At 42.2% G+C, this 122,408-nt stretch overlaps 4 protein-coding genes across 13 annotated transcripts in view; 1 reads left to right on the top strand and 3 right to left on the bottom strand.

Annotated features, from left to right (window-relative positions):
* Nucleotides 1-767: 767 nt before the first annotated feature.
* On the bottom strand, nt 768-28,851 carry PGM1 (phosphoglucomutase 1). Its single transcript, XM_030494241.1, has 11 exons — nt 28,504-28,851; nt 13,442-13,604; nt 12,635-12,781; nt 10,794-10,919; nt 9,663-9,853; nt 9,077-9,231; nt 8,289-8,404; nt 4,383-4,518; nt 2,823-3,006; nt 2,075-2,209; nt 768-1,026 (listed from the first exon to the last, which is right to left on the bottom strand). Exons 1-11 carry the CDS (start codon nt 28,747-28,749, stop codon nt 937-939), a joined length of 1,689 nt encoding a protein of 562 aa, XP_030350101.1. The 5' UTR covers nt 28,750-28,851; the 3' UTR covers nt 768-936.
* Nucleotides 28,852-30,357: 1,506 nt separating this feature from the next.
* On the bottom strand, nt 30,358-63,864 carry EFCAB7 (EF-hand calcium binding domain 7). Of its 6 annotated transcripts, XM_030494232.2 has the most exons (16): nt 63,425-63,527; nt 63,093-63,196; nt 59,885-60,072; nt 55,258-55,469; nt 52,252-52,338; nt 51,243-51,438; nt 50,372-50,496; nt 44,078-44,219; nt 42,776-42,885; nt 41,551-41,708; nt 41,062-41,195; nt 38,200-38,348; nt 36,413-36,622; nt 32,605-32,712; nt 31,454-31,519; nt 30,358-30,655 (listed from the first exon to the last, which is right to left on the bottom strand). In XM_030494232.2, exons 3-16 carry the CDS (start codon nt 60,069-60,071, stop codon nt 30,647-30,649), a joined length of 1,893 nt encoding a protein of 630 aa, XP_030350092.1. In that variant the 5' UTR covers nt 60,072; nt 63,093-63,196; nt 63,425-63,527; the 3' UTR covers nt 30,358-30,646. The 6 variants fall into 6 exon arrangements, with proteins under 6 accessions (XP_030350092.1, XP_030350088.1, XP_030350087.1 ...); XM_030494228.1 differs by lacking the exons at nt 30,358-30,655; nt 63,425-63,527 and adding an exon at nt 63,681-63,864 and having other exon boundaries at nt 30,734-31,519; XM_030494227.2 differs by lacking the exon at nt 30,358-30,655 and having other exon boundaries at nt 30,734-31,519.
* ITGB3BP (integrin subunit beta 3 binding protein) lies at nt 63,561-95,565 on the top strand. 4 transcript variants are annotated; one of them, XM_030494238.1, is made up of 9 exons: nt 63,561-63,672; nt 67,779-67,821; nt 71,694-71,832; nt 78,955-79,027; nt 81,074-81,152; nt 82,260-82,353; nt 84,798-84,857; nt 93,393-93,446; nt 95,410-95,565. In XM_030494238.1, exons 1-8 carry the CDS (start codon nt 63,668-63,670, stop codon nt 93,443-93,445), a joined length of 546 nt encoding a protein of 181 aa, XP_030350098.1. In that variant the 5' UTR covers nt 63,561-63,667; the 3' UTR covers nt 93,446; nt 95,410-95,565. The 4 variants fall into 4 exon arrangements, with proteins under 4 accessions (XP_030350098.1, XP_030350096.1, XP_030350097.1 ...); XM_030494236.1 differs by having other exon boundaries at nt 95,371-95,565; XM_030494237.1 differs by having other exon boundaries at nt 95,345-95,565.
* Nucleotides 95,566-98,781: 3,216 nt separating this feature from the next.
* Nucleotides 98,782-122,408, bottom strand: part of ALG6 (ALG6 alpha-1,3-glucosyltransferase) — a 23,824-nt gene continuing 197 nt past the window's right edge. The window contains exons 1-15 of one of the 2 annotated variants that reach the window (XM_030494235.1): nt 121,967-122,183; nt 119,566-119,677; nt 115,941-116,025; nt 112,483-112,572; nt 111,469-111,557; nt 109,159-109,241; nt 108,433-108,497; nt 105,611-105,796; nt 105,012-105,147; nt 102,790-102,875; nt 101,880-101,964; nt 100,691-100,761; nt 100,076-100,144; nt 99,730-99,928; nt 98,782-99,273 (exon numbers count right to left, since the gene is read on the bottom strand). In XM_030494235.1, coding sequence (XP_030350095.1) covers nt 99,076-99,273; nt 99,730-99,928; nt 100,076-100,144; nt 100,691-100,761; nt 101,880-101,964; nt 102,790-102,875; nt 105,012-105,147; nt 105,611-105,796; nt 108,433-108,497; nt 109,159-109,241; nt 111,469-111,557; nt 112,483-112,572; nt 115,941-116,025; nt 119,566-119,647 — 1,524 coding nt within the window. In that variant the 5' untranslated portion in view covers nt 119,648-119,677; nt 121,967-122,183 and the 3' untranslated portion in view covers nt 98,782-99,075. Of the gene's footprint in view, nt 99,274-99,729; nt 99,929-100,075; nt 100,145-100,690; nt 100,762-101,879; nt 101,965-102,789; nt 102,876-105,011; nt 105,148-105,610; nt 105,797-108,432; nt 108,498-109,158; nt 109,242-111,468; nt 111,558-112,482; nt 112,573-115,940; nt 116,026-119,565; nt 119,678-121,966; nt 122,184-122,408 lie in introns of those variants that run through there. The other variant, XM_030494234.1, reaches the window with a different exon arrangement.

The following is a 122,408-nucleotide window of genomic DNA, read 5'->3' as shown; positions in this document are numbered from 1 at the left end:
TAGAGCAGCTCCAGTGCCTAAAGGGGCTCCAGGAAACCTGGAGAGGGGCTTTGGACAAGGGCCTGTAGGGACAGGCCAAGGGGAATGGCTTTAACCTGCCAGAGGGGAGACTGAGATGAGGCCAGGTTAGACAGGGCTTAGAGCAACCTGCTCTAGTGGAAGGTGTCCCTGCCCGTGGCAGGGGGTTGGAACTGGATGAGCTTTAAGGTCCCTTCCAACCCAAACCAGTCTGGGATTCTATGATCTTGCTATCCACATTCAACCAAACAAGCTCATCAAAACAATCTTTTTTCTTTCAAAAGGAGCCCTTCAAGATGTAAGGGAGAAAAAAACTAATAGAGCACTGAACAGGCCTATGTCCCTTCAATATCCTGCAAATGCTCGTTATTGCTCATTCCTGCGTGGAGGGTTTGTTGTGGGTTTTTCTTATACAGCAGGCAAATGGAAATCAATTTATATCATTTGCTTTTTCAAAGGGAAGAATACTCAGCCCTGATACACAGCCATCACTGACTCAGAGACATCACAGTTAAGAGACTATTAACAGGGATAAAGTGTTTGTGCTCCTTTTCCAGGAAAGTTTCCAAGACAGAAAAAAGCCTCTGTATTACTGAAGAATTTAATGTCTTTGTGATTTCTAGAGCCTTTTGTTGAAGCAGAAGAAAGGAAAGTACATCTGCTAAACCAAGAGGCTGGGCTAAGGAGCAGCACACAAGCTGCCAGCGGTGCTGTGCGACGCAGAACAGCAGCACAGCCACGTGCAGGCCTAGTGTTGACAGGGGCAGGGCTTTATTGGCTATTCTCAGCAGTTCAATAGTGTTCTTAAATGCAGAGATAAAACTAATATTCCTCTTTTAGTGAAAGATGTGACAATAGAAGGGGGACAGGCTGACTTCCTTCACTCGTGAGCATCCAGCGTGGTGTCTGACCAAGCCTTTAGGTGATGACAGTTGGACCGGTGCGGCCAGTTCTTTCATGAAGCTGGGAAAGTTTCAGTGCAATTGAAATGAGAGGTGCCAACATGACCTGCAGAAAGGAAAGACGTGGCTCAGAACCACAGAGCAGAGTGCACATCACATCCACCCTTCCCTTGTGGGCTTCTGGTGCCAGCCAGGGACACCCAAAGCTTGGCACTGCTGGTCAAAGCACTGCTGAGGTCCATAACATGAGCTTTGGGACCACCATGGTGAGGGATGTGGTGTTATGACCACATGCAGGTTCAGAGAGAAAACCCCAGCACAGCTCCAGTGCTGCTGGTGCCACCCTCATTGTCCCATACTCCAAACTCTGCTGCCCCACTGGCAAGGTTAAATCCCAAGTTTAGTTTGTGCCTCTCAGAATGTGGGGTTTGAGTCTTCTGACAATAACAGCACAGTACTTTTATGCAAAAAGAGCTCAAGGACTGTTTGCTGGGGAATAGAAAATGAGGATTCTTTTCCTCCTGTACCTACAAGAGAGGTCAACAGCATTTTTAAATGGTGCTGTAAAGAACATGTATTATTCAGCTCTGGGGCAACAGCACAAGAGGGACGTGGAGCTGCTGGAGCGAGGCCAGAGGAGGCCCCGGAGCTGCTGCGAGGGCTGGAGCAGCTCTGCTCTGGAGCCAGGCTGAGAGAGCTGGGCTGGGGCAGCCTGGAGAAGAGAAGGCTCCTGAAGGGGAGACCTTAGAGCAGCTCCAGTGCCTAAAGGGGCTGACAACTCCCAAGTTCGGTATAGGAATGAGCTGATTTTATCCCTGGTGATGCAACATTTCAACTAGAAGGTGAGTTCAGGACTGAAACGGTGTCTTCCCACACCTGCAACCAGCCACAGTTGTAACATAAATAAACTGGAATTCTCATGTGGGATTGCAGCAGCAGCTGTGAGGGATTCTGAGTAAGCAATACAAGGGGTTATTATATACATCTATTGTATAAATAGATTAAAGATTGGGATTAAAGATACCAAAGCCCTTGCTTCCAAAACACCTCACACCTCCACATCGCTCTAAGCAACGCAGAGCTAAGCAAAGGTTGAAGATTTTTAGGAAGGCTAAAGGGAGCCAGCCATGCTGTGGCTGAGGCTCAGCACTCACCTGAGGATCTTCATGGATCTTCTGAGGGTCCTTCTCGTAGCTGTCGATGTAGAGCCGCACGGTGGCCCCCGCGCTGCCGGTACCGCTGAGTCTGAAGATGATGCGGGAGCCGTCAGAGAAGATGAGCCGCAAGCCCTGGGAGGAGAGGAAGGGAGAAGAGCCTCTGAGCCTTGTGCCTTTTGGGTATCCAAGGCATTTTCCATGAGACCCAGCATGGCTGTGCCTGACCTGCATGATCCCTGAGCTCCTCCTCTTTAAGGAACCACGGAAGATTCCTCCATTATCCTCTCCTCACTTCCAGAGGAGCTTGTGTCCCTCCTGATCCACTCTGGAGAACTTGCTAGAGCTCCTGGACACAAAGTGTGTTGCTGCTCTAAGATCCCTCACCACATTGCTTGCTTGGATGGAAACAAGAGCCAGGTGCTGTCAGCCACTGGAATAATCTCCCCAGGGAAGTGGTGGATTCCCCAACACTGGCCACTGTTAGGATTCAGCTGGACAGGGTTCTGGGACATCTAGTCTAGGTCATGCTTTGCCAAGAAAGGTTGGACCAGGTGATCCTTGAGATCCCTTCCAACCTATGATTCTCTGTCAGACAGGGCATTACCAACCCACTGCTCTTCCACAAAAATAGGACATAAAGAGAATGTTTGACTTTGTCCATTGCATTTGCGCCTGCTCTAAAGGTAAGCCCAAAATACACAACACCCTCTGAGGTCACATTCAGCCCAGGCCAGGCTGTGCCCACCTGGTTTTTGGAGACACTTCCATCCACAGGATCGTTGTACTCAAAATTATCAGCTTTCTCAACCGTGTAAACTTTGTCACCACACGAGAGCTGCTTCCCCACGAAGGAGCGGTCAAACATCACCGCCTCCAAATCCTTCATCATTTTGTTAGCTGCATCTGCATCCACCTCCTCATAGTCGTATCTACAAGCAGTCACCATAAAACAAAGGTTAGGAAGGGGAGGCTGTAATGAGTAGGAATGTTTTGTGATGCTCTTGTTGGAACACTGTGGTTTGCCCCATGGATGTGCTCCACTCCTTTACTGGAGGAGAGGACAGGAAGAAAAGAGAGGAGGATCCATGTGCAGCAATATAGCTATGATCCAATACAAATCCATGGGATACACCACAACATATCCCAGACATTCAGTGTCAGGAGAGATGAAAGTGCAGATTGTGCCGTGTTGTGGTATTGCAGACACAAGGGCTCAACTCCAACAACGCTGACTGCAAAGAATTTATCCATGACGGGATCTCAGCAGGTTCCTCACGATAACACCTTTGCCTGAACATCCTCCTGTGCATCCACAGCAAAATGCAGGTGTGATTGCAGCCAGGATAACATGCCAGTGCCAGCTTTGATCTCTAACCTGAGTAAGAGAGGCAGCAGTGAGCAGCTGAAGTGCACATCAGGATGTGAGACTTTGTACTCTTGATTCCCAGTGTGATCTGTGCTGCTTTTATTCCCCAGCGGGCTGGCTGGAGCATGCACAGGCTTGCTAACCTGCTACCACTGCACTGCTCACTCTGCAGACATACCTCTGGTGCTACAAGACTGCCTTTTTATTCTAGGCTTTGGTGTTTTTTCCACAGTTTGAATGCTTCAGCTGTGTGCTGCCTTTGTGGTGTGGGGGGAAAAAGAAGGAAAAGGCAAATTCCTTCATTTGGCAATCAGACACAATTTTCAGGTAGGTCTTAGCTGAAAGATTTCTGCCTAATTCTTTCACCCCACACAGTATTCCCACCTCTGCTTGGTGCAGGCTGTTTCCCTTTTCATCTGCCATGTCTACTGCAGCTGAAACTAAGAGCATTTGGGGACTGGACAGAAATTTAACCAGGTAAATAACAGCCTAGGAGCTGGGCATCTGTTCAGTCAGACATTGCCATCACTAAAGATATTACAGGTTAACTTGGGATTTGTAGTCTCAAGAAACATACTGTTCCAATGGCAAAAAAGATTCTTGCAAGGAAAAATTCTCCATTAAAACCAAAAAAAAGACACTTTACATATATAAAAGGCCCAGCCTTTGCAGGCTTGGGTACTTACTAGGTTTATGGTTAGAATAACAAATCCTAAACGGGACACTGGGACAGGTTAAGGTGAGTACCTGCTGGTTTAGTTAACCCAGTTATGGTCCATACTGCAGCAAACTGCTCAGGGGGTTAAATCACTGCAATCAGCATGTGTAAGGAGGCAGGAACTGTGCTGTGGTGGCACATGTGGGTGCCACCAGTGCGTGGGGCTCTGACTTTGGAGGGTTGAACACAGGCCAAGGGGGAGTGTGTGGTGTCTGCCCCACCTGGTGAAGAAGTTCCTGCCGTACTTCTGCCAGTGATCCTTCATGATGTCCTCCACGCTCTGCTTGCGGGTGGCCAGGATGGACAGCCAGGCCAGGACAGCCCACAGCCCGTCCTTCTCACGGATGTGGTCAGAGCCTGCAGAGAGCCAGAGCACAAACACATTTCCCACCTCTTTTCATGCAAGAACCTGTGCTACCGCCCTACCTTGTCTTCTCCATCCAGCTGGCAGCCGCACAGACACACAAATGGAAGGCATTCCATGAGCTTGATCCCTGCTGTATTGTTAAAACGTTTCGAGATATCATCTGCTTTTAGCTATAGCCCAAATAAAACATTCAGCCTCTTTTAACACACACGCACTCATTGTTCACAGATCCTTAATTCTGTTCCCAAGGAAGCAATGGGGATAAAATGGTCATCAAAAGAAAGAAGGAAAAAAAAGAGGGAAATGCAAAGGAACAGCTCAGGAAGGACTAACATCAACCTCCTCAAGCAGCTGTCATGAACTGTCTGCCAAATCAGCATACCCTGAACAGCACATATTCTGGCTGAGCACCAAGAAAAATGTCAGCCCTCGCTGAGGAAGCCAAACCCTAACGACTCCGAAATTAGCATCCCAGAATCCTTGCATGGTTTGGGTTGAAGGGAGCTTAAAGCTCATCCAGTCCCAACCCCCTGCCACGGGCAGGGACACCTTCCACTAGAGCAGGTTGCTCCAAGCCCCTGTGTCCAACCTGGCCTTGAACACTGCCAGGGATGGGACAGCCACAGCTTCTCTGGGCACCCTGTGCCAGCGCCTCAGCACCCCCACAGGGAAGATATCACCCACAGCAGAGAGAAGAGCTCACTGGACAACACCGACCACTGGGGCTGGCAAACAGCAGTGCAAAGAGACACTTCATCACGTGTGGAGGGCAGAGGAGAGCCCTGTGCCCGCTCTCACTCATACATGCCCATCCCATAAAGGCTGCCAAAGACCCTGGTGTGGCTGGAAGGGGGTTCCTGCAGAGCAAGCACCGCGCAGAGAGCAGGAAGCCATCAGAGGCCGGCCCAGCCTCGCCCTGGGAGCACACTGGGCAGGGACCGCATGGCACCGGGGCCCTTGGGAAACCGGAGAGGGTGTTGCAACTTATCCAGCACCCTGAGCACCTAAATTAAACAAGGATCAAATGGCAGCCGAGAATACACCCAGCCCAGACCCCAGGCTTCTGGCTTGCAAGTGCTCCACAGATGCACAGCTTCTGGGTTTTATCCTTTGAGCTCTGGAAAACCTCCAAACAGGTATTAATGAATCCCAAGGAATCAGGGTATGCAGAGAGCACTCCAGAGCTGCCACTCGGCCCTCTCAAGGGTAGCCAGAGTGGGCAATCACCTGGGGGAAAGGCTGGGGCACAGGTTATGGGGGGCTTTACATAAATCCCACTATTGTGGACACAGTGATAAATCATCCTCAGGGTCCTTTACAGCAGAGAGAGCTGTGCAGAGGTGATGGAGAGGAATGCTACATAAACACAAGTCCCATGTGATGGATCAGCTTATTGCTGGAATAAAATACCCAAGGAAGCAAGCAGGAATTCTGTCATGTCGCATTACTCTAATTGCTCCTGGACTTCAGTCCCACCGGGCCACAGTTTGTTTCAATTTTTACTGGGTCTATTTGCCTGTTCCTTCACCTCTCTCCCCTTCAGCACTCACATTCTGTCCGGCTCCAAACAGCTCCTCATTAACTTGCTATCAAACAACCTTCCTTGCCCTTTTCATTCCTTAAAGTGCATTTGCCAGATGGACAAACCCCCTTTGCATTGCAGGGGGAGGGTCCAACACTTCTGGGCCCTTTCTTAAGTCTGTCCCCCCCCAGAATGCTTCAGCTCCTGGCCACTCATGATGCTGCATGGCCAAAATCTCAAACCACTCTCAGCCCCTGCTGCAAATGGAGTCACTTTTGCTTGTAATGCAGAGTCACTCACCTACTGGGGGAGGGAAAGAAACTATGAGCTCATTGCTCATACAGTAAAAGATGGAAACAATTTTAGAGAGCTGCTCATTAGAGACCATCTCCTATCAGCAGCTGCATGAATCATTTGGTGCTTTTTGTTGTTATTTATTTACTGAAATGCTGGTGCCCTCTCATTAGCCAAAGTTCAGAATGTAAACTTAATGCATGCTGAAATCACTCAGGGAAAAGCTCCAAAATCTGTCTTTACTCATACTTCAAGATTTCTTTACACAGATATCACGTTTTGTGAAACTCCCCTTTCCTTCCTGAGGCCAAATCCCGTGTATCGGAATAGCATTTGATTGCAATAACATTGCCACTGAAGACTGTGTCAGCCCCACAGCAAACTGCTGTCACCCAGTGGTCCCATTTCCTCAGCTACAGAAAAGCTGGGTAATCGTTTCATGTCAAGTCGTGCACCCCAGTTCCACACAACGTGTGTGAATCAGAGTCATAGAATGGTTTGTGGTGGAAGGGAGCTTAAAGCTCATCCAGCTCCAACCCCCTGCCATGGGCAGGGACACCTTCCACTAGAGCAGGTTGCTCCAAGCCCCTGTGTCCAACCTGGCCTTGAACACTGCCAGGGATGGGGCAGCCACAGCTTCTCTGGGCATCCTGTGCCAGCGCCTCAGCACCCTCACAGGGAAGAGCTTCTGCCTCAGAGCTCATCTCAATCTCCCCTCTGGCAGGTTAAAGCCATTCCCCTTGGCCTGTCCCTACAGGCCCTTGTCCAAAGCTCCTCTCCAGGTTTCCTGGAGCCCCTTTAGGCACTGGAGCTGCTCTAAGGTCTCCCCTTCAGGAGCCTTCTCTTCTCCAGGCTGCCCCAGCCCAGCTCTCTCAGCCTGGCTCCAGAGCAGAGCTGCTCCAGCCCTCGCAGCAGCTCCGTGGCCTCCTCTGGCCTCACTCCAACAGCTCCAGTCGCTCTTGTGTTGGGATTTAAGGCCATCCCTGCTCTGTGAGACACCCCCACACAGGCTGAAATGTTCTTCTGAAATATGGGCTGATGGAATGAAAACACACAAGGTTTGAGCCTGAAATCATCCAACCTAAATTCTCTCAGGACCCTGTGCCTCACATGTCCTACCAACCGCCCCTGGTCTTCAGAGGTCTTTCAAGAACAGGAAAAACAAGACCTTGGGGCGAATTCCGACCTGATAAAACTCAGTCTTTGTGCATGAATTAGGTGCCAATGTAACGGGAAGGTCCCATTTCCACAGTCAGGACGTTAAAACCATGTGGTAGATGCCCCGGGAGAGCTCAGGAAGAGCCGAGGCCTCCCAGGAACACTGCGTGTTTTGAGCACGCCGCGCCGACGCAGAGCAAAACCTGCTCACTTCAACTTCCCTGCACAAATAATAGTGTGTCACGTGCACACTTTGTTTCTCAGTAACCCAATAACTTGCTCCGACTGTTCAAAGGCAAGTGTTAATTTAAACTTTATAAATCATACCTTGTTTTTCGAACAGGAAAATGAGGGCCCTATTAAGCTCAGAGATTTAATAGTGACCTGAAACCTTCCCTAATAAAACTGCATGCTCCAAACCATATTTCTTTCCAGAAATGAAAACATTTAGAAGGTTTTCCTGGCCACCAAGAGTTGAAAAATACATTTAACATTGTACTTAATCCCCACAGACTCAATGACCGGGCTAGTAAAGAGGCCCTTAAACTTCCTGCGTATCTACATATGCCTTCCTAACTAACTGAAAGGAGAACTAGCTCTTGCCTGACCAAACTTTAAGCATTGTGTTTGTTTCCACCAGTGATTCTTGCAAGCTTTTTAAAGATTTAATTACTTTGGAAGCATTAATAACTACACATGAAAGAGAAATCCCAAGCTACCCACCACAACAAAGAACTAAGAGGAGGTATAATAGCATCCTTGGTGAGATCAGGAACGCTGACTTACCAGTACCAAAACTTTCCTCTCCACACAGAGACAGCTTGTTTGCATCCATCAAGTTTCCAAAGAACTTCCAGCCGGTTGGAGTTTCGTACAAAGCAATCTTTGTAGCTTGGGCCACCCTTCGAAGGTAAAAAAGGCTAAAGTCACATCACAGCTGGACTCACAGTGCTCCCATGTGAAATACTGCAGCAGGAGCTTCAGCTGGTACCAAGCATCTCTTGGGGCAGCACTGAAGGCAGGTCATGCCATTGTTTTGGTTTTTTGTAAGGAACCATTCTTTGTCCAGTAAACCTCTTTTTATCCCAGTGTAATGTTTGGGAAATGGGTGGGATCATAGAATCACAGAATGGTTTGGGTTGGAAGGGACATTAAGGATCATCTAGTTCCAACCCCCTGCACAATTAAAGAGTAGATATAAACATACAGCTCCTCTAAAGCAATTTTAAGCTGTAGATCTCAAAGCATTTAACAAAGAAGCATCACTATCAAACTGAAAAGAAAAAAGAGGGGGAGGATCATTCAGGTTTTGGCCTATCTGTAGAGAAAAGAAAGAGCCAAGAGCGGAGCCCGGCTCTGCCATGTCCCCAGAGAGGATGTAACTCATTAACCCTCACCCTGGCAGCCAGCCTGCAGCAGCCCTGGCTCTGCTTCACGCCTCAGATGGACCAGGAGATGGTCCCATCAGATGGACTCATTCCCGTCAGGGACATGTGTGTTAAACCACAAAAAAGGGACAGTCCCTCTCCTTGGCCGGGCCCCCCTCTCCCACCACACACAGAGGAGGATGCTACCTATCGAGAGCCCCGCTGGTGGGCATGCTCCGGGCAAAGCCACGCACTCCGGTCTGCTGGAAGTACGGGATGCTGAAGATGTTGGCAGCGATGACAGCAACGGAGTCGGAGGGGTTCACAAAGAAGCCGTGTTTCCCAAGAATCATGTTGCGATCCTGGGGAAGGCAAGAGAGGAAAAGCTCTGATCCCTGCTTAGTGCAGAGCGGCTGCAGCGGCAGAAGTTGTTCTGCTTGGCAGACACAGCCCATAAAGCCAGCGACTCACAGAGAGTTTCTTGACTGCACTGAAATAAATGCAGAGTTTTAACACAGTTAAATAGCACCTGGGTAGGATTTCACTTTCCTGCTGATTTTTCACAGCCTTTAAAGCTATTTAAACACAGTTTGGACTTCAGCATTAACATAGGAGCCAACTATTGCCATGGTGGCAAATTGCAGCAAGTGGTTCATGTTAATTTACAATTGGAAAGGAGAGAGGGAGGAAAAAAGGTCTTTGCCCTCATCCTCCTCTGCTTAAGAGCAGCTGAGCAGTCAGTCCCTCATAGCTGATTGAGGGCAAAAAGGTGAATATGGAACAGCCCATTTACCCCATCTCCATCAAAGGCAGCTCCAAAGTCGTACTCTCCCGTCTTCATGGTCTGGACCAGGTCAGCAGCGTAGGTTAAGTTGGGGTCGGGATGGTGGCCACCAAAGTCCTCCAGCGGGGTGCAGTTCACAGCTGAGTTTGCTGGGGCTCCGAGCTCCTCACACAGGATCTTTTTCACGTAAGGGCCCACAACTATCATGGCAAAACATGGCAACGAGTCAGCCTCTGCTCTCAGTCAGCTCTGCACCAGCCACATAACCATCCAACCCTCTGGTGTGCTCAGTTTGGGTCAGTTTATGTGGTTTATGGTACTCTAAAGCACAAATGTTCACATCAAAGCCCTAGGCAGCACATAGGTGTGCTTAACCCTGATCCACCCAGGCACACAAGCTCATGCCAAAGCAGCTTCTCAGCTGAGGGGTTGTCCCGCTAAATAAATGAAACGACTCATGGGTTTAAAAGTGAGGATGAGCCTATGCCAGGGGCTCAGCATGTGAGCCAGGACCCCACTGTGAAGGGCTTATGTCCCAAGAGCACCAAGGTATTAGTATCACCACATAATAGACCAAAATGCACATGTGCTTCAGATATCCAGCAGTACAATAGGATTTACTGCTCTAAAACACTAATAATGTAGGCAATAAAATATAAGTGAGCATTGGAATGGGAATGGTCTGGAGACAAGAGAAACAAGATGCTAGGAAAGCTGGGTGCTCCTGAAAATGTCTATTAAAAGATACTCACAAGTTTGGCTTATATATTAAATTATATAAAACAGCCTAATGGTCCTATTTCTGTACTCAAGTACCCATGAGCAGATCTTTGCCTAACTGCTGTGACCTCCGTGGGACACTGACTGATGTGAAGTCCTGCAGGGCAGCTCTGATCACAGCATCAGCCCTAACCTCCTCCATCTCTCAAGTGTGGGTTGATGCGTGTGAGCCATTCAGCATCCCCTCTAAATCCCACCAGTCTCTCTGCCCTAGGTCGGTTCCTGAGTCCAAACATAACAAAAAACAAATCTACAAGTGATGGATATAAATTCCAGCAAAAAGCTTGCTCTCTGAAGTAGGTGGCAAAGCCCCAGGGCCACAGGGCCCCCACAATGCCCCAAAGCCAAGTCCACCCGTACCTCCATGCATAGCATCTATGCGAATCTTGAGTTGGCTCTTCCCTGAAAGCAGTTCCTTTAATGCATGGAAGTCAAAGATGTTCCTCAGCATATTTGCATAAGCTTCTACTGAGTCCACAATCTCCACTGGAAAAAAACAGAAAGTAAATGGAGACCAGTCCTCACAGTCTGAAATCTTTGGAGAAAAGTAACTCTCCAGACTGTTTAACCTGGAGAACGGAAGCTCAGAGCAGCTTCCAGTGTCTGAAGGGGCCTACAAGGATGCTGGAGAGGGATCCTTCATCAGGGACTGCAGTGATAGGACAAGGGGTGATGGGTTCAAACTTAAACAGGAGAGATTTAGGTTAGGTATAAGGAAGAAGTTCTTTACTGCGAGGGTGGTGAGGCTCTGGCACAGGGTGCCCAAGGAAGTTGTGAATCATAGAATCACAGAGTGGTTTGGGTTGGAAAGGACCTCAAGATCATCCAGTTCCAAATCCTCTGTCATGGGCAGGGACACCTCACACTAAATAATGTCAACCAAGACTCCGTCCAGCCTGGTCTTGAACACTGCCAGGGATGGAGCATTCACAACTTCCTTGGGCAATCTGCCCCATCCCTGGCAGTGTTCAAGGCCAGGTTGGATGGGGCTTGGAGCAACCTGCTCTAGTGGAAGGTGTCCCTAGTAGCACAGGTTGGAACTGCATAAGCTTTAACACAAACCACTCTGTTATTCTGTGATAGTTTTGCAACGCATAGCACTGTGCTGACAATCCTTGGTGCAAAGGGCCAGGGCTCACCATAAAGCCTTTAAACATCCCATAGAATCATTTCATAAAGACAATCATAATGGTCCTATATTAAGAATTTAATCACAGGCTGTCACTGCTGATGAGGTTACAGAGCAAATGGACCAACAAAATCCCTAAGACAAACACGGTTCCCAGCTCCCTGGGTTTCTTTCAAGAGGGCTTAGTCCCATTCTGCTTACCTGGAGAGTGGGAGTAAAGGAAAAGGGGAAAAATATCTTTTTTATATATATATGTGTGTGTGTATATATGTATCTATGTGTGTATATATATATAAAAAAACAGATCTCAGATTTCCACCAAACTCAATGGCAACTGTGCACCTAATAGTTGCATTGCACCGTTGCACTGTTGCAACTAACAGGCAATATAAAGACAGAGCCATGAAAACTCTGTTCCCACCACACAAAAATGGAAACTGAGAGAAATAGCAACTGTTAGAATCTTTTCATTTACTTTTTTTTCAGTTCCAAGCACAGAGCACCAGGAGATGGTAAAAAAAATCCTTGCAGCAAGTGTTCTTCAAAAGCCTTTTTAATGCATTTTCATGTTTCGCTGCTGACTGATAAAAGTCATGTGTGAAATGTAATGGCTTTCCCACTCAGAGACAGCTTTGGTATGTGAAATTGTGGGAGAAGAAATCAGTTACACAGATTACACACTAACACTGTGATTTTTAATCAGGAAAATGCACTTTAACTGCAGAGCTGTCTGATTTGCAAGCACATGTTAATGGTAGCCTTACAGACAAAACAGTCTCTGATTTTAGGGAAGTTTGGTGGAGTAGATTTACCTTCTGAAGTCCAACCTTCTCTAGGACAGAAACAGTGATATAATTAAAGTATCTACACAAGGAAAGATGCAGGCCAAAAAAAGACAGGAATAAATGCCAGGGAGAGCAGGAGCAATGTCCCTGTTTGGCTTATCCAACAGATGAGGGGGAGAGGTCAGAATGGCCACGTCTGTCCTTCAGAAACACCAAATATCCTTATGTAAGGCCCATGCTAAATCCACCTGAAAGGAAACTTTCCAAGAGGAAGAGCAGCCTTTTACCTGTAAATGGTTTAAATTTGTTCTCCAAGTCAAACTGCTGTTTCCCAATGGTGCTCAGGTCCACCTGGAGATCCGGGCAGATTGCATACTCCTCAATTTTCTTGCTGATTTGGAAGATTTTATCCGTGATACCTTCAGGAGCAGGACCTGCAGGATAAAATGGGCAAGAGGGAAGATGTTAAGGAGTCAGACTGCAAGAGGAGTGTGCTTCAGAAGCACAGCAAAAGACCTAGGGCTGAGAGTACCTCCCTAGGACAGGAATATCAAGGTATGAGAGGAGCAGATCAATCACTTGTTCTGTTTAGGAAAACCCACTGCTCAGGGCAGTGAATCTCTGTGATATTAAGACAGTTAAATCAGGTTCCCCCCCGACAGGGGTCAGCACAAGAAATGGCCAAACAGAAATGTGCGCTTGAGCCCAGAACCCCCCCGTGTGCTGGGCTGCACCCCACAGCGTGAGCAGCAGGTCAGGGAGGGGATCCTGCCCCTCTGCTGCGCTCTGGGGAGACCCCCCCTGCAGCCCTGATCCAGCTCTGGGGCAACAGCACAAGAGGGACGTGGAGCTGTTTACGTATTAGGCAGAAGCTCTTCCCTGTGAGGGTGCTGAGGCGCTGGCACAGGGTGCCCAGAGAAGCTGTGGCTGCCCCATCCCTGGCAGTGTTCAAGGCCAGGTTGGACACAGGGGCTTGGAGCAACCTGCTCTAGTGGAAGGTGTCCCTGCCTGTAGCAGGGGGCTGGAACTGGATGAGCTTTAAGCTCCCTTCCAACCTGAACCAGTCTGAGATTCTGTGAATGAAGCAACCTTACCTCCATTGGCAATATTGAATTTAATGCCAAAATCGCCATTGGGACCACCAGGGTTGTGGCTGGCTGTCAGAATGATGCCACCGATGGCTTTGATTTTCCTGATGATGCAGGACACTGCTGGGGTGGACAGAATGCCATTCTGCCCGATGACCAAGCGGCCGATCTGAAAATGAAAGAGCAAAAGAAACTTCTGTGAGTTCCAAAACCTAAACCCAACAAACCCATGGAATACTCCGACACTGGTGACAGGTAAAGCAGAGCCCCAGGAGCGTGGTGATGGCAGAGGTGCTGCTTCTCTGCAAGCAAACAGCTTGTTCTGGGAGGCTGCTGCTGCTCTCTGCTATGTACAGTGAAGGGCAGCATTTGACCCTTCCAGTATCTGAAGGAGACCTACAAGGATGCTGGAGAGGGACCCTTCATCAGGGACTGTACTGATAGGACAAGGGTTGACGGGCTCAAACTGAAACAGAGGAAGTTCAGGTTAGATATAAGGAAGCAGTTCTTTACTGTGAGGGTGCTGAGGCCCTGGCACAGGGTGCCCAGAGAAGTGATAAATGTGCCATCCCTGGCAGTGTTCAAGGCCAGGTTGGACACAGGGGCTTGGAGCAACCTGCTCTAGTGGAAGGTGTCCCTGCCCATGGCAGGGGGTTGGAACTGGATGAGCTTACGGTCCTTTCCAACCCAAACCATTCTATGATTCTATGATTCTGTTGTGCTTTTTTAGCATTTTCCTTTACAAACGCTGCAGCTCAACTGGAAATGGCAGCTTGCACTGAAGAGCTGAGCTTTCCAGAGTCATCTCAGCAACGACTGAAAAAACCCCAATGAACCACCCTTTGGCTGTGGTATTGAACTTTGCTTTCAAAAGATACAATGGGACTGAGAGAAGCCAAAACAGAACAAAAATTGAATATCATCTCTATTCCCATGGGACCAGCTGCAGCTTGTCTGACTCGCAGCGGGTAACACACCTCCTTCCCATGAATTTAGTTCTATCACCAAGATTAAATCCAGACCAATGTGCTAAGCAATACAGGGTAATCAGGATCCGGTTGCTGGAGTTGATGTAATAGAACATAAGATGACTATTTATCTGAAAGAACATGTTCCTTAACATAACCCATGTTCCTTAGCATAGGCTAATTTAATGAGGTGACAGAGATGTAAGAGAATACCAGACTACTCTTCATCAACCACAGAGATTAAACCCTCTATATGACCAAGCAAAAAGGAGGAATTTCATTCAAACACAGGATAAAGCAGGAAAGAAAAGGCAGCATTCCCAGCCTGAAGTCCCAGGTTCAGTGCTAAGCCAAGGGCACTGGATGACTGTGATTCCTCTCCCATGGCACTGCCTGGTGCTAAGCTCCAGCTTCACTGCCAATCGGTTCTTACATGCTACAGCTGTCACAGAGGGGATGGGTGAGCAAGGTGCTGCTAAAAGAGCTGCATCCCTACCAAACAATGAGCATAAACCTGAAACAGCAGCTTATACACCCAAAAAGAATACACTTCGCAGCCTCCGAGTCATGGTGCTTCAGTTTCACCAAGAATTAATGCAGTCTCCAGGAAGCTCCACTCTAAAATTTCATCTTTCCAATAGTAGAAAAGGAGTATTACGTGGGCAAACGCTGTCTGTACTGCTATGTGGTATAAACTCCTTTGGTGCACATCCAAATGACAGATGGGTACACATGCTCATGTGAAGCTGATCCTCATGATGCTGTCTTTGTGCTCAGCCAGGATTAAAAGTAGATGTTCCCTCAAATTGTGTCTGGATATACCTATTCTCTAATCAGGTTCAACACGGACAATAAACTTAGAAAGTAGAAAAATACTAAAGACTTCAAGATTCATCTGGACAACATGCTGGGACATCTAGTCTAGGTCATGCTTTGCTTAGGAAGATTGGATGAGATGATCCTTGAGGTCCCTTCCAACCTGGGATTCTGAGATTCTTTTGTTTCCCAGCTTCCCTTCAAGGGTCACATTCAGCCACAACACCCCTTTGCATCAGTGCTCTGCCAGGCCTCGTGTGCAGCTCAATGGATGCTGGAAAGGACTGGCCAAACAAGGGAGTTTCCCTCCCAAACCACACATCAGCTGCAGAAGAGCAGGTGAACACATCAAATCCCTTGTCCTTACCCAACCTGACCTCCCCACACACCTGAACTGCAGCTTTTGCCTGTGCATTGCTGCTCCCACAGCAAGGAAGGAAAAGAAGGAAAACTTGTCTCCATACAAGCTACTCTCCTCCTTGGCTTTCAGAGGTTTTCAGCTGTTATTCCCACCCATCCAATGCTAATCCCTTATGGTAACCCCTGGAAAAGGTTGCTCAGTGTAGCAGCCTGCTGAGCAATTTACACTTAAACTTTTTTAATCTTCTGGAATTTCTCACAAGAAAAATCTAAGGATGTAATCATAGAATCCCAGCCTGGTTCGTGTTGAAAGGGCCCTTAAAGCTCACCCAGTTCCAACCCCCTGCCACGGGCAGGGACACCTTCCACTAGAGCAGGTTGCTCCAAGCCCCTGTGTCCAACCTGGCCTTGAACACTGCCAGGGATGGGGCAGCCACAGCTTCTCTGGGCACCCTGTGCCAGCGCCTCAGCACCCTCACAGGGAAGAGCTTCTGCCTCAGAGCTCATCTCAATCTCCCCTCTGGCAGGTTAAAGCCATTCCCCTTGTCCTGTCCCTACAGGCCCTTGCCCAAAGCCCCTCTCCAGGTTTCCTGGAGCCCCTTTAGGCACTGGGAGCTGCTCTAAGGTTTCTCCAGAGCCTTCTCTTCTCCTGTTCACAAACACACCCCCTTTGTGCAGCGATTCTGGGTTACAGCATTCCAAAGCAATCCAGGCAACACTTCCACCCAGGTTTTACTGAAAGCCCCACTAAGATGCACACAGGCAATGCAGGAGCCCCTCCTGGACCCCCCCTCCTCTTCCCAGTAATGCAGGCTGATACTTGCACACAAAAAATACGTTATCCAGGCCAAGGAAACTGGTGTCTGCAGCTCCACTGTGCCATCAGCACATCCTTCCTGTCCTCTAGCTGTAAAGAGATCATCACAAGATGCACCAATCCTATATTCTCTGTGGCACAGTTACAGTCTCTGAATAAAGACACTTCTCTTCATACAAGCCCAGTTAAGTGGACAAACTACCTTGGTCATTTCCTTTAACCAAATAAATAACCATCATTGAAAACATGCAGTGTGATGCTACCAACATGCTTGGTGCAATTTGGAAACCCTGTTGATCCCACATTCGTAGATTTAACAGTACCTGTCTCTGCTGCACACCTCCAAGGAGATTTTCACATACTCAAAACACAATACACATGCCTTCCTTATGGTTTTTTATACTGGAAAGAATCCTTGGACTCATGCCTTCTATTCTATAAAGCACAGTGCTGATAGTCACAGGTATTAGCCAGACTGTAGAAAACCAACAAAAAATACCAGAACCAGCAGTGAAACTAGATTTTAGCCAGACAAGGCTGGAATGAAACGCATGAGAAAAGCCTCGGCTGGTGAAGATCAGTGTAATCTCACCTTTACCAGCAGATCTGTGCTAGTGTCAAGCAGTCCAAGCAGCAGGCCTGGCTCTTTGTGCATGTTTTCCATCTCTTCTGCTCAGCCCATACACTGACTTAAGAGCAATACATTAATTTGCAATGCCAAAAGACCTTTTTTTCCCCAAAAGATTGAAAGTATCTCGATTTAAAAAGCAAAATAATTCTCTCCTTCTATCCTCCCAGTCACTACTTATTACCTTGTTGTGATAGGTTTTTCTGTCAAACAAACTCCTAAGAGCCAGGTCTCTCAGCATAAAGCTTGCTCTGCCCTAAGAGATCCAGGACAGACAGCAGAGTCTTTTCTTCTTAAAAAGCAGAAGGAGGCAAAGACAAAACCCCAGTGCCCAAGAGCCTGCTGCAAACAGACAAGCCTTCTGTTCTGCTTCCAAAACACAGATTTCCACACAGAGAACACTAAAGGTTGCCACTCACTTGCTGACTCTCATCTTACTTCAATTTTCAAAGGGTTTTTTTCCTGGAGTATTTATCACACAGCCACAGCTTATAACCATTAGGAGAGAAACAACCTTGTTTTACCTTCTAGGTTGCTGAGCAGCTCAGACCAGTGCTGAAAGAGCTTCTGGTGAGCTGCATAGAACAGTGAGCCATGGCTCTACCTGTTACCTCACTTCTGAACAGGATCTGACAGAGAAACTATGAACTCCACAGGTGCCAATAGCTCGTGGCATGTCAAAACACAAAACAAGAGCACACAAACCCCAAGGAGTATTTCTTTTCTTTGCTGCACATGTATTCTCACATACTTCTATCCAACCACATCACTTAAAAGTGGAAAACCAGCAATTTCTGTACTACCAAACTGATTTCCCATTAAAAAGTTAACTATTACCAGTTGGATAAAGTCTTAGAGGAAACTAAATCTCACAGTGACTAATTTACTATGGTTTTCTGCATTTATCAGCTACACAACTATAGGAATTTAGGCAATTTAACTTTTACCAACCCCATTGGCAGCAGCCATTTGGACTATGAGTTCCACTGCAGACTTATTAAGGTACCTCCCATCACCTCCAACTACCATAGAAGATCCTTGTCGATCTCTTAGGTCTATGGAATAAAATATACTCTGGATAAAATTCTGCAAATAGTTCATCTTGGATTCAAAATAAAGGGTCTTCTTCCGTAATCCACTGGTTCCTGGTTTCTGGTCATTGTAGGGAGCTGTTGGCACGGTCAGTAGAGGCAGAGGAGCGTCTTCCATGTTCTTTTTCCACACAAATGCATTTAAAAAGTCAATTATGCCACAATACAAAAATCAATCTTGACACCAGCATTGGCCCACCTGTTAGACAGAAGTTCAGTGAAGTCGTCGAGCTTCCAAAAATAACTCCCTGAACCTCCAGCTGAACGTGGTTGCTGTAACTGAAGACGTTTTCTTGCACTTGTTGTGGAGGATCAATGTCACGGAGAATACGCAATTCCACGGTGCCATCCCTCACTGGGAAAGGAGTTTTGTCTCCTTTCTCATCTTCTGGTTTCCACAGGCACAGCTCCTCGTCCTTCCGTGCTATCACCCGCTGGAGCCCAGCACTGTCAATCCATCCTGTTCTCCCTTAGGACAGGGGTGTCGGGGAAGGAAAGCAGCTCAGCCCTCAGCTCGGATGCACTGGCCGCTGTGCCGGTGCGGTCACCACCAGCCAGGCAGAGCTGCAGAGCAGTGCCAGGCCACTGGCCAGGGCCACTGTCACACTGCACCCGTGAGGTGAGCCTCCAGTGGGCACCGCAGCGCCCGGCCCGAGGCATTTTGCTAAGTCTGGTGAGTTAAAGGTCACTCTTAAAATGGAAGGCAACAGATCTGTTACCTACAGGTTGCTCATACAACCCCAGCTCTGACAACCTGACTTCTCCATGGGTTCCCCCTCAGAGCCAGGGATATTACCCACGATGAATAGTGGGTCAACCTTCATTTGACCAAGACAAACCCAGAGTAGCTAAAAAGCCACAATCAATGGTTTCAACAGAATACCCACACAAGTCTCACCAAGGGCAGCGTGAGCACCTAGAGTTATTAAAAACACAAAACACTATCAAAGGTTTTGGGAGACTGCATCTGATAAAGCTATTCAGTTTGGAGCAGCCTCAACACATACAGAAGAGACTCATATACTGAGAAACTTTGATGAAGCATCACCTTCCTAAACATGGGGAAGGTAACTGAATGCTAGATTGAAATCAGAGTTTCCTCCCAACATCTTCAGTAACACCTGGACTCCTCTGCCTGAGCTGCTGGAAACAATTTATAGATATTACTGGAGCAACTAAAGAACATATACTTTGTAATGATTTAGTTTGTCCCATTAATGAAAAACAGGGGGAAAAGGAGACACGTACACAGCTGAATTGTGGCAAATCAATTCCCAAGGAAGGGGAATTTCATTCAGGTTTGCTCTCAGAAAGCAAAGCTATTTGAGGCATCTGTGGGAACCCCAAAGGCTGCTGCCCCACCACAGCCCATGGGGCAAGCACTGGCTTAGACGAAAGCCGGGACGCTGCAGGATGCTGACTGGAACACACCACACATGAATCGAGCCGCCTGATCCACCCAGAGCCTCTTGTCTCCGAGCCCCAGGAGCAACGTGTTTTGCATGGGCTCAGAATTTGATTCCTTAATTCCAGTCTTTTCCCCACCAAACCACACTGAGGCATGAGAACACATTTTACGCCAGCAGCGGGATTGCCTGGGATATGCAGTGTCCTGGGTTTGGCTGGGTTTGTATTTATACACCCATGCAAGTTCAGCATCCTGAAACTGAGACGCCCTTTATTATCATGCAAAGGCACAGGTTTCCCTCTAGCGGCAGAGAAACCAAAATCCAGCTCCCAAAATAAGCCTCACACCAGGCAGTCCCCTGGCAGGAAAGGCCTAAGCAAGATCTTTCCCTTCTTATTCCCAGCAAAATAACACTGTCCAGCCAAATGCCAGGGCATTAAGTGACAGGAGGAAGGCGCAGGCCACCTACCAACTTCCATGGCTACACAGAAGAGATGCACATGGACTTACTGAGAGGGAAAAGGCCTTGAGAGGGTTAGGAATTTGTGTGTTTAATGAAGTGTACATGTACTGGTCACAGGAATCAAGCTAAATTAAGCTAGGGAGGAAGGTGCCCAGAGAAGCTGTGGCTGCCCCATCCCTGGCAGTATTCAAGGCCAGGTTGGACACAGGGGCTTGGAGCAACCTGCTCTAGTGGAAGGTGTCCCTGCCTGTGGCAGGGGTTGGAACTGGATGAGCTTTAAGGTCCCTTCCAACACAAACCATTCTAGGATTCTATGATCAGTGCCATGCTTATGTACATGAAATGAAACACATTCTACCAAACAAAATATAAAGTAGTGCATATAAAGCAAAGGGACAAGAACAGCGCATACACCAACCCCACCTTCGGGGTGCTCACCTGGTCCCAGGGCTTTCCTGCCACATGTGCATCACTGTTTGGGATAAACTAAATCACCAGTAATCAACTAACCAGGACTGGTGCAGGGGTTGGGGATTACACATTTTGCAGAAGATTCAGAAGTAAAAAAGCTCACCAGAGGTGGATCCTGAGCACCCAAAGGACTGGAGCAGAGACTGGGGAAGGGCCATTTAACCTGTGACCTGGGAGGCTTTGTTTGGAAGACTCATCATTACGGATCACCTAGAGGCTGGAAAGGCATTCAGCAGGTCACCTGCTCCCTCCAGAGGTGGTGCAGGATCACGTACACCTAGAGAATCCTCCAGAAGGTTGATATGACTTGTTCTTGAAACCTTCTTCCCTGGAGAAGCCATGCCCGTGCAAAGTTAACCTAGCAGTTTGAAGTGATTTCCTACAACTTGCTGTGCATCTTCCTTGCTGAGGTTTAAGTCCTCCTGAGCTGACATAGAAAACAAATTGATCATAATCCTCTTCCTGACAACTTCTCACACATTAAACAAGTCCTTTAGCATATAGACTCTGAGAGCCCTCACTTTGCTAAACAACCCCCATCTCCTTAACTTTGCCCTGCAGTCATATTTCCTGGGTCTTCTACTCATGGCAGGCAGAGGCTGGTGAGGGTGCTTCCCCCTCCAAACAGCCCATCTGCCACAGGCAGGGACATTTGCTACGCTTAGGTCCCCTTTTACTGTCTTGCTCTTCATATATGCAAGAACAGAGTTAAAACTATGAATTAGCTGTTGAATTTGGTTAATGATAAAAAGACAAGACTATTTAGAGAGGACTTAAACTTCAGTAAAACAATGCAGCCTTCCTCCAAGCTACAATCCTTCATTTGGCATTCAGGCAAAGTATTTGGGGGGCAACCCACTGTGCAAAAGCCAGACTGAACAGTGATTCTCTCTTCTCATCCCCTGCGAACATCCCTGGGTCAGGCTTCTCCAAGGACCAGGTTGCCCTCTCCACCATGAGCAGCCCTTCTTCTCCTCTCCTTTCAGCTTCTTCCCATCCCTTTCTCCCAGATTCAGCGGGCTGATAAAGCCAATGTACCCAACCTAGTGTGGAATTGGGTTTAGCTGCAATCTTTCTTTTCCAGCTTCACAGGAATTTTTCTGGCAGCAACCAGCTGGTAATAGGCATTATCTCCTTATGCTCTTTTTCTGTGATTAGTCAGAAAGGTACACAGCATGAAATCCCAGGGAACAAATAGAGTAAAATTAGGTATTTCACACTTATTTTGTGACTGCTCTTTAAGACTGGAATCCCATTCCCCTGACTCCTGCCCACAGAACAGTCCCTGCATTGCTGCCTGCACTCTCACCGTAAGAGGGTGCCAAGAGCCCTGAGGAACCTGCTGTTTTGCTGCCAGAAACAGGCACTTTCTGCCTGTGGTCCAGGCAGCCACTTGCTGTGTGTGACATTTGTAATGCCAAGATAAGTGGAGCCAAAGTAAAATAAATAGAGCAACTGCAAGGCTATTAGCCATACAAGGAGTGCTGCTCCAACTGCAAAACTCTTTGTTTCCATGAGAATGAATTAAAATCTAGAGTTTGAAGTTGCTGTAGAGATGCCAGAAAGGCAAAATATGTGGCACCATCTCAACAGCACGAGTGCATCTAAGTGCAACCACATACACAGGAGTCACTCCAGGATTAAGAGACACTGTTCTGTACCTACATTGCATCCTAGTTAAAGTTAAGACACAAGCTAGATGGGTGGCTAGAAAAGGCTCTGCAGGGCTGCTGTGGATGCAGTGATGGGCTCCAGGTTTGTCACACTGGTCATGGCTGATCCTCCCTTTGCCGGAAGAGAAATGCACATGAGCACCCATGATTGAGAAACCCTTTGTTCAAAGGTCAGTTGTGCAAAGGACACCCATATTACTTTGGACTGCCGGGGTGTTTGCTGTCCTGCCCCTGCAGCGTGGGACATGAGAGGGATTCCACATGGTTTACCTTGAGCAGACCCAGGAATGGTCTAGGGTTTCTGGCTCCAGCCTGCTGAGAGATAGCCCCTGACCCTGGATCCTCTTAGAAAAACCAGCACCTGAACCCAAACACTCTAGAACTACAAAATGCTGTGTTGTGGAGCAGAGGGAGAGCACTGACTGGCTCAGCCTGATGCTAGTGTGAGCTGCAGAGATTTATCTGGTTAAACCTTGTAGGATCAGGGATAGAAGCTCTGGTCCGAGGTGTACAGAGCCAAGCTGTTGTCTGGAACCCACAGTATGTATATGTGATGGCAAGGTGGCTATACAGAGCCAGGAACAGTGCAGATAAAGGAGAGATGGGAAGACATTCACAAGTGTTTTCTCACTAGAACGTGCTAGAGAAGCTTTGTCTGTGGGCCAGGGGTAAAAAGTGGCTTGAGTACATTAGCAGGAAAGAGGGCTGGAAGGGCTGTGAGAGGTCACCCAGCCCCTGCCCTAGGCAGGGTCAGCCCTACCCAAACCCTTCTCATTAGAGGTTTTCCCAGGCAGACACTCAATGACTTCCCCAGGCAACGCGCTCCTTTCATTAGCCTTAACTTTCCAAAATGTTTTCTAATGTCTGACCTAAACCTCTGCTGTTGCAATTTTAATTCTTGCCCTATCCCCAGCAGGCCAGAGAACAATTTGTTACCTTCCTCCCTGCAGCATCATTGCAGACATCTGCAGACTGCCAGCATGCTTCCCCATCTCTAGGCTACATTCATTCCTCCTTCACTGGTTCCATCCACCCAACCTCAGGTCATTCCTGCTGGGGTCTCCCTCAAGCATCCTCTCTGAGGGCTGGGATCCCAGATCAGATTCCTGGTGACACTTTATTTCCTGGGTTTCTTACTTACAACCTTATTTAAAAATCTAGGAATGAGGCTTGTTTTCCTGGATAACTGGATGATGCTGCCAACAGCCTTTGTGGTTACTCATCAGATCTGCTGCTTAGTATGTTACTCTCCAACTTGTACTACGATTATAAATGTACATATTACATTCATATTTTATTACTTCTGCCTATGCACCCTTTGCACTTCTTCTTACTGATATCCTATGTTGTTTCTCTATTTCTAAGATATGTTCCAGTTCATAGTTTGAAATATTAATCAATATATTGGCTAGCTCAGAGAGAACCACAACAGGATGTCAAGGACCCACCATAGTGCACTTTGTGATCCTGGTGCAGCTCAGTCTAGGCATATGACATATGAGTAGCACCTATTCAGTCCAGCTCACTTACCCCAAACTTTGCCTTGACAAAGAGAAGGCAAGAGAGCACCATCCTGCTGCCCTACCAGCACAGCCAGAGCTGAGGCCTCTAGTCAGAGGGACTCGTTGTTTGAGGTTAAACAGTTAAACCCCTGTTAGTATGGATTTCAAGCTCTTCCTTTCAGCTGGAGTTTCATTAGCGTAGAGTTTAAAATTCCAAAAAGGAATTGTAACTGGACAGCCTGACCACTGCCTTAATAACCCTCAGCTGTGAACTAATATAAGCCTATTAACTTTACAGGCAAAAAGAAGCTAAAGTAGTGTTAAAGCAGTCTCCAAGCTGCAAGAGCTGCTGCATGCATGGTTGCCTTCTAAAACTCACCATAACCTGAAGCCAGGATAAATGTGCATGGGAATGCTCATGGCACAACTGGTATCTATTTCCTTACTTCAGATACCATATCTTAACTTCCCCTCCTGCTTCTGAGAAGAAAATAACATAAGAAAGGTCAGAAATTGAAGTTTTTCTTAGTGGCCTGTAACATCTAGTTCTGGTACACAAGGATTGCTTTTTGGAAGAACTTTGTGATCCCTTTAGTTTGATGGTTTTAATACCAGGAGCTTTTACTTAAAGGCAAGATCTGACCCTGAGGATGAGGGAGTCTCTTCTTCAGGATAATGATGCCAATTGCTGAATGGATGAAGGTCTGCAGACAAGGTCTAAGGGTGTCTCCACGGTGCTGTGCAGAGATAGGAACAAGAAGAGACATCAGTTAAGAGGTTTCTTGAAAACTAGGTAAGAAAAACAAGTGAGGCTGAGATAGCAATAACAAGTGCTTCCATCAGTAGGCCTAAAGCAGATCACAGATGTGCAAGTCCCACTGTGCTCCTTCCACAGCTGGGATGCTGAGACTGGGAACATGAACACACTCTAACTGGGACCAGAACATGGCTCTTCAAGCCTGTGCCACACCGTACTGCTTATTATGGGCTCAGTGGCACTGTCAGAATGGGAACTGGTGTGGAGGCTATGGCAGAACAGCGCAAACAAGAAGGGAGCAGAGCTACAAAGTGGCAAATAAAGAGCTGCTGAGGAATACAACAGAGTTTAAATGCCTGATTTCCCTGGGATAACTGAGTGGGGGAAAAAAGTTAACAGCAGCCAAGCCAGGAAACCAAAACCTTCTGGGGTAGAGCGCAGTATTTCTAATAGAAGCTCTGTTTGTCCTGCAGCAATAAAACAAAACCAGGCTGGTATTTAACATGCAAAGCGCTGCCTGGCATTCAAAACACCTTCAAGCAATTTGCTTTAATGTAGCTACTTTGCAGCACTTTTAAACCTGTTTATTTAAGAAGGAACCAGGGGCACAATAGATTAGTTGAATAGCAGGTGAGTGTTACTGAATCAGCCTGGTGCTAGCTGTGTAAGCAGAGCTAGATTTACACCTTCCACTCTATAATTGTAGCATGCTTTTCACATAAAGCTGTTGTACAGCCACAGTTCTCCTCTGACAGGAGCTTTTGAGCTTTTCCTCATGTAATTAAAGAGTCAGACACCCTAACTATTTGGGAATAACATCAAGGAAACCTGACACAGTGAAACAAACAAACTAGGTAGGATACACTGGGTGCCAACTGAGAGGGGCAAACCCAACAATCTCCCTTTTAGTTTACCTATATAAATGCAAACTTATAAATAGGATAAGCACTCTTTAATCATGCAACTACAAATTGAGTTGTTGCTAGTCAAATGTAAGTACTCAGTTATATATTAACCATTCCAGATGCAGACAAAACTAAAACTCACTTTAGCATCCTTTCCTTTCACATTGTAAAACTAACAATCAAACTGTGGTCCTCAGGTTTCTCCTGTGGCTTGAGAGGACCATGCAACCAGATCTTAAACCTACATGATTTTAAAGTACTAATCCAATCACCTTTTAATCCCTAGGACCAGAAATACAGTTTTCCAGCACTTGCTTTTGGCACAGGTGGGTGGCTGGCTGGCTGACTTTACATGGGTGAATACAGGTACAACATACCTGTCCATCAAGCAATCAAAAGAGCTATGTTAGACTGTAGCCCAAACTTATCTTCATTATGTCTTTACTCCTTATTTGTTGTTCTCAGTTTTACCACATTCAGGCTATAACAATATACCAGTCCCTCCTTACATGCATTGTAATGATCACTTCTCTACAGACCAAACAGCACTGTGGGTTCAGGTGCCCAGACAGGGCAGCGCAGCCACCTCTGGAGCTCTCTCTGTGTTACTCAGTATTTCTCAACTCTGAGATTAGTCTTTCTCTGAGACCTGGCTGCTGGAACGAGGAGACCCCAAAGACCCCCAGCACTCAGACAAAACCTCAGCTTCCAGGAGCAAGTTACCATGTGTTCTGCAGTACACTTTCTCACTGGTTAACAGAAGTAGTGCACCCTTCTTTTTGAAGGGTAGGCAATTTCCAGTTACTTCACATTTATTACGAAGAAACGGGATTTTCATAGGTTCTTACTCAACTGCACTGTGGTAACTATCAGGGAACTAACAGTTGCAGTTACAGAGAAAAACCACAAAGCAAGCGTTCCCTCACCATTCCAAAACAGGACAGCAAGTAGATAGAAATCTTTTATCAAAAACAATCATTTTGCATTTCCTAAAGAAACTACTTTCAGTCACCTAATTTCTTGGGACCGGATGGTTTTGCCGTTCTTGATTTTGGCAAGTGCAATACTTGCACTGTCTTATATAGGCCAGTGTCACTCAAACTTAACCAGCAACTGTGTATCAGGTTTTCAATGACTCTGTATCCTGTAGATCATGCCACTGTTCCTCCTTGTAGTTACTTATTCAGGCTTTACCTGCTGTGCATTTAATGAAGAATTTGAGGGACATTTTGCTCTTCTCAATGCTCCCTTATGAGGTCTTTTTCCTCCTCCTTTTTAAATGAGATACTTATATCTACAATCCTGTGGTGCTTTTGATCTTGCAGTCCTCTTTGAACCTCTAGGGAGGAAAAGAAGGAGTAATTTCATGGCACTCTACATCACTGTGGCAAGCCCGTACCACTACTTCTGTCCTGAGACAACAAGAGTATAAAGAAGCTGCATCAGCAAATGACTGGTAGTGCTGTAATATTGCCAAAATTTTGTATGAAATAGTCTTAACATTCTGTCTCAGGCCATGGCCATTATCTTGTTTTATAAATTAAAGACTCAGAATGAAAAGCTTGTAGAGTAAAACTTCTCACTTCATATACTGGTGTCCTGGCTCTTAACCTACATATTCCTCCACCTGTTTTCTTCCTCTACCTCACTTCCCAGAGCATTTTTCTGACTTTAGAGCCTCTTCTGTCCCAGCACTTTGAATTCACACAAACTACTACCAAGCAAATGCCCATTAGAAAGCGCATCCCTTGGGATCTGCTTATGCAACTGTGGCAGAAAGCTCAGCGCTGTAGTGCTGCATGTACGTGAGTGTCTGCATGAGCAGGGTGGAGGATTTGAGCAGTGACTGGCCCTGAACCCCCTCCAAGAAGTCACCTAATCAGACCCCAGCATGGTTTTACATTCAGGCCCTTGCTTGCTTCTGGGATTGAGCCGAGGTGCAGATGATGGAGGACTCCTCGGTGCCTGGAAGGCTGCCACATCCCACCAGGCCCTGGGTGCACATCCAAAAATCTGCACAAACTACGGCTTTATCCCAGGGAACAAGTCTCCCAGTCTGCTTATTCATAGGGATCCAAGGTGCTGTCTGTGTGTGCAGTCAGGCATGAACACTGTACCCTTCAACTCCAACCCCTTCTGAGAGCAAATAAATAAAGCAGTGCCTGCTGCTTTTCCCATCAGGGAAGGCTGCACTATCCATCACTTCCACAGGAGCATGCAGCAAGGCTGGTGCTGCTAAGGGATGCTGGGACATGGACTGGCAGTTGAGCAGCTACCACAAATCAGAAAAGACAAATTTCCATGTGGCTTAAAAAGAAACAGCTATTTCCATCTTCCATAGAATCCCAGACTGGTTTGGGTTGGAAGGGACCTTAAAGCTGATCCAGTTCCAACCCCTGCCACGGGCAGGGACACCTTCCACTAGAGCAGGTTGCTCCAAGCCCCTGTGTCCAACCTGGCCTTGAACACTGCCAGGGATGGGGCAGCCACAGCTTCTCTGGGCACCCTGTGCCAGCGCCTCAGCACCCTCACAGGGAAGAGCTTCTGCCTAAGAGCTCATCTCAATCTCCCCTCTGGCAGTTTCTTTATGCCATAAGAAGGCAGCAATCTCTAATTTTACCTGCTGGGTTCCTGTTGGGCTGACCAAGCAACAGGACCAAGATGAATCGATGGGGATGGAGTCTCCAGTAGTGAGAGGCAGCCCAGCACCATGGAATCACAGAACCACAGACTGGTTTGGGTTGGAAGGGACCTTAAAGCTCATCCAGTTCCAACCCCTGCCACAGGCAGGGACACCTTCCGCTAGACCAGGTTGCTCCAAGCCCCATCCAACTTGGTCTTGAACATTGCCAGGAATGACACACTGCTCCTCACGCTGTGCCACTTCTGCGTGCTGGAAAACACGGCTATTGCCCGAAGCCAGAAAAAGCTGGAACAGGGAAACTGCATGCACTTCCCCACCTCTGCACTCGCTGATTCTATGAGCGATTACTCCTGCACGTACCAAAGGGAGGTAAAGGCTTCCAGGTGATTTTTAACGCGTGACAGGCAAGCTGTCACGTCACTCACCCATTAACATCCAGACACGACACCGAGCTCCTGCCATCGCCCGTTCGGCGGGGCCCTGCCTCCACCCCGGCGCGATACGATGCCGCTTTCCCGAAGGGAAGCTCCGTGGAGCTGAGCCCAGCACTCCCCGTTCCACTTACCCCGTTGGCAGCAGCGATGCGGACGATGAGGTGGATGGCGTCCCTCATGTAGAAGCGGCCGTCCCCTCCCACCACCAGCGTGGCCTCCTGCCGCTCTCCCGGCGGCACCGTGTCCAGGATGCTCTGGATGAAGTTCTCGGTGTAGTGGGCATTGCTCTGGAAGACCGTCACCCGCTTGCGCAGCCCGCTGGTGCCGGGCTTCTGGTCTCCGTACGGTTTGCTCTTCACGGTCACGATCCGCACCATGGCCGGACGCCGCTCGCAGTTCCGGGCGGCCGCGGGAGGCGGGGGGGGAACCGGAGCCACCGCCGGAGCCGGCCTCGCCAGTGCTCCCGCCCCTTAAAGGCGCCGGCAGCCCCGGGAGAGGCGGGATCGCTCCGGGAGATCCCTCCTGTTGTGCTCTCGCAGCCCCGGACCGGTGTGGGGAGAGGCCGGGCCCCGTCACCACAGGGGGTCCGGGCACCACGGGGCTCTGCCGAGCAACCGGAACGACCGGGACACCCGGCCAGTACCCCCCGAGGGTCCTCAGGGAAGGGCAGTGCATGCAATGGCACGAAGAAGCTGCGTTATAGCTCCAGTTGCCCAAAGAAAACATGCCCCATCCCTGGCAGTGTTCAAGGCCAGGTTGGACACAGGGGCTTGGAGCAACCTGCTCTAGTGGAAGGTGTCCCTGCCCATGGCAGGGGGTTGGAGCTAGGGGAGCTTTAAGGTCCCTTCAACCCAAACCAGTCTGGGATTCTATGATCTCAGAAATTCAAATTACAGCTGCTAAGAGACACCTTTTCTCCCAAATGTCTCCCATTAAAGAGGCTAGAACCTGTGTCCAGCCCCAAAAAAGAGAAACTAGAATGTTCTTCCATCATTACAATGCCTGGACTCGGAGCAAACTGGGAAAGACTCCGTAGATACAACTGAAATCTCTATTCATGTTCCTTCCAGGGCACGAAAAGCAGAACCATGCAGAACTAGCGTCTGTTCCCATCTAAACTTTTAAAATAATAAAACTCTTCCCAGCAGCAAGACGATCAGAAAAGAAAAAAGGTTTCATGGTGTATCACTGTATCATGTTAAACTAGACCCTACCTGCAGCAAACCCAACTCTTCTCATGGGCAATGATTTCTCAGCTAAGTGCTTCTTTCAGTTTTAACCATTCCTTTCCTAAAAGGCACAAAGAGCAGTGTATGAATTCCTACCACATCTAACAGGGCTGATTTTATAGACAAAAGAAATGCAGATAACTTTGTACTGTCTACTGTACACAGAGTGTCTCATTATTTCCCAGCTCCTCCTTCAACAGGTAGCAAGGAACTTCAGATCTACCCACACCTCACCTGAGGCAGCATTTCCAGAGCTCGGGCATTTGTTAGAAATCACCAAATATCTGTAGGGCCTCTTAACACAACTTCCACTACTTTTTTATAAGAGCATGTAGGGACAGGACAAGGGGAATGGCTTTAACCTGCCAGAGGGAGATTGAGATGAGCTCTGAGGCAGAAGCTCTTCCCTGTGAGGGTGCTGAGGCGCTGGCATAGGGTGCCCAGAGAAGCTGTGGCTGCCCCATCCCTGGCAGTGTTCAAGGCCAGGTTGGACACAGGGGCTTGGAGCAACCTGCTCTAGTGGAAGGTGTCCCTGCCCGTGGTAGGGGGTTGGAACTGGATGAGCTTTAGGGTCCCTTCCAACCCGAACCATTCAATGGACTCTTTCAGGCAATTCTGAAAATGAAAATACTATCTGCTAAGAAAAACAAGCCCTGAACACTTCAGATCCCAGCAAACCTGCCCGAGCACCAATTGCAGAGCGAGTAAATCACAGCCAGCCTCCAGCCCAGCTCTCATTTAGTAACTGACATTTACTCACCCAGTGTACAATTACAGAGGAGGAAGAGCAGAGTGCAGGAGTTGCTGGCAGATATATATAGCTTTACCAGACTTGCTGCCCTTGCAGATGAGGTCACATACATTTAATGTCTATTTTAAACTCAGACACTTTTCAAGCATCCAGTGGCCAGGGTCATCACTTTTTTCCACATTAACAGACATTTAGAGGAACCAGAAAAACATAATAGCTGAGTATTTTTAGTACCTCAGAGCTGGTTTTCATTGCTATTGCAGCCTAAACTTGGGGGACTTCAGTGTCCTTATTTCAGCTACCCTGGAAATAATAAATTGCTGTTAACTGTCAGGAGCCCAATACAAACCTTCATTTTCCACAAATAATATTGTTTCCTTATCACATATGAAAAGGCAGACTTTATTTTTATATAAAAGAGTATAAAATCAGGCAGTAATTACTCAGAACAAGTGTAAGATTAGTATTATCAAATAACAAAAGAAAATTAAATACAGAACTAAATCCTTAATCAGGTGGCCATACAACATGATGAACCCCACCTCTTCATATCTCTTGCATCAAAACAACAAGAGTATTTAATTAAGAATCCATCAGACCCATTAAACAAAGCTTTTCCTCAGTTCCACCCTGTGATGGAACTACATTATTACATTATGTTATAGAACACAAGGGCATATTTAGGGAATTTAGCCTTTATAAAACACAATTATATTAGAACTGTCAGCTCTATTACTGAACAGCACTAATTTTGACTGTGTCTTCATACTCCAATGCCAATTTATTTTGTTAGACTGTATCTCTAATACTATTCTGTCAAAGGATTTTACATACTTACAGTAACTCCATCCACTTTACATACTTACAGTTACTAAGCTATCACTATACACGTTTCTTAAAAGCCATTAGCAGAAGTGTGATAGCAGAAATCAGTAAGTACTTATATGATTGATTGGCTTTAACAAATCTAACTCAACAAAGTATAAATGACAGCTTTTTGAGAAGGACAAGACTATAAATTGTCTAAAAGCTGCCAAAATAATCTGCTGGTTTAGTCTGAATGCTACCAAGAAGCAGCTCTAACTGGAACGTTTAACGTACGAGGGAATGCACACAGTTATAAAGCCATTCTTCCTGATCATTCAGTGGCATCACATGCTGAGAAACCTGCATACAAGAGAGAAAACAGAGGTGAAATAGCTGTTTGCTGGAGAACTGCATGTTAACTAAAGTGCTGGTAAGCAAAATGAACAGTTTCAGTACTTACATCACAAACATTTAAATGATGAACATTCATTTCTGTCACAGTTGGTATTCAAAACTTACTATTGAATTTAATTGCATGACAGCAAAACATCCATAAGGGGCATTGAGCCTACAGCTTATACTGAATCAAACTGAAATTTAAATTAATAAAACACTTTATAGGATCAGGCTATAGATACCTGAAGTGTCAGCAGCAATATTAGAATAGACCCCAACCCTGCCTCTGTCATGGGACTGTACCTGTTTACACCAGCTTTGAACACATCTACACTGGGAAGTTGTGATATAAAATAGTTTGGATGCCTCTGCTTTTAAAGAAAGAGACCATACTTTTAGAATAATAAAACCTGGATTTGCTTCATTCATTCATGAAGAAAAATATCATTTAATGCATTTTCAATCTCATTCTATCCCTTAGAATCCTCATGTAGAGTTTTCACTAAAGCCTGCCTAGCTCTGGAACAGGGATCAGTAGATCAAATTGCTGCCTGGCTACACATGATCTGTAAGTCAAGCCTAACGAAAACCAGCCATCTGTAAATCACACTGTGGATAAGGGCTGCAACACATACGTTTCTGTTTCTGAGTAGTGCATACTTGGTCTGTATCTCATAGGCATCAAAATACCTGGTTAAAATTTGCTAAGTAAAGAAAATACAGCCTTAGAAAAAGTATTAAAAATAAAAGAATATTAAAAACATTAGTAAATGGTACATGTATTGAATGGACAACTGAAACAGGCATATACATGAAAAAACAAATAGCTATGGACTTGTATAGCAATCTGCAGAGGAAAACGTGCATGCATCAAGTACAGTTCAGCTTTGAAATATCAAGAACTGTATCTGTTCTGTGCTGGTGATGAAGATGCCACTATCCACATGCTCACTATCATGGGGAAAGACCTGCAGAAGGAAACTGTAAAGATGTCGTGTGGTTTTGTCTTTTGCTTTGATTTCAAGTTGGCTGAACAATACAAATCTTACCATCATGGATTTTGGTGCCACTTCTACAGCAAAAACAGTAAGTCCCCTATTACTTAGGCAGTTCTTGCTCTGCTCATTGTTGACATGAATAATCACTTTGTTTTCAGACTGCAAGTGAAAAAACATGAGGGAACCCATTAGTCTCAATGGTTAAATGGCTGTTCTTTTTGTAGCAACTACACATTCCTCTGACTTGCTCCAACTTTGCTATTTCACAGGACAGAAATACTTTAAGAACACTGATGACTATTCTCTTCGAAGAGCAACAATTTCAAAATGTGCTTTGGCATCATTAGAGCCCAGATTCATTGTCAAAAGGCATTTAAGACTCATTGATACAATTTAAGCACTTGTGAATATACAACTTGAGAACACTATTGAGTAAGAAAACTCTTTGCCACAGAACATTACTGATACTAATGGTTTACATAGTTTCAAAAGGCATCTGGAGAAAGCTATTCTAGAAAAAGTACATGAAGGGATTTTAAGTACAAAGACTTTAAATACAGATTTTAAGATTTTAAAGGACAGGGATTTTAAGATTCTGGCTCAAGCAGTCTGCGAACTGCAAATCATTAGAGGCTAGGACAGCATCTGGAGAAGCATCACTGGATGCTTGCCCAATGTTTGTACTTGCAACATCGCCTACAGGCCACTGATGGAGGTAGGGTACAGATGTAGAAGCAGCTTTACCTCTATGGACCTAGAAGAATCTTTACCTGTCATTGTACAGCCATTTTGATTTTCCAAAATCCTATCCCTATCCTATCTCCAGGAAAAGGCCACTTCCTCAGGAGCTCATACCACACGTTCTGAAATTCTCACCAACTATGCAGGGATTCAATAGAGACTAAACTGACAACTGAAGTAAAACGCCCAGTGTAAGCAGTAGGAGCATCCTTCATATTTAGTTTCCTTTCATATGTTTCCTTAGCAAAGTTCATCTTTGGTTTTCTTTCATAATAAATGACCAGGATTCTTCACTAGTTCCTCACTGCCACAAATCAAAGCTGTGCCTCACAAAGGTGTTCATAAAAGACCCTCATCAAGAAGTGACCCATCCCAATATAACTATAATCACTTAAAGCACAGATGTTCTTGCTGTGCAAATGCTTCCAAGAAGGACCCAAGGTATGAAACTGAAAGGTTGGGTAATAGAAAATTCATTAGCCACCAGTTTATCCCAGGCAATACAAGACCCAAGGACATGCTATATTCCCTGGGAAACGTTTGGTTCTTAGGCAATGCTACCCAACATTCTCTCTTTACTGAGAAGTGGAAGAGAAACACAGTTACACCACACAATCAACCTTACAGAGCAAAGAAGCTACTCTCAAACTGGTAAGGAATAACAAAAGAGTTCTCTGGTGCTCACAGTACAAAGGGGTTGTGGCCAGCAGAGTGTAATATGGTCATTTTTGAAATATGGTATCATTGCAGATATGTAAACACAATCTAAGCTGCTTTCTGACTTTGATCCAGCTGCTCTGGCATCACTTCAGTGAGGTCTTCATTCCTACATGGCAAACAAAAGAATTAGCCATGCCCTAAGTATCCTCCTGTAATAGGAACAAGGTCATGAAGATTCACCTAGCACAGAGGGTCTATTCTAGTAAGTTTGTGCTTTGGATGACAGGACTATTTCTTTTGGCACACCAATGGGCAGATAATAGATTGGGTACTGCTTACTCCCTGAGAAATGTGAAGATCTGTGCGCAAGGTCTTTCACTCTCCCCAGCTCACACCCTGGCTACAGAGGGTTAGAAGACAGACACCTTCCTCTGCCCACTGATTAAATACATATGTGAGACTGAAATAGAATCCCTGAGGAACTGGAATATTTCCTTAATTTAATTACAGAAATAACAAAGAAACAATTATTTCCATTGAAATCCTCAGTACAATAACTGAAGATACAATCAGGCTGCCTGCACTGTGGGAAGCTTAGAAGACAGATGCATAAAATTTCCTTTCTATTATTTCTTTCACAGAATAGAATCATGGAATCCCTTAGGTTGGAAAAGACCTTTAAGGTCACCAAGCCCAACTATTAACCCAGCACTGCCAAGGCCACCAATAAACCATGTCCCCAAGTGCCACATCTACATGTCTTTTAAATACCCCCAGGGACGATGACTTCACCACTGTCCTGAGCCGCCTGTTCCAGTGCTTGACAACCCTTTTGGGGAACAAATTTTCCCTAATCTCCAGTCTAAACCTCCCCTGGTGCAGCTCGAGGCCGTTTCCTCTTGTCCCATCCCTTGTTCCTTGGGAGCAGAGACCAGCCCCCTCCTGGCTCCAGCCTCCTGTCAGGCAGTTGCAGAGAGCGAGAAGGTCCCCCCTGAGCCTTCTCTTCTCCAGACTAAACCCCCCCAGGTCCCTCAGCCGTTCCTCATCACACTTGTGCTCCAGGCCCTGCACCAGCTCCGGTGCCCTTCTCTGGCCCCGCTCCAGCACCTCAATGTCTCTCTTGCAGTGAGGGGCCCAGAACTGACACAGGATTCGAGGTGCGGCCTCACCAGCACCCAGTACAAGGGGACAACCACTGCCCTGGTCCTGCTGCCACACTGGTGCTAACACAGGCCAGGATGCCACTGGCCTCGTTGGCTGCCTGGGCACAAGGTGACTCATACTGAGCCAGCTGTTGACCAACACCACCAGGTCCTTTTCCATGAGCAGCTTTTCTGTCACTCTTCCCCAAGCCTGGAGCACTGCATGAGGTTATGGTGACCCAAGTGCAGAACCCAGCACTGAGCCTTGTTGAACCTCATACAGCTGGCCTTGGCCCACTGATCCAGCCTGTCCAGATCCCTCTGTAGAGCCTTTCAGCCCTCCAGCTCCATGTGGTGTCATCTACAAATGAAATCCAAATGGTATACATGGCAGTGGTCAGTGATTTTTATTAGACAGCATCCAGTTGCCTCAGTACAGGCCTCATCTCCTTCTCTGACATGTACTGGAGTTATTTATATGTTTGAGGATATCCACCCTAAAGGGCGAAGTGCACATCTAAACCTGTAGTTCCAAGGAGCCTCAGCATTCAGTCCTAATATTAGACCACCAACCCACCCCCTTATGCATGTTTGTCCATTTAAAAATATACTTCTTGCTGTGATCTTTTAGGATCTAAAGCATCTTAAGTTTAACATCTTCCTGCTCAGTATTTATTTACTCACAGTTCCTGATATAAATGAAACTGAGAATGAACAGCACATTCATTATGATCCATGCAGAAAGGTTTCAAATCTCTGCTTCTCATCTACTACTTCCACTTGGATTTACAGTTCTTAGCTTGGGTTAGTAATAAAGTAGACCTGTAAGACTGATGAGTTAACAAGTCACCTGCAGTATGCTTCTAAACCACAGTCAATGGAAATCATTGCTCTTTTCCTCTCTCGTGCACACTGAAAATATCAAATAGTGTAAATGCTGTAGTCTTTCCTCTTTCTATGATTATGTTTCCTCTTCTTAGTATTTGTTTTCTGGTATTATGAACACATCATGTCTTCAATAACTATCAATATATTTAACAACTGGAATATGAACACAAATATTCATATTCTATATGATGTTTAAAAGTGCTTGCCTCGTTGTAATAAGCTGTCCCTTCCAAGAGCACTGATCCAGACTCTCTTGAAGCCTGAGTCATATGTCAAAGCCAGCTTTGGTTTTTTTTTAATGAACTAGATACATTGTCTGATATTTCTGATATCAAGTTTCTGTAATTCCCAAAACTGATGCAAGGAGGAAAAAGGAAAACAACAACAGACATTAACCCAAAGTACCTTACAGAAGCCTCATGCCATACCTTATTCTCAATAACAGACGTGATTCTCCCACCCGTGCTGTAGGTGTAGATGATGATGTTTTCACAGCCATCCAGTACTCTGGCCTCTCCTTTAGTAACAACAGACTTGCAAACAGCCCTGTTGAGTTGTGAGCTTCCTGCCTCTAGATACATGGCTTTAATTCTGGGTTTGCACTTCTCTGCATAGATGTCAATGACAAAGGGGCATGCCTGCAATGGAGAAAAGGAGGTTTATCATCACTTTATCTGCACTTCTCCCCTGCTCAGATTTTCATCCACAGCTCTTAAGTATTTTCACATATGCTTTGAAGTAGAATTACCCAAATACAAATATGTCACTGAATACTAAATATTCAAAACCTGAGAGCTGTGACCAGCTTCTACACCAAATGAAAGCTCAGGATAAATGAACATTTTTCATACACTCAATATGCAGTTTGGTGCATTTTGCTCTAACATAGTAAACCTTTCCTTGGATAGCAAAATGTGCAAGATGAACTGTGAATAGAAACCTGTCTCCTTTACCTGTTACACTCTGGCTACTTGTGCCACTTCATTCGATTTAAAATACCTACAGTGTTGCATTAAGCACCCTGCTGTTACACTCTCTTGGTTAAGATTAGTACATGTAACAACCAGGAGTTTGCATATTCTCAGGAGCAGTACTTCAGGTTTTTTTCAAATGGCTGTTGGAATCGATGAGGATTTCTCAGGTTCTGTCCTTAATTTGCTGGAGGCTCAGTGCTCCTGAAGTATCAATTTCTTAAGTCACGTGAAATCAAGTAATTCAAGGGTTAAGTTACAGACAGAAGTTAAGCAGAGGTACATTTTTAGGTGTATGACTAAAGCATTAAGACAGCTATGCTGTCCTTTGTGGCAAAGGCTGTAGCCGGGAACCACAGCTAATGTAAGGCACAAAATACCTTTCTGCAATTCCCAACTTGATAAAAACCTCCCCAAAATCTTCTTTCTTAGAGGAGAGCTCCCTCTTACGTCTGAAATGCAGAAAGACACTTCGGTAGTTGCTCTGCCAACCACACTCGCAGGAAAGGGGGAAAATGCTCAGCATTAAGAGATCAGTCATCCTGATCTCAGGATTTTCACTGAGACAACTGATGTCTCTCCACTCTACTGAGTATTTTTGGGTCTGCGTGTATTTGTTTCACACACATCTATTTGATACGGTGGCTACAAAGACCTGTTTAACAAAAGTTAAAGAAATAATGAGACAATGATTTTTAAAAATCAGCTTTTCTTGGGAATGTAACTTCAATGATTAAATTATCTGCATATCTACTGTTTTCTTTAATTTTCCATATTTTGTTTCTCTTCGTTAAAGAGATCTTCTTTCTTAAGTGAGAACTATTAACACCAGCACAATTCTGTTGTGGCTTGGGCCAGGAAAGTGACTTTTTAAAGTAGAGCAAGCCCTGCACTTTAGATGTTTGTTGACAGGTCGCAATTTACCATCACTATCTTCTTATCACTTCCCACTTGCAACGTGCCTGAATTCTTTCAATGGGTACAATCCACGATTCCTTCCTCTATAACCCCATAAAATACCAGCTTTCTCTAAAGCAAAAGGCAAAATTCTTCTTCTAAGAATGTCTTACGGAATAGGATACCATAATGACTGAAAGTTACAGTGTAAACCCTGTATTAACAGTGCTTGGACTGGATCACTGACCTACTGAAATCAATTTACGACAGACAGAAACACTACTGCAGTTAAGCATGTGCACCAAGTTGTAAGTGAAGCAGTTATTTCTGCTATATGGCTGCCATACCTCTGTCATTTCTAATGCTTTATTGTAGCCCAGAGACAATAAAGTGACCCAGAGGTCACTAGGATCCCCTTCACGGTCGTTGGCTTCCATGAGATTCAAATCCATAAATCCTTGTCTTGTTAGTTCATTCTTCCTCATATCAAAATTCTCTGTTTAAAAAGAAACATAAGGTAGCACTTAAATATCTGTTCTCTCTACAAACACCCTTTATCCTTCCAAAACCAAACTTGCACTTATGTTAACAAGGTTTAAAAGATGAAGCCATCCTCAGACTCTCCAATATTATTTGGGAAAGAATATCCTTGACCAGATTGTTGCTCTTTCCAGAGCTTCCCTATGGATTTTAGACAATGACTCGAGGCACCCGCCCCCTGTATAACCCAAAAGAGGGTGAGATTTCAAAACAAAGAGTTGATACTGGCTTTTGGTTTTCTTTTTCCTAGCAGTATTTGTTATGGTTGAGATTTGGAGAATGGGATATATTAGGAATGGGAAATGAAAGTCTGCTGGAGCCAGCACCTTTAGTGCTTGAGGTCCTTGATACAGAAATGATTTACTTAGTTCCCAAAAAGCAATAAAATGCCAGTAATCCTAACACCCCTCTCTAGAGAGGATATCATAGATCGAGCACTCTAATGTCAGCAAACACATAATTGAAATGTCCTTGTGTCAGAGACTTTTAAAAATGGTTTTCTCATCTTCATAACAATGCTAAATCTTTACTATATATTATTAAAAAGGGATTACCAATTTCATAAATCTATCTCAGGGTACAGATGCTATAATAAATGGCTTGAACTTTGGTGTCAAGATTTATGATAGTCATCTGAACCCTTCCACTGATTAATGACCTGGTAAAAGATTCACCATATTCTCTTTTTCCTCTCCTATACATTTCACATACACCCCTCCTACTCATGCTGAGACCAGTGCACAGAGACAGAACACTGACAAAGCCATCAAGCGTGGAAAAGCACGTACAGGGATGAAACAGAGGAGAAATTCATATATAGAAAAGTATGTTTGTATGAGTTTTCCATCATTGAGGAAAAGTCCAGTATCTTTGGGGAGAAATAAATGAGCAGGGCTTGCCAGATCTGAAGTATTTTGCAACACACCATAGCCTACAAAGGAATTACATGAAACATGAATTGAGCTGATACACAGTGATATGCCACACTGACATATCAGACACGAGTTGCAGAAAAACTGCATTTCTTATAGAAACTTCTAATTTTTACACAATGGCTTCTAAATTTCCAGTTGTTCACTCACTGCAGCTCAGCTGCCTATGCTTTGAACCCACTGCTCTCATGCACTGCATTATTAGAGCAGCCTACAATCACTGGTGCTTCTGTTACCAGGTAAATACGTGCATTCTCAAGGCCTTTGCAAGCTTAAAGCAATGCCACAGAACTCTCTTTTTTTCTTCAAAACTGACATCTGTAGCCCCACACTGCTCCTGCAAGCTGGCAATCCAGTCACACTGGTGGGATGTATTGGCAGACAGAAAACAAAGCTGAGTTTTAACTGCCTCTCAGCTTCCTCACCTCACTCATGGAAGTCTCAGTATCTCACAGCTGTCACACAGCACAGTATGGACAAACTGACACACTACGTCTGAACCTTCAAAAAACAGATTTGGAATGAACAACTGCTTGCATCTGAAGAAAATAGATAGTTGCAATAGGTATTTTCTATTGTCTAATTTTCTGAACAGTCATCACAAGCTCTAGATGCCATTTTTAAAACATCATATACACACCAATTAAATGTCCCTCTCAATGCTTTCTGAGATCTGAAAGCAGCACCAGTTTAATCTGCAGATTGTGTGGTGCATAAATGCCACTGCTGGGGCACATGCAGCCAATGCATTGGAAGGGTCACAGGGCTCTTTGCTAAGAGAAATTCTCTAGCACTTGTGGCTTTATTGTCCACCTCTTTCCAACTGCAACCACAGCAGCAGTCCCAGTCACTCTAGGTTTTGATACCCTACACCTAGTTCAGTGTTTTCACACTCTGCAGACAATAAAGCAACCAGAGAGGTTGTAGAATAACGTAAACCAACAAAACATCCTGTTTGCTGCAGGTTAAGAAACTGTTTATCATCTCTGCATGCTTGTCCAGAGCCTGGACACAGGGACTATGCATATGGTTGTGTTATTCATACTCCCTGGTCAGCTGGAAACTAGATTATCAGAGGTTGGCATGAAAAGTCAACAAGAACAACGTTACAGACCCAGACCTTTGAGAAGAAGTAGTGGTAGGTGCATGCAGCCTTAGAGACACACCTGTCTTAGAGGCACAAACGTGTCATGTGGGTACAAATACAAGGTGTTGCTGTTGTGAAAATAAATTAACAACCTGTTCTGAGGCATAAATTGTCCAGAGAAGCTGTGGCTGCCCCATCCCTGGCAGTGTTCAAGGTCAGGTTGGACACAGGGGCTTGGAGCAACCTGCTCTAGTGGAAGGTGTCCCTGCCTGTGGCAGGGGTTGGAACTGGAGGAGCTTTAAGGTCCCTTCCAAACCAAACCATTCTAGGATTCTATGACAAGAAAACCTGCAGTTTTTCACAGCTACAAAATCTTTCACCTACAAAACTTTGCAATTAGCAACAGGAGGAATATTCTCAGCAGAAGGCCAGTGGCACAGAAACCAGAATGAAGCAGAACAAAGGACAGGAGACTGGAAAAGAAAATGAAAAGCAAAAGCAGAAGGAGAACAGTACCTACATGGGTTCTTGGTATAGGCTACAAAATACTCAGTTCTTCTACAGTGTATACATAGTAGTGTAGTATTAACAACAGCTTGTAAATAGATGATAGCCCTTATTAGTTGTATCAAGCACAGCAATAAACTTACCCTTACATACAGCCCATGCTTCCTCATCACACATCTCACCACTAGTTCTCAGCTCAAAGAAATTGTATTCCTCCAAACTCAGAAGGCCATTTCCATCCAAATCAATTGTTTCAAATATATCCAGTAAAGCAGCTCTAAAAGATGAAAAAGGCAAAATTAGTTCCAAATACTTCTGTTTCCTTTACTGTCCCTTAATATTGTTGATATCTAGTCAGTCTATTTGAGAATATTCTGTACAAACAATACCTTGTGGCTGCCCCATCCCTGGCAGTGTTCAAGGCCACGTTGGACACAGGGGCTTGGAGCAACCTGCTCTAGTGGAAGGTGTCCCTGCCCAGGGCAGGGGGTTGGAACTGGATGAGCTTTAAGCTCCCTTCCAAACCATTTTAGGATTCTACTTTAGTAACATACAGCTTTTATAAAGCTAGATGTTATTTGGAGCACACACTTTTACAATGGATACCATGCCTATTTGGGAATAGGACTCACCGGAACTCTGGGGTCAAAGCCAGTTCTCCATCTTCATCTCTATACACCAGTTCTGCTTCTCCAGTAATTTGTGTTTTTGCCTTCTTCAACCTACAGCCAGTTGTGAATGGGAGCAGCCAGTAAACACCTGATCCAAGCTCCCCTTTCCAGCCAGACATCTACTCTTAAAGGAAGACAGACAAGTTTGTAAGTTACTTTTCACATGATACCTTTCTTTATTACTAGTAATATTCATACTAAAGTGATTAATGACTTGAAAGCACTGGCAATGCTAGGTTCTTCCCCTAAAGAAATATGTCTGCAGTGAGATGCTGTGTGATGCCATTTTAAAGACACAAAAACTAGTGAGTCTCTTAGCTATAATAAAAGCTACAAAAACATAAGTGACCAAAGATGAGGGGAGAACAGGCATTACTAGAAACATCTACTAACAGTGCTATCATTTTTCAGATTTGTAACACTCTTAATTGTTAAAGTTTAAAACAAAAGCAGCCAGAAGCAGGCTGACAAAACCCACTGAGATTTTTATTTCCTCCCTGGTAACTCAGCTTTGTTCAAACAGGCAACAAAACTTCCTACTTAAAAAGTCACAAGTGACTTAGTGTTTAAGAAGCAAGCTGAGTTCTCTGTGCCTTGGAAGGGGGAAGTAAGTTTATGTTGCCATTTCTCTCCCTTATTTCTGTCATAGGATAAGAATATTCTGTGCACTGTCAAGTTCAAAATCATACATATGGCAAGGAGAAAGAAAATTTAAGGGAATTTTAACAAATTATACCTTTGCAATGCTGGTTTTGAAGGTACAAGAATACAAGTGAGTTTCCACAGAGTATCTATACAGATATATATAGATATATACATCTATCTATATGTGGAAGTATAGAGACTTCCCACAGAGTATCTATACAGATAACCTGCAACTGAGCAACACTTGCCAACACACCACATGGTAATATGGACCTCAGAAGAATTTCTCTAAACTTCTGTACATGTGGCTTGCAATTCAGCCCATCCAAAGGGCATAACTAAGATAGTATTACATCTTAACTTGCACAAGTGCTGCCAGTTTTGAAAAGGAACATGCACACAACAAGTGTTTCTTCTCTCCTCTAGTCTGATTAGGTACAGTTTGAATTCCCTCAAAACACGTGGGAACTCACCCGTGCAGCATTAACACATAAACTAGAGATACAACAAGTGAAATAGGAATACAACAAAACCATCTAACCTCTTCGTTTTGTTGTTCAGTAAAGCTCACAAGCTGCAGATTTTCTTGGGTTTCATTCTCTTTCAGAATGTACAAAGCTGTATCCACTGACAACCAGTGACAAGATATTCCTAAAAAGAAAAACATTCCCAACACAAATGCTTTATAATGACACAAAACTGGTTTTCTTCGAACCCCAAAGTAGATATTTCCATGGTATTTATAATATTAATCCCTGTCAATGTAAGATGGAAAAAAAGAAGCCATTACATGCTATCTGGATTTCCTTCCTGTTTAGGCTGATCAGATAAATCATTTCAAGTCTTGTGATTGTCTTACAGATAATGATTACTATTAATAGTTCTAATACTAAAACCTTTGATCATGTCTGATTTGTTTGCCTTGGGTTGGATTGGAGTGGGGGCCTGGTTATACATATGTTGAATAGATGCCATTTGAATCTCTCTGATTTCTTGTAGCTGCTCAGCTCCTGATGGCAATCGATCAATGAGCTATTGAGTGGCCTTCAAGTTAATCAGACCACAGCAAAACAGCAAACTCAGGAGCTTAGTTCTTCTACAGTCAGGAGTCAAGAACACCACACAACTCTATTAAAACATTGAAGATGTTTTTGATTACTCATAAAAAGGTAATTGCTCTGCTACCAGGAATCTTTTCCTTACATCCCAGTATAAAGCCTTCCCCTTCACAACAAAACACAGAGATTCTACGTCCAGGACAAGAATGCTGTGCCAAAGTAGAATTTTTTTACAGAAGACAGGTACTATTTTGGTTACACAGAATATCTGGACAATCCTGCAGCAGAACTGAAAGCAGCACATGAAAAAAGAGACTTATGAGCAGAAAACTGGGACATCCCATTACTCAAAGCTGTTAGTATCTGATCACTTTTCCTCACCATTAGAAACCCGTTGATCAGCTTCCCACTTCAGCCAGGTAGTAACTGGAAAATTACTACTCTCCTTCAACTATTTGCAGTGCCAGTGCCTGACCACCCTCACAAGGAAGAACTTCTTCCTAAGATCTCATCTCAATCTGCCCTCTTTCAGCTTAAAGCCATTCCCCCTTGTCCTGTCAAAATGGACTTAGCTGATTTTCACTGCCCAGGAAGTGAGCATGAAACGACAAAGCAGAAAATATGGTGTGACAAGTTAAGTTGTATTTTCAATAGGACTCTTGTCAACAGAATTGCAATATCAGAAAATATCACAAAGTACTGAAAGGGAGAGATTTATCAGCAGGAGGAGAGAAAATACCTTTTAAAGAGGAAAATTCTCCAAAGAGATACAAACACACGCTTACCTTCTTCCTGATGGATGTTTAAAGGCTTGATGGTGATACACACTGTAGACCTTTGAGGTACATGCAACCTGTACTTGTGGCTAATGATTTCACCATCTTCTTCCAAGTAGAAGCATCCTTTGGATTGTGCACAATGCCACTCCTGGAAACCAAGCAGACATCAGATGTTGCCTTCATCTTTGAGCAAATAAAAGTGCTCTCTCTGAAATATTAATTTGATGATTTAATAAATCCTATATAAAATACACCCCAAAATACAGCACTGATCTACTTAAAACAAAAAACATATTTTCTCAAATAGTCCTTTTTGTAGTCCATTTTGGAAAGCAGTAACATTGCTTCATTTGTGCAAACGCTTGACGAACATAGAGATTATCCCAATGCTCAAAATAGTTGAAATGAAATTTGAATTGCCACAAAGAATCAAACTGAATTCATTAAATTCTCTGAACTGTGCGATTTACCACTGAAAGGCTGGAATTTTGCTGCATTATCCATCAGGCCAACCAAGCAAACAGCAGAATTGATAAGCTGAACAACAAGGGTTACGTGCTCAGACAAATCACAAACACAAGTACTGGTCAAAATAAGTGATTCTTCTCGATTGCTGTCAAAGCTATTGGAAAGACAAACTGAAAAGTGCTGTTGGTGAATAACACAGTTTCTAGAGAAGCCATAAGTGTGCTGAGCTGCTAAAACAGTTACATGCTTCAATTTTGGGGTTTTTTTTAACAGCAGGTCCCAGTTTTCAATTTCAAATACCATTTGAGTGATATTTCTTTAGCAAAATACAAATAAAGCTTGTATAGACATATTGTATGCCTTGAGGAACGGAAGACATTCTTGGTTTGCCTTTCCTGCTCTAGATTAAGTCCATGATTTCTATTTGCTTCCCAAGCAATGGAAGATAATGTTGCTGAGTGGAGCCTTGAAGAAGGAATCTTTCAGTGTAACTTTAGCAGAGAGCTCTGCGCAGGTGGCTGTACCTATGCTCAGTGTTCAGTGTCACAGGTAAGCTAACACAGATTTGAGAAGAGAGCTAGTAAAAAGTGGAGAAGGTTTGCATGTAGTTACAAAGCTGACAACTAACTCCATCTAAAGTCAGTCTTACCAGAGCGCTGCATTTCATTTCTCCTCTAAAAGAACCATTTCTTCTTATAACACATTCACACCCAGTTGAGAGTATTTTACAGTCAGTGACCTAAAGGTGTCAGGCTGGACTTTACTAGTGCATGTACACCCAGGATGCCAAGTAGCACACTTGGAACACACGCAGCTCTGACCTTGAGTTTGGATTTCTCCACTCAGAACTCTACATTTACTAAGAATATTCATTACTCAGGGACTCATGGATTTAAAAGCCTTCAGTCCTGTGCCACAGTTTTGCCACTGATTTCTGTGGCAACAGGATCAACTCCCCTACACTAAACATTTCTCATTCAAACATTATCAAATTTATATTCATTATAATCCTTTCTGCTTGAGGAACTTTTATAAATTAATCAGAACAAAGAGAGAGATGTACTTTGAGTAAACTCACCCCCTGTGTTGGCATAGGCAGACTGCAGAATCTAATAGTATCTCTCACTTCATTTTCTGCCTCTGAATCACTCCTAAGTTTCACTCAAATAGCACAAACTCAGCTATGAAAAGAATCTTCACACTAAAGGAATAAAAATGTATCATCCTGAAAACAGGAATGTGGATAAACACTGAGAATTCCAAATGTTACATAGCTGGAAACTATCTTATTCTCAAATTACTTATTATTACAGTAAGACTACCCTGTCCCATCCAAGATGTTAACCTACAGGCAACAATTATTTCACCCTCAGTACCACAATAGTTTTGGTAGCTTAATGCATCAGACCAAGTTTAGATGTCAAATCCTGCTAATTATATTTGCATACAGTTGACAATATGGAGTGAGTGCATTTAAGTACAAATATCATACACTTTGCAACTCACTGTTCTATGGAGGTTTGATATTCTTAAAGAAAATTAAGACTCTGCTAAGGAAGTTCTGAGACTTTAAAAGTAACCATACTTCCTAAGAGCATAGACTATCAAAAGGACAAAGATTAATTAATTAGAATGAAGTGGGACAACCGATCCCTGATGGAAACTAATATCCAAGTCCTTCCCCTCCCATAATCTTTTCCAGTTAAGATAACATGTTAGACCTGGGGCCCTCACGGAAACCTATGTTCTCTGCCATCAGAAGTGCAGAGGGAACAGCAGGCTTTTACCAGAACAATGATCTCACCTCACCAACTACATCTATACTGCAAAATAGAAGACAGCAAAAAGGAAGGCTCAAAGCTTCACAGGGAAGAGCTTCTTCTCATCTCAATCTCCCCTCTGGCAGGTTAAAGCCATTCCCCTTGGCCTGTCCCTACAGGCACTTGTCCAAAGCCCCTCTCCAGGTTTCCTGGAGCCCCTTTAGGCACTGGAGCTGCTCTAAGGTCTCCCCTTCAGGAGCCTTCTCTTCTCCAGGCTGCCCCAGCCCAGCTCTCTCAGCCTGGCTCCAGAGCAGAGCTGCTCCAGCCTCCCATTTAAAGTGGACACAATCTACTTGAGAAGGTGCTAAGCTTGTGGAAGAACAGCCACCTACGCTACTTGGTCCACAGCGTCAAAGATCAGCCCCTGGCTGCCTTTTATGTAGCATTATAGACCTAAATAACACGGCCACCTCAAAATTTTATACTGATCTTTATCCATGAAACTAGATTTCTAGTGACAGGAAAAGCAAAAGGGGTCAAATCACAAAGAATAATTAGGAAAGAAATGAACAGACACAAAAAGTTACTGGGACTTAATGGTGCGGGTTAAAAGCTGAGCAACACACAGGGTTCTCTCAGTCAAACAAGTCGATAATGGGAATTGGAATTAACAGTAGAGTCAACATAAATCAGTGCTAGAATCAAATGTGTAGTTTAGCCTGTTAAATCATGTCTAGCACTATTCCATTCTCAGTAAACTGTTTATTCCAATACTTGGATGACTCCTAACTTTGTCTAAAGTCCATATGCAGTACATCGAGATTTTTCCTTAAAACCTGACACAGTGAGGTAACTGGTTGTCAGCTCATTTAGTCTCTAAGCTTAATACCTTACAAAACTGTTAGAAATTACACATTTCCAAAAGATCGAGATCAAAAAGTCTGCTAGAGAAGCAGTATGGCTGCTCCTTGAGACATAAAAGTTCATAATGGAAGTTTTAACAGCAGTCCAACTGTGCTATAACTATTCAAAAAGATACTGTGACAATTTTTATGTTCAAAAATTACTAACAGCTATGTTCTATTCCCCCTTTTCCACTATGGCAGTGGTCTTCAAACCATCATTTCAAGATGGTCCATGGAGAACTGCTTTGTCCTGTTTGCTCACCTTCCATTTTTCTAGCTGTTCTTTCAGATGGAAGACTCCCTCTTTTGCTGTTTGCATTCAGATAAACATTGCTACAACAGGAACGTCAAACAATCCAAGCAACTAGGGAAAACACCTCAAGGAACAATGTGCAGGTTAAGATGTGAACAACAGAAAGGAAAAGTTTGGCAATGCTTTGGGAATCAAACACTAAACTGTTATTCTTGCAGAGACCATAAGGTGGTGCTACACTCTGTAAATTATCCACGTCAAATTACAAACAGGGATGTAAATTTGGGAAGCTAAAAGATGATTTTCTCTTTTGGTTTTAGTATATTAGTTCAAAACATAACAAGATTTGACAAATAATAGCTATCATAGTGGGGAATGGTAGTATTAGGAATGTTAATCATGAAGAAATTATATACTGGAATACTGATAGAGTGAAAGCACTTTGCTACTGCTGCCCATGCTGGTCACTGCCCAAATAATGAATTCTACTGTCATTACAATTAGTTGTTATTGAAATTGTCCACACACTTATGCATAACTCCAAATAAAAAGCAATGTTTGTGAGAGGAATTGTTCCTATGACAAAACCAGAGAATTTCAACACTTGGTCTTATGCAAACCTGTTCCATACACACAGAGAAAGTCTTCCTAGTTCAATTGCACAAGGCTACTTCACAGATAGGAGCCGTGTAACTGCTTCTTTCAGGAAAAAGACTTTTCTCAGGTATTCCTTCTGCTACCCTCTGTGTGTACAGGTCTTTCATTGACTTAAATAGAACAGAATCCAAAAGTGAGACTCCTTAGCAGGGATAATTTAGCCACCCAATGCAGAGAGGAGATTTCAGAACACAATACACTGCTTGGGGTTGTTTTCAATGTCTTTCAATCTTAACTAAAACCAACACAAAGGACACTTTGCAAAAATTTAAGATCTCCATTAGCTGTCTTTTAATGAATTGTGATTCAGCTCAGTTGAAGTCCGACAGGTCAGCATGTGGTTTATGCACATCTGCAGCACTTCTGTAACTAATTTTTTCTCTCCAAATCTACATATATGGTTTTGAACAGTACAAAACTCCACTAACTAAAAGAAAACACATGGAGAATGTACTATGGATACATTCACGTTTTCAAGAGATTCTGAATTTAGACTTTCACAATGTTCTGATTTCTACTATTTTGCTCTGTCAGGAATCTATTCCACTTTTTCTGTCAGTAGGGACAGGACAAGGGGAATGGCTTTAACCTGCCAGAGGGGAGATTGAGATGAGCTCTTGGGCAGAAGCTCTTCCCTGTGAGGGTGCTGAGGCGCTGGCACAGACTTTTCCCAGAGAAGCTGTGGCTGCCCCATCCCTGGCAGTGTTCAAGGCCAGGCTGGGCACAGGGGCTTGGAGCAACCTGCTCTAGTGGAAGGTGTCCCTGCCCGTGGCAGGGGGTTGGAACTGGGTGAGCTTTAAGCTCCCTTCCAACCCAAATCATTCTAGGATTCTATGAAATTTAAGTTGGCATTGGTCCAACTTCACAATGGCAATATTTTATCACTGTCCCAAAACCAGGTTAAATGCAGAAAAAAGGAAGATAAATATTTCTGAATAGAAGATAAGAAGAATTTTGGAGTGCTAGATTCTGATCCACACACAAACGAATCACTGTATTTATTCATTGATTTTGACACTAAGTTTGCATTGTGCCCTTACTAGTTAGGGTTAAAAACATTACAGTTCTACTTATATCTTTCCCTGTTTATTGATTGATTTCAGGTTTGTATGATGCTAATCAACAATAATCAATATCTGCAGCTCCTTTTTTTCAGTCAGGTTTCACTAGCTTGTACAAAGAAAGAGGAATCCAATATTGGGAAAGCATGTGATGGTTTTATATACTACATATCATGTTTGAACAAGGTGAAATTGCAGGTTAAATTGCATGGAGGTCCAGATACCTAAACAGACTGCAAAGAATTCCTTTGAGATTCTGGTTTGAAATTTTAATATAGAGCAAATGTCACTGTATAGCAATGTGGAAGATATAAAGGACTTCAGAGTTCAATAACAAATACAGAGTTGTTATTTGAAACAAAAATGTAACTCATGAGAACAATCAGTTCAGTTTTCTAGCAGCAGTTATACTATGTGGTCATAACCATTTTTCCCCCTTTACACAGGAGTCTCAAGGTGCACATTTTTAATGTATCCTAGCAGTTTCCAGTTAATGTTTTATATTTCTACAGCTATTATTTTCTGGTGAAAGAAAACTAGTAAAGGTTCAGTCAAGAAAGGGAAAACAAAGGAAAAAGATCAATATTAACACTCTACAAATATTGACTTAGCAAAGTGACTTTGTTGTCTTTCTCCCACAGGGATTTATATTGAATGAGTGATTTATTTAAAAGAAAATCCTGATAGAGCATATTAGTCTAACTAAAAATCAATATTTTCAGGCTACAGCATATATTTACAAAGTAATGCCCAACAAACTGAATATGCTCTCAGCTCTGTTATTTATTTCCAATTACCTTTCATCTAAAGGTTTATGATACAAAATCTTTCAGACTATTTAAGCATTTAAAGTTCTCACCAACCTCATAAATTATTAACTTTTAAATTTCTCAAAAAGTCATTAAATGTTTAATCCAACAGTGGTTTCATTTATAAAACACACACTTTGTTCCATTAAACCTTCATACCTGAAAAATTATTATCAATAACTAAGTGTCAGCAAAACCAACAGTATATAAAAATGTTAATAACAACATGGATCAGGAAACTGCTCAGTAGTTTATAGCTGCCCTTGACAAACTATTAATAAAACATAAGCTAAAAATTGGAGAAAAATGGTTTCTTATTTAAAATGCAATAACGTATGTGCCTACAGGAAAACAGCATAATTCCAACAGGACTGGCTGACATGATACCTTCATTGTGTCTGGCTCAATTAGCTTTGTGTTTCTGTTGCTCCTGGCAGCCACGTTGATAGTGGTAGAGATGGATGCTTTGCAACTTTGAGCTGATGAGGGTCTTGAAGGAGTTCTGCTATCACCTGTAAACACAGGTATTTAGTTACAATTACATTACTTCATCCCACTTCTAGTGCTATTTATCATAAAGCTTGACATTTCTAAGCACACAGGGAAAAACTGGATGACAAGAAATTCAGTTGGAGAAGCTGCCTTCCCTTATAAATATATAACAATTCATTAGCCAAACACCTTTACTTCTCTGACTGTACATCCAAGAAATGGCAAAACCATTTAACCACCTTGAATGGCACACTCTACATGCAATATTTCACACATGGTACCTTTGCAGTCTGTTAGCCTGTGGCCTTTTTCCAGTTTGGAAAGGTTTTAGATATCTTTGTAACTTCAGTAAGAACATTAAACTCTCATATTGATTGTGCTTAAAAACAGGCCTTGATAATTGAAACAGACTGCTTATTGATAAATGTTTAAGGTTTCAGCTCTGATCTGGGAAGGAATTAAATAACCTGCCTGTATTACAACATCCGAGCATTCATTTTTTCTCTTCCCTCTGGACTGTGTCACATGAGAGTCACAAATTTCACCCTTAACAATTCGAGAGCTTGAGATCATAGATGCAGCCAAAGTCCATGTGAACATGGAGGTCACATACTCTACTGAGACATTTATGTGATTGCCACAGCAGAAATGAAGATTAGTCAAGAACATCCTCACTAATCTGAGAACATTAAACAAATACTCAAACATTCATTGACCCAGAGCATGATCTCCAACAGAAACAACTCCCAACATGAAATACAAATACCTTTTGTGGTTGCCAGTTTGTGATCAGTTTTCCTAGAGACTCTTGGTGATGGTTTTGACACGGGCAGTGTGATCTCTTCAGAGGAAGGTTCAGTTTGATTTCCAAACTGCTGTTGCCTCAGTCGACTATCAAGTTCCAGTCTCTCTCGTGCAGTCTTGCAGCACTGCTCTCTGGTTGTCATGTATAAGTCACAAAACTTTGGGTAAAGAAAAGCCATCTGGTAAGTGAAACATTCTTTCTCTTTAAGAATTAAAACATAAGGACAGGACAGGTCAATAGATGCAATGTTTTTTTTCTTAAAGCACAATACTCATTTCCATTTTCATGAATCAGTGACCAATCAAGTGACACAGCAAAATGGAGCCGTGATTCAACAAGGAAGTCCAAATCTTGAATAGAAATTAAGTGCAACTTTCAACCCACGAGGTGATTTATATTTCTTTCTAGATTCTTAAGATTCCTAATAGGGGGTTGTTTTTCTCCTATGAAACTATTTACATGCAAATCTTTGTGAACTGTTTATCCAGTTCAAAACTTTATCATTGCTTAGAGATGATAGCAAAAAAAATCCCAGTGAGATGTTGCATCTTGGAAATAAGATGTTCAACGTGCACATTATATCCCCCACACAAGAACTGATGAAATGCCACAGACATAGCAACTCTCACAGATCAGCTAAGTTTGCTGTCGGTTGTCATTTTTACTCTGCTATTCCTTAAACTCTTGACTTCACATGTGCTGTTAAGCTTCATGCTGACTATTAGGCTCTGCCTAATACATTGAGGTCACTTGAAGCAAGTGACCTTTTCAAGGATTATAGCCAGATAAAGTGAGTGAAACAGAACTATATACCAGCCTGTGTTCCAGTATATAGGTAATTGAGGGGGGCGTAGGGCAAGGTCATCAACAGACCAACACATGGAGGTGATATGTATTGTGTTTGATAATGCTAATGCTGTCAGGAACATCAAGCCAATAAAACAAGAACAAATATCACTGTTTGCCATACCTTGTTGTAGTCAAGTTTACCACCACAGTTAAAATCAGCTTGTTCAGTAATGGCATTCACTTCATCCTCAGTCATTTTTTCACCTCTCTGCAATAAAAAAGCCCACCTCAGTTTGGGTTCCGAATCAAGACTGCTGCTCACCTTCAGAGGACATCTAATGAAAACATAAAGATTCTTTTAATATCCTTTCAGGGAATCTTATCTTGCACTAGAATGAAATCCACTTTGATGTGAATCATCGAAATAGCGGTCAACACTGTAAAAAATTATGTCCCTACAATTCTTAACAGACAAATTGCATCAGTTTATGCAATTTGGTGGTGGCTTCTGGAAACCTACCATGAATGACACATCAACCTCAGAAAATCTTCCATAAACTGAGGAATCTCAGCTCTTATTCTTACTTATATTGTACCATACTAACAACCAAGAGCTAACTTCACAATTGTTAGTCTCACTTACTTGAGCTATCCTACTATCCCAGGCTCCATCTGCAACTCAGTTCACTAGAAGGGTTATTTCAGGCATGAACTTGCCTTGCGCCTATCTCTACTTGGAATAATTAGTGTGAAGCCAAAGCACTTTCTCTCCATTTGGAACCAAGTCTGAAGCTGCAGTATCTCAAGTGCCCAACCTGCAATGTGGATACAAGGTACATCTCTCAGGAAGAAAGCATGTCTTCCACAAGGTCCTCCAGTGGCCTCCTCTACACAGATTCACAGGGCTGTTAGCAATGACAAGGCACTATATGTTTGCTGTACAGAAATCTACATCACATCACGTTTCAGCTATAGATCCATGGTGTAAATTTGGGACTGAAAACTAATGCCAACTTCATTGTTGGTAAACACATGATGTGGACATACTGTCCTGGAGCCAGAGTGGATTGCAACAAATCAAATCCTGATCCTCCCCTCTTTGAGCAGCACCAGTTGCTATCACAAGTGAAAATCCCTCAGTCTGGGTCTATATAAAGCAATGCCCTGATGTTGTGTAACAATACAGAGTTTACAGCTCTTCATGGCAAAAGTACAGTAGCACTCCACATTTGTACTTCTATCTTCCATTATACAAAGAGTGTTTCCTTACCATTGCAACTATATCTTTTGGTTCATGCAGAATGAGGATTGAAGGTTCTGCCCCAACGTTTGAAGTAAACAAGTAATTCTGTTTTATTGAGTCAAGCACAACAAACACAGTATGTGAATTGTTAGTTCCTTCTGTCCCAGTTCACACTCTGCATTTCCTTCAAATTGTTTTATTCTCACTTTTGAGCACTCTACTAGAACTCTACTACTAGTTTTTAATTGTTACTGCTCCCTAGTGTCTGTGCTGTGCAAGATAGTTGGCTTTTGCAATGAAGGGGATTTTCTGGCTGTACAGAGCAAAAAAACTGACAGAACAGAGAAAGAAAATCATTGTAATAATCTGTGATGTTCATCTATATAGTTTAAAGGCAAAGCATCAGCTGTACAACATCTTGGAAGACTTCTGTATCAGGGGTTGTTTGCTTGCTTTGCAGATCCTCAGATTATATATCCTTTCAGATTATACAATGAAGCCTAAAACTATGGTGGCAGCTCAGCAGCTAAATAAGAAGTTCCAGGTATTTCTTAATGTCATTATTTTAAACCACATTAATGACATGTACAGGTAAGCCTTATGATATTTGCATCCTTTAGGTTGATAACGTATAAACTCTAACCAAAGTATTCACTTACCCCAGTACAGTTTACTTTAAGAGCCTGATGAACTATCTATAAGATCCAGTGAAGTCACTGGTGTGATAGAACATTAAAGCTGTGATAAAATGAAAGCACTGACCTTAATATTTTATGTATAACATAAAAATATTATTAAACTTTGTGTCTGAACATGCATAGACACAGCTTGTGAGGGAAGAACAGCAAAGGTATGTCATTAATTCTCCTGGCAAAAGCTTGTAAACCCCAAAGGGATGCAGAGGGGCTCTGTAGAGAACAGAGGATTTGCACTAACTGCACCAAGGGAGAGACACAGGCTTCCCTTTCTGCTGCTCCACTCCACTATAGACAGGCTTTCAACAAAGCATTCTCTCAAACTATGCAAAGTAGTTTTGCTGGCAGCTTCTACCTTCAAGGTGCAATTGCTGAAAGGGACAGACAGGTTATCAACTGCAAGGCTGTAAGGGGAAAGTGGAAGAAAGATCAGCTAACCACAGAAAACTAGACATAAAATTTAGGAAAAACAAAACAAACCCAAAAACCAAACCCAAAAACCAAACCCAAAAACCAAACCCAAAAACCAAACCCAAAAACCATGCATCAGGTTTTGATCTTTTGATTCTTTTGCTCAGGAATATGTGTTTACATGTGCAGAACAGTTTTTCCACCTTATTTCCAAAATCACAGAATCATAGAATGGTTTGGGTTGGAAAGGACCTTAAGATCATCCAGTTCCAACCCCCGGCCATGGGCAGGGATGCCTCACACTAGACCATGTCACCCAAGGCTCTGTCCAACCTGGCCTTGCACACTGCCAGGGGTGGAGCATTTACCATTTCTCTGGGCAACCTGTTCCAGTGCCTCAGCACCCTCACAGTAAAGAACTTCTTCCTTATATCTAACCTGAACTTCCCCTGTTTCAGGTTAAACCCATCACCCCTTGTCCCATCACTACCGTCCCTGATGAAGAGTCCCTCTCCAGCATCCCTGTAGCCCCCTTCAGGCACTGGAAGCTGCTCTGAGGTCTCCACACAGCTTCTCTTCTCCAGCCTGAACAGACCCAGCTTTCTCAGCCCATCTCCATATGGGAAGTGCTTTAGCCCTCTTATCATTCTCGTGGCCCTCCTCTGAACTTGCTCCAAAAGCTCCATGTCCTTCTTATCTTGAGGACACCAGAACTGCACACAGTGCTCCACGTGGGGTCTCACAAGAGCAGAGCAGAGGGCCTGGATCACCTCCTTCGACCTCCTGGTCATGCTGCTAATGGTTAAAGATGGATAATTAAGTTTCCACTGATACCTACCGTTGTGAGAATTCTATAAAGTTCATCATGTAAAATATATCCAGTCTTATCTTTGTCTATTTTTCCAAATGCTTCCAGCAGTTCAGTTTTTGTAGCTGGTTTTTCTTCTTTTAGAATAGTACAAAAATCATCAAAATTCAGTGTAGTTGTTTGTGAAGTCCAGTATTTATTAACTGTCTTCTGAGATGGATTTCTTCCAGCCTGTTGAAGCACTGAACAACAAAACATAATATTAACTATATAATCCAGCTGTCAGTAAAGGGGTTTGCTCAAAACATCCTTTAATCACTTTCCATGTTCAGACTTTCTATTTAAGCCCCATCAATCCAAGGGGAAAGTGGGTCTGAAGGACTCAATCCTCTACTGATACAAACTGACCTTCCCCGGCCTTGAATTCTGTGGTTTGCACCAGAGAGGCTCAAGCAGCCTGAGGGGCAAAGGAGCTCACTTACATCTTCTTTTCAAAGGAGTCATCAAACAGGCAGTGCCTGGCACCCCACATCATTCCTTGTCAACTCTAATCCAGCACAGAAATGGTACTGCTGAGAATCACACTCACTTTCTTCTACAGAAAAAGGAAGAAGCCAGAGAACAGTCTGAGACTTGCTATAACACAGCGATATCACAGGGATTGTTTTGCCTAAAGACTCTGAGCTGCAGCTTCCACTTACTCATGTGCACTGTTCCACTAAACTCAATGGGATGTCCTCCTTAAAGAAAGTTAATGGGTTCAAACCCTTAATGAAGCAAAATATCCATGAATTCAAAGAGAGCTTCCTCAAGAGACAAATGTAAAATTTAGCCCAGTGTCTATATCCCTGCCTTAATATCAAGAACCCATTATTTATAAGCTATTACATTATAGAATCCTAGAATGATTTGGGTTGGAAGGAAGCTTAAAGCTCACCCAGTTCCAACCCCCTGCCACGGGCAGGGACACCTTCCACTAGAGCAGGTTGCTCCAAGCCCCTGTGTCCAACCTGGCCTTGAACACTGCCAGGGATGGGGCAGCCACAGCTTCTCTGGGAAAAGTCTGTGCCAGCGCCTCAGCACCCTCGCAGGGAAGAACTTCTGCCTCAGAGCTCATCTCAATCTCCCCTCTGGCAGGTTAAAGCCATTCCCCTTGGCCTGTCCCTACAGGCCCTTGTCCAAAGCCCCTCTCCAGGTTTCCTGGAGCCCCTTTAGGCACTGGAGCTGCTCTAAGGTCTCCCCTTCAGGAGCGTTCTCTTCTCCAGGCTGTCCCAGCCCAGCTCTCTCAGCCTGTCTTCATAGGAGAGGTGCAGCAGGATTATTAGATCCTGTTTCTTCTAAGATCCATATAAGTCTTTCACCCTTACTTTGCCAAGAACTGAGATCTAGCATAGAATTTATCTTCAACAATATTTTATGTCACATCTAAACATTGAACTCATCACTTCAAATTACACAACCTGGATTTCAAATGCAAAGGAAAAATTATACCAATAGCCATATATTGTTAAGGCCAACAGCCAATACCATACATGCAACCAATATGCAGTATGCAACCACACCTGGCATTCTTCAAAATCCATTTGTTGGATCTATTTAGCCTCTTAAAATCTTCACTGAAAACACCCTTTCATCAGTTGCCAGTGTGAAAAATGTATTATGTTAAATTGAAATTAAATCCAAATGCACAGTCTATCTGGAACTGGAAGGATGCTTTTGTATCTTCCCACATAATCAGGTTTTTTAGGGAAACACAAAAGATCCTTCATCTCTACCTAGGCTGGCAGTTGGATTTGCAGCCAGCTGACCAGGCTGAGAGCAGATCTGCAGCATCTGTGAAATGAGGTGGTGGCATCGTTACAATTCTCAGCAGGCAACTGTGTCACCATCAGAACAAACAAACACAACCAGCCACCTTTGTTGTTAATCTCTGATTGAATGCCAAGGACTAAATAAAGATTTCTGCCCTGTCACCTCTGCAGACAGAGCCAGGAGAATACAGCAAAGCTCATGTCTCTATCCATGCAACGCCTGGGCATGCAGCAATTGTTTAAGGATTTCAATGTCAAGGTCAGCCAAGGAAGGGCAGTTTCTCTGTGTGTTTGTGTACGTGGATAGCTGAGTTCCCTGGAATGCCAATATAGCTCAGGATTCACTTACTTTAACAGAGTATCCTTCACATAGATGACAATTCTGTATTTTTACACATCCAGGGAGATCAGCACTTGCCTCCCAAGTCTGGATTTCTGAAAGTTCAATTATTCTGCACCTTTTATGTATACTTCTTTACAGACTGATCCTGCTAAATACCTTCAGTGCTATTACAACACGGGAAATAAAGCTACATTCCATGAATAAGTCAAACTCCTACAAATAACATTTTGCAGGGCCAATCTCTAGTGAATATTTTAGTTCAGAATTTATGCAAACATTACATAGCAAGGAGATGCTTAAACACTGGCACCAGCCATTTGATAAATGCCAGAATTCACTTAAGATGCAATAAAAGTCTATAATAAGTCTCAATGCTTACAAACTTTAAAGTTCTTAAATACCTCTAAAGAGACTTGGAGGCTGAGCAACTAATTGCCCTTTCTGAGTTGACCTTGAAACCAAAATGCCCAAACACATGCTACATGGCAAAGCGGCACATGGATAGAGATGAAAGCCAAAGCATATATAAAAGAGATGACATTTGTTCACACCACTCCTATCTTAAAATCCAGATTATCCAAAACTATCATTAGGATGCTATAAAGGCACTTTTATTACACTGAGAAAGCCTGGATAACACTAAGTCACATGGGGAAAGAATGTGCTTTCTAATGGGTAGAATTTCATGTACTAGCATAGGGAAAGAACCTACACTCAGCTTTTATAGTGGAATCTCCACATGGAGACCTCACATACCTCAGGCATGGGCAATGAAGCCATTAGTGAGAAATATTCCCTCACATATGCAAATAAAACCTGGTCATTAGAATTATGATACACTAAATTATTTGACAGCTCAGCATGGTTTTGCCTTTAGCTGTTACTTGGGGGTTTTATTACAAACAACTGCAATGCCATAACACACACACATACCTTTTCTTGGCATCATAATCTATGAGGAGGATTTGAGAAACCACAATCCCAAATGCATTCTGAGCTGCACCCCAAAACCCACAAAATAAAAATCATTAGGTTTTTAATTTCAGTTCTCCTTATCTAACTGAAGATTTATGTACTCATGATTTCTTTGTCAACCACATAAGCTGGAAACATATCTGCAACAAAGCAAGGTAAGATATTCACATCACAGAACTTCAGGTAGAAAACAGGACTGAAAGACACTTTCATGAATTTCCTGACACAATCCCATGCTATTATATACAACCCTGAATAAATTTCTTCATGAAAGGACAAAAATGCTCTAAGAAAGAAAGAAAACAAAAAATAAACAACAAAAGACCCCAAACACAATCCTGCAACTCCAAAAGGTAGCAAAGTTGGATTATATTTGCTTGAAAAGTTTTATCTGGGAGACTAAAACCTATTTCGAAACTGAAACAGGTTTTCACTCAGTCTTATCTTATTCAGTCACTAAGATATGCTATAAAGAAACAATTTCCAACACACAGCCCTAACTACTATTTTTGGAGTAAACTTTTGTAACTTTCCTAATATTTCCATGCAAAGAACTTTGAAAGTCCATAGGTTTTCAAAACAAACAGGATCTACTACCCGCTTTATCTAGCACAGCTGAAGCAGGTATTTTTTCTGTTGCACTGCTGACAGCAATACCACTTATCCACAAATATAGTGACGAAAAAATGGAAACTTTTGATTTTAGTCTATGGGAACATTGTAATTCAGTAGGAGGTTAAATAAGAGTAAGAACTTTTACAAAACACCAGTGCCTGAAACAGTCCACTTGATTACATAAATTAGTAGAGGAAAGGCAGTATTTTCACATACTTGGAATTGCTCTGTGGGTAAATTCCCATATCTACACCTCCAGTATCAACCTCCCCTCTGAGTCTGCAAACCTCTGTGCCAGTTCATGCCCGTTCATGGTGATTTTCTGTGCCAGGGCAATTGTCCACAATTATTAACTGAACTGAGACCAACTCACTTAATCATTTGACAGGGAGAGGGAAAAACTTACTGTAGAAGTGTCACAATCACAAAGCAGTAAACAGGCCCACCTCAGGTAAGCAACAACACTACCATCAAATTTGGTGGCCTTAAACAACTCATTTGGGCCCCCTGTAAGCTGACAGCTAGCATGGGCTTTTGCCCATTCCTGCTGGTGATTTACAGATGAAAAGCTCTGTCTACTATTCCCACTTCCACGAGTCTTCCAACACCTAGCAACAAAGATTAAGGATTTGAGGAAAATTAAAAACTCTGAGGAATTGTAGTCTCTAAAAACATTGAAAAATCACTATATGACATATTTTGTAACAGGTAAAGGATGAAAATGCCTTCAATGATGCAACTACCAACACTTGAAATCTGAACCCTATCAAAACTTACTGTAAATTCCTTAAAACAGTTACTGAGTTTATGCGCTGGGTTACTCACTATTGAATTGTCGACTGCTGATTGTAAACTACCCACTGCAATCATCACACACAATAGTTACAGAGGAAAGAAATAATCTCTTCATTACCTAATCTGAGTTGTTCCTTTGATTTAATGTTTTCTAAACTGCTTTTTAAAACAGCTAGATAAGCTGCTCGGCAGTTCATGTAAAAGGTGGCTTCCTCTGCATGCTGGGACTTCTTTGCTTGGGAACTTTCTGGGCGCATGACTTTCTCACTGGAGAGGGATGTGTTATCCTCCGGACTGCTGGCCATTCTGTGAGGAATACAATCACAGTTAGAATTTGTTACTGCATTGCCTGTTCAACGCATCTGCTTTGTCCCCTGAAACACAGACTAGCACAAAGTACCCTAACATCAAGGTCATGTTTTCAGTTCTCTAAATTTGGGATGGGAATACTTAGCTACGCTTGTAGGTAAGTGCCCTGAGATCCACAAACAAAATAGCTTGAGCTGTACTTACTATGCACAATTTATTCTTTATTGGTAGTAAAAAGCTTCATTTTATTGTATTTTCATAGAATCCCAGATTGGTTTGTGTTGAAGGGAGCTTAAAGCTCATCCAGTTCCAACCCCCTGCCACGGGCGGGGACACCTTCCACTAGAGCAGGTTGCTCCAAGCCCCTGTGTCCAACCTGGCCTTGAACACTGCCAGGGATGGGGCAGCCACAGCTTCTCTGGGCACCCTGTGCCAGCGCCTCAGCACCCTCACAGGGAACAACTTCTGCCTAAGATACAATCAGTTTCGTCTGTATCTAATCAGTATAAATCTGTCAGTTTAAAGCCTTGTCCTGTCCCTACAGGCCCTTATAGAAAGCCCCTCTCCAGCTTGCTTGTGGCCCCTTTAGGCACTGGGAGCTGCTCTAAGGCCTCCCTGGAGCCTTTTCTTCTCAAACTAAGGCTAAACAAGCGCCGGTCTTTCAGCCTGTCTCCAGAGCAGAGCTGCTCCAGGCCTCTGATCATTTAATTTCAGACATTTGATATCACAATGTTATTTGAAAGCATAAAAACAAATTTTCAAGTTATCTGTGATACAAACAATTGCTGTCCACATATGGAAACAAACTACAAGTCCTTACTACACACTTCCACCAGAATTTCTACTCTTGGCGCATTAGTTTCATAATGCGCATATGTTTCATAATGACAGAAACAATGGGCTAATTTGTACAGAAGCACATTTGTTGGCTCTGAGGACTTCACTAGTACTGTGTGTACCTTGCATCTTCTCTCACAATGGTGACATTGGGTTTAAACTAAAACAGGGGAAGTTCAGGTTGGATGTAAGGCAGAAGTTTTCCCTGTGAGGGTGCTGAGGCGCTGGCACAGGGTGCCCAGAGAAGCTGTGGCTGCCCCATCCCTGGCAGTGTTCAAGGCCAGGTTGGACATAGGGGCTTGGAGCAACCTGCTCTAGTGGAAGGTGTCCCTGCCCATGGCAGGGGACTGGAACTAGATGATCTTAAGGTCCTTTCAAGCCCAAACCTTTCTTTGATTCAATGATTATTAACAGACATAATATTAACTATTATGGTATGTTCATATTAATTAATATATCATAACTACCACAGGTTTGCTCCCCATGAGAGAGTGCCACTCTCATTGGTGCTACATTTCACCAACAGTAGCAAATGTAGAGTGTTTTTAGGAAAAAAAAGCCAATTTAAACATGTACACAGGTATAAGAGGCACAGAATTATTTAAACAACTTTTTTACCAAACAGCAATAACAAAGTCAATATTACCAAGAACGGATGCAGTGCTTATCTCATTGGAGAGGGCTCTGTGGGTGCATGAGTATGACTGACTTATGTTGGATTCTCCGTTACATTTCTCGGAGTTAACATCAGAGTAAAAGCCCCCTTCGTGCTCCAGTGAAAACTACATGTGAGCACGTTTATACTGAACTGCATATTTGTCAGGATTTCCACCCTCACTCAAAAGCTGACTTTCATATTTCCAAGACTGATTCAGTTGGAAAACTAGGTAGCTTTACACAGCTTCAGCCGAGACATATTAATGTTAATGTCATAAACACTACATAACAAACAGTGTTAAAGAAATGATATAATAATGATTAAATTGATTACATGTTTTTTCTTGGTGCCAACCCATACTGGAATGGGCTTTTGGTTTCTGGTTTTAGTTATAACTCAATAAAACATATAGCTAATAGTAAAATTGGTCAAATTTGTAATCCTTAATCCTTCAAGTATGTGAAGTAAAGCACACAACTCTACTTTTAGTAGTTAGCTAAATATAATTAATAAGTCTAAAGCTAAGAATGTGCATAAAACTGCACAACTCAGGCCTTTTAATCACAAGAACGCTACCCATCTAATTGTAAATATATGGGAAAAAGTATAAAATGTGTTTTTTCTACAATATTAAAGCAATTCAAAACAGTAACTAAGACTGTTGGCTCACCAATGGCCAGTAGACTTTAACAGCAGCTTTCTGCTTTTACCAAGGGTGATTAAGGTTTTTAGAAGGCCATCACAGAGGGCCACTAAATCCTGTTGTACTGTTAGTCTAACAGCCTCTCCTATTATTTTACCCAATGTTGACTTCAGAAAATATATTCCATTATAATAAATTAAATATCTCAAGTTCAGCAACAAGACAACGCCATCGTAGGGTCCCCTTCAGGACTCATTGGATTTTTACTCAGGAGGCCTAAATCACTCGCACCTTGTTGAGTTATATAGGTCTTTTACACTTGGGAAGGAAAGATAATAATTGCTTATCATGGATGAAGTACCCTATTTATAATACACAGACCGCCTGCCTGACACTTTAATATTACCCTGGCATTAGAAGGACCCCATAGGGACACTGTGATACAGTCTGGTTACTGCAAACGGGTGTCACTATAATTAAGCACCAGCAATACACACACAAAATGGAAGTGGGTTAAAGTCAAGGAGGAAAAGAAGAATAAATGTTAATTTTCCAGTAACTAGTTTATAAAATGTGAACTCTCGTTTATACTCCTCAGACTTCCCATTACTGAGATATTTCTTACGTGGGCCACAGTTCTGCCAAGAAGTGCTGCCAATGCATCGCTCAGAAAGCCAGCGAGCAATAGCTTAGTGACAGCTCTGCCAGCAGCCCCATGTCATGTTTTTACTGCACAAATGACACTTTAGACAAAGTAGATGGAAGGGAGCAATCCAGCCCTGGCTTGAAGCACAGGACGACGCTGCTTATTACATTCAGTTTTAGTTGGCATGATTTTAACTAAGAAAAGCCATATTCCAACCTCTCTGCAACACTGACCTTTCCCACCACGGTCCCCGACCTCCATCCACAGCAAACACACACAGGCTGGGAGCTTCCCACTGCTGCTTCCAACCTTCCGAGCCCAAACACTGAGGCCTCACCTGAAACGAGGAAACTTTTACCACACAGCTCTCATTATCCCACTCTCCGCTGGGCGCAGCGGTGTTCTTGGGTTTAATTTACCACCCAACAGGCACAAAAGTCATTACAGCCCCTTCCCCCAGGCCCTCAGACAGGAATCATCCCTCCCGCCGGGCACCCTCCGCTCTGCCCTGAGGGGCCGCGTTTGGCTGCCCCTCACCTCCCGCCCAAGCTGGGCTCGCACCAACCTTCCCGAGGGAGGGAAGCCGCCACCAGCCCAGCTCCTACCGCTGCACAGCACCGAGGCGGCGGCGCCCGACAACCCGCCCACCCCGCAGGCCCGACGGACTCGGCTTGGCTCCGCTCCCGCCCCGGCCCGCCCAGCCGCGGCCCGCCCCTCAGCGCCGTTTCCAGCCGGCGGCGTTTGGCCGGTGCACGGCGGCAGCGGCGGGAGATCCGCAAAGGCGGCGGGAGCGGCTCCGGGCGTCGCGATGTCGTATGTACCGGGTCGCTGGGCGGCGGAGCCGAGGAGCTCGGCTGCAGGAGCCGCTCTTCCCCCTCCGCGGCGGGACTCTTTGGAGCCGGGGCCGTGCGGGACGCTGAGGTGGAGCGGTTCTCCCCGTGGCCCGTGGGCTTCCGATCCGGCGGCGAGCTCGTTCCCTGAGGAGAAACGCGCTCCTCGGGGAGCCCGGAGAGGGAGGAGCGCTCCGCTGCGCGGGGAGGGCGGGTTTTGTTCCCAGCCTCGTCTCCCGGGTGTTGGGTTTGACCGGGAAGATCTAAGATGGTGGCTCCTTGGGGCAGAGCCTTGATCCGGGCGGAGTCCGGGTGGGCGATGCCCGCCAGTGTGGGGAGTGATTTATGTTACATGGCTGTGCCCCGCTTCCCAGCCGAGGTGGGGGGTGTTTATCTCTGCATCACCCCATGGATAAACATGTCTCTTCATCAGGGACTGTAGCAATAGGATGAGGGGTAATGAGTTAAACAGGAGAAGTTCAGGTTAGATCTTAGGCAGAAGCTCTTCCCTGTGAGGGTGCTGAGGCGCTGGCACAGCGTGCCCAGAAAAGCTGTGGCTGCCCCATCCCTGGCAGTGTTCAAGGCCAGGTTGGACACAGGGGCTTGGAGCAACCTGCTCTAGTGGAAGGTGTCCCTGCCCGTGGCAGGGGGTTGGAACTGGGTGAGCTTTAAGCTCCCTTCCAACTCAAACCAGTCTGGGATTCCTTGATTCAAAGTCTGGTGCTATTCTTGTATCTTTGCTAATTGTGGTCTTCTGAAGAACAATAAAGAAAATGTGTAGGATGTTGCTAACTTCACTGGCAGCGAGGTGAGGCCATGAGACTCATGCTGCTTATATACAGGCTTGCGATGTTATCCCAGTTTACAGCTCCTTGCATAATTGCAAAGGTAACTTGCATTAGAGCTAACATAGGTTTCAACTTCTGCTATTCTTGACCAGTTGAAGTTCAAATAATCATGCCAGACAGTAGTAATACAAAGAAAACACCAATACACAAACTTTAATTTTATTTTTTTTTTAGTGTTTAAGTCCCTGGTTGCACACTGAGTTTAACTACCATTTAAGCTGAATATAGAAAATGATTCAAGATGATTTCTTTTGCTTTTCCAATTAATAGACATTTTTGCTGGCAGGTTTTGAAGATGAAGCAAATATCATGAATATGTAAATAGCATAGAGGTGCTTGCTTTTTTCCCCCAGTAAAAGCAGAACCTTAAGTGGAAGCTAACTGAAATGGCCTCAAAATGCACTACAGTACTCCCTAGGGTATTTTTAATGAAATAATATAATCAGGTCCCTGATTCTCTATGTTCTTTTTTGTGCAATAAATCTGTATGTGGCTCTTGCCATTGTATTTATCCATAAATGAATTGTGGAGAGAACATCAAGTGTATGTGGAATTAAAAACAATATAAAAAATTTATTTCTTTATAGAAAGTTAAATTGCATACCTAAGAGACTCACTGTTAAGCAGTTCCTCATCTAAGTGGTTTCATCAAAGCACTCTTCAAATGAGTGACCGTCTCCCAGTATTAGCAAGGAACTGACAATATGACTTGGAATGATAGATGAACAATATGCTATAGAAGTAATATGTAGCTGTTTAACCTGATAAGTACTATGGTCAAAATAATCATTGCAGGTTGGACAGTTAGCTATAAACATGTGCCATCATACTCTGCATAGTTAAGAGAATAAATTAAGCCTTGTCAGGCCAACAATTCAAGGGTAGAAAAAAATCTCAGGTAAATAAGTGTACTGTCGTCACATATGCCTTATTTTTATCTCTCCTTTTCTTGTTCACACTCTGACATTTGATTCTACACCATAGCCAAAGCAAGTCTTTTATAGAATCATAGAATAGTTTGTGTTGGAAGGGACCTTTTCCAGCCATATAAAAAAGATAAACCAAACCAAAGTTAGTGCTCTTTCTCCATAGTGTTTCCTAAAATGCTTCAGGATTTTGTTTGCACCTAGCTGCATGTTCATCTTTGGAAAGGTCTGAAAGAAGACACTTTGGCCAACTGAGTTTTCATGTTAGTTGTCTGGATGAGTTTTGTTTCAGTGGTCCTAGCCAGGGACTGCATGTAGACTAAGAGCACAAATTTTAATTCGAGTGAATCGCAGTTGCCCAGAGATTTACCTTGTCACATTATGGCATCAGAAAGACCATCACTACAAGCAAGCAAACCAGGCTGCTGGGTAGGATGGATTGGGAAAAGCGAGGCAAAGTTGACTTTCTGAAACCAAAATTGTATCTCCTTATACAATATTCCCGCTCCTTCCAACACTGAAGTGTTTGCCTGGAATGAGACCGCCTCTTTGCCACCACAGCTCTAGGTGTTTGCAGGGGTTTTGCAGGCCAGCAAAGAGAAATCTGGGCTGTCTGCAACTCTACTGCTGTACACGATATTTGACAGACTTTGAAGAACATAGCCTTGACCAGTTCACAACTTTCACCATAAGAAATTTTCTAAATGTTTATAATTTACTGGGATTTTCATGTAGTTTCTCATTTATCTTCATCCTTACAGCTATGTCGAGTCCAGATTCTGCTTTGCTTTGGCTTCCAGCTTCTTTTGAAGTCCATCATAAAAACTTCCATCATAACATGCCTTAGTATAACATGCAAATGCATTGGCCCCTAGAGCATCCTTTCAGAGTAGATGTATTAATAAATATAATGTTTCTCTGCTGCCACCAGGGTGGAAGAGGGAATGGAGTCTGCATTCCTTAAGCAATATGGGCTTTTATTTAAAAAAGAAATACATTGTAAAGAATTCCATCAAACTGTTACAGCTTTGACTGCCCTTTGGCAAGAATTTCACTCGCTTTCTTAATTTAAATGTTACCTGTTTACTTGGCTTTTTTAAGATAGAATACTTCTTTTCCCCTTTTTGTAATAGAGATAGTTGTAAAACACTATTCATGTAAGACTGTTACCCGAGTTATATTTCAAAGATGTGTTAGCATTCTATTTTTCCAATCCTTTAATTTACAGTTTTGGAATAGTAACATGAATTTTAAAAGGATATGTTTGGAATGGGGTCATCTTCAAAGTCAAAACATTCCTTTCCAAGATGAAAACTGAACTTGAAAGGTTCAGTTGAAGTCCTTGAAATATGATGCATTTTCCAAATCTTGTTTGATATAATAAATATAATTTGATATAATAAATATGTTTGTTGGGGACTGTTCTTAAAGAGATTTTAATTCCCCCCCCCCCCCCTTGTTTTATATCATGCTTTGAAATATTGTTAAGATTTAGGAATGTGCTTAAAAAGTTCCAGTTGTCTCTGGGAAAAATAGTCTTAATTTATGTTGACCTTTCTTTCCTTGGAGCATTTAGTCTGCATTCAATAAAATTTTGATGACTGCTCTTTAGAAGACAGCTGTACGATATAAAGTATTATAAATATTCAGCTTTCCTCTTCTAGTGTTGCCATTAACAGCTGGGCATCCAGTTTTGCAGAGCAGATTTTGCAGAGAGAGCTTGGCATGGTCCTGAATCAGTATAGTGAAGAAGACTAGCAGATAGTTTCGTATGGTTTGGGGACCTCTAAAGACATAGAGCATCTGTTCCCCAGTTAAGTCATAGTCTGGTAGCACTGAATCATGTTAAGAGCTAAAATGATGGGAAGAACTACTTTTTTCACCTTGGCTGTACCTGTGTTTTAAATGCCTAGTACATTATTTCTACCAATGGCAAGATAATTTCAACCCTTGCTCAGAAGGTATGTAAATGATAATGCTTTTGCATTCTTTCATTGTTTTTAGTCTTTGAAAAAGAGACAAATATACAGTGTCATTTCACTTCACTGTCTTGATTTTTATCTCTAGTATAAAATGGAGAAGTGGATTTTCTTATGCAAACACTTTACCCTATAAACAAGCAACGTTTTGGGTACACGGTATTTTAATCAGTTAAATTATTTTCTTTGGATGACATTAGTTTTCTTGTGTAGTATTAAAAACATGTGAAACACTAGAAAAAAAAAATGTCTATAAAATCACCAGTTATAGACCTTGCTACCAGAAATGTTTGTGTCTAGATGACCATAAAACTTGTCTGTATTTTTCTCTTGCAGAGTTAAGAGAGCATTAAAGCTGGACAATGTTAAAAAAGATATTGTAAGTATTTTTTGGTGTATGGAATCGTCTGGGCTGTATAGATGTGTATATACATATATCTATATCCACACATGTATATAAACAGGATATTTCATTAGAGCTTCATTTATATTGTTACAGATTGGATGTTGTCTAGGAAAATCTTAACAAGGCACAAAATTACTGCTGAAAATATTAGTATAAAATTTATTGTTTTCCATTTGTCATGGAACTGCCTGGCATTAAGTAGTGTACATCTGCATGAATCACTGGAAAATAACGGAGAAAGATGCATATTTTTATTGCCATCACTATTTACCCAAGAGCTGAACGAGTTAAGATCCTTGGTGAAATCATTTATTAGAAATTAGCTCCATTATCCTGGAAACAAATGTTCTGCCATGTAATTGTATGTGGAACAATATGGAATTATGATCATGCTGTAATCTGCATATTATAAACTGCAAAATTGAAATGAAAACATTAAAGGCATTTTCATGTCAAGGATATAATTACCTCCCTCAGCTAATCTGGCAGAATGAAACACTAAAGTACCAACACTGCAATAAATTTCACCACAGTTATCACAATAAAAATAAAATTGTACTGTTGCTATTATTTTCTGTAAATGCAGCTATAGCATACTCCGATTACCAGCATGTCATGACATATGTCAGTTTATTATCTGCTCCTACCAGCAGTGGGTGTTGCTGCAGACATCAATCCAGAGGAGCTGGTGGGGATGGCAGTGTTTAAAGGAAGGAAAATTTTGGAGAAGTAAATAGAAATAGCTGGTCAGCAAATGAGCTCCCAATAAATCTCTGTGTCATTTTGCAGAGATTTGCTTATATGCAGCGCATATTTGGAGCTCTCGCTGGTATTTAGCAAGGTAGAAATTTGCCATTTTAAAAATTTTCTAGATACTTTTTCTTTTGAATTTAAACAAAGGTGGCAAAATACCGCAGTGGCACTAAAAAAAATCATTAGCAATTTAATTAGCAGCTTAGTGTACCATTACCCAACTTGTTCTGCTCAGAATGCAGCTGTGACTGTAATTTTGCATCTGTTTCTTGGGCTTTAGTAATGTTTTTGTAGATGAGTGGTCCAGCTGAAATTACATGGAGTTCTTTTTCTGCCCTAAAGCTATTCCTTCCCTGCTCCCTCCCCATAAGATAAAGAGTTACTTGATGGTTACCTGTATTGAGGTTCTAGTGCAGCCAAAAGCTTAATAAAAGCCCATCTGAATGATAAAAACTTTTACTGGAATCTTAGTAATGTAGGTTTATGTTATGATTTTTAGTTCATATGATGCCTCTAACAGATACATATCAACGATTTAAAGTGTACCTGCTGGACTGTAGGGGCTTTAATTCATGTTTATATCTGTAGCTTTCTGATCTGATCTGGCTGGCATCCTAACATGATTTGTGGCTTTCACACATTACCTGATAAACCTGCTTTTTTGCCTTAAAAATACTGCTTTTGCCACCTGCAGAGCCCTTTTGAGATCTAAAATTGCTGTAGTTAGTTTCCAGGGGTTATTTGTGAGACCTTAAACTTATGAGGTTCAGGCCTTCTCAGAGTTGTCTTTCCATGCTGTCCCATGCTCCAGACTCAGCTGCCTTTGCCCTCAACCATGTCCCCAGTAGGTTCTTTTCCCAGAGCATGCAGGAGATTCCTGTGCTGAGGAATCCTTACTGGACTCAAAGATTTGTATGTCCTTTGTTTAATCTGGTTTAAAAAGGGGTAGTGTAAGGATCTTATTCCAGCAAAACAGGACAACATATGATTAAGTATGAGTAAATGATTTATTCATTTGAAATTGCAGTGGAAATGTCAGTTACCAGAGTGCAAATATCAGGTTGACTCTTTCTCCCCCCCAACTTGGCATAAGTACTGTGTGTTCTTTAATGAATATAAATCCCAGATCCTCACCTTGTATTTCCTTCATGGGATTGAAACAGAGTAATATGCTTACCTACTATACTTTCTAACATTAATAAAGGGAATAATAAATGGAACTTAAAGAGATTATAGAATAATCATGTACAATAAAGCTTTGATTGAAGAAATACTGTAGGAAATTGAAGGACTGTTATGAGTGACATGAAGACAAATGATAGATACTCAGTTTTACAGATGCAGTGAGACTCAAGTCGATAGGAAAGGATGGTTTGAGAAGTGGGTTAGTCAATCTTTTGCTTACCACATAGAGATAAATTAATTTGCTCCTCAAACTCAAAGCCTCAGGATTGTAACAAATTAAACAATGAAGAAATCACTTATTCCGTTTCAATGTGAGATTTGCTTTGATGATACTATGTTTCCAAGAGGAAAAAAAGCACTAACTAGTATAAAAAAGTGTCTATTTCACTGCATTTAGACAGCCCATCTTTAAGCCCATGAGAAAATTTTGAAAGGGACTGGAAAAAGTGATGTTGCCCAAAATGTCCCTTTATTCTTTGTATAACGGATGCTAATACAGTGCAAGGGGTTTGCACTAAATGACCTTTGAAGGTCCCTTCCAACCCAAACCATTATATGATTCTGTGAAACAAGTTGTGCACTACTTGCATTCTCCCCTTCAGAGGTGGCTAGTCTCATTTGGAAGCAGTAGTTCACATGCCTGCAGACTTTATCTCCTTGAAATAAAAGATAAGCAGGACTGGAAAGCTGTCATTCTGCAGCTTGCTACATGGAGTACCTGCCAGCTCTTTTGTTGAATGGTTGGACCAGCAGGTCACCAAAGTGAAGTATTGTAGGTCCAGTAGTATGCACATTGGTTAATACTCCAAATTCAGCTACCTGGATAATCCTATAGCTACTTATCAGTGGTTTCTAAGAGTGTAAGATGACATTAAGATGCTGCTGATGCTATTGGAGCCTCCTTTAAGTCCTACATGTGTTCTGTTACTGCATATGTCTCATTTGTGACAGTCGGTGGTGGTGTTATTTAAAACTGCTAGACTTCTTAGTTGGAATGAAGTTGTTACTAGAGCTGAAGCCCTTTATGTGCAAACCAAGTGTGGGGTTGGTTTTTTCTTCTGTATATTAGTCGTGCTGTGAAATCCCAGTTTCTCAGAGTAGCAATTCAGCATCCAATCTAGAGAGTGAACTGTGTCCCAGATAATCCCAGTTAATATTTCAGAATTGCAGACTACTTCTGAAAACTTCTCTGCACAATTCCTTTAACAGCATTAAATAACTTGTTTTATACCATTAGACGTATCAAAATCCTAAACCAGAGGCAGTTTTGGATTTGAGGGACTCACTTGGGGTTTTTAATCAACACTTGTTTAAAAATCATTAGAAAGAACTGTATTTTTATAGAATTAAAATATTATTAAATAAATAGAATGAAGAATAGTTGCTTATAGTTCATGTGTCTCAAACTCTCAGTACTGTAGGAGAAATAATATCAGGTTTTGACTGCTTAAAAAACCCCCAAACAATCAGATGTTCATGCCGGAATACCTAAATCTCTGGAAACTAGGTACTTTTTGTATATGAGAATTGTTAGGTTGGTGTTTGAAGGACTTTTTGTTTGAGTAGAACTAATGTTAATGAGGATGGGGAGTGATAGAGCAGCTTAGTGGGCACCTGGCGGCCAGCAAAGGTCAACCCACCACAACCTAGAACATGGGCTTTCCATAAACGGGAGTACATAAGGTTGGGAATTACTCAAAAAAATCTATTACCAGATAGTAAGTGTTCAGAGAGGCTTTGTCTGGTTTGGGGGGCACTATGTAACTACTGATAGGAAGGGTAGAGGTGAGAATGCATTTATTTTGCAGAAGAGAAGTTTACAATGCTTGTAGGTTTAAATAGACATAGGTACTTACTTATCTTTAGCCAATACTCATCTGGATTCTTTGTCTTTTGCTATGTTTTAGCCATCTAATGCAACACCTTTGAAGACCAAAAGGAAAAATCTAAACTCTTACTCACCAACAACAGGAACATGTGAAATGAGTCCATTCTCATCTCCCGTGAGTCATAATGCACCAATTCTCAAGAATCACCTGTCAAATGGTTAGTTGAACATTTTGTCTTTCTTAATGCAACATTGTCCTTGTTATTGGCTTGATCTAGTAACTTATGTCTTATGTGGTATGGATTTCTTTCTCTTAAAGAATTTTAATCTTTTTTGGAAAAGCTGATGCTGATTTTTAAAACTTGAATCTTCTCAGTATAAATCTTGGGGGTGTTTATGAAACAACTTGGATATGCAACAAGTTTTGCTTTCTGTTGGTCAATATTGAAAATGTTGGCTCAGCAAAAAAAGCCAAACACCTGCACTGGCATTTTTCTCAAGAATTCCAGTAATTCCACTGGTTGAGCATGTTTTTGCTAACAATGTCCTGTGTTTGCTTTCTTTCTAAGTCACAGCTTTCCCTGGCACAGCTGGTACATGCTGCTGACAGTGACTGTTCTTTGGGTTATACAGGAGATGTTCTGAGGTTGCTGGGTGCTACTTCAGATTATTGCAAGGAAATTGTAGAATCACCAACTGGTTTGGGTTGGAAGGGACCTTAAAGCTCATCTAGTTCTAACCTCCTGCCACGGGCAGGAACATCTTCCACTAGAGCAGGTTGCTGGAGGCCCATCCAACCTGGCCTTGAACACAGTTCTGGTTGAACACAAAATCCTGGTTTACTGTAGCAAGGCAGTGTAATCCATTGTTTGTAGCACACAGCTGAGGTCTGGACTCTCTCATGCTCAGGAAAGCTAAAAGGATGTGTGCACTTGGTGCACGTTTAATTTTGTGGTCTTTTGAGAACTATGGTGAGATTTGCAGTGCCAGTCCTGGTTTATGTACTTTCTGGTTTCTGGTGGTAAATGCTTGCATGGATGCGTGCATACATGCATACAGCATTTCTTTGCTCTGAGTCTTTGTGATTATTGAAAGTTGCTAGATTTTATCAAATCAAAGCTAAAAGGGAAGTTCAGTTACTTTAACCATTGGCTTTCATAGTAAGGCACTTCAAGGCAAATTTTAATTAATCTAACGTAACACTGAATGTCATTAGCTCTCAGAAAATGTGCCTTTTAATAATTATATTATTATCTCCAGTTGAGTTTAGGATATACATCCACTTAGCCACACAGTCACAAGTTTTGATACAAACTATAACTGCTGAAGAAGTTTATTTTCATAGACTAACCTACCTTTATAGCTATATAGGTTGTGATCTTTTTAAGTGTTAATGAACCATTAGGTCACCTGATGTGACTTTTTAATATCGAATAAAATAACAAAGAGATTTTCTTGTCATCTCTCCCTTACAGAGCCCAAGAGCTTTTATTTCCTTGCAGTACAATTCCTGGAAAGATGCTGAAGTCTTGATTTGCAGACTTCAGATTATTTAAAAAATAATACTAATAAAAATCTGTCACTTCCCTTTTTTAGCAAGTTCCTTCCTCAATTACCTTTGCTATTAAAGGAACAAAATTCTCCTGACTGATTTTGAATGTGTCTGGCTTTAATTTTGAGCCATCAGTTCTTGTTATGCCTTTTTGTTGGGTTAAAGAGCTTTTTATGCCCCATATATTTTGGAATTTATGTGCAGTAATTGAGGCCTCACTAACATTCATGAATTATGATGAGTAGAAATATTCAGAGCAGGATAAAATAACCACTGTTTGAAATTTATCTAGATGTCTGCAGATTTTTGCACTGGTTATCACAGCATATGCTCTCATGATGGAGCTGCACAAGTGGGGTTTTCCTCCAGGGAAAAAATGGAGTTTTATTTTTCTTTTAAAGGAATGTGATCAAGAAATTTTTGCCAGAGGTGGCTGGCCAAAAGGTGGAAATTACTGGAAGCCTTCAAGCTGAAAATAGGACAATCTGTGAGCATCACATCCCTTTTCCTTATTAAATTAGCAAAGTACTTGAGGAGTCATGGAAGTATGGAGTGTTTTGGTGGTTCATAGTTACAGCGCAGAGGTTTGGTTTTGGTTTTTACTTTTCCTAATTCATAGTCATCCTAGGAAACTAAACAGAAGCAGCTATATCCTAATTCTTTATCATGCTGCCAGTCTTCATTATGACCTGGCTTTGTGTCCTTATTACCTGTCTGTCAAACAGTTTTAACACAGTTGAGTTTTCATGAGCACTCGCTGTCAGTCTGAATATTCACAACTTTCCTACCAAGTTCTCTGCTGATTCCAGTTCTTCCCGGAAGGGCTGTTCTCCTCCACCAGTGCTGTGCTTTGGAATTGGGCACTTGGAACTAGTACAGAAATGACTGTGTCAACCATTGACATTCCAAGGAGCCTTTGGAGGAAGAATTACCCTAATTTCTCCCCATTCTTTCAGTGAGTGATAGCATGTCTCAACTAGTTGTGCAAACCTGATACATAGAATTATAGAATAGTTAGGGTTGGAAAGGATCTTAAGATCATCTAGTTCCAACCCCCCTGCATTGGAAGGAACACCTTTGCCTTTACAAAATTTAACATATATGTAGTTGGTGTGTGTTTAATTTTGTGGCCTTCTAAGAACTATGTTCACATTTGCCATGAAAGGCCTGGTTTATTCGTGGGTTGGGATGGAAGGAAGTCTCTGTCTGCCAGAAAGCAAGGATCTCTGCCACAGTGCCCACCCTGTCTTGTGAACAATTCTTCCTCTGAAAACTACTGGCTTCTTCTTGATTCCTAAAAAGATGTTTATTTTGGGTATCTCCACACTTCCACTTTACATCTAGAAATCTTTAGTGACATTTAATCAGCCCTTCAAAGTATTGACCCCTGTATTCTTAAAAGACCATAAACTGTTTCTCTTTGGGATTATTTTCCTCTTCAACAAAATTGCTTAAAATGCTGTATTAAGTATTCCCATAGATATCCCTGCTTGTGTGTTGAATTTTCTCCTTGGAGTTTAAACCAAGTTAGATAGCAGTCAACCCCACTGTTTTCCAACTTTTTTGTAACTGTGAAAAGTAACTCTTCCAGTGAGGAGCATTCTGACTTAGTTTCTTGGGAACTTATGTCTTTGACATGTAAATTTGTCTACTCTACTTTTCTACAGAGAGAAAGGTATTTTCCAAGAATTCCCAGGACACATTTCTATGGCAGTGGTGCCTGCTTGTATCAGTAAGAAGGAAATTTTGTGTTTGTATGTATTAACTCCTTTAGCAGTCTGAGGATTTGATGGTACTTCCTAGATGGAATGAAGAGCCTATGTCTTTTTTCCTTCCTTGTGGTAGAAAGCTGCGTGGAGACCTCATAGCAGCCTTCCAGTACCTGAAGGGGGCCTATAAGGATGCTGGGGAGGGACTCTTCCTTAGGGACTGTAGTGGTAGGACAAGGGGTAATGGGTTCAAACTTAAACAGAGGAAGTTTAGATTAGATATAAGGAAGAAGTTCTTTACAGTGAGGGTGGTGAGGCACTGGAATGGGTTGCCCAGGGAGGTTGTGGATGCTCCATCCCTGGCGGTGTTCAAGGCCGGGTTGGACAGAGCCTTGGGCGACATGGTTTAGTGTGAGGTGTCCCTGTCCATGGCAGGGGGGTTGGAACTAGATGATCTTAAGGTCCTTTCCAACCCTAACTATTCTATGATTCTATGATTCATCCAAATATGAATCTCTTCATCCTGTACAACAAAACCTTTCAATGAGGAAGGTTGTCAGTAGGTGTTCTCCATCACATCAGAGAGATGGCTGTTAGCGCAATCAATGTCTGTCCTGGCATCTGTCATGTTGTGGAAAGGTCAGCTCATACCATGCTCCAATTAGTTGTTTTGTCATGATGTGGCATCCTGTGTTCTCACTCAGAATGGAGCAATAAGTATTCAGACTCAAGCAAAGTGACTGCATGTCACACCTGCTGCTGCTGCTGGCTGAATTGAGATCGCCTGTATCCAGAGGGAAGAATCAGATTAGAACAATCTATGTCCCCACTGACTCCAGTGTGAGGCACTGGGAGCATTAAGCTTTCTCTTAGTGCTGCCACATCACAAAAGCAGTTCTGAAGAAACCCCATACTTTTTAATGTATAAATACAGATTTTCATTTGTGGCTGTCTGCAGAATATGAAACTATACTTCAACCTGGCTGGAAATCCACCTGCACTGAAACACTTTGCAAAAAGCTTTTCAAATTGAATATCATGATAGCAGTCAGATACAAAATTTAAAATGCTGCGGCTCTTTAGATATGTTCTCTTGAATATCCCTCCATGTTTGTAATTCCCTGCTTTAAAGACCTCTTTTCCTTTAGTTTTAGTCGATGCCTTTTTGCTGACACAACACGTGAGAATACACAAACATTTAAATTTACTACAAGTTGTAAAATTTCTTCAGCATCTCTGCATTTACATTATATGCCTTATATTTTAGGTGAAAGAAAAAAGGGGGCAAAATGCCTTGTATTAAAATGCCTGTATATTAGGATGTCGATGGGAAAGGTGAACCTGTACTGGATTTCCATACTGATATTAAGTATGGACATAGGGGAACATTCGTTTTGCCCATAAAAAGACTGATCACATGATCATAGCTGACATTTAGATGGATAATTATTCAGTAATGAGGTACCAGACATCTTTTTTTTTCCTGTGTTCATATAGCTACAGGGTGGTGGTATAGGAGACTTCCTCTTCTATCACAGGTTTCAGGCTGTCCTTGTAAACCCACAATTTCTTTTCTCCTTCGGAAAAGATGCTTTTATTTGAAGTGTTGTAGTGTTTTAATAGATTACACGTCATCTGTGAGGGCTTGAGTGTAATCTATATCCTATTTTTCCATGATTAATATGTAAGAATAATGCATTAATATGTAAGAAAACAGAATGAAAATTATTGCAAAATTAATGCCATTAGCTATTAAAACATATTTTGCATCGTGCAAAATACACAAAGTAGCACCAATCTATCTCACTGAGAGGATAGACAGATGGGAATTACTTGTCTTATGAGCATTACTTTCTTTTGAATACCAGTGTGGAGGAGTGCCTCAAAAAAGGCTAAATACCTACAGAATGCCAAGATGGTTCAAAAGTAATATTCCTATTAGGAGAAGACATGAATCAACTCAGTTTTAAGATAGAGTATCTTTATGGTGTTGTCCTATGTATGTCCTTTAGGGCTGCCTGATAATTCATGTATTGCCTAACTACCCAAAATCTCACAACTCATTTATGACATAAGATTCTAAAATAACAGAATATTAAATCTTCACTAGTTTCTTATCATTAGTGGGTAACATATTTTAAAGTTTTATTTCAAATCATTTTATTTTTATTCAAATCAAACCAGGGTTCCACTGATCCATAACACTGGTCTGAAAGTGATATCTGTTTGGTAACTGATGACTGAGTTAAGTTCAAGTTCTACAAGTACTTCAATTTAAAATGAAATCCTTTGGGATCTTAACCTTTAGCTGCTGTAGTGGAACAGCTTAAAGTTTCATAGCACCTTGTCATTCTGAGATCTTTGTAAATGTTTTACAAACTATTAAAATTAAAAGTTAATTTATCCTTCAGTGCTGATACTTGTGTGTAATAATTTAGATCTAGCAAGAAGAAATCAAAGTATTTAATGCTTAGTGTGGCCTCTCTTTTTTAGTTTGATGTCAGAAAAGAGATGTATTACAGTGAAATGAGAAAAGCCCCTCATTCCAGGGGGTCTGTTCTAGGAGCAGAGTTAAGGCCACAGTAAAGACCTGTTGGATTTTCCTCCAAATCTTTCCCTTACAGGTGATTTTCAGCTTACAATAACATCTGTTCAATATGAAGCATTTGTAAGAATGTGTATGTATCTGTTGGAGGGACAGTAGGTAAGGACTGATTTTAAACATCTTGTGAATCTCTTTGGCACTAGAAAAAAAGATCTTTCTTGGGTGTTGGATAGATGAGCAGAGTCTGAATGGCTACAAGTCCAGAGAGATTTAGTTTGGGTATTAGGCAGAAGTTCTTCCTGTGAGGGTGGCACAGGGTGCCCAGAGAAGCTGTGGCTGCCCCATCCCTGGCAGTGTTCAAGGCCAGGTTGGACACAGGGGCTTGGAGCAACCTGCTCTAGTGGAAGGTGTCCCTGCCCGTGGCAGGGGGTTGGAACTGGATGAGCTTTAAGGTCCCTTCCAACCCAAACCATTCTAGGATTCCATGATTCTAAGTCACTAATTGTCAAATGCACTGATCTTTTCATTGTTCTCATTATTTAAGGAGAAAACTGTTACCAGAAAAAAAAAGAGTGCATGCTTGTGCCTCTCCCCCTCCTTTTATATGCATACGCCGAGAAATCCATTGCACAAGAGAATAGAACTGTGTCCAAAAAAGGGAGCTTTTACATTGCAGTAGAAAATGAGAGACCAACTATGTGACTGCTACTGTTGAGGGGGGAATTTCTGAAGGTGGCAGCTACAAAAACTACACATTTTATGATAGCTTCAACTTCAGCTGCAGTTAAAAGGAAGTAATTTCTGCTATTCAGATGTGACCTCTGTATTGCTGGAGCCTTGGCAGATAGAACACTTAAAGCATTGGAAGGTGACTATAGATTGTGTGGAGCACAATACCATGAATAGTTGTGGCCTCACTAGTTTCAGTAGAAACGAGGCAGTTCACCCATTTACCAACTTGCAGAATAATGGCAACTGGCATATGATTGATCCTGCCCCATCAGAGGATGAGCTAGAATATTATATTGTCAGTATAACGTGTCAGAGCCTTTGGAAGTAATTTGCAGCATCTCTTTGTAGTTGTTTACAAGATGGAGTTCTGGGCCAGGGGCAATTTGTTAAAGGAAAAGGGAGCTTTCATCGCTCAGTCGTTACGGTATTTTCATGATAATGCTCTGTGCTAATAAGCTGCATTAAGGTAGTTAATAGGATAAAAAGCTTCTGAGTAGAACATGTAACTATCTGTCAGGATTATACTAAATTCCAGTAACTAATACTGTAATCCCAAGGTTTCCACAAATACAAATGTCATGTGAATTGATGAGGGGTCAAATTATGAAAGCATAAGTTATAGTGAACTTAGCGTGTTTCATTACAAGAGGATCTGTCCTGCTTTGTGAGTGAGTTTTGGTTCTTTTCCTCTTCCTAAAAGATCATTTAGCAGTCAAGGCTCCTACTAACACCTTTGTTAGGTGCTTCAAATACTCGATATCTTATTTTCATCTTATTGTTTTCTTTCTTGTGAACCTCTTAGGAGACAGAATGAAGCAGAACGGTTCAGCAAGCAAATTACCCAGAAGAGGGCAGCCTCAAACAGAGGAGGATGTGTAAGTGTGTGAAGTGTGGCACTGTGATTTTTACTTATGAAATGTTAATATTTCATACAGAATGAAATTAATAGCAATTATTTTAAATACTTCTAATTCCATTATTGGATATCACTGAATGGCAGCCTTACAGTTATAGGTACAGATTAACAGGGTTTGCAATACAACTGTCCAGCCAGTTCTGCCTTTCACTGGAGTGTGGGGCATATGACACTGCCAATTACAGGAGTCACACTCACAGTACTACACAATGAGGTGTCATAATTCAGCTACTGAAAGGAAGATATGTTTTGCCTTTCCAGGCTTCTGAAAGTGTACATTCCTTCACCTTACTTTTGGAAGCATTAACTGCCAAAGATACAGAGCCAGGAATGCGGACAGTTTTTGATTAAAAACTAGCCACAAATGCTCATGGTAAAACTTCATGTTGCTTTGTAAAATCTTTTAAAATTCTTGTCTTTTCTGACACAATCTTATTTTAAGCTATAAGTTTCCTGACATTAGTGGGTTTTGGGCAGTCCACAGTTAGTAAAGCACTTAAATAAGTGTTTCAGGTGAAGTATCCAATAAACTGTTTTCCTAAACTTGCTGGATATGAGGAGGAAGAAGCGATAAAACGTGTTAGAAGTAAGGCTGTTGTTAGCATTGCTTGAGCTTTTCTGTTATGCAAAACATTTAACTGTTTTCAACATTTCCAAATCTCAGCTGAAAAATGAATTGAACTTTTCTGCACCAACAGTGAGGTGTCAGTCTAAATGTGTTATGTGTTTCAGCCAAAATAAACACATAGAATCATAGAATAGTTAAGGTTGGAAAGGACCTTAAGATCATCTAGTTCTAACCCTCTGCCATGAACAGGGACACCTCGCACTAAACCATGTCACCCAAGGCTCCATCCAGCCTGGCCTTGAACACCGCCAGGGATGGAGCATTCACAACTTCCTTGGCAACCCATTCCAGTGCTTCACCACCCTCACAGTAAAGAACTTCTTCCTTATATCTAACCTGAACTTCCCCTGTTTGAGTTTGATCCCATCACCCCTTGTCCTACCACTACAAAGACAGTGATTATGAAGAGTCCCTCTCCAGCATCCCTGTAGGCCCCCTTCAGGATTCTGTTCCCATGTTGAAATGTAACAGTGAGAAGTTTTTTCTCATACTGCAGTTCTGTTCCTAAATTTGAAGTTTCTTGTAAGGGTGATTTTCCCTTCTGTAGGAGGAAGCAGTAAATAGATTATTTCTCTGTTGTCTCCATTTGCTTTGCATATTCAAATGGTTGAAAGAAAAAAAATAAGCCTAAACATTCATTGCAGGAATGACTTCAATACATATTCAGTGCAAATCCTTAATCATGTGTTAAAGTCTGCCATTTAGATCTAATCTGATTGTATATTACTTTATTTTTTATTGCAAACCCCATTAAACTCTGAAAGCTGACGATCTTTATACTGGTAGTAAAATATTTGTAGCTTAGAGGAGGAGGTAGTAGGACAAAGCTGAACAAATAACATCATGCAATGTTAGAATCATAGGCTCAACCAGGTTGGAAAAGACCTTTAACATCACCAAGTCCAACCATTATCCTAGGAAATGGGGAATGTTGTCCCTAATGGGCTCAGTTTTAAGTTCTTGTGTTTCCTACAGCTATAAGCAGTGTTGTATGGCATTAATCATGGGTTTGGAGAGCTCATCCTGTTCATTAAATTCCTATTCTTAGGAACAAATGAGCTAAATTCCTTCTTTTACCATTGTCTTCCTGCACAACCACAAGAAAATCCTCTAATATTGCTGAACCTGAGCTCCTATTCTTAAAATTAGAATATGTATATATATTTTTGGCAGTCTGCACATAAATCCTACCCAAAGCCAAGTTGTATTTGGTGTTCTATGACACAGTGGGGTTGCACAGCCCATCTGTTCACAGCTTATCTACATCCATCCTCATTACAATGTGAAGAAACTCAGGGAAACATTGTAAACACTGATTTTCAGCAGCAAGTGGGGATGTGGCTGATGGAAATGGTTTGATTTTACCTTTTGGTGCAGGTTCATGGAGTTGCAGTCCAAAGTGGAAAGGTCACTGGACAGAATCCTGAAAATAAGAGCAAATCTGACAAGCCTCCAGGTCTGCTTTACACTGATTTACTTCTTGAATCTACTTTTAATATAGGATTTGAAATAAAAATGAAAATCTTACGGGCAACATTTGAGTTTTAATGAATAGAGAAGCAAATAAAATACTTTAAAGCTGAGAAGTTTGACTTGGAAATCCAGAAAATGCAAAAAAAAAAAAAACCCAGAACTTAGTAGATATCTTTTTAAAACTGGAAGAAATGCTTTTCCAATTGCACCATTTTTATCACTGCTCATTTTGTACACGAATAAAAGCATATGAAGCAGTTATCAACTGTTATTTCTAACTTGAAGTTAGAAATATGACTTATTACTGCATAGATTTTTATTCATGAAGATTAAATATCCCTTTGTGTTGAAGTGATCATACTATTTAATTTACCACTAATGCATCATCATGGAATAGTCTGTTTAATACATGCTAAAATGCAAATCACTTTGCTACTTTATTCACATTTTGTTTCCTGAATAAATTTAGCACAAGGTTCATCACTGTATATCAGTATCTGTGAAATAATTCAATGTATTCAAAGCACTGTTTTGATTTATTTTACTTGCATACATGATCTGACAGTGTTTCATTTACAAAAATGATAGGTTATAATTTAAAATATTTTAATTTAAATGTTTATTTAGAAAACTCTATTAAAAAATCCTTTCTATTTCTCATGAAAACACAGTTGAATGTTCTTAGGTCTGCCACAGTGCTGAGGAGTGTGTTCAAGTATCTTAAATGCCTGTAGATTTCCATTTTACTGACATATTATAGCTTGTCCATGTGCCAAGATTGCTTTTCTGGGGATCAAGTGTTAATCTGTTTAGACAGCTGAAGACTTACAGATGAAGCGTAAATAACAGGAGATTTTTAAGCAACACTTTCCAAGGCACCTGAATGCCATTTTCAGAAGCAGGGTTTGTTCCTGCGCCCTTAAAATTTAAGTCCCCTTAACTCTCTGTGAGGTGGAGCCTCGAGCATCATTTAGAGCTTATGAAAACGATCCAAAAGTTCTTTCTTTCCGATGTTTTTAATAGATTGTAGACCTTTAAAGAGAGAGTTTGGGGTTGAGACTTACCAATGTCTTTGGTGATTTCTTTCCAGGCTTTAGAGGGCAGTAGAGAGCTTGAAAATATTGTTGGTGTCTCAGCCTCGTCTCCCGACTTGAGGGATGAAGTGCGGAAAACCCAAGAGCTAAGTAAGGAGGATTTTCAATAACGTTTATCTCCTTTATAACAGTTTATCAGTGATCTCTCCAAACGTTTCCTAGAGTCATACCCTACTCTGTGTTATAATGAAGTGTTATACCCCAAGCCTCTGACCTGAGTCTTTTAGTCGGGACAAACACACCTTAAATATCCTTGTGCATCCAACCAGGGATGTAAAAGAAAGGCAACCCCAGCTTCCCACTCTTCTAACGCCCAGTCACAGGTGGGGAGGGAAAACTTGCAAGAGCAACACCTTTTCTTATGTAAATAGTTAGATACTTAGTGGGTAGTTAGCTCGTGATTAGGCTAAACGTTTGCACTTTGATTGCATTGCCTTTCTTCTCCTTCTGCAAGGAAGTTGTTTTGTTTGTTTGCCTGTTAGGAGGATTAGGCTGAATACAGGTTTCCAGGCTTTAAAAATTGTTATTCATGTGTCTTTAAATGATGGACATACCAGATGCTTATTTTGTTGGGATAAGGGCACTTTACAGATGGCACATCTGTATTACTTTGCCAAAGGAACCCAAAAAAAGCAAAGATTTTCATTTATATGTATCCATTTTTAGGAAACTCTTTATCCTTACTCCAAGTCAGAAGTTCTTGGGACATGTAATCCTCAGCAGTGGAAAGTGTATTTATGCTTCTCTTCCCAGCTGCCTCTGCAGCTATAAGGGGAGTATGTAATGGGGAAATAATCTACTGCAAAACCCTTGCATTATGGATAATTGCGGGAAAAAGTAGGTATTGGCTTTCAGGGAGAAGAAGTAAAGATTCCCTTACTAGGACATTCATTTAAAAGTGGTGGAAGGTAGCTGTAGGCACTCAATGAGCCTGTGTCTTTATCATAGAATCATGAAACAGTTTGTGTTGGAAGGAACCTTTAAAGCTCATCCAGTTCCAACCCCCTGCCACGGGCAGGGACACCTTCCACTAGAGCAGGTTGCTCCAAGCCCCTGTGTCCAGCCTGGCCTTGAACACTGCCAGGGATGGGGCAGCCACAGCTTCTCTGGACAATTTATGCCTCAGAACAGGTTGTTAATTTATTTTCACAACAGCAACACCTTGTATTTGTACCCACATGACACGTTTGTGCCTCTAAGACAGGTGTGTCTCTAAGACTGCATGCACCTACCACTACTTCTCCTCAAAGGTCTGGGTCTGTAACATTGTTCTTGTTGACTTTTCATGCCAACCTCTGATAATCTAGTTTCCAGCTGACCAGGGAGTATGAATAACACAACCATATGCATAGTCCCTGTGTCGAGGCTCTGGACAAGCATGCAGAGATGATAAAACGGTTTCTTAACCTGCAGCAAACAGGATGTTTTGTTGGTTTACATTATTCTACAACCTCTCTGGTTGCTTTGCTGTCTGCAGAGTGTGAAAACACTGAACTAGCTATAGGAAATCAAAACCTAGAGTGACTGGGACTGCTGCTGTGGTTGCAGTTGGAAAGAGGTGGACAATAAAGCCACAAGTGCTAGAGAATTTCTCTTAGCAAAGAGCCCTGTGACCCTTCCAATGCATTGGCTGCATGTGCCCCAGCAGTGGTATTTATGCACCACACAATTCCAGCAGCTACTGTTGTTTAAATTACCATTTCTTTCCTGACTCCTATTCCCATGTTCATTCCTTTTCCATTTTGCATGTGTATACAGTGTACTGGTCCCACTGTAATGCACATAACCAGATGCTTTCTTATACAAAATGAAGTTTTCTGAAAATGGTCTGTGTTTACATTACTACCCTACACCATGGATAGGGCAGTAACTGCCCAAATGAGCCACCAGGCCTGTTGCTGACACTTGCTGTTAGCTTCTTATTGCCTTCCAAATGGGAAAGAATCATCTTTTCCTCCCACCTCTGAATTAGGAACAAAGCACCATGCCAGTGGTGGGAACAAAATGTGTTCTGGGGCTTGTAAGCACAACTTCTCAAAATGATGTTGATTTTGAAATAGTTTTGTTCATTTTTTGAGTACAATTACATAGGGTGGGGGTTTATCATCACCTGAAGAAAAGTCCAAATCATAGAACCCCAGACTGGTTTGTGTTGGAAGAGACCTTAAAGCTCGTCCAGTTCCAACCCTCTGCCATGGGCAGGGACACCTTCCACTAGAGCAGGTTGCTCCAAGCCCCTGTGTCCAACCTGGCCTTGAACACTGCCAGGGATGGGACAGCCACAGCTTCTCTGGGCACCCTGTGCCAGCGCCTCAGCACCCTCACAGAGAAGAGCTTCTGCCTCAGAGCTCGTCTCAATCTCCCCTCTGGCAGGTTAAAGCCATTCCCCTTGTCCTGTCCCTACAGGCCCTTGTCCAAAGCCCCTCTCCAGGTTTCTTGTATGCTTTGAAAATGTGAAACAGGCAGCATAGATATTATTTTCTTTGGAATCTCTGGGGCAACGTTTACTGATTGCAGATTTCTTTCTCCACTAGTGAGTCAAGCAGAAGAACTGCAGCTGCTGAAAAGAGACCATGGAAAACTTCTTGCTCAAAGTAAGAAACTTTGTAACTCCTATGTAACAGAGGTTTTGGTGATTCCTTTTAGGTGATTAGTTCTTTGCACTTGCAGTTGGGTAACGTTTAATGTGTGAAAATGATGATCATCAAATGTATTTCCTCTGAAAACTTTTGAACTATTTAAATGTAAATTTCATCTTTTCTGCTATTTTCATTTGATTGGGTATTTCTCTATGAACCTGCGCAAGGAGAAGAAATCATTAATGGTGTTGCACTTGAGGCATGGTCTAGAAATACGTGCAGTCAGGTCCTAGAGAGCTTACATACCTTTCATAGCAGTTATCCGTGTTATCCCTCATTCTCCTCCCTCCCCCTGCATTTTTAGTGTACAAGCCAGGTAGCAAACAGTCTTTGCAGCAGAACCTTTTTCACCTTGTATGTATTGTGAGGTATTTAGCACACTTCAGGGGACTGTGAAATCCCAACTATTAGATTTCTTCATAACTAGTGCTGTGAAAACATTTGAAGTTGGTGGCATTTCATAGAGTGTGGCTCACGTAGTCACTTTAGTGCCTTGTCTAGCAGGGAATGTGGCAGGGGGGATTTATGTTTTTCTCTCATACCCAGTAAAATCAACATTCACCACTGATATTTGATATTTCTATTATCTTCACATATCTTCACAGAGAGCAAAACCAGAACTAAAATAATTGGTGGCATCTCTGCTGCTCTATTTGTCAGCTGCCCCAACCAGCAGCACTGGTTTGCTGACAACACTAAGTTATGTGGTTCAGTTGATAACGCTGGAGGGAAGGGATGCCATCCAGAGGGACCTTAACGTGCTTGAGAGGTGGCCAATGCCAACCTTATGAAGTTTAACCAAGCCAAGTGCAAGGTCCTACACCTGGGTCGGGGCAATCTCAGGCACAGCTACAGGTTGGGCAGAGAAGAGATTCAGAGCAGGCCTGCGGAGAAGGACTTGGGGGTGTTGGTTGATGAGAAACTGAACATGAGCCAGCCTCAGTGTGCGCTCACAGCCCAGAAACCAGCCGTGTCCTGGGCTGCATCAAAAGAAGCGTGACCAGCAGGTCAAAGGGGGTGATCCTGCCCCTCTACTCTGCTCTTGGGAGACCTCACTTGGAGTACTGCGTACAGTTCTGGTGTTCCCAACATAAAAAGGGCATGGCGCTGTTGGAGCAAGTCCAGAGGAGGGCCATGAGGATGATAAGAGGGCTGGAGCACCTCCCGTGCTGAGACAGGCTGAGAGAGTTGGGGCTGTTTAGCCTGGAGAAGGGAAGCTGCGTGGAGACCTCAGAGCAGCTTCCAGTGTCTGAAGCAGGGCCTACAGGGGTGCTGGAGAGGGACTCTTCATTAGGGTAGGACAACAGGTAACAGGTTCAAACTTAAACAGGGGAAGTTTAGATTAGATATAAGGAAGAAGTTCTTCAGTGTGAGGGTGGTGAGGTGCTGGAACAGGTTGCCCCAGGAAGTTGTGGATGCTCCATCCCTGGCGGTGTTCAAGGTCAGGTTGGACAGAGCCTTGGGCGACATGGTTTAGTGTGAGGTGTCCCTGCCCAAGGCAGGGGGTTGGAACTGGATGATCTTAAGTTCCTTTCCAACCCAAACTATTCTATGATTCTATATCACAAGCAGCCCCTTTGATTTTGGTTGTATCTGCTCTTCCATGTGCCTACATTCATCCTGCTCTGGGGAATTCTCTTAAGGGAAAAAAAATTGATCAAAATAAAGCATCCTCAGCTCCAGATTACCACAAAATTATAATGATGGATGCTGTGGGCCATTGCAGATGCAAACAATCATTGCTTGCTTTGTGCAGCACTTTTGAGTGGCCACCAGGATATACATGTGTAGTTCTGTCTTTGCTCCCAGCGCTAAACATACATCCAGTCTTGTTAGATGAGAAATGAGTTACTTGGTGAAATTGGGATGGAAAATTGAATGACGAGTTTAAGTTGACCAATTTTGATGAAGTTTCAATGTCAATTTTGCTTTAATAAAGCATAAATTCACTTTTGCAGTCTTGAAAATGCAGTAGTAGGAGAGGCAAAGAAGTGTGTGATACAAGAAGAGCATTTGGAGATGTTTTACTTTGCCTTTAGTTTTGGATGTGGTTTTCCATAATTATTTTTAATTAGTTGTGCTCAAAACTTATGACTGTTCAGCAGCTTGGTACAGATGGAATGTCACATTATCATCACATGGTGAGGCATGAAATTTATTTACTTTACATAAAACAACCTCCAGTTAAAACAACTTAATACAAAACATTCCTTGCTCAATGGGCAGCATTATGTAGAACTCAATATATCATTTTGTGTGGCCAGCATAACAAATGGCATCTTTGTTTGTCCATGACTAGCGTTTACAGTAAACAAAATGTTTTTGAATAGAACGTAAGCAAACTGTAAAGGAACTGCCAAGAGATGAAATCTGGTCGGTATGTCACAGTCCAAAACATGCTTCGTGCCTCTTGAGAATAAATGTGTAGGTTGTGATATGCATATTTTAAAGGAAAATTTAATAGCTTCGGGGTTTCAAGGAGTCAAAATAACATTCTAAAGAGGAAAACTGGTTCTTAAAATTCATGCTAATTCTTTGCTTAGCAGAAACACTGACATTAATCATGTCCATGCCTCTGTCTGCTGTCCAAGTAAGGAACAACAAGAGAGCGTTATAGAAGATCAAATAGTTGCAGTGTCAAGGAAAACTGTTTTCGGCGTATGTCTTGTAATGAAATAAATACTTTCTTTCCTGTGTTGATCATCCTGCCAAGACCATGGGCAGAGAGGATCACCCCTATTAAGTTTAGTTCTAAACATTCCTAACATTCGTATTGGTTTTAATACAAGTGACTGAAGCTTGCACTCTTTGCAACAGTAGTGGTGGCTTTCCAAGAGACTACATCAGGGTTAACTAGATGGTTAGATGGATATTCATTTAATGCCACTTGAAATTATTAATGAAAGCAAAACTGGAGGGATCAGGGACCAAGTGAGGTGAGGGATTAAGTAATACTGAGTTCCAACTTACCAAACCAGACTGTGTATATGTGGCAAAACATTAACTCCCATTTCAGAACCACTGTAAAATATGAACTCCTTAATAAGCAGAGTTCCTTCTCAAAACTGATAAAACAGTAAGAATTTTATTACAATATTCCACCATTTATCCCAATTCCTGTCAGTTTGAGTTTGGGCTTTGCATTAGGTGCTTGTGTACGAGCAACTGAATAGCTTGGGTCTGGACTGCTGGTGGCTTGCTGTGATTGAGGGTAAATCAATTTACAACATATTTCTACATCATTCTCAAACAAAGTAGAATAGATTTGTTGACCTTTAGATGCACTCAGGTGTCTGTTTCCCACCCATCCTTCCTTCTCTTCCTCCTTTGGGACCTTCTGCGGAAAAGGGGAATACATCAGACTTCAGATGTATATTTTCAGGAACATACTGTGGAGTTTTCTGGCTGTTTCTCAGCCCAACTTTGTATTTACTTGCAGAGAAGAAATGTCATTGTGCCTTTTCTGGTCTTATGAACTGGCTAAGCAGAAATTTGTTAAGTGAATTGAATGAATTCCCCAGTAAATTTATTCAGAAACTGAGTTTCTTTCCAGAGTTTCCATTCCTTGAGAACAAATGGAACAAATATCATGATTGTCTTTGCTTACAGCAAATCATTTTTCAGGGAAGTGATGAGATGGATACCGGGGTCAGACCTAGGTTTTGGGAAAGGCCTTTTTACCTAACAGATCTGTAGGCCTCTTTCATAAGAACCAGTACCTGAGCTGAATAAGGATGAACCACATGCTCTTGTTTGTGCAAGCCTCACTTCCAGGCATTTGTGATAGAGGTTTGTCTGAGGTTTAGTTCCTCCATGTTTGCAATCTGTTTGGGAAAAGCTGCTAATGCTGACACAACGGTTCCTTCCTTCTACCAAGGTCCTTTCAGTTATATCCTAGGCTTCTTTCCAACAAACATTTGACAGGATCTGTCCAGCAGCCTTTTTTGTGGTGTACATCATCTCTAAAAGCAACAGAGATGGTGCTGAAGGACTTCTTTTTTTCCAAATAGATTATTATTAGATGGAGATTTAGAGCTTGTGTTTGCAAATTATATGTTTACTTCAGTTCTTAACACTAAGGGCCAGGTTTGGTGTTTTGCCCCACATCAGAAATGTCTGCTCTGAGTTAATGTCCCTACATAGTGTTTGGAAGAGAGATAAGGTCATCAGTACTCTTTCACTTCAGTCCTGCATCCCACCAAGACACGAGCTGCCCCCTTGGCCTCATCAGAAAGGCTGTGGAAGAGAGGCAGAAATTGAACTATGTTCACCTGCTCTCCCGTGTGGAAAATGGGTCTGTATTTCTGCTCCTAAGGCTTTTCTATGATTACACATGGGGAAAAAGTTAATCACAGTTATGTTTTTAAGTTATACCTCAGCATGAGCTCTTGTAAATGGGACTGCATTCAGCAAAACTGAATTAAGACTATGCTAAGCATGTGAGTGTGCACACATGGACTTGGTGCACCTCAGCCTCTTTGAATGTCTCCATGCAGAGACCCAGAGAAATCATTCTGCCCTCCTGTATTTGCAAGCAAAACTAACTGTGAGGTTGCCCCAAGAGCATCTAGAGGAGGAGCATGTTGTGGTGGTGTGTTCTAATTTGTATCATGTGGACTAAAAGCTGTTGTTGCTCAGGCTAAATCTGACTGTACATCTTCTCTCATTCTGTGCAAGCAGGTCTTTTTTTAGTTTATAACCATGCAAAGTCCTTTACAGTCTAGAAGAGGTAACAAAAGCATGTTCTGGTACCCAGAATCTGCAATGCTGGTGGTTTTCCTAGGACGTGTGAGTAACCTCATTTACTAAGAGGTGAAGGAGGTGGTGGACAGGTTTCTATCTGACCTCGAACAGATGTGGGTGTGTTGGATCGTACCCACACCTTGTGAGTGTGTATTTTAAATACAACCTGAGATCTGAGAAGTACCTGGCCTGGGGTCATTGGCATGATGAGCTTTTTGGATGGAGGGAAGGGGGCAAATTACAAACCTCTCCAATGATTTAACATCTTCTGCTATGTAGATGAAATATTAAGCTATTAACTTCTGTGGCAGAAACAGAAATGCACATGAGAGATATGACTATAGGCCTCAGACGTATGTACATAGAGAACTGTCAACCTGCATTTTGTATTTGGGTGTCAGCCCCATTTGTTCATGAATTCCACATTTGTGTTTATTCTCTATTTTCCTACGTACCTTTTTATGGGCACAATAGCTGTTAATTTTTAATTCTAGAGGATTTAGACTTTAGAGCGTTAAGCTTAATGAAAAATTAAAAGGGACTGTAGTTCTTTCAACAGCTCCATGTAGGAACTCCTCCATGAGAATAAATACTGCTTTCTCCCATGAATATAATTATTTAAAATAGAAAAGAAACATTAGTTTGGGCTCACTTAGTAACAATTATATGTTTAAGAGGTGTAAATAACTCGCTATCCAGACATTACAAATATCCAGGTGCTCCGTATGTGCTGATGACAACAAAATGGAAAAGAAAGACTGTAATAATTCTGACTGGTTTTCTCTGCAGAAGATATTGATTATTTGTGTGTGGTGAGAGATTTGGAAAATTCAATTAAAGGAGTTGTGCAAAGGTTTCATAAATTTCCCTCGTACAGCGTGTACACAGACATTGGTGCGTATTAAATCAATGCAGCACTTCACAATATATTTTCTTTGAAACATAAAAATAAATAACATTTAAACAGTTCTGCTTACTACAGAAACAAATTTTATTTTCTGTGAAGCATTTAGTCATGTGCTCTCACTGACTCATACACATTTGCCAGCTGTAACAAATTTTATAGACGTTTTCTCCCGAGACATAGCTCATATACTATGAATTTTTAAATGAGCAAATGGTGAAGAAGGGATGTCAGCAATATAAAAATTGATCAGTTAAAAGATAAAAGCATAAGTAAAGAGATTTGTATGGTAGTCTTAATAGGTTTTATTAAATAAAAATACTATAAAAAGACAGTAATGAATAGACTGAAGGTTTTAACTGTGGTTGAGGTGGAGAAAAATTATTCTGGCACGTTTAGGAGAAGATTGGTTTTATATCACCTGACAGGTGAACATTTTTTTCCTCGCTGCTTTTCAGATCTGTAAATGTTTTAGAGCAGTCAAACTTGGGAAAGAACAGCGCTGGGAGTAGCAGGGGAAAGAAACTTGGGAAGATTCTGCCCTTCTAATGCTTTTGTGGGCCAGGGACAAGAGACACCATGACAAGGGGCAGGGCTGAGGTTCCTGCCTGGCCCCGAAGCATTGAGCTGATGAAGGAGCATGAGCTGCACCAGCACCCAGCTAGTGCTTGAGCCAATGTCCTTCTGGTCACCTCCACAGACCCTGACCATCCTCACTGCCCTGGGCACAAGAGATGTTCATATTGAAGCTTTGCTAATGTTCTCTATGGGTTTTGGGGGGGGGGGTGGTGGAACTAGATGATCTTCTTAAGGTCTTTTTCTAACCCAAACCATTCTATGATTCTATGTAGTTTAACTTCCTTAGGAGTTCTACGTAGAATCAGAATCAACCAGGTTGGAAAAGACCTTTAAGATCATCAAGTCCAACTGTTCCCCAGCACTGCCAAGGCCAACACTAACCCATGTCACACGTACAAAATGTCAAGAGAGAGAAGGATTGTTGTTGGGGGGGGTATCTGTTTTGTTTGGCTTAAGAAGAACTCACTACTTTCATCAGCTCACACACCAAAAATATACATATATATATATAAAAACCCTGAAACTGCTACAACAAGAATTGTAAGTTATTGCAGCATGTGAGTAGTAAATCATATTATATGATCCCTTGAATAGCTAAATCTCAATGTCATCTGTATAAATATTGTATAACTAAGGCTTTGGTCACAAGGTGTTGTCGTGGTGTATGTGTGGAAAGAGGGACAAGTTAATGGTGTTTGGTATGAATTTGGGCAGCTTACATTTTCTAAGAGGGCTTCTCAGAGTGAGATGCAGATCTTGGCATGACTGCTTTGGCATGTGCGGGTTCTGTAAGTACAGCATAGTCTGAATGCTGCAGTCAGTGAGTAAAGGGTTTGTAAAGACTCAATTAGGGAGTTGCATTCAGTATTTGTACCATCTTGTAATTAAATCTGTCTTTTTCTGTTACTGGGCAGTTTCCTGTTGTAAGCAATAGTGGTATCTGTGCAAACAAATGGTGTTTATTAGGTGTGATGCTGAGAAGCTGTACATGAGGCTAAGTTGAATGAGGCTCAGGTTAGGGCAGGATTTCTGGCTTGGTCAGCTCCAGGTCACATCAGATCCACAGGCAGGTCTGTGCCACATCCTACATGTGACACCTAAGGAGTCACCACATGCTAGGTGAGAACTGAGGAGAGCCTTTGCCCGGCACCCGTGGCTTTGATGCCTCTCTCCATCTAAGTTTACAGGCAGCCTCTTTCCTCACAGTAGGAGTCCTTTTAGCTATAAGCCACTGTAAATATGTTTGTTGGTCTCAGTATGTTTAATATAAAGCCAGTAATTCTGACTTCTCTCTCCACCCTTTGGTGCTGGTGGAATCCAAATGCAGCATAACCCATCAGCAGGCACTCAGGAGACTGGGACCAGAGCTGATCCTCTGCTGCAGTAATCCATGTGGTGGAAATCTTGGCTCTCAGGCGCACCTGCTCCCGGAGCCTTTCCCTGTGCTCTCATTCCCTGAATTCCTTTCTGCCCTTGCACACTTTTCCTCTGCTTCTTCCAGCCATCTGCTCAGCCCTTCACCCTGGCCCTGCCCTCATTGAGCACATGCTCAGGTGTGCTTCCCTCCCATTTTGCTGTCCTGAGGGCACAGGGGATGGTTGTTCCTCTCACACAATCCTGGACTGAATCTGCTCATATGGTCCTTACATACTTTCATTTATTCTTTTATTATTAATAGCAAAAAAGGAGCAGCTTCTAATACTTGTAACACATTCTGTTCTGCTTTGTCACCATTGTGGTGATGTATGTGCACACACTCACTAGTAATTAAGACAACCTCCTAAATGACTGTTGAGATACAGTAACTGTAGGAAGTAAAAGGGGTTCTGTTAAACACTGCAGTAACTTTGTTAACTTGTATTTGTGGGGGGATTTTCATAAGCTGTGTAATAACACTGTTACGTTTATTTTTTATATTTATTATTGTTCTGGTTCCAAGAAATCTGGAGAGGAACTTTTTGCAAGGGCCTGTAGTGACAGGACAAGGGGGGTGGTTTTAAACTGACACAGAATAGATTTAGATTGGACATTAGGAAGAAGAGGGTGCTGAGGTGCTGGCACAGGGTGCCCAGAGAAGCTGTGGCTGCCCCATCCCTGGCAGTGTTCAAGGCCAGGTTGGACACAGGGGCTTGGAGCAACCTGCTCTAGTGGAAGGTGTCCCTGCCCGTGGCAGGGGGTTGGAACTGGATGAGCTTTAAGGTCCCTTCCAACACAAACCATCTGGGATTCTGTGATTTATCAAAACTGATTTTCCTCCTCCACAGGGTGCGTTCAGACCACCAATAGCTCCGCGTTCCTGAAGTCTCTCCTTGACTGAGGTGAGTAGCTCCTCGATCCACTCTGTGCCTTCTCCAGCCACCACACACAGCTCGGGTTGAGGGCTGAGGTACTTCATTTTACAACACTTGCAGAGAGACCCAGTGTATAGGCCTGCAGAGAGGACTGGAACAGCTTGGGGGGAAAACAGTTGTTACTCTGCATGTGGTATTTCCTGTTACTGGTTTGTTAAGCAAAATGAGGTACTGAATCTGTAGAAACTCTGTCTAGAAACACACTAAAACATCCCATATCATTTCTCCCCATCAATGCTGTCAGTTTCTAGCTGGATGGGTTTTTCTCAAGAAAGGCGATTCGGCTGTAATACGTGTAACAAAAGCAAGAAAATTCATGTACTTGAGATTATTCCTTCCTAAATGCCATGATGATGCCCTGGTTGCCTCTTCCAGCCACCCACTTCCTCAGGAACATCTCCTGCCCCTGTTCAATCCATCTCTGTTCATGCAGCTCAGGCATATTGGGGTCACTGCTGACCAATCTGTTTCATAAAGTCTCGTCAGACAAAGAAGTCTTTAGAGATGAGAATATAAGAGAATCATAGAATGCTTTGGGTTGGAAGGGACCTTAAAGATTATCTGCAGATTATATCAATTCCCCATGTGGTGTGAGAACATTTCTCCTTTGGAAAGTTAAAGTGTTTCAGTTCTTGTAATTGAGGAATATGGGACACTAGATCTAGAAGGTGTGTAACTGAGTGAGTGCAGGGCTGAGCTCAGACACATCACATGCATTTCGCTTCTCAGTGAAGGCTTTAGTCCTTTTATTTTGTAATCACAAGTAATCTAGTAGCAAAAAAAAGCTTTAAACTGCTGCTTGTCCCCAGGCTAATGCTACCCTAATACTTCTCAGCTGCTTATGCCAGAGATTCTTTCTACACCTTATTCCTTTTAAACCAGCTACCACACCAGAGTAACAGAGGGGTGGGAAGCCGTGCAGGAGAACAGCACTAGCTGCCCGTTTAGTAGCTTATTTATTCATTCCATGTAACTTCTGAGCCCTACAGAATGCACAGCATGATCTTTCTAAGGTACAATAACCACTTTAAGCCTTACACTGGCTTATTAGCTTGAAGTAAACTCATGCTGACAACTACATGGCTTCAAGTCAAAGTTAGCTCAGAAAGTGCTCATCTCTACTATTAGTGTATGTCCAGGAGTAGTGTTGTCTAGTCAGTGAATATTGGTTTTGCACCTTATGGCCAAAAAATACAGACCTATTAACTTTTCCTGGTTCTCTCTACTCCTTTCCCAAGTGCAACCAACACTATAAAGCCCTTTGTTTTCTTACTGTTTAAATGAGTTCAGTTGTGGCAGTTAAATGATCTTTTAGCAATTACTTCTCAACTTCTACAGATAAAATGACAGAGTTTCCCTACAACATCTGAAATGTGGCTGCAGTGACCATCTGTTGCTCTGTGTTGCCTTAGGCTGTCTGTGTCTGTCCTTTCTTATGCAGCAAGGCTAGTTGTGGCCATAAGACAGCCATGTAATGCCGAGCAGATCACACGAATGATGCTGCTGCTGCCTAATTGCTATTTATTTTAGTCATTCCTCATCTCCACACAGGCATTATGTGAAAAATGCATTCCACGGCAACCCAAAGTTCTACATCTGCGTGGCTGTACTTAAAAGGAGAGAAGAAATGAGTGTAAACCAATCTCCCCAGCAAATACCAGTTTGGGATTGCTCCCTGTGCTGGGCAGGTGCACATCTAGATACAATTTCTGGCATCTATTTAAACTGAACAATGTGCACAACTAGATGATCCCAATGTAAATAATACATCCTGGTTGGTTTATGCAAGTAGGAGTGCAAAATGCTCATTTAGGTTTGCTGCTGCATGGAAAATGTTATGTTCTCTGTGTTCTTACTGCAAATAGAGATTTATGCTGCCTTGGTTTTCCAGTGAACAAACCAATCCCCCACCTCTAACCCTCCCTCCAAGGAACCAGGAGAGAAGAAACCCTGCTCAGACATGACCTTTGGATCCCAGGCCTCCCATGGGAAATGGCTGCTTCCTGCCCAGCTCCTGTTATCACACCACCAGCCCCCCAAAAGCCAGTTAACTCTGACTGAAATAAATGCATCTATCTTTGCAACAGCCTGCCTGGAAATGTATGGCTTCTCCTAATGAGGATTTGGCTCAAAACTAGAGCAAGTTCTACTGTGCAAGGAACTGTTCCAAGTGCTGACCATGCTGAAGTTGTTTGCAAACAACTTCTCTGTCTATGGCTGCCACCGTTAGAGATGTCATCCATGGTCCTGTCTCCTCTACATCATAGAATGGTTTGGGTTGGAAGGGAGCTTAAAGCTCATCCAGTCCCAACCCCCTGCCACGGGCAGGGACACCTTCCACTAGAGCAGGTTGCTCCAAGCCCCTGTGTCCAACCTGGCCTTGAACACTGCCAGGGATGGGGCAGCCACAGCTTCTCTGGGCACCCTGTGCCACCACCTCCTCCTCATAGTGGAGAACATCAACTGAAGACACACAATATAAAGGTGTCACCTTCAAGCCCCCAGCGTTAAAACACGTGGCTCTAATACCATTCATGTTTTAGGTCAAGATTTTAGCTTAGTTTTGGCATTTAACGATGTATGGGGAGAGTTGTTACAAACCATTATCCTCAAAACCACCTCTCCAGCCTAGTGCAGCCCCTGCACCTCAAATCACTGCGTTGGGTGCAGCCCGTCTCTCATTGAAAGAGTAGAATGATTTTTATCTTTATTTTATATTCCACTTTTTGCTATTTTTCTTCCAGAAAGTTCAATGTAAATATGAATAATCCTTTCTACCACTGCAAAGTACTGATTACGTTTCAAATAGTGATTTTTACAACTAAAATGCCAGGGACCAAAATGGTGTGTTGTAGTGGGTGGTTAAACCCATATGCACTCAAGCTGTGGGTGTCATAGAACACCAGGTTGGAAGAGACCTCAAGGATCATCTGCTCCAACCTTTAAAATGTTTATACCTTAATACCTGTGCAATCCAAGTGGAAAAGCTGTTAGTAACTATTGGAAGGGAATTGTGTCAGTTACTCCCTTTAGCTCCTATTCCCTTCTGCTGTCAGCTTCCTGTGCCATTGGGTGATGGTTGTACTCGTAGGATGCGCAGCTCATGGCTTTGTGGGGTGGTGGAAGGTGAGCACAAACCAGCTCTGGTTTATATATATCTAGTTATACATAACCTGACTGTAACCTCTGTAGCTGGAAACTAAATAGTTTTGATCTAAAAAGCAGCTGGAAATGAACCACACGCTCATCCAAATCAATCCCTTCTGCCTAGTCTTACAAGAAGAAAACGTGTATACAGTAAGTAGTAAAGGTGATGATGGACAACATGAGCTAGTGGTGCCTCACACCGTGGCAATTACTGAAGATCATGAAATTTAGTGTTTAATAATGTTTTAGGGAAGCACAAAGCTCTATGCTGAGATTCTGCTGCAGATGCTCCTCGTTACACGCCTGTGCTAGTTGAGCAGTTACTGTTCCTTTGACCCCTTTGCTGTACCAGGCTGCTGCCTTTCAGAAACAGCTGGGGCTGTTAAGAACCATTTCCAGTTCCACACAAGGTGGATCGTATGACTCGCACTTTATCACCCCTTGAGGCCATCTCAAGGACAAAGAAAAGAGATACACTCAAAACTAATGTTTTTATATGGGGGGAAGGATCTCGCCATCATCTCGTGTTGAACACGAGACCAAGCTGATTAGAACCTGAAGCCCTTCTGCTTCCTTCCATCTTAATTTGCCATTTCATTCATCGTCTGGGTGGACGTAGATGTTCTCCAAGCAGCCTCAAGGGCTGGTGGTCCCTCACCCCACCACACGTGGAGGGAACACGGCAGGTTTTGGCTTTCACAGCCTTCAGAGACAAAGATCCCTATTGACATGTCCTGATACACATCTCTGCCCCTCGGCCTACGCTCCTCCAAAGAAAGGCCACGCTGTGGGCAGAGCTCTTGTGTGCCACCACCAGGGTCACACCCTCACAAAAGCTCTACATACTTGTGGAAATACTGAAGTTGTGTTGCTTTATAGTGAACTGTTACAGTGTAGGCACATCACTAACCTCCACTCGCCCCCAACAACATCACAACTACTACCCCAGAGCACCTTCTTTGTTCTCCCTGAGCTGCCACGGGTATAACCTTGTGGAAAAAGTAAACTGCAGCCAACAGATAAAGCTGGAAAAGCAGAACAAACACACTCAGCTTGCAGACACTTCACTTAGAGCATTCAGAGCTGACACAGGTGGAAGTTCCCAGAACAGCTGATTCACACACTCACCATAACACCGCCCATGTCAGCAGCAGTCTGGAATGTGACAGCACACAGAGAAGCCTTAAATGAGGATGGGTTTGCTTTTAGTATGTGAGGAAAAAGGACAGACTGGCTCCTAGTTAAACTATGTTACTAGGAATGGCTTTATGATTTATTTTCTATGTACTTTATATATATATATAATTAGTCAATCAATTTGTATTCTCTCCACTATTTGCAGCAGAGGCTGTGCAGTTTAGTTCCATTTACATTGTAAATTACTATGCAATAAGTGGGGGTTTATTGGGGTTTTTTATCCCTGAAGCACCCAGTACCTACTTTCGAACCACAGTGTGGTACCCTCAGGTTTGATTTCAGTAGAACCAAGAGCTTTTGGCTTTTCAGCCCTGTTAGAAACAGTTGAGAGTCAAAAGGCCACAACAGTGTTAAAATCAAATCACAGCTGATGCCTACAGCAAAGATGCATCCTCCAACCTGCTGCACACACAAGAACCTTCCCCTTCCCAACCATCACAGCCTCTACCCCTGCACCCAGCATTAACTTTGCTGTGTCTGTTGCTTACAGAACTCCAGCATTCCAAAAGTGCTGGCACTGAGGAAAATAACACATAACACAAGAAAACCCAAAGCCTGTGGGTGAACCGAAGCTGCTAATGAATTACCATCCCAATGGGCTGCAGCACTTGGGTCTGTGCTGGGGCTGAGCATTAGATCCTGGCCAGTGACACTGCTGGAGGCCACATGTCCTCCCCTCCAGCACCAGCTGAGAAAGTGAGTGCTCAGCTCCAGCACCCAGAGCACACCTCACACTGACACACAGGCTTGGGCAGCAAACAGCAACGGAGGACAGAGACTGACACCACAAGACAGTTTATGTCATAAAACAATTCAGCAAGAACTGCAGAGCTACCAGTCAGGAGTTTCTACTTAATACTTAACCCACTTGCTCAGGTTTTTTATGCTGGGAAACCTGTAAACTCAATGCCAGCAAACCAGCAAACTGCTTTGCTAACACAGCCAGGGGACTTCAGCCTTAACTCAAAATTTGGTCCTTTATTAGGGAGTTTAAGTTTACAAATAGGTAACAAAAAGTATTACACTCCTGAAGACGACACCAAATCACATTTCCAAATGCTCTTCAAAATATTCCTTCCTTTAAAACAGTCCTTGATCACTTTGTGTTTCAATATGCGTGATGTGTTTCCTGATTTTCATTAGGATACAGGAATTGTATTACAGCACGAGCAGGTTTACCTGCAATGCCAGACACCGCTCATGGAGAATACTCTGTCCTTTCACAGTTTAGTCCTTGATCTTCACAGGTTCATTAACTGATTTTCTTCTGACTTCTACTATTTTTTGAGTCCCAGAGAATAACAACATTAAAATACACCAAAAATAATATAAAATGTAAGCAAGAAATAACAGACACAGACAGAGGGAATAAATCCGGTAACCTCTGTGGGGGATGCACTGTGGCACTCATCAGAGACAGGACAGCCATCAGGGTTATGGAGAGAAGGAACTGTAAGAGAAGGAATGATGCATTAGCTAATGGTGATTCAACACCTCAAATGAGTAAGCTGTTACTTTACTATGTGGCTGCTCTGTATTCTTCAATCTCTACTTGCAGAAAAACATTACAGCACATCTCTACACAGACACGGTGCAGCTTTCCGTGTTTGGAGCTGTATCATAGAATCACAGCGTGGTTTGGGTTGGAAGGGACCAGTTCATCCAGTTCCAAGCCCCTGCCACAGGCAGGGACACCTTCCACTAGAGCAGGTTGCTCCAAGCCCCTGTGTCCAACCTGGCCTTGAACACTGCCAGGGATGGGGCAGCCACAGCTTCTCTGGGCACCCTGTGCCAGCACCTCACCACAGGGAAGAATGTGCAGCTATGGACGTTAAACTGGTTTATTCAACTACTTCAGTACCAGGAAAAGCTGCAGGGAAGAGCTGTGGGAATTAAAATGACTTACCAGTGTCCTGACAATCTTGGGAAAGGATTTAAGCCAAGAAACGTGTCCCTTCAGGGAAAGGGAGAACTGCTTCAGCTGCAGGTCCTCAGCTGAAGTCTTCTCAAATATGGAAAAGGAAGTGGTGCAGACTGACAGGAACGCCAGCATGGTCACAGTGTAGGCCAGCAGCAGCCCGTCTTTCAGCAGCAGAGGCAGCATGCTGTTAAAAGAGAATTACCCACAGAAGTGAGGGCAGATTTCAAGTTATATTTCAAAGAATGTAAAGCAAAAAGGGAAAAGGAGATGTTTATACTGGAATTGGGGAAAGAACATGGGGTTTAAATGCTACTAGTAGTGTCCAACTCACCTGAACGTTGACACGAGTAAAAACCACGTGGCCATAAAAGGGATTTCATTTATGATTAAGCAGACTGGTCTAGAATGAAGAGAGGAGAAACATAAGCAAACCCTGAAGTGACAGCGCTTCATCCTCCACCCTTCACATGGATGCTGCGCTCCCACTCCTCCAGGAGGCCAGGCAGAGCTCTATTCCCCACTGGCATGGGCTTGGAAAACCCAGGAACAGGCAGCACCTGAAGTGCATCCTCTGCCAGAGCCTCTCCCAATCCTCCTTTATCAAACATTACTTTCAGGTACACACAGGACATCCGGCTCAACCTGCAACCATGCTGGGCAGCTGAGTAACATCTCTGCTTAGCATGGACCATCACCTCCACCAGCCCCAGGCAGGCAGCTCTGGCCTGCACCACATGGTGCTCCAGGACACACAGCCCAGAGATGGGAGAAGCAGGAGAGAGCAGCAGCATGGCTCTATTTGCGTGCTTTCACTTATGAGTTATTCACAAAAGCAAATGTGTAGAGTTTTTACAATCAGATGTATTTGTTAGGGAGGAAGCAGCATGCAATAACAAGATGAGGAAAAGAAGATCAAAATATATCCCCAGAAAAATAATTTACTTACACTGACACTAGAAGAATAGATTTTTCATGTACTTGAAAGGAGAACAGGAAAAATGACAATGCACAACTAACCTTAGGAAAGCAAATCAGAGACACATTAGTCTATGTGACTGCAATGCAAAGGGATGCTTTAGTTTCTCTGCTGGCACAGACTTGACAGGAATCTCTGAGCTAAATGATGTGTTTTTTCTAATTAACTGCTACATTTACTCCAGTGCCATTTCCAAGTGCTTCTGCCCCCACCTCTACACACTGAAAAGTACATTGTTTGAAAGTTTACTCAGTGTAGTCAAAAACTACTTCATGTGAAGAGCCCTCGCTCTTGCTCTGCTTTACTGGCAAGAGTATCCCCAAACTGTGGGATGCTCTGTTGTGTGGCAAACACAACATCCACACACATCAACACTGGCAAAGCTCAGTCCTGGGGGAGAGCTACCCACCTTTCTGACAGAGAATTTTGCTTCTTGTCCTGACCAGCCAACACACCAAAGTAAAACACAATCCTTCCCCCCCCCACCAAATAAAACACACACACTAAAACGTAAACCAATTCTACGAACAGATAAATGTTAATTTTAAGGCAATGTTGTGACGAACTCTCAAACTTTACTCACAGAAAATTAAAAAGAGAAATTATCTTTTAACTCTTGAAACCTTAAGACCAGCTCCATGGGATTTTGAGTTCAAGGAAACACTGATTTTTGCATGTAAGTCAGGTTAATGTGCTTAAGTTCAGTGATATAGTATGACTAAGGAAAGGCAAACATTTGGGAAAAGAGTATCATTCTCTTTTCAAACCCCTCATGAGCTCACACTGTCCATCTTGGGACTTCTGTTATTGAATTTTGCAGCTGATGGAATAAGAAAAACTAGCACTTTGGAAGCTAAACAATAAGACAAGACATTCCAACCCTGTATAAGGCTTTAATGTGTATGGAACCTTCTAGAGACTCTTCAGAGGAAGATAATAAAAATAGAGCATTAAATAATTGGGGTTCAGGGAGAAAGTCTGGATTTAAAAGACACATCAGACGCCTGAACACATAATAACATAACAGTTTTTAAGTGATCTCTGCAGCACCAGCACAACGGCACTGAACGATACCACACTTCACATCACAGCAGCTGTGAGTGGAACTGATACTCACTGGTGGATCTAAACCAAGGAGCAGTTAAAAACATGCACTTACCAAAGCAAACTTAAATCCTCGGAGAGAGGGCTGGGCTGTGAGCTTTATACATGCAGGCAGCAGGCTCAGGAATGTTACAGCAAAACTAAAGAATTGTGTAAGAAAAAGAGTTTTAATACATGAGTAGCTACATCCACAGTCTCATGTGATCACTTCTGAAGATCATCTAAGTTTGGAATTCAGTTTTCGTTTTCAGAAGTACAAAATGACCCAAGGAGGCTCCATCACAAGAGCACCGAGTGCTCTTTGCTGACAGACATGCTTTTGAACAAGGAATAAAGCATTTATTAATGGCAGTCCTGGAGTAATGGTTGGACTTGATGAACTTAAAGGTCTTTTCCAACCCAGCTGATTCTATGATTTCCATTAATATTTCTGACTCTGCAGATCTAGACTTGAATCCTTCCATTAGTCAAAAACCAGAACTGTGAAGTCGGACTTCCAAGAGCACTACAGGAGGTAGTTCTTTAAGAGGAAAGCATGGAAGTTTTAATTGAGTTTTAACCAACCAAGTAGCTTAAATCACTATATAAACAAGCAGGAATTTTTTCAGTCATCAATATTCCTAACAGAACTTGGGGAATAGAATCATAGAATGGTTTGGGTTGGAAAGGACCTTATGATCATCCAGTTCCAACCCCCCTGCCATGGGCAGGGACACCACACACTAGATCATGTTGCCCAAGGCTTTGTCCAACCTGGCCTTAAACACTGCTGGGGATGGGGCATTATCACTTGGAGCAAGATAGTTGGAGCCAGCATCACTTGGGAGGAAGGTACATACAGTAGAGGAAAGAAAACATTTTCTCAATATTTTAAACATCACTTCTCATTCTTTGACAAAAATCACTCATTTTGCAAAATATAACAACAACAATAACCTACCTAAAGCACTTCTGTTTTGTCTTACCTGAGTTTTAGTTGAGTTTGAGGTGATATTATATTCTTTATCTTTATAAGGACACTTAGACTGCACCAAATATTGGCTACTTTATCCTGGAAGGGGAAAAAAATAAGGTAATTAATGACAGTTACATTCATTTAAGGTTACATTTGTGACAACATTGGGGCTTGGAATGTGGGGATTGTTGGGTTTTACTATGATGGTGTGAAGAGACACTTGCAGATGTGCTTAGATGTACTTTGTATTATTCTGATCTTCCAAAACGGGAAGTTTCAAGAGGCTTAATTAAAACATACTCTAAAATAACTGAGAAATAGTTCTCCAGCACAAAAGATTGGCCTTGAACTCAGGAGATCACGCACTTTGTGAGAATAAGGCTCTGAAACTACCTGTCCCAAGAGTAAACGCTGGTGTATATGAATCTTTGTTCAAATGTGAAGACACTCTGCACACTGCCACGTTTCATGACGTACCTGGGTGTCTTTAGCCGTGCTTGCTGCCTGCTAGCAATGACAGAGTTAACCTCTCATAAATCAAGAGGTCTAAAGACATTAGCAGTTGTGCTAGGATCACTTTCAAAATTAAATCTGTAACTACAGCTCTCATGCTCCTGAAACTCATCCCGAAACAGCTGCTGGAGGCACAGCTGTGTAGACATAACACCACGAAAGCTGCTCGCACCAACAACTGAGCCATCTTCCTCACATGCTCAGCAGCAGTACAGAGTATGTGCCTCGAACCTGCTGAGGATTACAAGCCAACAGAGGGTTTGGCAGCACCAGCACACACACACACACAGAGGACGCCTACTTAGTAGCCAATACGGTTTTACAACCAGTAGCATTTGTTACTGCTGCTGTAAATGGGAACTGATTCAAAGAACCTGTTCCAGGCACCCCGGTGTAAATTTACTGCGCGTTGCTTACGTGGACAATTCCTCGGTTTATCTCGATCAGCATCCAGCAACTCACCCCCTGATCAGCTCAGGAAATATTTGGGCTAATATTAGACTAAAATCCTTCAGCTCTTTCCATCTCTGGTTATTGTCATTTACAGGTTTTAGTTTTAAACTTGGTACTGAATAAGAAGTGTGGTGAACAAAACTAAATTCGAGATCATTCCTAAGGAATAGGATCATTGTTGGGGTGTTTTGTTTTATTTGGGGGGTTTTTGAAGGATGGTCTTTTTTGGAGGGGTTGTTTGGGGTTTTGTTTTGTTGTTGGGTTGTTTTTTGGGGGGGGGGTTGGGTTGCTCTTTGTTTAACTAAACTAGCAGGGAATACACTGAGAACACTTCGATATCACTGCCTAAATAAAACATTGCCTTTGGTCCATTAGCATTAACGTCTGAAGAAAGAAAAGTGCCCGTTGTGATATTATTTATATCTAAAGAAGATTAAAAGAAAATTTAAGGATTAATCAAGCTATGTAAACATTTGCTTAAATCCCTGAGACATCAAACCCTGGAAATTCAAAGCTTCATTTTATTGCTTAAACTTGAAGCTGAGAAGCTGCTTTTTAAAGTGTAACATTAAGATTCACGCTCTAACTAAGGAAAACAGCAGCAACAACTCCCTGTTGCTGAGGAAAGGAATCCCCTTTCCTTTATCAGCAGGACTCCCTGGTGCTGTGTTAGCATTAGGTGAATGAGGAATTGCTTTCCTGGATTAAGGCTGCGGTACTCAGCACCTTGCAGCATGCAAATCTCCATAGCCTGGGGAAAAGGAAAAGCAGAACCAGCCTAAAACCTCTGGAAAATAGTGGATTTTCAGTGCAAGTTTCCACAAAGTGAGACAAAAAGGAAGTTGTAAAATGCACCCAAACCATTATTTTTAATTATTTCATTTTAACAATGAATCCTGATCAAAAGAAGCTGAGCAGGCCCAAAGACAGAGCCTGAAGCTGTTGACTTTCAAGGTTACATCTTCTGACACTGTCAATTACTATGGAATCTATTTCAATGGAAAAATGTATGGATTGAAGTATGGGTTTGATGATGGGATAAGTGTTGTCTACTCGTATAATATCCTGGAAGATGCCAGCTGAGCTGGGGTTAAATACTGGATTAAATAACTGGCAAGAAATGACTGCTGAAGAAGCCAGCTCGAATTACTAGTTCTGTGGTGTGTCTCCCACATGAAATCCCTAAAGGTCACGCTGAAGGTTTCTCAAGGGATCTAAGAATACAGAACATTTACAGTGGGGTGGGGGAGAAGAAAACATGCATGCCTCAAACAAGCCTCGGTCAATGGGAAAGAGTCTTCTGAGTACTTGCATGATTTGTTCCATGTCGGTACAGAACGGGAGCCAGCAGACAGCAAAGGAAACCACCACTGTCCCTGCTATCTTAGTTAGCAATACTAATCTGCAAGCAAGAGAAACACATCAGAAAAGATTAATCCACCTACTGGTAACACAAGTCAGGTCTTAGTTTACAGCACAAACCTTTTACAACAAGGGATACAGAACTGAAGGTAACAAATCTAAACAAGGAGCCACCAGCACCATAGAAAAAGTTCATTGTCCCCAGGTTAGTGAGAACTCCATGAGGACCACAGAGTTACTGCTGACACTCTAACCTGCTTGCATGCTGCAGCCCGGATTTAATTTAGCTTACAGCATGAAGACACCTGAACAGATTTTGCTGTTTGTTCAATGGAAATACTTCACGTAGATCTCAACAAGAAATGTTTATCTTGCAGGAGAGGAACACATTACAAGAAGGGAAGTATCTTCCACTAGAAATGAATTCAGAGATGCTCACATGCAAACAAGGAGAATGACATTCTCAATGTCAGGAGAAAGGTACACTGGTTTAAGTCACTTACCCCTTTCCTTTCAGTCCCTTCTTGAAGCACTTGCCAAGCAAGTAGCAAAAAAAGGGCAGGGAATGGTAGAGTTCCATTTGCTTGTAATTCAAGGCCAAGCAAAAGGCCACTGACCCCAAAAGGTCCCAGTCGTAAGACAAATAAAGAACACCCCACAAGGCAAGGCCGAGGCTCACTGAGTTGTATATGGTTTTTTATGTCAAGGACAAGATACACATCTTCATAGCGGAAGGCAGTAATGAATGTCCAGAGGGATGAGTGTAAAATAGCACACAAAAGTTCGTTCAAGTTAGTTTTAAAAGCACATTGCCAGTTGTGACTCTGTTATTCACAGACAGAAGTAACTGTACTTCTCTTTAAAGTGTATTTTTTAGATTTCCAAAGCTTGATTCAAAGCTTACACAGGCAAATTTGAGTACAAGTAGTGAGTGTGTTAATTATACACGTATTATGTATTCAGTCAATCAAGATTTTGGTGACAATACTGTCAAATGCATCAGGCTAAACATGTTTTTCTTGGTATTTACATGATTAAAGATAAACCTTTCAAGAGTCTCTCCTCCCAGTTCTCAAAAGGTACATACAGAATATTCAAATACATCAGTATTTAAACTATATATTACTTAGATCGAGGACTTCTGAGGTTTTTGTGACACATTATACTCACAACACACCCTCATCCACAACCAGTCCTCTTTACTGCTAATACTGCACAAGCAATGAATAATAGTTACTAAAAACAACATTACTTCCTTATGACTTTAAGTAGAAGTCCCCAAGCTCAGGGTTTGAAGAGCCTCAGCTACACTTCCTATCAAACTGTAACAAAATATTAGCTTTGTCTTTTACTGGTTTTTACACAATGAGAGAAACCAAAAAGACACAGTCAGAAACATCACAATATTTTGTTTTCTCTTTGCCAATAGAAACAGCTGTGACAACACATTCAGATTTGTCTCCCTGTTTTCAGCCCACTCAAATTTCCCACTCAAAATCACAGAATCCCAGACTGGTTTGTGTTGGAAGGGACCTTAAAGCTCATCCAGTTCCAACCCCCTGCCACGGGCAGGGACACCTTCCACTAGAGCAGGTTGCTCCAAGCCCCTGTGCCCAACCTGGCCTTGAGCACTGCCAGGGATGGGGCAGCCACAGCTTCTCTGGGCACCCTGTGCCAGCGCCTCAGCACCCTCACAGGGAAGAGCTTCTGCCTCAGAGCTCATCTCAATCTCCCCTCTGGCAGGTTAAAGCCATTCCCCTTGTCCTGTCCCTACAGGCCCTTGTCCAAAGCCCCTCTCCAGGTTTCTTGTAGGCCCCCTTTAGGCACTGGAAGACTACCACGTATTTTACTGCCATGTATATTTGAGATCTCAATTTCACATCAACAAATTGTTATACCAAAAGGCTCTGCCCTTGCAGAGATGTGCAGCAGCAGTTCAGGTTAAGTATATCTATTGACTTCTTGAGAGCTGGTCACAGCTAGTCAAGTTATCCATGCAAGAAGCACAGGGCTGGAACAAAGCACACGAGACCCTGCAGTGCATGTCTGCTTCAACACAGCATCTGCTGCACCTGCATCACCCAGACATGAGGTTTATGGAATCTTTTCTTAGGATTCGATGCTGCAGATTCCACATCATCTACAGTCAACCTATTCCACATTTCACTGTAATTATGGTTCAGAGATTTTTTTCCATGTATTTAAAAAAACCCCCAAATATTCCCTATGGTGACTCAAGGACGTTACTTCGTGCTCTATCCAACATGGAACATACAGAACAGATTATTGCCTTCCTCTTTGTACATACTAGGAAACTAACTCTGTGCCACCTTCTGACCACCAGCTTCTCTCTAAGAGGAACTGCATTCATTCCCATCTCTATCCTTTTAAGTATCCTTGGTACAGATGATCTGTATCTTTGAAGAGTCAGGCCAAAAATATGATTTCAGAAGCCCTGAACTGTAACTCAAATACTCAATGGCATTATGAACTTTTCTCCTTTGAAATCTACATTCTAAGATATAGTATCTTCCAAGTTCACCATGCATTCTCTCAGAAAACCACAAATTAGTAAACTATTTGCTTGATTTAGTAGTAGACACAGAGATTCAACATCTCCTTAGAATATTTAAAGATCTACATTTATTACAACTCCAGGATAGCGTCCCACTGGCTCAATGGCACTGAACAGGGCAGCCTGGAGCAGTCAACTAACAGCATTTGCTTTATGATGTGCAAAACCAGTGTAAAACCAGAAATCTTATTGAAAAACCCAGCTGTGAAGGTGTCTGCCACCAACATTGACTAGTCAGCCCAAGAGCCTAACTCATGTTAGGTGCCTAGCTGGCACATGGTTATGTGAAGTGCCAGTGTCAAGCAATGGTAAAGGCAAGACAGAATGGCACACTTTACAGAGGTGAACATTTTACACACTACACCTGACACATTCCTCTGCCACCTCAAGAAGATCTAAGGTGATTCTCTCTCCAAACACAAACCACAGGAGCACAAGCCATCATTCTTTCCACTGTCGTAGTGTTGTCACTGTCACAGCATTGATGTTTTCTGCAATAAAGTGACTGACAAACATGAGCTTGAGGCACAGGAAGAATGCTATTCATGTTTGATTTGCCCCAGTTTCAACTATTTGTCCCCAACGTATTTTAGACTTAGAGTTTTCTTTATCATCTCTGCTTTGGGGTAGGCAGAAGCCTCTCAGATGACTTTGTACACAGAAGTAACCTCCCGCCCAGCTAAAGACAACTACTAAAAGAACTGTGTTACTTTGGAAATTGAAAGGAATTTCACTGCAGAAGAAGGATACTGAAAGTGTCCATGGTCAATAAGAATGAGGCCTGGATAAAGCAGTATGCAGAGAGCACTGGAAACCTGGGAAGAAGGATCAAAAAATAAGAGGGGAAAATAATTATTTCTAAGTTAGAAATCAGACAGAGAAACTTGTACTACTACTCTGGTACAAAAATCTGCCCCTCCATGGTGCATCCTATATGTAGGAATCTGATTTTCTACAAGTAATATTCTGAGGAATAAAAAAAGAATAAAGATTTCCCATAAGTGAGAAAATATAGAATAGAGACCAGCCTGCCCTTTGCCAACCAGCTCAGAGATCACCCACATCCACCTAAAACCTTGGAACCACTCCAAAAACCCTAAGACTTATTATTCCAGAATGTATGGGTTCTACCATAAGGAGTGTACAAGACAAAGCAGTTCCGAGATTCCCCCATCGTGGGTTTACTGCCCAAGTAATAAATTCACAAAGGAACACAATTCAGGAGTTCATGGCTACTAAACTTCAGAGCACCTTGTTATTGAAAGCATTACATTAATTGCTGTCAGATAAGATAATGGCTTTATCTTTTTAACTGAAAGGCCTTTAGTATGAGATGTAATGACTGTCATCAGTTTTATGTCAATCGAAGCCATCATAGTGTTCTATACATTAATTCACTCATACTGTTACATTTCTCCCCTGTTTTAACAGTGTGTTATCTTTGTTTCTTCATTTACACATACGCCAGATACTTGCCTTCTTTTTAGTTGATGTTTCTTTCAAGGAAAAACAATATAAGATAACTGCAGGAATATAAACCAGCAAATCAGCAAGAATCACTGAAAAATAAAGATTAACTTTGTTAGAACCCTCCACATACCTCACTTAATGCTATTCAAGTCACACATATTCATTTGGATTGTGAATCTTTGACTCTTACTTATGGTTTTAACTTAATGCTCCACATCTTGGTTGCATTTGGTGTTAAAAAACACTCAGATGATCATAACTACACAGTGTTGGGGTAAGACTAGTTGTCTACCTTTTGAATATGGGGTTTGCCTCTGTACCCTCACTGAAAATTTCACTTTAGTCATTCAATTCAACTGGATTTGAGAAGCCACAGGGCTATAATTCCAGCTGAATAAGCTTTTCCATTATCTTACATTGTGTTACAGTATGGTTTGTTGTTTTAAAGATAGCTCCAGTTGGCAGTTACACCAAAGCTCATTTTTTGCAATTGTTTAGGGAACAACAAGGAAAACATATAGGCAAATAAACATTAAAACATCAGAAAGTTCTTCATCAGAATAAACTGGGGAGTTCCACTTCAAAGGACAAAAAGAAAGGGGTGTACAGAATTTGATCTTGTTAATGTCTCGAACGCTATCATTTCTGATGTCCAAAAGCTGCTGCTTCCATGCGTTCAGCTGTTTTGGCTTCTGGCACAGCCTCAGTCAATAAGGGAGCACACTCTAGTTCCTCACATGCCGAAATGAGAGAAGGCATTCTTCATTCTCCAAAGAAATCAACTACAACTAGATCCAGTCAAGTTGTTTGATGAAACAGATAGTCTGGAGACACAATAAAGAAGCTCTAAGTTCTAACTATCATCTCCAGTCTGTGTGATGTGGATAAATAGCCTAAAACTAGTTGGTTGGCTGCCATCATCTGCCTACAGCAAGTATTTGTGAGAGGGTGGACAACAGAACCAGCAGGTTCACCTGACTAGAATTGTGTCAACTCCTGCTCGTGCTTAAACCACCAGGTGAATTCCTTGAGTGTTGTCTTAAGAGCCTGAGAAGAAGAGTCAGATTATTTCTATACAACAGTTGTGGAAAACATGCAGTTATTCCAAGAGGGAAAGTATAATTTGCCTCTTTTTAGTCATGGGATTTGGAAGAACATGTTTAAAACTATCAGTTATTCACTGCTGAAGCCACAATTAAACAAACAAACCTGAGGCATTAGCAAAACAAATCCACTGACACTTAAAACAAAGGTGTGATGCCAAGAGCTGACACCAACAACTCTGAATTATTTTAATGCATTCTTCTAATGGCTATTGTTAAAAAGTGTTTATCAGCTCTCCTCAATCCATCAGTGGTTTGTCAAGTGAGTTGATTTCAAAACTAATAAAGACCATTTCAAGGGTAATTAAGTTCTAGTGATTTTTATTTCTTTTCAATTCAATCAATTTCTAACACCAGACTGAGGCTTGTGAAGTACTGAAAAGCTACTGATGAACAACACATTCTGCTGTTGCAATCAGAAAACATTTTGTGCAATTCCAGTATTACATAAAGCAAGAGAAACCCTTCAAATGGAAGAAAATAGTAACAGGATAACACAGCATCTTCCACTGCTTAGAGAACAGGAGCTCACAGGCCACATTGCTTGCTGACCCACTGATAGAGCTGCTGAATTGTTATCCATGTATATTTTTTCGGCACTTGTTTTAACCTTTTCTTTCTAGCTCAAAATAATCAAACAGTCAGAAAAGTGACAAATGAAGTTTAGGATAAAAGTGGTGAAATACATTTTTATCTTTTTGTTAACAGAAGTCTACCTCTAAAAAGTGGTGACTCTGAAAGTGACATCTTTAAAAATATCAAGTATCTCTCCCTTTCAGATAAAGCATACAGCTCATAATAAACATCTCCAAGACCTCAAGAGGTTGTTAATGCCAGTCTACACATAAAATAATTCCACCATGAAAACCAAGCTAAGCTGAAAATGAAAAGCATGTTTATCAGAATGGAAGGAAAAGCAACAATACTATTTTCAAAGTTAAAAATGGGTCTATGCTACAAAAATGTGGCTTTGTCTTAAGAGTTTTTATCAATTGGGTTAAAAACTTAGTTTGTGTATTTTATCAGCTTCACAAAAAATGGCAGAAGAGAAAAGAACACAGGAGTTTGGTTCATAAATGGAGCTGCAAGGCTACCCAAGCCCAAGAACTGGGAATAAACTGGTAAAGACAAAGAAGCTGCATGACATTAAACATGCTAAATTAGTAAGCAAGACAATCTGTACCATCATCCTGAGGAAATATAATTTTCCTACCTGTTGTACGCATAAATAACTTATGTGGCTGACTCTCATACCCCCGAGATGTGTGCAGAGCAATCCAATCAGGATTTATTAACTTTGCACTGTAAAACAAAGTACAGACACATCAAAATGTAGACAGTTCTCATTTCCCTTTACACTCCTCTCAGCAATAAAGATGACACGCACAGGAGCATATTCCAAGAATTAAGATGAATGGAGAAGGAGTATTTCAAAGAGCAATAGTGATCAGTGAAAGATTTCCCTCACGGCTGCATCAGTTTATGCTATAGACTTTAGCTACTCTTTCACAATTAAAAAGAAATCATCTTTGCAAACAGTAAGACTGGAATACAATATTTATTAGGACAAGATAACCACCTTCAGTCTGGTTCCACTGACTTTTAAGAAAACAATTGTAAATACCTTTCATGCTTAAGTATTAAATATAAACCATTTACAGTTCACATAGATGCCCCACATAACTCAGCCTGTGCACTTTAACCTACATTCTTATTCCATAAGTCCCATTCCAACAGCAGTAAAGCCCTTGTGGAAAAAGTATTCCAATAACAGAATTCTATTTACATGATATCCAGTCATCAAATGTCACTTGGGCTCTCAACACACGAGAGCTTTCCCGTGAGATGCACCCAATTCCTACAGCACTTTTCTCTGTGCATCACTGATCCAACAGGGGCTTCTATGGAAAGATAAATGTCTAAGTCACATCTAAATCTGCTAAAGTTTACGGACCTGGCAAAAAAAATGTAACTCTTCAGTTCCCCTTGAGATAATTACAAGACAGAAAAACAGCAGTATTAGTTTTAAGCAATAGGGATACATGTAACATCTATTTCCCTAGCTTTAAGGAAGCAAACAATACTCTCCATTTCATCAGCTGCCCAGACTGGTAGTTTTTAGCTACTGGTTTCTCTCCTTAGTAGAGAAAGACACAAAAAGAGGAGAGAAAGGGGGGAAGAGAGACGAATTTGGTATTTCATAAAGTATTTAAAATCATTAACTTACATGTAAGCACACACAAGACTGTGGTAGGCAGTCAGAGGTGGATAATCCAGGCCCCAGTACAGAAGGTTGTTATCACTTGTATTGAAGTACCTAAAATAATAATAATAATAATTAAAAATTTTAATAAGGATCTACATTTCCAGCTTTGTTTCAGCCCAAGGAAAAAGCTGAATATTTACCCAAATATTTGTATTAATATATTCAAAATCCAATACAGGAGACAGGAACTTCTATATCTGCTTTATTTTACTGCACACAAAAAAATCTCAACAAAACAAAAGCAAAAGTGATTCAGAGTATTCTCACTTGTGTTTGCAAAGCAGAGTTTAAAAAGCTGCTAAAGCTACTTACCTGGAGGGGGAAAACCCTTGATGTGAACAGAGTCTGACAAAAATCCAGAGACAAAGCCTGTACAAGAATAGCGGTGCACATCTGCTGCAGCTCTAGGCTTGTGTCTGTGCCAGGCTTTGCAGGTCCTCACCTACACCTACAAACCAAACCTACATTTTTCACCCATGTCAATAATTCCAGAAGACAGCAGTCGATTTGCCAAGAAGGAAATAAAACCAATGGAAATTGCAAAAAAAAAAATTTAATTCACTAGTTATTTTTTTTCCTTGTATTTATCCTACAATCCTTTTTCTTCTGGACTCGGACAGCCTGTGCAATATGTGACACTGGCTTTTGAACAGTTAAACTTTATCTGCTCCTCTTTTAGACTCTACTGTAGCATGTTGTGAACTGTTCAACAGACCTTAATCTGAAAATGCTGGAAAACCATCTATGGAAGTTATGCTGCTGGAAAGCAACTGAACAGAAGTGGAAAAGGGTGGCACAAAGATATTACACAACCAAAAAGCAGCATGTATCTGGAAGAAAACTATGCCACAGCAGGTGCACTTAGACAATACTGTTAGCATGAACATAGGAGTTGAGGCTGAAAAGTTCCTTAGAAGGCAACACCAAGTTATCAGAGTAACCTCAATAACCACAGAAGGGCACAAACCCCAATCAGATACATCAGCCACAACCCCTTTACCTTGTTCTGCCTCAAAACTCAGGTAGATCATGTGAGAGATTTGCCCATTTGGAATTACTTTGTCAGTATGTCTATGGAAGGCTGGCAGCAGTTAAAATTAAGTCACCTCTTCCAGATGAGAAACAGAAGGTTTTATCCAAGGAAAACAGAAGTTACAGAAATAAGGCAATAGACCCTTTATATCTCACAGTGAAACAGACTGACTAGTCTAACTGCCATGGGGCAAGCTCATGGCTCTTCCAGTTTCTCTTGTCAAATGCAGCCAATTTTTGACATTTATTATAGTAAATGATATTTCTTGAATTCTTTATGAGCTGCCTGAAGAATCTGATGAACTGATGATAAATCACGTTTCTTTGAGTTGCATCTCTGCTTCTTACCTGACGATTCAAGACTGCTCATGCCAAAGCAGTTCAGATTCTTCATGCAGATTCTAAGAGTCTGCAACTTAGTAGTAAACTTTCCAGGTTTGTTTTAGGTTTGGGGGTTTTGTTTTTCAATTTTGCTTTCCATAAACTCATAGTTTCAACAGAAAAAACAATCCCTATGCCCAGTAATACTTAGCAAAAAAGCTTCCACAGTTTTAATTAGCAGCGTAATAAGGAAGGATGTTCATAAAGGAGCCTTAAATAAATAATGTCAAGACTCTAAAGAATAATATAAAAAAGAAATATATAAGTTCTGGCCTTTGGCTCAGAAATCTCACAGAAGGAAACTAATACTGTAGTTTACTGCAGCAATTTGTCTTATAAATCTTTGTTTTGGGTCAAAGAAAACAAGCACGGAACACGCAGCTGTATTACCTATAGGTGCCTGTTTAACAGTCAACGTGACAGCTCTCCTCAGGAGAGCTGCTCTCTGTACGTAGGAGCCAAGTTTACAGAGGAACACTTGCTTGCTGCATAGACAGCTCTTCTAATACTAAACAAGCAACAGCGCGAGAAGTGATTAGAATTTCAACTTCAAATTTGAATACTATTTTTACACCCTGGAGTATAATGCATTTCTGCTTATTTCTATACTACAGGAAGGGAAAGACAGCTTAGTATTCTAGAATGTAATCCCTTCCGTGTCAGCCAAGATGTTCTTTTCCAACACCCAAAACTGACTATGACTTTGCTGTATTAGAAATTCAATTCCCAAAGCAGACCCAACCCAAAAACCTCCTGTTATAAATAAAACAAAGAGCAAATACAACAAGGCTGAGATGCCCAGCTGGCAGCCCAGAGGCTAAACCCAGCCTGCAATATAGTTTCATCTGCCCTCAGGGAATGCCTAGAAATAATGACTGCTATAACTCTTAATTTTAAGTACATATAGTTCCACGTAGCAGAGTGGATCAAAGCTGCCAACTCTATAATTATGTCAGCTCTCCATTATCCCAACTCTGGCACAAGGAGGGTTTGGCTATCCCAGAAAAATGCAGAAGAGAAATGATAATATAGATACAATAGGATGATCCAAAGTCACAATGTAAAATCATCTGCGGAGTTTCAGAGTGTTATATTTACAGAATTGGCCACACATATATTTACAGCAATACAATTGAACTAATATTCTATTCTGTCATATTAACTTCTTCCCCAACAGACAGCTGAGGAAAAAATTACATCAAACAGAATGCAACTATCCCTATTGGAAAATGACCTGGAGTTCCAATGTATTCCAATTTACATTGTAGCACATATATGGACTAAATAATTTTTATCATTCCATGCAAGCTCTAAGGAATATTAGGAACAATATAAAAACAAATACAATACTTGGAATAATTTTCCTACTGGTTTAAGTGATCTGTACAAATTAAGATCACTATCCTTACAGCTAGAGTCCAGGCACCCACATTTTAAAACCTGTATTAAGAACATGTGTGTGAACAACTAACCCGCAGGTGTAAAAACCAACCAGTGCCTCCAGCACAAGAATTCAAGTCTGCATTTACTGGCATGTCCCTGCCTTTCAGCTTCAGGGAGATGAGCAGAGCTTGGTTTGGTTTTGTCAGTGCTGATAATCACGGAGGTTTTGGTGCATTAGAGAACTAGAACTCAGGAAGCTGAACTGATTTCTTTTTTAAACCAGAACCCAAAATCTCATATAAGCCTGCTAAAAATTACTTCTTGATCTTTCCATTGAATCCAAAACAAAGCTCAAGCTTCACAACAGAGAAGCCAGAACAGTTTGTTATAGAAACTCATAGCTGGCAAGTCAAAATTCTAAATTTTAGCTTTTCTTTTTTGTGAAGAAAGTGGTACCTCAGCTTAAGAACAGGGTGATATTGTATTAATACAAAAGGGATTTTAGTATAGTTCAGAGAACAGTAGAAGATGTTGCAGAGATCTTAAACTTGAAGGTATATTAAAGTAAGATACAACCCAAAGTTTCATTACATTTACCCCTTTGTAACTCACACACTACATACCACTGCCTGATGGGCAAATTGTAAGTAACTTCTTGCCAGTGCCTCTGAGCTTCATAGTCTCCATACATCGGTGGTTTTCCTGCACCTAAAAAGAAATGGCAGTACCTAAGGATTTATTAAGTTTATGTAGATTGCTTTTCCTCCAGATATGTATTTGCATATTAATATATTACTGATTTTATTCTCCATTCCCTTATGATATTTGAGAACAAAATAGAGACCTGACCTGCTATGCAGTCTAACAGGGAGGGGAAAAAAGAAAGTTATACATTCTTTTGGCCTTCTGGATATTTCTGCAACAAGCATTTATCAAGATATTCCACTGTGAAGAACTGCTTCCTCATCTGACAAAAAAAATCATTTCCAAGTGTAGATGAAAAATGGGGCACTTTCTCTGAAATAAGAAAATGTACGTAACAGACATCTTGTACCGATTCTGTGTGAGCTACTACGTATCCTTAGTATATATCAATTGACAATGTTCTCACTTGTGTTTCAGCCACATTGTGGTACTTTGCTTTTAAAAGTAACAACCAGCCTTATCTTCAAATTTACTTAGAATTAGGACCTGCCAAAAGTCCCCTAGATCCCTTCCCTCTGCTGCCTGCCTACAAGAATACTGTGTCTGTCCCTTCCCCACGAACCTTAACAAGGAGTTAAGATGAGCCGTTTACCAAACGAGGCCATTCAGCACACAGAATAGGTTTGGAAGGATTTTCTCTTATGATCTACAAAGCTTTCTAAGTAATAACTGCTCCATTTTGCTTTACAGGAATTCTCTCTCACACATTTTTCAACTGAGTGATTGTGATGTAGCAGTTCTGCAGAGTGAATTATGTTAAAGGACACTTTTCACACATGCATACACAAGTCTCTCAGGAAACTAAGATATTTCCTTTTTTTTCCACAGAAAAGAAGCTTTATCAATGCAAATACTTCAGAAGTCTACTCATAAACAATTCCCTCAACATAAGCCTAACGCTGATAATGGCAGTATGTTAAGCATCTTTACCACAGAATTTATTTACTTGTGCTTATTGAGAACAGGAACTGGCCTAATAACACTTCCAGTGAAATACTGACATGAGCCAGACAGAGATTTACGAGTTTCTTTAAAATATAGGAAAGCCATCTATATTTTTTCACATGATCTATGTTTGTGGGAGTCACACAAGCTCAGATATGTACTGCTTATTCCTGGGTAGTGGAGAGAACATATTATCTCTGCTAATTTATTCCTGGGTAGTAGAGAAAAGAGATTATCTCCACAGTATGACACATTCAACTGAAGTTTCCCAAATAAGTGAGGTCACTGGAGAATAGGAGGTTTAGCAGTGTCTGTTCTGTAACTATAAATCTAGTGGAACAAAGAACCTGCCATAGGGTTACTGAAATACAAGACTAGGTGTTATCCAAATTTAAGCGTGTGTATGTGTGTGCATACACACATATGCACATATATAAAACCACACATTTTATTTCAGCTTCTCCCCCTCTCAAAAAACCACAACACCAGAGGAAGTGATATTAATTGGCGTCAGAATGATCAAAAGGGATCTTAGTCCAAAAGCTCAATTACTGAAAGCCAAATACAGAGACTAATCACGCACCGGTTAGTTTGAGAATACATATTTAGCTTCTACCTACAGCAAGCATCAAGTATACAGCTGAAAAGAATTCAGAATTAACGAAAATTGAGCAGGTTTTTTTTTTTTTTAAAGGGTCACAAATACTTTAAATTTAGAGTGGTCTTATTCAGTTCTATTGTTACCTGGAAGGAGACATTTTTAAGGGTCTGAAGCTGCCTTTCAACGCGGATGTTTAGCTTCATTTAGCAGGAGTTTAGCAATGCATTAAGAAATATGCATTAATATATGAAGCCAAGTTTTTCCTCAATAATTCTCCAAGATCAGCTAATCTAAGGTCATCGTAAATGGTAACCTTTCAAAACAAGGTATTAGTTATCTGCTTCCAGAGGCAGATCCAAAACCACGCTGGATGGCTAGCAACAACAGAATGGAACTGATACAGCAATCCAAGACTCTACAGTAAATAAGGGCAGAATTAACCCCCTTGTTTCTGGCCATCCACACCACTTCAGAGCATGCTGAATCAGCACTTCTACCAGAGCCTGCTTCAGAGAACGATGACTGCTTCTAATCCTTTACTCAACTTCACTGCAGTGAGCAGCAGTGAAAGCAAAACAGGAACACAGCAGTTTAAACACTACCCTGCCCAATGTTCTGTCTTGCTCCTGTCATTAAATGTATATTACTTCTGAAGGAAGTCAAAGAGGGAAAAAAAATCCAGTGTAGTTATGCATGACAGCTCTAACATTCAGGTTCATCTCTTTTTTCAGCCAGCCATTGCTCGAAGTTAAGCACATGCTTTAATAATTTGGATTGGATCAGACTCAGCTTTTTCCTATTCCAAAAAAAGTTATACAGTCATTGCATAGGAAACAAGATTAAAAAAAAATGTTATTTTAGTTCAGGCATCATTTTAAGACTCTCAAAATCTTGACAGGTTTGAAATTAAATCAACTTTAAAAGATCCACTTAGCAATCTAACTGTAAATACTTGCAATGCAACAGAGATTTAGCACTGTGTGGCAAAACACAGGGTATTTGGTTTGCGGTCTATGGATGGGTAAAAAAAGCCTGTGTTACCTACAGAACAGACTGCTCATAATGGCATCTTCGGAAATCAAACAACTGTGCAAGAAGGTGTACATGCAACTTATCTGCAAGCAAATTCCTCCAAGTAAGTGAAACCCAGGAGTTACCAGTTTAAAAAAATCACTAGAATGCTACAAAACAACTCCAACTACTCAGGGGATGAAGCTCCAAGTTGCCTTAACAGAAAACTACAGTTGAATTTGACTGAGCTTGTGATTCTTTTAGTTGATGGGGATTACAAGTAATGGTTTGGGTTTGAGGGGGTTTTAATTTGCAGAGAGCAAGCTTTGTGCAAGCTTGTGCTAAGTGTAGGAACAGCATTGAGAGGTTTGGAAAAAACAACCTGCTAGTTCTTTGCAAACATTCTGAGATGGGGAAGAGAAAACCTCATCTATTAAAAGATTATACCTCTAGTTCATGCTGTGAACAACCTGAAGGAAGTATAGCTACAAGGCAGAGTGTAATCGCTCACTCCACGTCACCTTTACACCATCTTCATTACCACCAGTACAGTTTTAGCTAAATATAAATTAAGGCTATAGTTGTTACGCAACTTAAAGGACAAGATTAAACAAATGTACAATTGGATTGCAACAACATTCTGCACCTACTGAAATAACAAAGGCATGGGGCGAACAGCCAGCTGTCCTTTGGCTCTTTCTAAAACATTACTGACCATCACGCACACAAAAAACAACACTGTGGTGTGTTTTCCTCAGCGTTTTATTCCAAGCAGCTGTGATGATAATCACTGCACACTTCAGAAACATAGGAACAAGGTATTACACAAACCCCAGGGAAATAGAGAGGCACTAAAATATATGACAATACTTGAAATAACACATTGCTTCCTATTTATGATTTTACATGCAAGTTTATTTTAATTTATCACAAGCTCCATAATTCACCTTCATGTGGTTGCTTTACAGACCATGAACATGTATTACCTGAGTAAGAACTGAGCGACACAGTCCAGCGTACAGTAAGTGCCAGTAAAACAGTGATTGTCATTAAGCTCCACTTCTCCATAGCTGCTCTTTGTAACAAGCCAAAAGGTACCTGAAAAAAACCACCATAAACATTGCTATAGCACTGTCTGTGAGTTTGTTCCTTAGGCATTTAGTAGTATGACAGCTAATCTCAGCTTTCTCCCCACCCAGAAGCATTCTGTTTCTGTCTCGCGTCTGGAAGCGCGCCGCAGTCAGGAGGGGTTTCGGTACCGGAGAATTTCTAACCATGAAGCCCAAAGCTGCCCAGAAGCAATTTTCCCCACTTCTGAGCTAGAACCTGAAAAGGCATCTGATAAAATGCATAAAAACAACAGCAAGAGGGGTAAAAGATTTCAAACCACTTAAAAGAATTCAGTTACCAGATCAACACTACACTGTATATACACACACAGACTTAAGCATCATCTCAATAAGCTCCACAATTTGTTTGTAAGTGACAAGAGAAGAATCTACAAGAGACCAGAAGAGAAGACTGTAGTGGTAGTCAAAATACTCATGCCAACCACGTGCATTAAGTAGCTCACAAACTAGTATTTATCACTGAACAAGAAAAACCTTTTCTGAGATGTCTGTAAAAATTACTCTATTGATAACTCACCAGGAAAAATATTACTGTTAACAAGCGCACATTTAAAAACTCGGTGTCACAGTATTAAGTATTTGATTAAGAAAACCACTGCCAAATTACACAAAGTGAAAGTCTGGTAAAGGCTTCTCTGTTAATTTACACGTATTCAAAAGAGATTTAAAAGTTAATTATGTGCTGGCAGGTCTTAGGCTGGACCAGGTATTGTCTGTTCTCCTGCTGCCATTACAAAAGCACAGAGCCCACTATAAACTCTGCATCAAGTATTCCAACTAATTCCACAGGAATACAATCATGAGCCAGTGCATAATAAAAGAAATTACCTGTGTACCACTGACCTAGGAATGCAAACATCTGGCATTAGTGACCAAAATCCCTGAGCTGAATCTTACTTCAGTCTCCTCAGTATTCAAAAAGGGACTTGAAATTCTACCTCTCCCTTCCCAGCACCAGCAACCTCTCCCTAGAGGATACACCAGATGAAACCTACCGGGCTCAAAAGATCTCCTCCATCCCTCTATCCAAAAAGGCAAGATTGATTTCCCACCAGGCCTGCTTGGCCATGCTAAGGATCCAGTAACAACAAGAAACACTGCTAGATCTCTCAAATTAAAGGCCACATGCATCAAACTCAGAAATCAAGAAACAGAAAAGTAATGATGTTGCCCTAAGCAAAAACCCCCTAACTATAAAACTTTGACCCAGAGAATCAAAAATAATTTAGTCTGAGTTAGGAAAAAAATGAAAAAGAAACTACTCCAGTGTTGACAGTGAGAGGCAGCAGTAAATCCAAAGGCTGCACTTCTGCCAGATCAGCAACAGCAGCACCATTCCCTCCAGTCAGCAACAGATACGTTACAGACAAGCGGAGGAGCCTGGGTACAACTGTCAAAGGCTTTCCTTGCAGAAGAGGCATCATCTGATTTAACTGAGTTTAACATACCTGCCACCGCCAAAAATAAGGCAACAAAACCCAATTCACACAGCAGCAGCACTGAACCGCTGGTTTAGTAACAAACAACATCAAGACATGTTCTGCTCAAACTAAATCCATATTTATTTAGCATTCACAGAAAGGTGTGACCCAACAATACCACCGAGGGCATAAAACAATGCTATTTTAACACATAACTGGATGACAGCAGTAGATCACCATCTATAGGTAGAAAGGTGAACAATGCTGCAATGCTTTCAGTGCTACAGCTGTGCCCATACCACAGGTGAAGCACATTGACCTAAATAACAGATACCGAGGTCGATTTTGTGGATCATTTTATCCTAAGTGAATTCTTGTGCTTCCTAAACTTGGGTCAAATAACACCAGAGTCCTACTAGACTTCCAAAAATCAAATGTCCCAAGCGTGGCCTTTCCCTTCTATAAAATAATTACATCTGCTCTTCCTTTCTCCCTGCAGCTAGAACAACTAATTATACTTCTTAGTTCCTATGTAAGGCCAGTCTCACACACAGACTCCTCCATCCCTGTTCCTCCCTGTGCTTCTGCTATTCCCTGTGTTTGGGGTAACTCATTCTCTGGGGTACTGAGTTTCTTCTTTCTCTCTGCTCAAAAGTGGTTATTAAAATATTCTTTCCTCCTCCTTAATAATTATTCCATACCTCCTGAAACGAAAGCCATGCCTTTATCAGATTCTAAAGCACAGACCCCTGATTTTTGCTACGCCATGGGTAACAATGTTAAACAAAGTTTTCAGCAGATGATAAAGCTGGTTTGGTCAACCTCAAACTTTTTACCTCTGGACGAGCAACACCAGAGGGTCTGTCAAGCGAGATGTCACCTATATGGAGCGAATCACAGCTCCAAACACCACTGCCCTTCCACGCTGCCTGCTATGGAGATGCGGATAAACAGCACGGATTCAAACACCCGCTCCTTGCCAGAGGGAACCTCACGGAACTCGGTCGGAGACGCTGGTCTAAAAGAGATGCCAGCACGCAGACCCGCACCATCCCATCCCTCCCCAAAAACACAAGCACCACATTAACAGCGTGGTTTGTGGAACCAATCCCCGCTCCACGAGCCCACTGTGCCCACTCCCCATCCCAAACCGCGTTTAATTCCCGGATTTCCCGCTCAGCCTCCCTTGAGGGACACAAAGGGGGGATGCAGCGGGGCACCGGGGCCTCCCTTTCCCCTCAGCCCCCTCCCGCGCCGCGGAGGAGCGCGGCACACCCG

This window comes from Strigops habroptila, chromosome 8 (assembly GCF_004027225.2).
Source record: "Strigops habroptila isolate Jane chromosome 8, bStrHab1.2.pri, whole genome shotgun sequence".
Taxonomy (NCBI): domain Eukaryota; kingdom Metazoa; phylum Chordata; class Aves; order Psittaciformes; family Psittacidae; genus Strigops; species Strigops habroptila.
Note: the sequence above shows the minus strand (reverse complement) of the source record. Positions and strands in the feature narration are given on the sequence as shown.

Coding starts and splice junctions, on each gene's coding strand:
- PGM1 (XM_030494241.1), bottom strand. CDS start 28,749: ATGGTGCGGATCGTGACCGTGAAGAGCAAACCGTACGGAGACCAGAAG. Junction 9,232..9,662: donor CTGCCTTTGATGGAGATGGG/GTAAATGGGCTG, acceptor TGCCTTCCCCAG/GATCGCAACATGATTCTTGG. Junction 8,405..9,076: donor ACCAGCGGGGCTCTCGATAG/GTAGCATCCTCC, acceptor TTACCTTCGAAG/GGTGGCCCAAGCTACAAAGA.
- EFCAB7 (XM_030494228.1), bottom strand. CDS start 60,071: ATGGCCAGCAGTCCGGAGGATAACACATCCCTCTCCAGTGAGAAAGTC. Junction 55,470..59,884: donor AAAGGAACAACTCAGATTAG/GTAATGAAGAGA, acceptor TTTGTTGTTCAG/TGCTTCAACAGGCTGGAAGA. Junction 50,497..51,242: donor CAAACTGGCAACCACAAAAG/GTATTTGTATTT, acceptor CTGTGTTTACAG/GTGATAGCAGAACTCCTTCA.
- ITGB3BP (XM_030494238.1), top strand. Junction 67,822..71,693: donor ACAATGTTAAAAAAGATATT/GTAAGTATTTTT, acceptor GCTATGTTTTAG/CCATCTAATGCAACACCTTT. Junction 84,858..93,392: donor TGGAAAACTTCTTGCTCAAA/GTAAGAAACTTT, acceptor CCTCCTCCACAG/GGTGCGTTCAGACCACCAAT.